The sequence below is a fragment of the Echeneis naucrates genome, chromosome 1 (assembly GCF_900963305.1).
Source record: "Echeneis naucrates chromosome 1, fEcheNa1.1, whole genome shotgun sequence".
Taxonomy (NCBI): Eukaryota; Metazoa; Chordata; class Actinopteri; order Carangiformes; family Echeneidae; genus Echeneis; species Echeneis naucrates.
In genome coordinates, this window is record NC_042511.1 from 22209992 (window position 1) to 22352183 (window position 142192).

Genomic DNA, 142192 nt, shown 5'->3' on the forward strand with positions numbered 1-142192 from the left:
ATCAAAATTTCAATTTATATTCAAGTGTACTTAAAACACTGAAAATGAAGATCACAAATGTATTGTTGCAAATATTTCTTTGTAAATATAGTAAATAGTAAAGTAATTGTGATATTAACTGGTAATGTTGACAGAGAATCTTAAGGCGGTGATGCACTTTTTTCTTCTTTTTTTTTTGTCATTTTTATTTAATTCTCAAAACCTGATTATGTTTTCACTGTCCAAGCTGAGTGTCCCCTGTTATCATAAGTCTTCACCCTCAAGGGTAGCTCTCTATTTTAGTTGATAATATTTTGTTTTGGGCCTAAATTGGTTCTTTTAGTTTTAACTTTTGCTTAATATGTAATTTAAATAGATGCTGTGATACTCATTACATTCAGAATGAGTTTAAAAGTTTCTTTATGTTCTGTTTTTTAATACAATATTGATTTTTAACCATTGGTCTTTGTTATGTAGCCACATTACATCTGTTTTTATCTTTCCTTAAGTTTCAACTCCATGTACTAGTTTCAGGCTTTTTCTCTGCACTAAAAGAGACTGAAGGTGTTATTGCACTTTTACGCAGTACACTCGTGTTTTCATTGATCATCTTACTGCTACTGATGACTGTCACCACATGAAGTTGTTTTGAAAGTTTTTCCTAAACAATGATCAGTGACTGTAAATGTACGTACAGCTATAAATATGTGTTCACTTACAATCTGAGCATACTTTTCACCTTTGCTGGCCATTAATTCGGTTTTTAGCAGGATTGTGATAGAAGTTGAAAATAATAAAGTCTGTAGGGAAATGAAGTGAATATTGTTATTGTTTTGTTCACAGCAGCACAAAACAATTCATGCTAATGATTTTTAAAAGTGGGCTCTTACTTTTTATGTCATTCTGCTTGTGCATGGTTCTGTCTAACCACATCAAATACTATTATCTTAATATAAGACATTACACACAAACTTTGACTCAGTCATATCCAATAACAGCTGGTCCTCACTTCACAATAACAGATTGGAAATATTCAGTGATGCTTAGTCATGGGCCCATACAACTTTTCTCTTTGCCTGCTTAAATTATGAATTATTTTTTCCAAGGGCTCTGTAGTGTGTATGTATTTTTTGTGTATATTTTGAGCAAAATGTCTGTTACTAGAATGAAGAACATCAAGGGCCAACAGAAAGCTGGAAGTAAAACATGCCTGTACACACTCCAGAATGGTCAGTTTCAGTTTCTGTATTAATATTAAACACGGATGTGATGTATCATTGTCCTCTCTTAGGAGAGTATAGCCACAATGTTAACATATCTGCTATGGTCAACTATATCCTTACAAAAAGGGAAATAGATCAAGAATAGAAAATAAAAGAGAGGAGCTGAGGGGGAGTTTGCAGGAGGAGAAAACAAAACGTCATCTGTGGAAGTTTAGGGGGAAACGCTGCCTGTCATACTGCAGCGCGTTTAACGGGCCAGGAGTCTGTGCTGGGCGGGTACCCGCGGGAGGAGTGGGTGTTTAAAACGAGCGTATCTCCCAATGACATCAGCATCTTTGTTGACTGCTCCCACAGAAGCGGCGCTAGAAGCAGTTAGCCAAACCCGTTTGTCCATAAAGCCTGCTATTTATCACACATATTGTCTGCTTGGCGGTTCAATAGCTGGTTGTATAAATAGGAATTAAAACATGTCGGTGAATGGAGAAGACACCAGAGACGCCAGACGAGCCGACGGGCAGCGGTAAGTCGCTGCTCCTTTAGCTAGCTGCTCTCCCTTTGGTTGTTGTTGTTTTCAGCGGACAGGGATGGTACTCCTGTTTTCGTGTGAACATCTTGTTTGTAATCTTGGTAACTGTTTCAGCACTGAGTTAAGTTTCCTCGCCCCCGGATGCTTGCTGATATGGGCTGTCTTCCTCCAGGTCCCAGGGGCCTGCTGAGGCTCCGGTGGTTGTGGATGCCAAGCCGCAGTCCCACAGCTTCAGATACAGCCTGAATTTCCCCAGCATCGGCCAGTGCATCATCATCAACAACAAGAACTTTGACCGAAGAACAGGTTCCTCTTGTTTATTTTATTGTCTAGGTTCTGCTTTTCTCTGGTGAGATGATAGAAACGAAACAGTTTTGACCACAAACCAGCGAAAAAGGTCACGTAACCAACTGGCTTACTTTGCACATGCAGTGGTTACATATAATCTGCAATGCCCTTTCCTGCTGAAGCTGGGTAATATTACATGGTATCATCTACATACTGCAACTTAAATAGTAACTGGTCCATGGTAATCATGGTTGGAAAAAACATGGTATCATTTACATTAATGTGAACATTGACTTACTTTTCTTTGTCCCTCAATCATCACTGTAATCTCAACAGAAAATATTCTTGGGCTTTTGAATTTTATTCAGACAAAGTAAGCATTAAGTAACAGTGTTGGGAACCCAAGATGGGTGTTTTTATTTTCATGTGTAGTTTTAAATTGCAATCCTAAAGACATTTTTGAGAAAATAAAATTTCAGGATGCAAAATAAATCCTTGGATACTTTTTTCAGTCACTCTAAATTGAGAGTTTTAGAGAGTTATTTTTGTATGTTGAGTTTATCCAGACTGAAATGACCAGTTAGTGTTAGTCTGATGTTCATGGATCAGCTGGCTCATATGTACACTGTTAAAACTTTGATTAGCTGTTAGGAAAGCAATGCTTTGCCTCTTGAACTTGTACAACACAGTTGGTGAATCTTCAGATCGTACCTCCACACTGTTCTGTACTAGGGGACTCTATGTATATGCAAAATTCAAAAACTGTTAGTGCATCGTACTTTCACAGCCCAGAACTTGGAAATTCTGAGTGTTTGTTGAGGCTTTATAAGGGAGTATGCACGCAGAGGACATTATTTATTGAACCTTAAATTGACCTTAGTCCTTGTCTACCCTTTATTGAAAAAGGGCTATTGTGCGATCCAAGCTTGAGGGGCTGTGTCTGTTAGTAATGAACATCTGACTGAGAAGACCTTGGATATCAATGAAAGAAAATACAGCCTCAGTCTGCGCTTAGTGTATAGAGCTTCAGAGTCTGTTATGGTCTCACATTTTTGTCAGGCTTGTGTTTCATAAACCTGTCTAGCAAGACCAACTGAGTGCATATGACTGCTTGATGTTCTAAGAACAAGTGATGTTCACCAGAAGATTAATGGGATAAACATCAGCAGCAATTCCTACTGTCAGGTTCATTTAATTCTTTCAAACCAAGAAATCATTCATGTGAGAACAGATTCTAAGAATTCCCCAACCCTGTTTCCAAGAAATTAGAGCATTTGATGGATGAGCCCATAAGAATTTTATGTTAAATTTAGAAAGCTTCTGGATCAAGTAGCTCAGTGTTGAAAAGGTTTGATAATATACTATAGCTGAAACCCATAAAATAGAAGTAGCGCGACAGTGAACAAATAAATGCGCTTCAGCCACCCATAATAATATTATTTCTAATTCAATTGGGTTGAAGAAATATGTGAAGCAGCGAAACGTTACGTATTAAAAAGAACGCAGTCCGTGATAAGCTTTCACACATGTAACAAAGCCAACATGACAGTGAGGCAGATGTCATTACCACAAATTCTCAAAAGGCCGTTTAGATCCAATCAGCCAAAATAATTTCCTTTGTTTGTTCGGTCTTGTATTAAAGGTGCTGCTTCGTTATCTCTTTGCTTTTTTGTTTTTGTGTAAATGTGTTTTCATTGTGTTCCTTGTGTAAACGGAACAATATAATTTTTGTCCAAGGTATGAATCAACGAAATGGTACTGACGTAGATGCAGCCAACGTAATGAAAGAGTTTTCCAAGCTGGGTTATAAAGTGAAGATTTACAATGACCAGACAGTGGAGCAGATAAAACAGGTTTTAACTGGCGGTAAGTGCAATGCCAAAAAAATACAAATAATCACTGATCTGTTGTGTTTTAATTCAGCTTGTATTTACATTTTTTAAATATTGAATGTGTGCTTTTTTTTTTTTTTAAAGCATCCAGGGAAGATCACAGCTGCTCTGCCTCCTTCATCTGTGTCCTGTTGAGTCATGGAGATGAGGGTGTGTTCTTTGGTACTGACAGCTCAGTAGAGCTTAAGTACCTCACATCGCTTTTTCGGGGCGATCGCTGCAAGTCACTAGTGGGAAAGCCCAAACTCTTCTTCATCCAGGTATATTAAAAACTCTTTTCCCCTCAGAGCTTGTTAATGCATGTAATCTGTAACCGATGTGCTCTCTTTGTGTGTACATTTTGTAGGCATGCCGAGGCACTGATCTGGATGCAGGCATTGAAACAGACAGTCCAGATGATGGCATCACTAAAATCCCAGTGGAGGCTGACTTCCTCTATGCCTTCTCCACTGCCCCAGGTTAACACTCAAACAGTTGTTTTTGTGTATGTATTGCATTCTTAAATATTGCACTGATGCACTATGTACTCTTTCACTCGTTCACCAACAGGCTACTACTCATGGAGGAACACTATGACTGGATCCTGGTTCATCCAGTCACTGTGCGATACAATCAGTAAATATGGGAAAGAATTGGAGCTTCAGCACATCATGACACGAGTCAACCACAAAGTGGCAGTAGAGTTTGAGTCTGTCTCCAACTCACCAACATTTCATGCAAAGAAACAAATCCCCTGCATCGTGTCTATGCTGACCAAAGAGATGTATTTTTCTCCTTGATATCGTCTCATCAGAGGCTTTCAGCTTACTAGGCTTTCATTTTCAGAAGAAAAGTTTGAGGATGCATTTGGAACAGGCTTGACTTAATAATTTAAATAATGAAATAATTTAAATTTACACATTCTGAATATCAAAACATTAGTTCCATATCACAATATTGAAATGATGAAATTCTGTCTGTGTGCAGGACTGTTATGGGATATGCAGCATTAATTATGATTTTTTTATTTTTTTTTTATCCCAGCAGCATGTCTATTTTAGATATTTAATCAGGAAAACTGATTATTCTAAATCATCAATGAGACAAAAAACAAGTCAATTGTGACAATCATGAAAATCTTCAGTTAAAAAATACAACTGATCTTGTTATTCCAAACTCACTGTTTGTTTCTAGCAGATGCATCTTTGCCGTTTACACAATTTCAGGGTACAATTTTCTGAGCCAGTTTGATAGGAATCTTTTGTAAACCATGGATGGGCTTACTCCCCTCCGGCACCAATATATTTATAAGCATTTTAACAAAAGTACAAGAAACCTATTGGGTAAGGGATCATGTGTGTAATTCTGTTCCTGCTGTTTTTTTTTTTTTTGTTGTTTTTTGTGGTGGTGGTTGTTTTTTTTTGTTGTTGTTGTGTTTTTTTTTTTTTTTTTTTTTGTTTTGTTTGTTGGGTTTTTTTTTTTCTTTCATTTCTTGTTTTACTCTTTTGAGTGTACTTGTTCCCAACGAGCTGTGTGGAGTCCTAAAAGAATCTTGGTTTCCACTCTCAGGGTAAAAATGTTATGTAGCATATTCAGGATCATCCACTATAGCTTGCTGAAGGGTGTGTTGTTATATTTAATGTCAAGAAGTAATTGCCTGCTGTTTTTCTCACACACAGGACACAGGCTTCTTCATTGCATGCATGAGTAAAGCCAGTCAGTCTGCATATTTGAGTTTTTCATACTTTACATGACTTTACTACTTGACTTAACTTCTATTTCATATTTAGCTATGATACATGTGTTTTGTTTTTTTTTTTTTTAGTTGTCACAGCCTTTGGTTTCTAAAATACCATTTCCAATCAACTTTTTCAATACTGTGTTACTGATTTTGTTTTTGGCTTTTACACTATAACATCAGTTTAGGTTACAGAAAGATATATTACCAAAGTTCAAGTGAAGTTGAAGTGCTAAATTTGTTCATATTATATCTTGTAAAAGATATAATCTGTACAAGGGCTGCATTGGGGGCTATTTGTGTACACTGTCTTGAGTGTAAACAGGCAGGATTACTCCAGATTTGGCAGGCCTGGAGGTGAGAAGAACTGGGCCACCAGATCCTGAGGCTCAAGGCCAAAAAAAAACTGGGCCTCGGATTCCTTCATTGCCAGCACTGAATCCCTTTACCTAAACCTGCTTCCACAAACATCAAGTCATTTACTACATGTTGGATATTCTGAGTACAAAGAAATCACCACTAGTTTATAATCATTACATTAATTTATTTCCACCCATGGTCATGCTAAGAATATAGATTTGGGTCCAATCTGCAGAATGCATCATCACAACCTGTAGTGACATTATGATACATGCACAGGGAGCACATGGTTTTTGTCGCTGACTTATATATTACCTATGGGAGCTACAATCCAAACATCTGATGTGACAAGCACCATGATGATGGCACCAGATGTATGTTTTATCAGACCCACAAACTAAATATAAATATTCAAGTACCACAGTGTAAAACCAAGGCAAACTGAAAATCACCTGATTCACCAACCTCAAACGATCAAAAATTAGTTCAGGTAATTTGATTTGAAGAATATTCAATTGTGAAAATGTGCGTGTTGCAAAATATGACTTATTAAATTACTCTGAATTAATAGTATGAGTTTAATGTGCGAACTGCATCTTAAATGAGTTGGTCCAGTTGGAGGTGCTAATGCGCTGGTAGAATTATCTAAATGTTCAACCCACTGTTGTAATCAATACTGATATTTCACTGTTGAAATTGTTGATTCAACTTTATGGTAAGTTCTTTTTAAAGCTCTGTTTTGCGTAATACTGCCACGTTTGCTCCTCCATATTAATGAACGTGATGGAGAAAATGTGCTACGTGAATAGATAGCTTGTCCTTTTAAACTACTGAGGTGTTGGATGTGAACCAGGCTGGTGGATATTATATTACGACTTTATATGAGACTGTGAGAGATACTATGAGTTGATATGTGCAGCAAAATTTTGTGCTCCTTTGGGCACAACAAAGAATAAGATGAACCTGATTAGTTGATATTGGATGTCACCAAATTGGTGTTTTTATTTTTATGGTCATATTAGTGTTGGGCCACTCCCTTTGGTTTAGTGGCCAGAAATGGGTCAACAAAGTTCCTAACAAACAACAACAACAACAACAAAAAGAGGCTGACTTTGGCAGTCGAAAGCAGGAGTTTACGGGTAGCACCTGAACGCAGCAGCAGCCCCTGCCTGTCCTGGGGTTGGATACGGGCCTAATGCTCTTTGACAGCCGGACGGTCTGCTCCGGTGGCCGGAGCGGCAGCTCCCTCGGTCCACACCTCCACCTGTGCCCAACACCTTCCGTCGTCCTGCACACTCAGACCGCCTCTTCTACTTTGTTGTCTATTTCTTCAACAAGTTCAAACTAGCCCGGGATTATTAGCTGGTCTTGGATAGACAACGATTTCTGCGTGCTGCAGACGATGTTGTCCACTTGAAGAAAAAGAAACAAACCAAAAAGTAGCTGCTGTGGTTCCTCCTCCGTGCGGATCGGGTTCGGGTGGACATGGAGAAGTTCCTGCAGATCGCTCCTCACTCTCTGGCTCTGGTGCTGTCGCCGGTCTGCGGAGGGGGTGATGAAGCGCAGCCGTCATCCTCACCAGCCGTCCCCCCGCTGGAGCTCCAGCATCACAGCGGCTACGAGGTCTTCGCCAATTTCAAAGCCGTCAACATGCAGCATTTCTGGAACAAGGCACTGACGCACGCCATCTCCGAGATCTTCTTCCTCGGCTGGATAGACGAGCATGTGCTGCTGATCCAGGGCCAAGAAGTTCACCTCCAGGTCCTCAGGAACGGATGGACCAGGCGGACTCTGAAACCACCGCAGGGCTTTGACATCAAGTGCATAGGTGGGCATGATTCTGTGTGTGTGTTTTGTTCAATGTATGTGTAACAGCATTGTTAACAAACAAAAGAAAGTGAGTGATTGCACTTAATCTTCGTTTCACGTGGAAGCAAATGGAGCTCAGGGGTAAATCTGTTTGTAAAGCAATAAGACCTTCAGGAGTTTTGATGTTTGGAGGCAAAGTTTTACCTTTTTGTATTTCAACAGACGCATCAGGAGAGCAGACAAAAATATTTTGTAAAAGTGTAAAACTGAATTAAAAAAGTACATCTTGGCTTCTAGTCGCATGGTCAAAGGACTTGATCTGGTTTCTTGACTATGAGATCTACAGGGACTAAATAACTAAATTCAAATTTGAGTCAACCACATTCATATCCATCTTGTTTCATTTAGCTTCTCCAAATGCAAATCAGCAGGCTTGACTCTTGGTCTTTGATTCAATAAAGGAACAATTTAAAAGTAAAGCAGCATTAGTGAGCCTAAAATAGCTGACTATTACTAACTATTACGGGTGTGCATTGAAAGTACTTGTGAAGGACTTGTGCTCTAATTTATAGAAAACATTTGGAGGGAAAATCTTTGAAACCTGTGCTATTTTAGCAGTCAGCCCTCAGAGACCTGAGAGCGACATGGAGCTGACATTCATTTTACCAATGAATACTTGATACTTGACTTGACTTCAGGTTAAATACTGTATCTGTTATTAAAGGGTGCGCAGATCCATATCCTGTCTTTTCAACTCAGAATATCACTGCTGATATTACACCCACACATTCCTAAATAAGTCTCAAATTTGTTCTCTTTCTTATATGTTATGTGCGTGTGGGTTTAAGAGCTTTGCTGGTTGTTTCATGCTGATTGCAACACCTCTTTAATTGCTGGCAATTGCTGATGATTGGCATTGAACCTAGCATGACCCTCCTTCTCTGTAATTGTCAGATAAATTCTCTCCCTGGAGCTTTTTATGTGATATCATGAGCCAGTTGGTTCTACTGGCAAGTTGCATGAATCCAGTTGGAGCTAGTCTGAGTTAAAAAGGAATTTAGGCAGCATCGGACCTCATAACCTTAGCCAGTTTATGATAAAAGAGCCAGGAATCAGACCCTGTTGTACTGCAGTTCAACATTCCTACTCTCATACTCATCAAGGCCATATTTCATTGTATGTGCTGGTACAGGTTAGGACGGCTTGATATTGTCAGCAAGTCTAACCATTGCACCTATCACACTGCCCTCCAAACATTCTGTTAAAACGTGTATGTGGAAATGAGGGAGATTGTCTTATTTGTTTGTGTAGATGGAGAGATGACCAAGACATGTAGAAGTCACACATTTCTTCTACTTGTTTGATTTGTCTGTCTGCAATCATATAAAGTTGACTTAACACAATTCCACTCAAAGCATCACCATTATCATTAAATCTGCTTTATTTCTGTAAACGTAAAAATTAACATAGTTTTATGCTGTTCTACAGAGAAGGAAAATACTAATACAGTTTAGGAAGAAGAATCGTGAACTATCCAGAGGGACCAACAGTGCCGCTTCACACAGTAAATACTCTGTGATTCTGTGTTTGTTGTCAGATTTCTACATTAGAGCTGCTTGATGCTGATTATATTGAACTGAAAAGTTCAATACCTGCAGTGCTTTTGGGGCTATTATAGTTGAAAGTATATCTGAAGATTGAGAATTATGTGAAGCTGATTCCTTTTAGCGTCTTCCCATCAGTGGAAGTGATGTAGCTTCGTTGACACCACAGAAGCAAACACCGATAAGCTCTGGAATGTTTGTCTTATAGCTAATAACTCACCAGACTTAATAATGCTCTATAATGCCTAAACCAACACAGTTTATATGCTGTTGGCACAGATGCAAATGGCAATCTGATACATTTCTCTGTTTGTATAGGCCCATAATCTAGGATAGATATTAACCTGGCAATGTCCGGGTGTGTTGAAATGCATGTAATCGCCTGGAGGTGTTTTTCATGCTCAGCTCTGTGTTGGCAACATATATTGGACAGCATAATCTAACTTTAGTTTAATAGTAAGATCATGTGAATTCAACTAGGTGTTAGATTTTAACCATATTCCCTCTTTGAGATCACCTGAAAACAAGCTCCCACTTAGATCGCCTTGGTGGATTTTATTGTTGTTGTTTTGTTTTGTTTTTTTTTTCCCATCCTCAGTCCTCAAATTTTAAATTCCAATTGTGCATTTTAATTGTAATTAACAGTGCACAGATGAAACACAGTGCAGCATTAATTTTCTAGTGCATGCTGTGGTGTCAAGATGTTTGTTAGGGAGACAAGTTCAACCAAAGTTCAGTCAATTTTTCACCACAGACTGTTGATTAACTATGTGTTGTTTTGGCTGTGGGGGGAAAAGAATTAATCACCTCCAAATAAAAACCTTTTACCACAGTTTTGTAAAGTCAGACTGCTACACACATAATAACTGCATAACAGCTATAGCCCAGATAATCCACCAAAATGCCCGGGAATGTTTGATTTAGGGCTTGGAGCCAAAAAGTATCTGGATTAACACAGTTATTCAAAAATGTTGAAACAAAGTGGGGTTTTTTTTTATTATTATTATTCTGGCAATTCAGTCTTATTCACTGAGGAAGTTTGTGTCTTTTAGCAGACTATAAACAATGAACTGGGAGGAGTGGGCGCTCCCAAGGAAGGAAAAGTGGAGCGTTTGTTCAGGAAAGCACTATTGCACTACATGCTCTGCTCTAACCAGGAAAGGGAGGAACCCGGCAGAGAATTGGGGGAAATATTTGACACAGCAGAGAGATTTCTAGCTGTGCAACTTTATGTCACATCAGGATGTCCTGTTGACTTCTATAGCAAAAAAAAAAGGGTTTGGCCTTAAGAATGGACTGAAAAGCGTGTTTTCATGAATGGTCCACTAGAGGGCAGACCACCGATAAATAATGGAAGTTGGTTAAGGTTGTTGGTGCCACAAATCCTGATGTGTTGTTCATCATTGTGAACTTCTATTATAGAAAATCAGGATTGCATCATTCATGCTCCCCAGAGGATGAATCCTGCTCATTTATAGAAATATTCAGGTTAAGCGTTTAGTTTGTCCAAAACTTACTTTACTGACATTCCCATCAGCCCTTCATCGTCTTTATCAATTAATATTAGCAAGCCATGATAAAACACTAAACTAAGATTGTGATTACGTTTAGCATCAGCAATATACCTGCTAGCTAACCGCGAGCTAACATTAGCAGCGTGAGCATGTTAGCATACTGCTGTTAGCATTCAGATGACAGCTATTGCTAACAGCAAGCTCACACAGCAGCTGCTGTGAACTAAGTCTCATTTTTATCTGGGTCATGGACTCTAAGACCATGATCCTAGCTAAATCTGTGATGACGCCCATCAATAACAAATCATTAATCTCCTTTAAGGCTGCGACGAATGCATTACATTTCACTATCAAAATAAATCGCTGTGGGTTTCCTCAGTTAATTGATTCACGTTTTTAGCACCAAAATAAATAACTTAACAAAAAAAATGAAAAATAAATAAATAAAACAGTGTGTCCCATAGCTCAGAGTTTTATCTTCAGATAGCTGGTTTTCCAATCTCGCCTACAGTCCGAAGCCAAAAAACATTTAAATTCCTGGCATGAATAATTCACCAGTTATTACAATAGTTGAGTTTGTGATCACTTATTGTAGATTTACACACGTGGTATATCCAGGATTTTTTTTCAGGATCTGACGGTGTTTTGTGTGTTGATTGTGTGAATTTCCAGCAGCGGTGTATTTCCTGTGCATGTCGCAGACGGTCGGTCCTCCGTGGTGTCTGTCTGCTTCCTGTCTTGAGTAGCTGTCTCTTTAAGGGACCAGCGCTCAAAGCTAACAGCTATGAGATCATCGGCTTGCGTCGTCATGGCAACAAAGGCTGTTGCAGCGCTACTGAGAAATAAAATGGCTGGCGTGGTTGTCGCTCTCCTCCTCCTCCATCACCATCCTCCTTCTCCTTTCCGTCCTCCCTTCTTTTTCTTTGGTGTCAGTGAACTGGAGCAGATTGGTTGTGACACTACCCCCCTGCCCCCTCGTCCTGCCCTCTCACTTTGCTCCTTCTCCTGCCGCCGTCCATTCACACTCCACACATGTGAGTCAGCAGGAGTCTGAACTCAAACGTCACCTTCATCATGTCCAGGTTTATTTATTTACTTCGCTTATGTAGTTGTTTATTTATTTTGTCCTGGAGGAGTTAAACTGTTGTCCCAACAATTTATTTACTGAATCAACCGGTGGAGAGCACTGACGAGAGAGGCGCAGTTCAACACCTTCATATGTGGCCCTAAATTCCGGGGGCAGGGTGTCACAAAAAGAGGGATGCATGGTGGTTTAAGGGTTCAAGAGCAGAGCTTGTAATACAGAGAGGGTGAGGAAACGGGGGAGGAAGGGGAGTGAGGATGGACACTTAGACAAAGATTCTGGACGTCACCTCAGGGCTGGAAATTGTACAATTTATTTGTCTGTGTGTGTTTGAGCTGTTGATATTTGCTCTCCTCTCTGCTTCTTTATGTATGTCCTCTCTCTCATACAGACCCCCCCCCACAGCCTCAATCACCCAGACACAGACGCATGCATGCTCACGCAGAATCGCGCGCAGCAGGCGGATGCGCGCATACACACTCTCTCCCGCGCTCCCTCTCTCTCTCTCTCTCTCTCTCGCTCTCTCTCTCTGACACACACACACACACACACACACACACACACACACACACACACACACACACACATACACATACACACACACACACACACACACACACACACACACACACACATACTCACACACCCTTCCTGGAGGTGCTGGGAGCAGCTGCAGCATTAGCGTTGAAAGAGATTTGCCGTTCACTGGAGTTTGCATCCCCCCGTTAATGAATGGATGCTACAGCGATCGGCTCGGGAGCTTCTTCCGTTGGATTGCAGGAAATGGTGGATATCTATTCTTGAATTTATTTATTTATTTCTATGCTCTCCATTTTTCTCTCCCCACCCTCTCCTGGTGTGCTGTTGTCGAAAGGACGATGGGGTCTTGTGCTTGATCGGATAAAGATGGAGGTGAACGTGGCGTCTCCAGTGCTTGGCATACTATTGAGGTTTCACTGCCCATTAGGGTGAATGGAGCTTTTATTTCTGTCTTCTTTTTTTTTTTAAGTGGGCTCTTTTGTTTTCCGGGGATCGGCCGAGCACTCCTGTGGTGAATTGAGCTATTGTCGAAGACTGGGCCTCTTAAAGCTTTGAATCTGACCATCCACCCCACCCCCCACCCCCCGTCACCTTCTACTCTAAAGGAACAAGCGGATCCCCAAAACCTCCACTGAAACCTCTCCTCGCCGTCCTCCTTGCCTCCAATGCCCCATTTCCCTCATCTCTACCCGTGCCCCTCCACCTCTCTCCTGCTCCCTCCTCCCACATCAGAGCGGCTACGTAATGTGCCTCCCTACGCATGCAAATGGGGATGCTACAAATGGTGGCTGGGACTGATGCCGATGAAAGGGTGATGCCTTGCGCAATCACCTGCACCTCTGCCGCCGCTGCCACCGCTCCAGACCAGCCTGGGAGAGCCCAGCAGCCGATGACCACCCTCCGCAGTGTGAACATAGTCGTTTGTAGCTTGCTCGTGGATGTAAATGAGACGTGTGTATGTGTGTGAAGGTGCACACTGGTTCCTGCCATGTCTCGTGTGTGATCGCTCTAGCGGGACATTCTTACTGATGCGGGGGAGGCACTGAGCCTGAGGTTGGTCGACCTCCCCCTGCACGTCCCTTCCCCCTTTACCCCACCTCTTCCCCCAATCTCCCCACCCCAGAAGTCCCCAGGGGGTGAAGGCCACCTGGTAAAGGGGTTAAGATGAAGAAGAACCGCAGCAGCAATGTGCGGCGGGCCTGGCCCAGCTCGGAGCTCAATGAACGCCCGCTGGAGCAAAACCTCTCTCGTAGTGAGAAAGACATCCGTGTCCAGAAGCAGCATCTTCCTCCCCCTCCTCCTCCTCATTTCTCTCCGTCCCCACCAAGTTATCGTGCGCCAGGTGAGTGAGACACTCCCACCAAGACAAGCTCCACCCTCTCTACGCAGAGTGTTGAGAGAGGAGTTTTGATTTGAGGGCAAAGGGCAGAGTTCAGAGAGTTGATTTATTTCCACGTTCTTGACTAGGAAATGTTGCTGCCGTTCACCGTTCTTTACTTTTCCATTGTATTTAATCTAAAGCGGCCCCACATTATCTGCCTGTTTCAAAATTAATTTCACTGTAGGCTATCTCTATGGGTACCAAATCTAATACACGTAAAACACACATTTTATACAATTTCAAAGTCCCTTTTATAATTTCTTGAACTCCCGTATGTCCAGTAGTTGTAGGATTCCTTCGTCTTTGCTCTACATTTTGTTGCAGCTTCATGGTTTGTGTTTGTTGAGATTGCAAAAGGGATTTAGGGCCACCTCATATCTCGACATACTGCCCTTCATGATTTGATCATTCCAGCTGTTTTTCTGCTTTCCTTGTTTCATTATAAGACGGGAAAGATAAACATTGCATCTTCATTCCCACACTCACTGGAGATTTTTATTTTTATTTTTTTTTTTTTTTGCATTCCCAAAAAAGTCTACTACAAAAGCAAAACATAGGGTGATTTTCTTTTGTACTGATTCACTGGCAGATCCAGCTTTTCACATGTTTACTAGCAACCGAGTAAAGCTTTGGAAAGCCACATAAAGCTTGAGGGGCTGTGATACTAAGCAGAGATAACGTCATCGTGTTGCTTAACTGACCATTCAGCAGAGTGCGGTGAGGAGGCAGGGCCCTGCACAGACAGCACAGGTGAAATAGCTGTCAGCAGTAATGGACCACAAGTCTTCAACACCGTCATCACTTCGGCAAAATGAATCCTACCTGTAAATCTTAGAAACGTCATTAGGTTATTTTTTTATTGACAAAAGAAATCATTGATGGGCTGTTGGATGTTGGCAGCCTCTGTGTCGTGTTGTGTGATTCTCTGTCGACCATGAGATTTAGGTCAGAGGAGAGGGTCACTACAGCACAGATGCTGCAGCGGCGGATTCACTGTGTTGCTTTACAACCTTTCAGTAGGGCAGATGTTTGCTCTCAGAGGGGCTTGAAGCCAGGCCGGCTGGTTGTAGGATGATCTCACTACTCACAACTGCTGACAGTAAAGCCAGCTTAATTCAACAAAGGCAACAGAGAATTTTTACATGTAAGCTCTGAACGCAACGCTAAAGTCAGTCAGTCAGATTTTGTTCAAAATCAAACACGCTGGTTTCTATTCGCCGAGGGGACGGGCTGGATTCCTTTTCTCCTCGTTGTCAGATGATGTCAGGTGGATAAAGATCTGGCAAGATGCAGGCAATCTCATGCTACAGCTAGGTTTGCTGCAGAAGCTGCCTCGTTTTGCTAACCTACGGGAAACAGGAGGAATGAGAGGCTCAGGAGGCAGAGAGAGGAGGGGTGGAGCCGTTCCAGGCAGCATGCAAACTGCTGCTGTTTGACCATTACATCATAGCTTCACACGCTGCGCCTGCTTTTCATTCATGATCTAACAGTTGTGCTTGTGCCTCTTCCTCCTCCTCCTCCTCCTCCTCATACAGGTGACGTGTCTCCGATCAGTATGTCACCCATCAGCCAGTCACAGTTCATCCCGCTGGGAGAGATCTTGTGCCTGGCCATCTCTGCTATGAACTCTGCCCATAAGCCTGTCAACCAGGAGGCTCTGGTGGAGCACCTCACTGCGAGCTTCCCAGGTACGATCCCTTCATCTTGTTCCTGAAGTGGGAAAGCACTAGGACAGTATGGGGCATAAACAGCTTCATTAAATACTTTGGTATCAATTGTGATATTTGTGTGTTTGCTGTTTCCCAGTGTGTTGTGAATCACCTGCTTCTAATTATTGATGTTCTCTCTAAATATTCCAAAAAGTAGACTTTACCAATTAGATTTTTATTTCAAACAAATTTACCACAGAGGCCAGTTTCACAGAGCCAAGTAAAGATTTTTTCGATCTCACTCAGTGGGTTCCTGAAATATTTCATAGATTGGATTAAGTTATTGAGATTTCTGTGCTTAAAATCTTGAAAAGATTATCATGATATTTCAACGGGAACTGAGCTGAAACGACATTGGCATTGCTTTGATTATCGATCAATCATTTTGATATTGCTTCTCAAATATAAGTCTGATGCGGCTGATCTCATTCACATGATTGTGGAATTTGAAGATTGTAGTTTAAAAATTGTGATATTTCCTTTACTGAAATGTACAATACAGTTAAATTTGCATTATTTCACATTATTCTTCAACAATTTTGCCTAAAATGAGGAGGAGAGGTTTAACCATTGTGTAGCTGGTTTTTAGTCGGAGGTTGTTTCCTTCCATCATTTCTGCGTGAAAGAAAAAAAAATACTCAGGGGTGATGTAATGTCAGGCAACACATGGCCTTGCAAGGCAATGGTTATGAATGGAGTTTAGCTCATGTTGATAAAATAAAATATTTTGTGATTTTAGTGACTGAAAGTGAAAGTTTCAAGATTAGTGACAAAAAGCTACAGCTATAGACAGCTGACAAGGCACCTTGCAAAAGTTCATGCACCATTAAAGTTTTGTCTTAACTACAGTGTCGTGGGTTCAAGTTTGACTTGCTGCTCTTTGCTGCACGCCTTCCCTCTTTCTCTTTATAGCTGTTTTATTGCAGCTATAATAAACGCATGAAAAACCTGCAAAACATTAGAAGGAATTAGGTATAAAATGCAGCACAAGACATGTAGAATATTTCCTTGTTGGAAGGATGCATCCAGAAAATATTACCCAGGGATTTACTTAAAACATATTTATCATTTATGTGCCACAAAAATTTTGTTTGTTTGTTTGTTTGTTTTAAAGAAATGAGAGATAGGTAATTTAAGGGGAAATTACATTCAACATTGAAGACTGAATCAGCAAAACATAATTAGATGGCAGTTTTGGAGGGGTTTTATATGTTCTGAGGATTTGTCACATTTAAACAGGGGAGTGTTTGTGATAGCATCTATCACACAGTGAAATTAAGAACTGACCTTCATACATTCACATTCTACCGCTCTGTTTCCGGGGGTCGCTGGAGCCAATCCCAGCTCACATTGGGTGAGGGCGGGGTCACCCTGAACAGGGTGTCACCAGCCCATCACAGGGCCAACACACAGAGACAAACAACCACTAACACTCAGACCTACAGACAATTTAGAGTCACCAATTAACCTAGACATGATGTCTTTGGACAGTGGGAGGAAACCCACAAAGGCACAGGGAGAACATGCTAATTCCACATAGAAAGGCCCCAGACTGGGAACCAAACCTGCAACCTTCTCATTGTGGGGTACCAGTGCTAACCACTGCGCTGCTGTGCTGACCAATTTGTTGTTATTACCCTTTATCTCCAAATTGTTCAATGTGACAACAAAATCTTTACAATAGCTTGTTTTTAAACAGTTCTCATCTGAGTCACAGTAGCTTAAAATAGCAAATGAAACTGTGCATCATCTCAGTTTGATCTGTGTCTTGCAGGCGTGCCTACACCCAGCTCAGAGGTTCTGCGACATACCCTGAACATGCTGGTGCGAGAGAGGAAGATCTACCCAACTCCAGAGGGCTACTTCATTGTCACTCCCCAGACGTACTTTATCACTCCCTCCCTCATCAGATCCAACAATAAGTGGTATCACCTGGATGATCGCCTGCAAGAGCGCCAACCCCAACAACAACAGCAACAACAACAACAACAACAACAACAGCAACAACAACAACAACAACAACAACAGCAACAACAGCAACCTCAGCAATGCACTTCGCCCAAGTCTGGCAATGTCACACCATCCACACCTGGCTGCTTGAGAGAGAGGCCTCCTCGCAAGAGTCACAACGACTCCTACAGTTCCTACCGCGAAGATCCCGCCAGACATCATGCCCCTGCGCACCAGAGTAAGTCACCAAAGGAGCACAGGGGAGATTCCTATCAAAGTAAACCACCCAAGGATCACAACGGTGGGGAACCTCCAGCAAGTACGTCAGCCAAGGAGCACAGAGGAGAGCCCCCTTCATACCCCCACCCCCCACTTCCCTCCTCGCCTCTGGTCCAGCAGCAAACGCCAACTCAAGATCTAGCAGATAAGAGCAAAAGCATCACTTCTTTCCCTTATAAAACTGACACTTTGACCAAAAAGAAAGAAGGAAGTGGTGTCAATGGAAGTGGCGAAAAGCAATCCAAAAGGTTTGGACTCAGGCTGTTCAGACTGAGTTTCAAGAAGGACAAAATGAGGCAGCTGGCCACCTTCTCAGCTCAGTTCCCCCCAGAAGAGTGGCCTCTTCGTGATGAGGATGTGCCAACCACGCCAATTCCCCGTGAGGTGGAGATGGAGATTATCCGCCGAATCAACCCTGACTTAACAGTGGAGAATGTGGCTCGGCACACAGCTGTGATGAAGAGGCTGGAGGAAGAGCGGACGCAAAAGAACAAAGCGGGGTCTTCGGCCCAGCACAGTGCACGCAGCAGGAGGGGGAGGGGCCATCGGAGGGCTCCACATGGTAAGTCCCGCTCTCATAGCAAACCCAGGACCTCTAGGGGAGACCCATCTGAGGGTTCGAACTGGGACCTTGTGTTCATGGAAAGAGATTACCGATTCTTTAGCCACTCATTAGTTCGCTCACCTCGGGAGGCCATGTACACCTTGGAGCGTCGGCGGAGTGGGGGTGCAACATACCTGGTCCACAGCAACCCTAACATTACTGAATCATACTGCCCTATTACCCCTGAGTGGGACGTGTCTGGGGAGCTAGCCAAGAGACGGACAGAGATGCCCTTCCCCGAGCCGTCACGTGGAACATGCCAGTCCAGAGTGCAAAGGAGTCACAGTCACAATCAGGACAGGAAGTCACGTCATGAGCGGTCCGATCAAGCTAAAGAACGATCTCGGTCCATGGATAACTCCCTCAAGGGCCTGTCACTGGGTGCCCCAGAAGACTTTGAACCCAGTCTGGAGGAGCGCAGTCATTACTACACTGATGACGGCACCCTGCGGGCCACACAGAAGTCCTCCCACTACTCAAGGATTATGTTCTCTGCTGCTAAGTTCCACTCTGACTTTAATGTGCCTGATTTGGGGAAAGGGAGTTTGGATGAGTCAAGGATCCGGAGTACGATGGAGAGGAACAAAAGCAGAGACAGCTTGCCAACGTACAATGAGCTAATGGGACTTTCTCCTAAGCCCTCAACAGATGAGTACTTCCAGTGCAATACGTCAAATGAAACAATCCTAACTGCCCCTTCGCCTCAGGCAAAATCAGAATATGACACATTAACCTCATCAGGGGGACTCCGAAAGGGCTCTCCGGCTGACCGCCAAACGCCTCACCTCACCTCTCCTCATACGATGGAGTACAAAGAGGACTTGTCGGCAGCAAAGGGACAGAACGGCTCGGTGCGACTGACACCAAGCCAGACGCCAGAGCCGGTGCAAAATGCCCGTTTGACGCCACACCAACACAATGTAGATCCTGGAGGGGGAGGAGGCGGTATAGTGATCAAGAGGAAAGAGATCTTCAGCAAGGACACTTTGTTCAAACCTCCACACAATGCCTTGTCCACAGGCTATGTGGACAGCAGCTACACTAAGTCCGGCACATTGCGGAAAGCCTCACATGCCAAATCAACAGAGGCCCTAGACAATCCTGAGCCCCAGCAGCCTTCCAATTCAGCCACTTCCTCAGCATCACCGGCAGTTTTACAGACCTGCTTAGAGCCAACAGTCCCCTCAGCTTCCTTTGACTATTATAATGTATCAGATGATGAGGAAGAGGAAGAGGTGGAGGAGGACTCGCACAAAGAGTTGGCAGCAACAGAGGACAACAAAGATCACGGGGAAGGTGGTAATGGTGGAGGCAGCGGCGGTGGTGGGGAGGGAACCATGCAGTGGCTCCTGGAGCGGGAAAAGGACCATGATCTGCAGCGTAAACTGGAGACCAATCTGACCTTACTCAGCCCAAAGGAGACAGAGAACAGCAACAGCCAGAAGTCGGCCCACTCTGCTCGTTTAGACAGCATGGACAGCAGCAGTGTCACGGTGGACAGTGGATTCAACTCCCCCAGGTATGTGAAAAAATGATGTGTGATTCAAATGATTCCATGAAACAATGCAATTTGCAACAAATCAACACATGGTCGGTGTACAACACAGGAAGTTGACCCCAAAGCTACGTGAAGACTCTCCGGTCAAAGTGTTATTCTTATTTAGCTTTTGGCAAATTAATGTCAACATGCACATCAAACTGGTGATACATGATTGACCATCTATCACAAAGAAAGATTACAATATTAGTTTATATAGTTACACTACTATTACTTTCTTGATAACTGAAATGAACACATATATATTGGCATTTTACTGTACTCCAAGATCCAGATTCTAACAATGAGTGGACAGAATTGTACATCTGGACACATCATTACAACAGCTTGTTCAAGCTGTGTTGTTTTTGTGTAATAATTATCTTCACATAGTAACTTAGGAGGCATGCCGTGCAGTACCGACATCATGGTTCAAGCCCACTCAGTGCCCTTACTTTACCTTCCCCCCCCAGATGTTTCCTGTCTATTCTTCTCCTGCTAAAGCAGTAGCAGCTTCCTGCTTTAACAGCAGTCCTGTAATAGTTCTGACAGCAGAATCCATCTCAAGTCTAGATGTACAGTACAACTGTGTTGTGTTCAATAAAAGGCGTGCAGCAGATTTACACTCACATTGCACCAGTTACAGTCCTGGATTGTGATTTTGTGTGAGAGCACACCTACGACTGTAAATATGTAAATTTAACTGTAGCCACCCTCACAATGTGATTCACAGATTCTGACTTTTCTTTTATTGCATGATGATGAAAGTCCTGAATCCTTCATTACCAACAGATTCATGATGCAAAGCTTGAAATCTGCATATGGACATATAATTGTATTGATTTTGTAAGTGGAATGCCTTTCTAACTTTTAAAAAGTACTGTTGAAAGTAGCTGCTAAGCAATAATCATGGTCCTGTTCTGACGAATTCAGATAATGCAGTGATGATGAGAAATGATGAATTGTTACAGTTTGGCAATTCATGCTCCTTTATTGGAACATGAACATGGTGCAGCACCTTGTAAAGAGCCTCATTAACAGTTACCACACATTTAGTATTGTTTTTCCAAGATTTTACAGTCAAAGGTAAAGGCCTCACCCATCTTGAGTTAATTCCCCATCTGTCATTGGCACCCTCAGGTGTTGGTTGAGACCAAAGACAGAGCTAAAAGACAGACAATATTTGACTTAAAGTGTTAATAAACATGACAAACATCCAAATGATGGATAATACTTGTCCATAACAGCTGGATCCGCAGTTATATCAATTGGGTTGTATTTCCTCTTCTTCCACATGGCAAGTTTCCATATTGAAGGCAAAATCTTATTATTATCTTGTTTCCTTGTGTTTTATGCAAGAATTTATCTATTTATCTATCTATATCTATCTATATTTAGATAGATAGTTATTGAAATACTGTAAATTGTTTTAATTATCATGTAGTAGTGTTCTGCCCAGCCCTGGTGGCAGTCTAAACATTATAAGCATTTTCATTGGCTCTATTAATTCATGAAAGTAGACGCGTCACTTTATGTTGACTTTCTGCCATGCAGGACACGTGAAAGCCTTGCATCCAACACATCCAGCATCGTGGAGAGCAATAGACGGCAGAACCCAGCTCTGAGCCCAGGCCACATTGGCACCAGTAGTATCGGACTGCCATTCAGCTTTCGCGCCATCCCAGAGCCCCCCACCACACAGCCTGAGAAACTCCAGAAGTCGTCGAACTGCCTGGCCTCCATCACCAGCGTCTGACAGGCAGCACAGACTGAGACTGTGAAGGTGGTGGAGCAGAGAGAAGGAGAGGCGTTTCTACATTTTGGCCCTCGCTTTCTTCGACCAACACAAACACACGCACACACATACATACATTTGAAAAACCATGCACTCACACACAAACATCTTCAGACTCCTGAGAATCCATTTACTGGGACTGTTACAAAACAGGCATGGCTTCAAGAGACTGTTCCCACAGCTTCAAGAACTTTACTGCAAAAAAAGAGAAGTAAAACTACAGAATATCAAGACAGCAGTAGGTGAAGGAACCTACCTGGAGTACTTTGATTTTGGTGACATGGACTCTAGTTTGGCTTATATCAAGATTCTTGATTATTGGTATTGGAAAAGTAGTAGACTATAGGATTCAAGTTACATTTGGAAATATCAAAAAACTTTTTATAATACTTAACAATACATGTCCAATTAAATGTTCTCCTTCCTGAAATAGCGTCAAGTTCTTCAGGACGATTCAATGTATCAGCACAATATCGAGACAATAAAAAGTTGATCCTGAGAACAACAAATGAAAGATATGAAAACATAAATCAGCTTGGATTTGTGTACCGCAATGCAAATGATGTATGTATACTCGATACTTTTGATATCCTAATTATTATAATGGTGGTATTAAAGATGCTATGTGACCAAAATGAATGTTTGGACAAAATAAGCTGCACTTCACCCCTCACATGAACATCACAGGTACTCCACACGCAAAATCTCACCACAAGGTCGGTTTTGTTTCGTTTTTTTATTTCCGATCTGGATCTTTGGAGTATTTCAAGCGGTCTTCCTCGGCACGTGACAGTGTTCAAATGTAGTGAGATTTTAGTGACAGAGAAGGTGGAAATGAACTTTGTTTTTTCTCTATGATGGTAATTTGGTCAGACAAATTAAGGTATTTTATGAAATCACCAACCAGCTGCAATTGAATGAATAGTTTAACTAAGAACTGTTGAGGAATGTATCTGTGAATTATCCAGAGTGACGAGGGTATCGTTTCTTGAAAGTAATTATATTCAAGCTAAAGTGATCACTCTTTAACATTTCAAGCAAAAAAAAAATATTCCTGGATCGTTTCTGAAATATTCTCTGCTTTTCTCTGTTTTTTTATGATAGTAAAACTGCATTTGTTTGTTCATGTCAGTTCTCATGGAAAACCTACAGCCATTTAGGAGTATCAAAGATACGGTGAACAGCTCAGACTTGGCTCCCTCTGCTGGGTATCTGGCGGCGTGAGAGTAGCTTCTAGCAGCAGAGTGTGTGTGTTACACTAAATGTGTGACAACTGAAGCTCATCAAACTGATCCTATAAAGGTAAGTGGCTTGTCCCCAGGTGCTAACAAGCTGCAGGGTTTAAAATGGGCCAAACTGTTCACAGAAAGAATCTATCAGAAAGGAGAATTTAGGTTACGAGAATAAAAATACTTTTATGAAAGTAGTGGTTAGATCCTTCATGTTTTTAAGTGTATTTTTTAGTTAAGATGTCATTTTAAAATCCATCTGGACTAAATGATTGATGTGTTTGGTTTTGAGTTTTAATTATACTTACACTTCTTCAGTGTTTAATTGCAATAAAATAATGGTGCTGAAATAATATTATTTCGTATAAAAAAGAGATTTTTGAACTTCCAAGGTTGACATGGAAGCAATAGGAGATCTGATTCTCAGAGCTAATGTTTATTTCATTTACAAAACTGCTCAGGTGAAAATCAAGTTAAAGTATGATGTTTCTTTGTCTTTGGCGACACCTATAGTGAGATCACAGTAACTACAGGTTTGTTTTTAAATTGCAGCATCTTGACTTAACGTGACTGGTGATACTTGTGTTTTTAACTTGTCACCACAGTGATTGTGACTTACAAGACACATTTAAATGAATTGAATTGATTTGTACTTAAAAATAATATTTTCACAGTCACCAATTAATCTGAAATGAAGAATATTTTGTGGCACGTAGTGTTTCCAAAGCTTAAAGCTTAAAGCTGGATGAAAAGGGACGAGTAAAAGTGTGAATGTTCACTAGAAGACAAACTGCCTCTACTGAGGAAGTTCAAATGACACAAGCCAAAGATCCAGACCAGCTACTGAACCAAAAAAACATTTTAGCAAAAATTTAACGACAAAAGACAAACAAACAGATTAAGTGTATTTAGCAAATCCATTTTAAAGCTATACAATGAATACATACTTTAAATGAATGCTGAGAACAGGAGTCATTTGGAACAATGAATCCTTTTATTGTTTCTTTTGAGTTTTAATACATCATTTAAATGTTAAATTTATAACAGCTATTGGTTTATTAATTAATTATAATTTAACAATGCAGACAAAAAAAAAAGATTCAGATGGCACTCTCAGGACTCCACAGACTCAAATAACACACAATAACTGTAGAAATAAAGTAATCAAGTCACATAAACAACTGCAGACAGGAAAATAAAAATCTAACAAAACATATAGAGTAGTTATTTTTACTTTACTAAACTGGGAAACTCAATGACCTTTATTTAATCACTGATTTAGTCACTGATGTCCAGGTTTTATATCAGGTCGACAACAATGTGATTTCACATGATCATTATCACAAAGGGAAATGCCAAGGATTTGATTAATGGATCAATAGTTGGCACTTGTAGAACTTCTTGTGTCATCTAAACAGGCTGAGAAAAACCAAAACCCACACACAGCACAAAACATGATGATGATATATGAAGCACAAATGTTGTATTTACCTGTGTATTTTAATGATGCAGAGAGCGTATTTTCTGTCTCCCTGAACTACAGATACAAGGAGGGAACGAAAAGGTGGTGCAATGGAAGAAAACCACAGAGGATCAGGGTCACCAAGAGCTTGGCACATATAGCAGTGAATGAGTCAACTTAAAAACATGCAGCTTACAGACACACACATTGTTTCTTTCTAGTTTCCTATAGCACTCACTTACACAAAAGTATTTTAACACAGAAGTGACGCGGCCTAAATGCATCCGATCTTTGCTCACTTTGCTCTCCACGCCTCATAGTTACAGAGGAGAAATGTTTGTTCAGATATTAATTTTGAAAATACACAAAAATAAGGTGTGGGGGTTTTTTTTGTTTGTTTGTTTGTTTGTGTGTATTGTGTTTAATCGTGAAGGAATAACCATGAATGTATTTATCTCAAAGAGCAGCTGTAAAAATGACAAAAACACACATGCACTGTTGACACTACCTCACACACAGACTACATTTCCCATGTTTGTTTGTTTGTTTGTTTGTTTTTAAACCATTAAACCATTCAAGATCTTCAAAAAAAAGAAATACACTGCAGAAAAACCTTGAACACACTCCACTGACACAAGACACCTGTGCAAGAGCATAGGAGGGACCTCCAATAGCATACATTTGGTTCTAAGGCAAAATTGTAGTTCCACAGGACTAGTGCTGTTGATGCAGTGTGCTGTTTGCACGCTGACTGTGTCTCCACTTTAAAACCTTCACTCAGTCATTCAGTGCATCTTTATTTTAGCACCACGGGAATCTCACACAATCACAATCGTGTCACTCTGAGAGAAAAGCTGTGAAAAAAATTCCCTTCCAATATCCACAAAAAAAAAAAAATCATGATTATTGTGGTTGAAGAGGAACACAGAACTTTCCATGAACGTTGAAAAAGAAAAACATCATAGACGCACACAACATAATGCAAGGCGTGACATTGTCATTTGGAAATTCTCCATTTGCATTTTTATTTTTCTATGTTTCTCCCATTCCACAATGGTCGTATGCATAAGCTTTAAGCCAAAAGGGAAAGAGGGTGGACTTCAGCCTTTTATTTGTTCTTTTCTCTGTACACCCGCGCACACTCGCATACATATGGAAACACACACGCATACGGTAAACACAGTGGGTTTTACAATAAGACAAGACATAAAATCATCATCTGCAGCCACTCTGAGCTGGGTTGAAGAGACCAGTTCCCAGGCATCAAAGGCAATAAAAATATGTGTTTAGTGTTAATTCTCAGTTACTGTGGGTGGGAAGCAGCCGTCTGATCACAGTAAATCTCACAGTTCAGGGATTAACGAGCCAGAGAGACTCCTGGATGCAACTTCTTGTAGCTCTTTAGTTCCTTCAGCATCCGTTGTTTATAATTCTGAGTATGAATCTAGTGTATGTATGTGTGTTTACGGTCTTTGCACTTTTACAACCTTTTGTATGTCAGTAAACTGATTTGGATCTCCTGCGATTGATCCTCTGACCACACCGAACAAGGAAAAGCTTGATGCAGTGATGAAAAACCATTTCCTCCACAAGAACGGCTCGTTCAGTTGTCAGCACATTTCCTCACGCTTGTTGAAACTCATTTTGATATCTGGTTGTTTTTCCTGTCTCATGTCAGACTGCGTTGACCCGCGTGGAGCCACCGAGGGAGATGAATGTTCATCAAAGTACTGTCTTTCTCCCCTGGCTGGCCAACGTCCACAAATGTCCACATCTTGTCTGAGAGGGGACAGGCTGTACTTTTCTTGTTGCCATGGCGAAGGTCAGGGTAACAGTGGCAGGACTGTACAGAGGTCAGAGGTCATGGGCTCTGTCTCAGGTCATTTCCTGGTGTGAAGGCTCTCCTGGAACTTGGTGCTCGTGTAGCGGATGTGGAAGCCCTTCTTGCTGATTGTGTCGTCACTATGGAAACGGATCAGCATGGCGTCTCCAGGCGAGTAAATCCCCTCCCTTGGCTGAGGATGAGAGGACAGAGACATTTGAAGGAATTTTTCTGAAATTTTAAAGGTACATATCGCATATTTTCTCAAATTTTATACCTATCTAACACAAGCCTTTTTGCCTCAAATTATGCAGTCTTAAATTTCTGAACATATTTCTCCTACTTTCAGGATACCTCTTAGTTCTGTTCAGTTATGCCCACTACAGAAAGTAATTAAGTGTGACTCATCACAATGTATTAAGCTTTTCTGCAAATAGTTTATCACTATTACCCTGATCTTCAGGGAGCAGGCAAGTGTCAGGAAAATGTATTAACCCTAACCCTGATGTCAAATAAAATTAAGTAAAATCTCCTAAAACAGGATGCAAACACTACAAACACACAGAGTTATGAACTATATATATATATATATATATATATATATATATATATATATATATATATATATATATATATATATATATATATATATATATATATGTCTGTGTGTGTGTGTGTGTGTGTGTGTATTTACTTAAAACAGCAAGACACTCATTGTACATTTGACTGTGAATATTTTTGCAGCAAATCAATAAGCATTTGATGTATTAATGAGATTTTACAGCTCCACATGACATTATTTAAATTAGTGCCATATAATAAAGTATATCTCACTTGGCTTTCGTTTTTTTTTTGGGGGGAAAATTGTTGAGTTATAAATGTATGGAATGATACAAATTTAATATTTAAGAGGTGTGCACATCGATTTATACCAAATGGAATGAGTAGGCTGGTGGAGCATGAGAAATATATTCAATATTAAAGATTAAATCTAATCTAATCTTTGTAGTTATTGAACAAAGTTTTTTGAATTATTAAAAAATAAAATATAGATAATTTCTACTTAAAACATTTCACAAATATTGCCTTAGTTATTTACAGTCTTCTTTCTTTCCTGAGGTTAGCCCTCTTAATGATTCAGCTCTTTGTGAAATCTTGAGGCCTTACCCCTGAGCCACAGAAACGGCCGAGTCGATGCGAGTTGGCGTCATAGCCGTTGTACAGCTCAATGTAGTCATAACCGCAGTCGGCCTCCTCCTCCACCTCAAATGTGATGAAGCTCAGCTCGATGCCATAACCCTGCTCAGCTGTCAGCAGCCACTCACAATCAGTGTGACCCGGGTAATTGTTGTCTCCAAACTGGGAGTGAGAGTAAAGGTTCTTCTGTCGAACTTCAGCTTTCAGACGACCACCACAATCTGTGGAGAGAAAAATGGACGGAAGCATTTTAGCACAAAACCTTTGACTTTGCACTTATGTTCAGACAGTACTAGAAACTAAAGTCTCGAGACACTTGATTTTCATCATGTATGTGCTCTTAAACACCACTAGAGGGAAATATTGTCCTTAAAATTTTGTCAAACTCAAAAACTGGTGACTGAGTGATGCTTTTTTTTTTTTTCTTTTTTTTTTGAACATACAGCACAGGCCAAAAGTTTGGACACACTTTCCTTTTCATTTGAATGAATAGGAAAATTTTTGGCCTGTACTGTACAAGGACCCTCAAACTTTGTTATTGCAATATCAATAATATATGTGAATTCAGACACACACCTGTGGAGTGTGTAGCCTGGAAGCCCTTTCTTTGCACTGAGGCATCAGATATGAAACGGAGGTACATCTTGTTTCCGGTGGAAACCAGTGGCTCTGGGATTTTACTGCCACACAGTCGACCCAAGATGGCTGCCATATCACTGTCCCCATCAAAGGCCTCCAGGTGGTCATATGCACACTCCTGATGCTGCTCGATCTCAAACTCATTGAAGGTCTAAAGATGTGAAGACAGAAAAGCCGACGGAGAGAGAAAAGGGAGAGGAGAGATGGAGGAATGTGATTAGTGACCTTTTGACCTCACCTTTATTTCCTTTTTTATGTGAAATAATTGCATATTATAAGGGTTACAGTTTCAACTCTTAATTGGTTGAAACAAAGCCACAAATATACAAACTTCTGCTGTGTCCAAGTGACATTCTGAACAACTCGACAAAAGGATTCAAAACAGAGCAGCCTGAAGACAAGACACTCTGACTTGATGCTAATCTGACAGCTATCTTTTGAAACATCACTTGGCAGAGGGCCATTTTCAACAAGTTTTAGGATCAAATAACCCTTTTTAATGTGGTTATGACATCTAAAGTCCATAAAAAAGAAATGATGGATTAGTTTCCAGTTTTACTTAATGGCCTAATTCGTTGGATAATGATTTACAAAATCAAGTGAAACCCAGAATTTTTAAGTATTTGGCGCAATTTTTTTTTTTTTAAGTTAGCATTTTTAATACCTCGGAGCAGACCCCCAGCCTCCCTCCATCACTGCCTACACATCGCTTACAAACCCACATGCATGTACACAAGAGTCACGATTCTTAATCTAATCAAGCCACCGTGAGCTGACTCATAACACCTTGCAGGCCTCTCTCCCACACACACTTACACACCCCTCGGATTGTCTCATGAGCCGTGTTCCATCACACCGCTGCAAACCATTGCACAGCACTGATTTTTATAAACCAAGCGGAAGGAGAAGGGAGAGCAAAGGTGGGCTGATGTGAGGATGTCATTATTGAGAGGGCAAGTGTGTGATTCTGGGGGATGGAAATGGCTTCCAGATGTTTCTGGCTGTAGCTCAGAGGAGACTGGTTTGTGGATCTGCTTACTGTTCCCAAGTGAATTATCTATGTGTGTGTGTGTGTGAATAAGCTATAACAGTATGACCTTCGTAGCTATGTGCAGATTTCTGGTATTAAATTTATCCCGCTGTGATGCCATTACTGCGGATATAGAGAGCACCCCTGCTAATCTCAACACACACACGTATTACTGAGTGTGGGTAAAAGAACACAACCTTCAAAATGCACATTTCCTCAATCTGACTACATACACTATCACATGTAGTCACGGTTAAAAAGGTGTGACTTTATGGTGCAAAAAACAGTGAATGTTGTGATTGTAGCTGATGATGTAATTTGTTTTTGGTTGCATAAGCAGCAATAAGAGATTATCAAAATTTAATAACAGTTGATGACAATTTTGATAACATGCAATGAATGAGGGGCCAAACCAACAAACTCTATGCTGCAGAGTCTGTGTGTGTGTGTGTGTGTGTGTGTGTCTAGACCAGGACTGCATGTACATTTCATAAGGACTGTGCCATGTTTGTGTATGTGATACTACTGGCATCTGATGCATCCCTTGTGAATGTGTGCATGAATCTCTGCTCATGCATTTCAATCTTTATTTGGCCTTTGATGCTTTTTAGCACTGAAATCTAATCCTACTAATCTATTAGTCAAGTCTGAGTTTGAGTTGGTACTTTTCAACTTAAATTTTAAATAATTTGCACGATTCTGCATCGTCTCCACAGAGGGAAACTGCAAATGCTTCCTGAGCATCAGAAAGAAAAGTCTTCATGTAGAGCCTCAGTTATAACTCAGTTCATCAATATATATGCATTACTGCAGTAACTCTGAAAATAGAAAGACAACTATCTGTGTCAACACATAAATGCTTGCAAGCTCAAATGTATGCATGTGTGCGTGCACACAGCCTGCGCACACAGACAGAAACAAAGACACAGATGGCTACTGCCCAAGGCCTCTTCCTAATGCATGAGCAGACGCTTGCAGTTAGCCTGAATATACAAACGTGCATATCTCCCCAGTTCACACTTGGGCTTCATATGTGGAACGTTGGAAAGCGAGATCATCATGTAAGAAGGGTGGAGCAGCGGGCAGCCTGAGGCTTTTACAGCACATACAATGTCAAGCTCAAAAAACTGTTTGTATAAAGTGAAACAGTTGCTTCATTTGATGAACACTTACAATCTTGACTCGGTGCCCCGGTGTGGCTGTGATGTCCCAGGTGCACTCCTTACGGCTGGGATACTTGTCTGGCCAGTTCGGGCTGCTCAGGGTCCCGCTGGGGCTGTGGATCTTGTGCTCACACTCAGCTGGACACACACATACATGCAAGCACACACATGGAGAGGAAGTTAAAATCGTGGCTGCACAGGAAAAGCTCTCAGGAAAGGGAAAGAGAAGAGGAAGACGAGAAATGAGAGAACCAAACTAAAGAGAAAAGAGCTCAAAGAAACACATCCTGGTCACAAGTTCAGTGTGAATTTCATATGCACGCATGCTTTCCACAAAAGCTCTGCTGCAGTGGGACCTTTGGACTTTACATTACTGTATTTTGGCAACGATGTGCACAGACACAGAACTATAAGAATAAGATATGCTCAATGTACCATTTCCTTTCATTCCCTTCATCTTAACTCATATGCAGTAACAAAATGTAGGTGGTTTAATTATAATTAATAGAAGTAGAAGAAGTCATTGTAATGAAAGAAAGTTTGTCTTCGTGTAAAAGTCAGGTTTTACCTACATACAGTATCGTGAGGGGACTTTTTCTATTTTGCTGTATGTTATGTGAACTTTAAATGCCATAAAAGCAACAACCCATCATAATCAACCAATATAGATTTACAACATATGTTTCTAACACAGCATTTATTGCAAACAGTGCAATTTGAGTTTTCCATGCCTTTGGCCCAAAACTAAATAGTATCATTCATCAGGTTTAATCAGCTCCAAAAAGAGTTTGTCACGACTCCAATGACAGACTCTGAGCTCTAATTTACACTCACTGACAAAAACCTCTATTACACTATGACAGTAGTTGCTTTTTTGTTTTTTGTTTTTGTGATTCATCACGGAAAAGTTTCCAGCTTCTATCGGATCATAAACCAGAGCGAAAAGAGAGTGAAAAATCCGATAAAAGAAAGAATTTGTGTCAGCGCTGAAACCTGTCAAAGCCCTCAGAGACAGAGGTCAAGACGACATATTCTGCATACGTGTTTGTGTGCATGATGTAGGTTACTGATGGCGGCATGACGAAGATGATGGGAGGCAGGAGGCATTTATGAGACAACAAAATGTGTTCCAGAGTGACAGTTTTTATTCAGTCAGATCATCTGAACCCATGTACAGAATGAGACTGATGGATTTTACAAGAACAACGTGTAGATGGAAAGGAGAGAGTTTTTTAACATGCAGTGTAATGAATGCAAATGTCATATTCCATACAAACTATTGCCACAAGAGACTAATAGACCTTCATACTGTCAGGAGTAACAAATTAAATAATAATAAAAAAAAAACCTTGCTTGATATATAGCTTTGCTCTGAAATAGAATTGTGCCATGATTATCTTGTCTGACACAGCATTCAAAAAGAGAAAAACTGAAAAAAAAAAACCTTCACATTATCAAGTAGATGCCAGTAACAGAAAGTATAATTGCACAGTATTAACAGAACTTAAGTTTAAAAAAAAAAAAGAAAGAAAAAGTGTGCAAAAGTGTGTGCTAATTTAATTTTTAAAGGAAAGGAACAAACTACAGCTGAAGAATTTAGATTTCTAGTTCTTGTGTCTTTCTTTTGTTTTCCCTTGCTAGTGTGCCAGTGTTACACACTTCTGACAGGTGACAAATATAATGTAACAACATGCCAGGCCTCCCAAATGTCTGTCCGTACATTAGCACTATCGCACACACACAGTATGCATGTACATAAACAGTATAGATACAAGCTGTTCGATAGGAATATGGATTTACATGACTCAGCAAGTTTACTGGCCAAAGCTGGATTAATGCATACATGAACATACACAGACAGTACTATATGTGAAGCTGTCAAGGCCCCAGATGTTTGAAACATGAGTCTTTTTATGAGCAGCACAGGGAGCCTTTAGTGAGGTGGGTATGGGAGTTTTGATGTGGTGTGTGTGTGTGTGTGTGTGTCCATGTTGGGAAATTCAACTTCAAAGGGATCAGTGTAATATGTCAATTCAAAAGTTGGGTGTATGCATGTGTATGTACATGGGAATGTGCCAGTGGCTTTAAATAAATAATGTTTTCTGTCAAAATGAACTCCCCCGTGTGACTGTTTCCCACAGACATCACAATAAACACAGCTTTGCTGACTTGGACAGACCTGTTAGTCTATCTTTTTAAGTAGGTTCATGTTGAATCTCTTAAACCTGGAAAGCTCGGGATAAGTCTAAGTTCTTAGGAGAGCAGTTGCTCTCGCCCCCGTGTGTGGAACAGGAAAAACATTTCCTACAGAGCTGTGAGGAAAAGAACTGTATAATAAACTTTGTGGTAACCTTGGACTTGAGAGGCCATTTTGTGCATCATACACTATCTGTATGTGCAGTTTTGCTTGTTGTTTTTTACTTAGCAACACTGTCATTAAACAGCATCAATTTTAAAACGGCCTGAAATCCAAGTAAGGTTGGAAACCCCTGATTAAGGGCAAAATCAAACTTACACTCAGTGGAAACGTACAGTTATGGGTAAAATCTAAAACTTTGATTGGTGATCAATTCTCAATCAATCTGAGACATGTTCACTGCTTTTAGTGCTTTGATGGTGAAAGGCTGCAACTAAATTCCTACCAAATTTTAGGCAAAGTCAGACCATAAAAAGACCCAAAACCCACCAACCTTTCATTTTATTCTCTTTTTCTCTTGCTATGATTGGCTTCTCAACCTCCTCCTCCATCATATATTATTGCCAGCTATATGGTGTCATTGGACACATCTCTGCTTATCTGTTTTTATATATATAAAAATAAAAAACTGGAATTCAGCAGATTTTACTGCGATATTCAGCATACCGTTTAAAATTTTCTGCACTGTATTGAAGCGAGTTTTGTTGTTACTGCACAGCCATAAAAAATGCAAGTTAAATCTTTCAGAACATGTGCAAAGGTCTTGAAAGAATGTTGGAGTATCAAGAACTTCAAGACAAGTCGCAGCCAAGTCTCACATTGTTCTGACAAAGTTGTTTTTTCTTTAAAGGACCAGTGTGGTTTGTGACATCTAGTGGTGAGTTCTGAGACACGATTCAGCCCTTCCCAAATGAAAACACACCCATTTTTAGGGTTTAGCAATTACACACTAATGAAAACTGTCTAAATTAGAGATGCAACGATATTCAATATTTTATTGAATCGTTCAATACGCCCTGTTTGGTTCAATACACAAAGGCAAGCAACGGTATTTCAGCATGTTTCGGCCCATCGCTAAACTTTATCAAAACATGGTGCAGCACATGCTGTGTGATTAGATACACTAAGAGCAGACACAGTAGAGAGAGCAGTACTGCTATGTTCATGCTGCCTTCAGAGCCAATCAGAAGACCGTGAATTTCCCAGGCACCAATCAGTGCTAAATGTAAAGGTAAATGCTGGAAAAGAGAGTGAGCAAACATGGAGAGCGAATGGGACATTTGGAGAGGCACCGTCCTCTTACAAGTCCACAGTGTGGGATCATTTTGGATTTAGTGTTGACTACGGAAACATGACGGTCAACAAACAAAGCACAGTGTGCAAGTATTGCTTTGCAGATATTGGATACTCTGTAGGTAATACAAGCAAGGCCTAGGCAAGTACTGCCACCAAGTGTGCAGGTTGTCATAAGGTTTGTTGTTTAACTATTTTGAATTGATGCTGAACTTTATGTCATGTTCACATTTGTTGATCGTTGATTGTATTTGTAGCAGTTAATTAGTTTCTATGAGTGGGTTAAAATTTTGTTTATTTTTACACTTTATATTTGATATTGCTTTTCTGATAAAGAGCAAGTAAAATAAGTGCTCCCTCCCCAACGTTTGATTGTTTATTTATATTGGATACTGCTCTGTTTTTTATGGAAGGATGTTACATGTTTATAATAAAGTGGTTTGACTATATTTGTGCTTGCTTTTAATTATTAGATATCAAAACCAAACTGTTACCATGGCCCAAAAACCATGGTGCATACCAAACTGTGCGAAAACCGTACCGTTGCATTCCTAGTTTAAATATTCCACTTATGCCACTAATTTCGCCTAAAACCACACTCGTCCTTCAAAAACAGTTTAAGTATCAAGTTTGTCAGTTCTTTAAATGCTTACTATTAAAAAAGACAAATCATTCGAATTCAGACATTTAAGTGACTTGAGAGTTTTTGCTTTCAAGTCTCAAGACAAATCAAGTCTAGCTGGAGCCCAAGTCTAAAGACTCAGGTCGACATTTCAGCTGTGAAGCTGAACCGTAGAAAAGGAAAAAAAAGATAACCCTTTCCTCATATGGAGAGAGTAAGTCTGGTGTCATGTGGACCCTGGGGTGGATAGACAGAGTAGGGATTGTATGATGGACGACTGTTTTTATGAATGAGTGCATGCTTGTGTGGATGTGTGAGAACGTGCATGTGCGCTCCGATGTTTTTATGCCAGTGTGTGTGCGGATGTGAATGTACGTGAAACCCACCTTCCTTACAGTCATGTTTGTTCTCATGCAGTACAAAGCCATGGCGACACTGACAAACGTAAGAGCCCACTGTGTTGATGCACTCGTGCTGGCAGCCGCCGTTGTCCTTGCTGCACTCATCTTTGTCTGTGAGAGATACACATGCAGCACATCACACATGTGAAAACAGCAAAGAGATGGGGTGAAGGGAAGCAAGAGGTCAAGCAGGGGAGAGGAGTGGAAGGATGAGATCTTCAGGATGGGAGGTGGGGAGAGGAAAGACTAAGTAAATCATGGAGGGAGGAGGAGACAGTGGGAAAAAAGCAAAAAGAGAAAGAAACCAAATCAAATTAGGAAGGTTAAGTCAGTGGAGAAATGCTGCAGTGTAAATTAAGGAAAGTGACAGAAATGGATCAACAAAAACCAGAAGTACCAGCTTACATGTTCACCCAGAATATGGTTGAAGTTTAAGTAAGTGAAACCTTTCATTGCAAACCCAACAGGATAGACAGACCATTACCAGGTGAAACACTACAGCCTAGACTGTTAACATACTATCATCCAAAGTTCTATAAAAGACAAATGAGAGGAAAGAAAGTTGAAGAAAAGAAATTAGCGTAAAATATTAGTAAATATAATAATGGGAAGTGAGTTAAAACCAACTCAAAGGACATAAAAAGAGTTAGGTTGATTTGTGTGTGTTAATTCTGGAATTGGTTGAGTTAGCCAGTAAAACTGTCTGTGTGCCACTCTTCAGGATGACAGCTACAGCTGCTGTGTTCAAACATCTCTAACTTCAAAAGCTGCTTCCAGATCAGCTGTGCTCTCCTCAGGCCAGACCACCACTGCTATGGCAGACTGTTGTTTTTGCCCAACCAAACTGAGGACAGGCTGTAAATCCTGATGAGAACTTCAGTCTGTCCTTCAGTCATTTCCTGAATAGATAAGATACTGAATCACACTTCAGTGTAATTTTTATTCCCCAATATCACATTATACACAGATATGTGGGACATTAAGTTGCCATAGGGGCACATACATGCAGAACTGAATTCTTCTTAAAAATACAAGTTTTAAATTTGCGTTGTAACTAGAGAATCTGATTTTCTTTGTACAGTAATACATTACTGCTGTATATAAAATTTTATTTTGTCCTCTTGTTAATTTATAGCTGCTAACTGTTTTTTCTGTTGTTGCTACAGCACAGCAGGTATAGTTTTGGAATGGGGACGCTAACAGAGCCTGTAAAGACGCTAACAGAGCAGGTAAAGACACTAACAGAGCAGGTAAAGACGCTAACAGAACCTGTAAAGACGCTAACAGAACCTGTAAAGACGCAAACAGAGCCGTAAAGACACTAACAGAGCCTGTAAAGACACTAACAGAGCAGGTAAAGACACTAACAGAGCAGGTAAAGACACTAACAGAGCAGGTAAAGACGCTAACAGAACCTGTAAAGACGCAAACAGAGCCGTAAAGACACTAACAGAGCCTGTAAAGACACTAACAGAGCAGGTAAAGACACTAACAGAGCAGGTAAAGACGCTAACAGAACCTGTAAAGACGCAAACAGAGCCTGTAAAGACACTAACAGAGCAGGTAAAGACACTAACAGAGCAGGTAAGGACACTAACAGAGCAGGTAAAGACGCTAACAGAACCTGTAAAGACGCTAACAGAGCCTGTAAAGACACTAACAGAGCCTGTAAAGACACTAACAGAGCCTGTAAAGACGCAAACAGAGCCGGTAAAGACGCCAACAGAGCAGGTAAAGACGCCAACAGAGCAGGTAAAGACGGCAACAGAGCAGGTAAAGACGCTAACAGAACCTGTAAAGACACTAACAGAGCCTGTAAAGACACTAACAGAGCCTGTAAAGACACCAACAGAGCAGGTAAAGACACCAACAGAGCAGGTAAAGACACCAACAGAGCAGGTAAAGACACCAACAGAGCAGGTAAAGACGCCAACAGAGCAGGTAAAGACGCTAACAGAACCTGTAAAGACGCTAACAGAACCTGTAAAGACACTAACAGAACAGGTAAAGACACAAACAGAGCCTGTAAAGACACTAACAGAGCAGGTAAAGACGCTAACAGAACCTGTAAAGACGCAAACAGAGCCTGTAAAGACACTAACAGAGCCTGTAAAGACACTAACAGAGCAGGTAAAGACGCCAACAGAGCAGGTAAAGACGCTAACAGAGCCTGTAAAGACACCAACAGAGCCTGTAAAGACACTAACAGAGCAGGTAAAGACACTAACAGAGCAGGTAAAGACACTAACAGAGCAGGTAAAGACGCTAACAGAACCTGTAAAGACGCTAACAGAGCCTGTAAAGACACTAACAGAGCCTGTAAAGACACTAACAGAGCCTGTAAAGACGCAAACAGAGCCGGTAAAGACGCCAACAGAGCAGGTAAAGACGCCAACAGAGCAGGTAAAGACGGCAACAGAGCAGGTAAAGACGCTAACAGAACCTGTAAAGACACTAACAGAGCCTGTAAAGACACTAACAGAGCCTGTAAAGACACCAACAGAGCAGGTAAAGACACCAACAGAGCAGGTAAAGACACCAACAAAGCAGGTAAAGACACCAACAGAGCAGGTAAAGACGCCAACAGAGCAGGTAAAGACGCTAACAGAACCTGTAAAGACGCTAACAGAACCTGTAAAGACACTAACAGAACAGGTAAAGACACAAACAGAGCCTGTAAAGACACTAACAGAGCAGGTAAAGACGCTAACAGAACCTGTAAAGACGCAAACAGAGCCTGTAAAGACACTAACAGAGCCTGTAAAGACACTAACAGAGCAGGTAAAGACGCCAACAGAGCAGGTAAAGACGCTAACAGAGCCTGTAAAGACACCAACAGAGCCGGTAAAGACACCAACAGAGCCTGTAAAGACACTAACAGAGCATGTAAAGACACCAACAGAGCCGGTAAAGACGCCAACAGAGCCTGTAAAGACGCCAACAGAGCAGGTAAAGACGCTAACAGAGCCTGTAAAGACGCTAACAGAGCAGGTAAAGACGCTAACAGAACCTGTAAAGACACCAACAGAGCAGGTAAAGACGCTAACAGAACTTGTAAAGACACTAACAGAGCCTGTAAAGACACCAACAAAGCAGGTAAAGACACCAACAGAGCAGGTAAAGACACCAACAGAGCCTGTAAAGACACTAACAGAGCCTGTAAAGACACCAACAGAACCTGTAAAGACACCAACAGAGCCTGTTGAGACACCAACAGAGCTTGTAAAGACATTAAAAGAGCCTGTAAAGACGCCAACAGAGCTGGTAAAGACGCTAACAGAACCTGTAAAGACACTAACAGAGCCAGTAAAGACACTAACAGAGCAGGTAAAGACACCAACAGAGCAGGTAAAGACACCAACAGAGCAGGTAAAGACGCTAACAGAACCTGTAAAGACACTAACAGAGCCTGTAAAGACACTAACAGAGCCTGTAAAGACACCAACAGAGCAGGTAAAGACACCAACAGAGCCTGTAAAGACGCTAACAGAGCAGGTAAAGACGCTAACAGAACCTGTAAAGACACCAACAGAGCAGGTAAAGACGCTAACAGAACTTGTAAAGACACTAGCAGAGCCTGTAAAGACACCAACAAAGCAGGTAAAGACACCAACAGAGCCTGTAAAGACACCAACAGAGCCTGTAAAGACACTAACAGAGCCTGTAAAGACACCAACAGAACCTGTAAAGACACCAACAGAGCCTGTAAAGACACCAACAGAGCTTGTAAAGACATTAAAAGAGCCTGTAAAGACACCAACAGAGCTGGTAAAGACGCTAACAGAACCTGTAAAGACACTAACAGAGCCGGTAAAGACACTAACAGAGCAGGTAAAGACACCAACAGAGCAAGTAAAGACACCAACAGAGCAGGTAAAGACACTAACAGAGCAGGTAAAGACACCAACAGAGCAGGTAAAGACGCTAACAGAACCTGTAAAGACACTAACAGAGCCTGTAAAGACACTAACAGAGCCTGTAAAGACACTAACAGAGCAGGTAAAGACGCTAACAGAACCTGTAAAGACACTAACAGAACCGCTAAAGACGCTAACGGTGCAGGTAAAGACACCAACAGAGCAGGTAAAGACGCTAACAGAGCCTGTAAAGACGCCAACAGAGCCAGTAAAGACGCTAACAGAACCTGTAAAGACACCAACAGAGCCGGTAAAGACACTAACAGAGCCTGTAAAGACACCAACAGAGCAGGTAAAGACGCTAACAGAACCTGTAAAGACACCAACAGAACAGGTAAAGACACCAACAGAGCAGGTAAAGACACAAACAGTGCAGGTAAAGACGCTAACAGAGCAGGTAAAGACACAAACAGTGCAGGTAAAGACGCTAACAGAACCTGTAAAGACACCAACAGAACAGGTAAAGACACCAACAGAGCAGGTAAAGACACAAACAGTGCAGGTAAAGACACTAACAGAGCAGGTAAAGATGCTAACAGAGCCGGTAAAGTTGCTAACAGAGCAGGTAAAGTTGCTAACAGAGCAGGTAAAGATGCTAATGTGAAAAAGACTGACAGAGCCTGGAAAGACCCACAGAGGCACCAAAGACATTGAGAAAGCTGAAAATGACACTGACCGAGCCAGTAGAGACAGTGTCACAGCCTGTTTCAAACTTTTTATGTATGTTTTGATGGGTCTCTGAGCAATTGGGATTTGAGCTGGCATTTCCCAGGGTCAGCCTCATCTTTTTCTTTGTTGTCTGCCTTTTTCTACAAAAATGTGATTCTTCAGTGGAAATGCTTCAGTATCACTTTCAGCAAAAAATATTAATACTAGCCGTGTGTGCCTTTATGTTTATACAGGTGTGGAGGGATTTAACAGGAGAGCCAATAACATATGCACATGCACTAACATGCGTGTATCACCAGAACAGCAAAAGCAAAATACAGTGAAACATTGAGAGGGAGAACTTTGTTCTTTCCCAGGATGATGTTACTTCATTGTTCCTAAAATAACCGTTTGCTGAGTTATTATTGCTTTATTTTTTATTGATAAAGCCTTTTGAAAAGTGTTTTTTTTTTTTATTGATATATTAAAAAAATTATGGATAAATGTGAACAAAAGGATCCAAAACAACAAAAGTGTTTCCATGTTCCACACACATCATTTTCTATCACTCTTTAGCCATAATTTGTGGCTTTGTTTTTTAACCACATGGCTCCTCCATCAGACTGGCTGGGTGAAGACTAATCCCTTTAACAAGGCTGAATGTAGGGAGAGCAGAGCAGATCATATAGTGGAGATGGAGCTGCTACATTAACAGCAATGTTGTCAGAGACAGCATGAGAGCTAGAGATGGACAGATGACCACACAAGAAGATTGAAATATGTGGGAGACACAGGAGTTAGACACAGGAGTTAGTGTGTGTATATGAGTTATGTGTGTCTGCGATGTGCTTGTAACTGTGAGTAAAGGACTGATTCCTATAAAGAGATGCGAGATTAGACACAGATGCTGAGTTTCACCTCAACTCAAGTGCTTGTGAATCAGACTAGATCTACTTTTAATGAAACCACTAAATCCCTTCTCTCTCTCCCTCTCCTCCTGTGTGTGTGTGTGTGTGTGTGTGTGTGTGTGTGGGGGGGGGGGGGGGGGGGCATGTGCTCGTGTGTGTGTCTGCATGTGCATGCTTGTCTGTGTCTGATGTGGTATTATGATGCTATTGTGGGCTCAGTCTCACCCTATCAGAGGCTAAGAAGCTTTGCGGTTGATGCTACACAGTGTCCATTGTAGCTTTCTTCAGGTCAAGCACACAATGTCCACACACACACCTACAGGCACACACACATGCACACACTCAAATGGATTAGTAGTGTGTGGGAGGTTGAAGGGACCTCCCAAAAGCTTCTGGCTTGTTGCCAACCCAAAGCTATTCCTGGAAGTTTCTGACAATAGCTGAGCCACTCACAACAACTTTCATCACAGTCACAAAAACACCTCATGTGTGTCTGAGTAAGTAATTTCTATACAAACACACTGAGCAGTTTATGTGTGTTTTCCAGGTGTGCTGTGTGTGTAGCTGAATTTTAACAAACCAGCGGACAGTTCAAATGCTCAGATGCTAAAAGGAAGTTGGCTTTGTAGCTGATCAGTCTCAGCCCCCTTCCCCAAACTGTTATTACCTCATGTTAACATCCAACAAATTCATCCCTGCCACAGCAAGATGTTTGTTGTTTTTTTCTGGAAAATCACATCTGTGTCCAAATACCATACTGCATACTAATTCTGAGTGTCTTTTCATGATACAGTGTTCACAAAATATTCATTGAAAAATATGTGAAATTTTTTGAAGGAATCCCTTTTTATCTTTAAGAACCTCTTGATGGCTCATGTCATTCAAGAGTACCTCCCATCTTCATCACCATAACACGCCTGACTGGCTCTTTAGGTGTAAAAGTCTCATTTGTACATATAAATCTGCATATGTACTTTTATCCAGAAAGACTAATGGACACCTTTGTCCCATAATGCAATGCACAAAAAAGATATTGTCACAGTTGACACAAAGTGGGACCATTATCAGAACCCAGATCCTGAAAAATTCAGTTTTCTACACCTGAATCTAGTCTAGAGTTGCAGTTAAATTGATAAAATATTATTCAAATGTGAATGGCTGACTCTGCTGAAAGTCAATTAACAACATTATCGCCATTTTAATAGTGAGTAGTCCTAGTATCCAGTATGAAATTGGGACAGCACATGTTTTCTTCTGGAGGAGAATGGATAAAAAAACGATCCACATCATAACAGAACAGGATCCATCCATTCTCTGTAATCACAGAGCAGACCTGAGCCAATCAGGGATGCCGATTGTGAGGTCATGTTACCTCTGACCTTTGATGAGTTTGCCACCTTGTTGCTGATACGGCCACGAGCAGGAGAGCGGCCGTGCTTTATGTCCTGGCATGACTCAAACACAAACATACGCTCCTGACACAGAGCCAGTCTGTCTGAAGGAGAGAGGGCAGAGTGCAGGGTGGGTGCAGGAGACCAGAGAGCTGACAGAGGCTCAGGAGATTCAATATGACAGGCCCACACCATACACAGGAGCAAAACTAATACTGTACAAACACAGATGTAATCTGGCATATACTTGGCCCCAAATGCAAGCAAACATACACAAACACAGTAACACAGAGCAGAAGTTGGCACACATCAAATTTAAGATAGCCATCACTATGTTCTGGTAATGAAGTCTTCCAAAACCAGTTTTTCCTTTTTATTGTTGCTCAGGACAAATTAGAGCTCCACTTGTAACAAGCATCTTATAGTAGTCGTACTTCATACAAAATGTTTTAAATTTTTTGAAAAATTATGGTGTGGGTGCCAGCAGCTTGCTTTTATGTCACTTATTGTGAAATATCAATTCAAAATAAATATCAATTCTGTGACGTAATCATGTTTTCTGCTGTCTGTATACATGCTCATCTCTCATCAAGATGCATACACACACACACACACACACACACACACACACACACACACACACACACACACACACTAACACACTTTATCTTACCTGAGAAGAAGTGGGCCTTGAAGCCTTTCTTGGAGACGGTGTTGTCAGACTTGAACTCAATTCTCATGTTGTTGTACTGAGAGGTGATGACCTCAGGGACCTCAGTTCCACAGTATTTCCCATGCAGTTTAGAGTCAGAAGAGAGACCGCTCCGCACCTCCACATAGTCATATTTACACACCTAAACGCAATACAAACTCAAATCAGGCTCCTGTGACACACACAAATGAGGTGGTTCTGCATTCAGCATGTAGCAGAGAAAGACACACCTCATTTCCCTCCAGCTCAAAGGCCTCAAACTGCATGGAGATGCGGTACTGAGTGGGAGCGACCACCTGCCACACACAGTTCTTGTTTGGTGGATACTCTTTCGGCCAGCCGGGAGTGCTGATTGTCCCATTCAACTTTGAGAGAAGACCGCCGCATGCCGCTGCAAAAACACAGATACAAGCCGTTTAAAAAGAGACAAGCAAGAAGAAGCACTGAACTGAGATGTGCTGTTTTTTCTATCTCTATATGAGCGACACAAATAAGAAATGTGGGGGGGGAAGGGTATGGTACGACTTCAAGATACAGAATGTGCCAGTTGCTGATGGCTTTCTCTCCCTTCACTTCCTACTGCATCTAAAGCCATTACTGTCTTATAAATACAGAAAATATTACATATTTTATGAACTGAAAGAAAAGAAAAAAATTACCTAAATCAATAGCTGACCTCATATATAGGAGCAGGAGTTTCCAGCTAATACTGCAGCTCACAGGGCAGCAGTAAAGATTTGATTATTCCCATTTATAACCTGTTTTGGTTTCAAATTCGTGAACTATTGGGTTTTCTTGGCATCACAAAATAATATCCACAGTTTTTCCAACACAGCTGTGAGCCATCATGGCTGAGTTGAGGTTGGCTTCATGCATTAGAGTTGAGATTTTACTACCACAGCTGTGTGTAGTGCTCAGTTTGGGCAGGAGGGTGATATTTCTGATACAGTTTACGCCGGAATGTGGACAGACACTGCTTACGCCAATCCCAGCACAACAGCCCCTGTAGTCAGCTAAAAGGAAATGTGTATGCAGAGTCATTGCGACTAATGTATTATTTATTTATTAATTTTCAACTGGAAGCAAGATTATTCACAAAGCACCTGTGTTGAACAACACAGGTTCAAATATTTCCATTTTCTTTCCATTTTCTCGCTGCCAGGGTCAGTGTTTACTGGTGTTTATCTACTTAGAGTGTATGAGAACATACCTTCTCATTTTTGAATAATCCAATTTCTTCCAAAATTTCCCACACTTTAAATAAACTAGAGATGCCATTGTAACAACTATTCCACAGCAAAAACCACCATTTAGATATTTCCCTACCATAGATTTATGCTGGCTGCTTTAGAAGTGGTTTGTTCAGTTGTTTCAGTATGTGGGTCATTATGGGTTGTTAATCTGTGTTGTGGGATTAAAGGACGTTTGTGGCACTGGAGCAACAACGCTTGTGGCTTTGTGTCAGAAAGATGTTTTTTCCTGTTGATGGAGGCTGTTCGGATGTTTTTTTGCCCTATTGACTTTGACTCATATCCTACAGAAACACACAGGAATGCACATGTAATCATGAATTTAGAATACCGAACACACACACAGTTACCTTCACAGCTCTTCTTGTCAGGAGCTAGTTCGTAGCCAGGGTCACAAGCACACTTGAAGCTGCCGAGAGTGTTTACACACCTCTGTTCACATCCACCATTGTCTGGCTTGGCACACTCATCCTCCTCTGAAAAACACGTCAGGGCAAATTTTCAAGCACACAAACAATGCTTTGATCTAAAAGCTGTTTGAGAGAACACAACCAGCTGACATGCACACAACCGCACAATCATCCATAGACACACACACACACACCTTTGAAAAAGTTAGCAGCAAAGCCAGCTTTGTTCACGGTCCCGTCTGAGACAAACTTCATCCAGAGCGTGTGTGACGTGGAGCGCACATCCTCAGGTTTGTCATAGCCACAAAAGCGCCCAATCAGGGGGCTTGTCTCCAGAGGGCCATCCCGAACCTCCAGGTAGTCGTAGGCACAGCTGTCGTGCCTCTCAATCTGCCAAATCATTCATGTGGGTATGCACGAACACAGATACATTGCTTTGAGTATCATTGTCCTCGTATATAAGTTTCTTTCTCCCTGAGACATTTAAAGGTTTTATTATTATTTATTTTAAAACTATGGTAGCTACTTCAGATTATAGTTGGATGAATGAATGAATACAGAAAATCTATGCTAAAATACTATCTAGGAATAGAAGAGAATAGAAAGCATCTCGACATTGGTGTGTTTTCTTAAGAGGTTGATCTAAGATACAGTGAGAAAGTGACCCTTTGACCTTTCCTGAGTGCATACAGATTGAGTCATTTAGCATGCTGACATTTTTACAGCGTAACAACTACAAAACTACTTCTCAGTTATCTGCTCTCTCTTTATACACTCTTCTTCTCTCTCTCTCTCTCACACACACACACACAATACACAGCACCATCTTTATTAACTTCCTTGCAGTAATATGAGCGTGAAATTTGACCCAGACATTCCTAACTACACACACACACACACACACACACACACACAGAGTAAGCCACCTCAAAGGCCTGGAAGCTGAGCCCAACGTTGTAGCCTTCAGACACAGTGATCCTCCACACGCACTCTTTGGATGGTCTGTAGTCATCGGGGTAGTTGGGAGACTGGATCTGGCCAGAGTCCTTGGTGATCTCCCCCCCACAGATCGCTGCACCGGAGAGGGAAAGAGAGAGACAGAGATTTGAGACAGGGACAATGAGAGAGACAGGATGGGTTACCCTTCACTGCACAGAGCCAAAACACCTGAAACGCATTCAGTGTTCACTCTGAATAATGAAAGCCCCAAGAGAAAGTTACAGAAGTCACAAAGTCACAACTGGAGCCTTTTCTTGTTTTATCTACCATATGTGTGTTTGGAGTCAAATATTGTATATTTATGTATTTACTCATTATTCATGAATTTGTTTGATTAATTGATAAAAGGAGTTACCTTCATAAATGGCAGCAAATCCTTTTCCCACCCAGTTGCTGCTGCTGCGGAACTCAATCCACATTCTGCTATCCGTGGAAATTAAGACATCAGGAACTTTATCCCCACAAAACCTGCCTGTAACACACAGACACACAAAAGTTAACAACATGTGGAAACAAAGTACAGTGGAAATATATATCAGGTGGAGTAGCATAGCTAGCATGGAAGATGTTGCATTTGAGTACCTTTATTGTTTGCTTAAGTGTCAAAACCAAAGAGTAATTTACTGAAGCTGCCCAGGGTTTAAACAGTTTCTTCAACAATGACATATCTGAGGAATGCAATGTTGCAAAGGTGACATTATGTTGTTGTTACAGACAGCAATACCATTAAAGTAGAATCGAATGAGAAAAAGCAAAGCAACACAGTAATCAGTCAGTTGTATTCAAGGATAAGTTCTCAATTTTTTCAGTTCATACCGGGACCATCATTTAAGGGCAGTTGGTGCCCATCTGACCCCGGCCTTCAGCTCAACCCTGGCTGGTTGCCTCTTGAGCTTACCGAGCAGTGGAGCTTTCCTCCAGTATCCGTCCCGTACCTCGATGTAGTCATACCAGCAGAGACTGCTCTTATACAGATCCATGGTGGTGAAGTTAAGAACGATCTGGTAAAATAAGAAAAATCCATGAATATCAGAGAACCAATGACGGGAATTAGAGCAGAAAAAGACGGTGATACCTGCAGTGTTAGGACTTAACCAGTATACAGTCATTCTGTCAGCAAACTCTTATTGATACTGGCTACGCATGCACATTCACTGCACTGAAGGGTGCTACGCTATGCATGTCCGTGTGTGTGTGTGTGTGTGTGTGTGTGTGTGTGTACCTTTTCTCCAGGTGTAACAGATATTCTCCAGACACAGTGTGTGTATGAAGGATATCCGTTGGGGTAACCAGGAGACGAGAAGTTTCCCGTTGACTCTTGGAGTGTCTCTCCACATGCTGCAACACATAAACACACACACACACACACACACACACACACACACACACACACACACACACACACACACACACAAACACAAACACACCAACAAAGTAAAACTTTTGTGGTTAGTGTCCTGCTGTTTAGTACAATCCTTTTGACCAAGTACTGATGCTTAAGATTGATGTTACTGAAGAACACATGGCTCCCTCGTCTATTATTATCATCATTATAATTTTTTAAAACTAATTTACTAAAATAAATACACTCGGGAATATTTTGTCAAAACAAGAGTCTCAAACACTGTTTTGTGCCAATGTTTACATCTGCATTATCCCATCTGTCCATATGGAAACTGTTAGAAATATCTTTCTGAGTCAGAAAACAGTAAAGGAATTAAAATTACTCTCCCAAACGAACTCATGTTTCGTGTTGTCCTTGGCTTTGTTTAGTTTTGCAGTCCACAGTGTGCATGTTTGTATTTCTGTGTGCATCAGTATACTTGTGGGATCCAACCACAGTAATTAAGCCCCGTCACCATTTAGCGGCATTAAACACACCCCAGTTGAGTTATTTACTGTAAGTGAACAGGATTAATGGACTTTTAATTTAGCACAACAAAGACAAAAGCGCCCACTCAAAAACAGCTGAATGAGTATTCATGGGAAAAATATCACTCACTTAATGTTTCATCTTGAATTTAACACTGTCGTTCCCCCTCAAAAGGAGGTTAGCCAAATGTGCCCCTCCTATCCCATCATGCATGCTGTTTTCCCCAGAAATGCCCTAGAGCTCTGTTCATCTGTCAGTGAATATGGTATCACTCAAATATGACCTTATAAGGTTAACGTTTGTATTTCCAGCTGGCATACACTAACACACTCTTCTTCACTCTCAGTATCTAAATTAAGCAGAATCACATGTTGTAATTTACTTGTGAGTACATATATCTTTATATATATATGTTTCTTGATATATACAAATAGATTTCATTCTTGCACATTTTTAGATAAATGGCAATTCAACACAATGAAATTATGTAGAAAAAATACATAGGCAGAAAACACTTACCACTGAGATTTAAGTGAAGTGAACCAGATTCTTATATTGTCTCAGAGACAATTCATCATACAAGCACAATGACCTACAATCAAACCCCATCTGAGGATGTAACTGTATGTGTGTGGGCTCAAGAGGGATGGCAGCCTTTGTGATCGTAAATTTTTGCAACTTTAACTGCACAACTCAGTCTGAGAGCAGATCCAGATCACGTCAGAGGGACTCACTGAGGACCAGGAGAATGCCAGAACAGCAGGGGTGTGCACAAAAAACTGATGGGAAGAGTGTGTGTGTCTTTAAGATGTGTTTCAGACCGTAAAACAAAGAGGGAAGTGTGACATGGAAAAACAAATTACTCAACTTCACCCCTGTGCCTTGGAGTGTGACAGGGTGTGCCGATTGTTCACCAAAGATATGAACACATAAACATGGTTCATCTTTCACTTAGCTATGACAACAGCACACACATGCACCAACACACACATACACAATCTGCGTTCTCATAGTAAATATATCAGTACCTGGACATCTATACAGCTTCCTTGCCTGTGCAATGTCTCCCTTACTGAGCCTTGTCCGCTGACCAATAGCAGGCCGGACCCCATTTTCATCTCTGGATGGAAGAATGGTGTCGAGAAACATCCCCCTGCAGAGAGAAAAGAGAGATTTCATAAACATATCTTGCTCTGATCTGAGGAAAGTTAAATGCGACATGAACTTGTCATGAAGATAATATCATTTAATATGTTCTAAGAACAAACTAATTCTGAAGGACAGTGGGTTCTATGCAAATATTGTTTTCTCTTTGTGTGAGCTAGGGCTGCACGGGGAATGGGAGAGGTTCTGGGACAAGAAATGGGAGACATGAAAAATGCATCTTCACATGAAAAGCATGTAAAGAGAAACCATGACTGATCTCTACCAAATCAAATTTGGCTTATTTATGATTGTGGAAGTGTTTAAAAATAATTTCTAGGAATTTAATGATGCTAAAAACGTTCCATTGGTTTTTACAGCTGGAAAAGTCCCCACATGTTTGATTAGAGCTCAGATACACTTACAGTCATGGCCAAAAATTTTGGCGTCCTTACACTTCTGTCAAATTATGCACCGTTCCTCCCAGAAAATCCCAGCAACTACAAATCCTCTGGAATGCAAATGTTTCTTTTTTTGCATTGAGGTATGACAAAAAAAAAACTGTGAAGAAAAAAGGCAGATTTGATCTAATTTCACATGAAACTCCACAAACAGACAAGATAAATTATTGGCACTCTCGACCTAATAATTGGAAGTACGTTCTTTAGAATGGATAGTTAAATTTAATCACTTCCTGTAACCATGAATTATGACGTGTAACACGTCTCTACGGAGTTTTAGGACCTATCCTCTTTTGCAAACTGCTCCACTCTGTCGGAAATGATGAGTGCCTTCTTCCAAACTGGTGATCTCTCCACAGGAGTCTGTGGGATTCAGGTCTGGAATCATTGCTGGCCACTTCAGGACTCTCCAGCACTTTGTCTTGATCCATTTCTGAGTGCTTTCCGAAGTATGTTTCTGGTCACTCTCCTGCTGGTAGACCCATGATCTCTGATGGAGACCCAGCTTTGTGACACTGGGACCGACCAAAATCATTTGAAAGGCAGCAGACTTCCTTCACAGGGAACCAGGCCCTCTAATTCCAGAAGCAGCAAAGTAACCCCAAAACAATTGAGAACCTGAACTATCTTTGACGTATTATTTTCTTGGATACCTCGTCTTTTTTTTATTATTATTATTATTATTATTATTATTATTATTATTATTATTATTATAAAGAATGGCAAGCTAAGCCTTGCCCAAAAGCTTGACTTTGCACACGCCAAAATTATATTGTTTGAATAGTAATTGTACAATCTCACTTTCCCACTATTTCCTCTATTCCACCTTCATTACTCTCTATGGGGTAAAACACCTGCTCTGTTTTTGATGTTTTCCATGTTACTGTAAGACAATATTTTAATATAGTGTTTTTTATTCAAGGAGCAACAATGTGCAAGGATGAATAGAATTAAGAATTAAAATGCTGATAATGGTCATGAGTGGCTCATGTATTATTTTGTTTTACTCTATAACAAGTTTCATGAAATTCAGAGCAGATGCTGAAGTGAAATTCAATTAAGTCTGCCAATGAGATTTTTCTGTTTGTTACCGTGAGAAGGTGTTCCTGGCGTAGTGCATGATGCTATCAAAATCATATGGTTCCCCAAGAGAGTTGACCTCGCCAGGCTCCATCTTGAGGAAGTTATACTCCTGGCCTGGGAATAAACAATACAACACAAACACAAGCACACAGACAGCAGCATGGGAAACTTTTCTTTTGTCACATATTGAACTTAATTATTTTAATTATGATTTTTTTATTTTAATTATGCATTCACACTCGCATTCTTTAGCCAACACTGAAGAGATTTTAGGCACTTTAAAGGCAAAACTTTAGGTCAGTTCTGACACGCTGATACGCCATTTGGTTTAACAGCTGTTAGATGTTGAATGTGTTGTGGTCCTGCACAGGAGTGTGTATGGGAGAAGAAGTGGTCTCCACTCTGTGGTCTTAGGTGTCTTCACAGTTATTAAAAGCCTCATTCACACTCACACAGAGGTGGATACAGGTGTGAAATTGAACAGAGAGCTACACATCTTACTTGTCTCCAGATAGAGACAACACTGAATGAGTCAAGCAGAAAAATCGTTGCACCTTTGGTCACATCTCTTGCCTCACCTGGTTGGATGTTATCCCGGATTATGGTCACGTGATCGTCACGGTCAGGCCGCGTGTGCTCGTGCCAGAAGCCGATGACGTGGCCCAGTTCATGCACCACGATGCCAAACTTGTCACAGTTCTTGCCGATGGAGATGGCCTGGGGCCCGTTGCCACGACGACCCACATAGGAACAACACCTAATAAGGATTAGTAGAAAGTTGATAGTAGGGAGACAGGCGGATGACATTTACTACAGATTTGGCAATGGAAAAAGCATTAGCATTGTTGTATTCAATTTACACTGATTACGCACACACATACAGAAAAACACAGATTTTTCAGGATTTCCTGCCACCTACTACATCTACCAGAGGAAAAGCAGCAGGATCTGTTTACATACAGTGTTCCAATAACACTGCAATTTCATAACCCAAAGTGTATAAACTGTGAGAATTCACATATCGCTACTCACAAAACACACATACACACACACACACACACACATTCTCTCTTTCGGGTTAGCTGAGACATCCGTGCCAGGCTAACAAATCTGATTAAAGTTATCCAGTGAGCTGATTGCAGGGTAAGGATCAGGAGTCACTGGAGTGACATGAGAGTGTTCTTTCCGCATTTGCAGCACCAGTATCAATACTACTTCACACACACACACACACACACACACACACACATGCACAGGCATAACACAACAGGTAAAATATATATACTGTATTTGTATTTACACTAGCAGAACTTTGCTTTTGTATCTCTTTTCTGTCTGTCTCTGTTTCACACACCTCTCAAATCCAAGCTGAAGGGTATTTATACATCAGATTAAAGTGTCTAATCTCTGATGCAGGAAGCCTATCACAGAGACAACAGGCATCATCAGTTAACATGCAGATCTGTGGCTCATCTGAATGCCTGCAGGTATCCACATTTAAAAATCCATTTCCTAAATGACCTACAGCTGCAACATCATGAAATTATTTTGTGAAACTATGTATTAAAATGAAAAACAGAGGTATGCACATCTTAGGAAACGATTCAACAGGAAACAGGAAATATAAAGGCAAAAGAACGGAACTGTCCCTTGTTCCAACAATAATTTTGTCACAGTATTCACAGTTACAGTTCTATGTTCTGATGATTATTTTAGATCTTTGTCAGAAATCAAATATTATTGTAGAAGATTGTAAACTATTCTCCGTTATACTACCATTGTCCAGTCCATTTAGGTCAGAGAATTACTTGAAAATGTTTATCTTGATAATTAGTTTGAGACATAAAATAATAAAGTATTTCTACAAAAACGTGTACTTCATTTTAAGAAATATCTAAACTACATGTTAAACATTAAAAACGAAAAAGAAAAATAAAAAAGGGTTCTGACCAAAGATATAGCCCCCCTAAAAAAAGATTTAAACCAGGACTTTCAGTGCTAATATCAAACTTCAGTACTTATATTAAATACTTGTATTCACATACATTTTATTTTTTTCTATTTTATTTAGTTTTTCTTATTACTTTATTTACTCCACTCTACTCTACTTACTGTAATTACAAGCAGCAGCCTCAGCCTGACTTTATGAAAACCTAGAACCAGCATTTTTGTCTGATAAATGCATTTGAAATAAATATAGTTTTGTGGTTTACACCACTTAACCAGCGAAGCACCACCACTGTACAAACACACTCTGGCCCCACCGTGCTGCCACTCAATAGAACAATGCACTTCTATGAAAAAAAAAACAAAAAACTGTACCAACATGCAAACACTTAAACGTAGCAGCGTGATTGGTGGGATGGGGAAATAGGAGGAGGACAGGAAGGGAAGTGGAGCCATTGTTGAGTGACCATATCGTCTCTCGCTGTGACAAGGTCACTACGGACCTCTAGGAGCACAAACAATCACAAACACAATCACACATGTACAAAGAAACCGTCTAAACTCACCCGCAAGGTCTGTAGGTGAACACTATGTAGCTTTCCTCGTCTGTCTTCTCAATGAAAGTTACGCACGTCTGTTTCTCCCAGTGACGCATGGCCTGCTTGAACATGGCCCTTTGACTGCCTGAAACACACACATTTCACATCCTACTTTTACACAATCGCAGTCGGTGTATATTTTACTGCTGAGCAGTTTGGGCAACTGTCCAGTGGAGTTGCTTACCAGTGAAGTTTCCTCCTATGACGTAGGGTATGACTCCTCCGGGCCATATCCTCTCAGCTCGGGATGTGGCTGCTCGAGGAATACGGCTCTTCACAATGCTTCCAGCTCTTCCAGCTTTCCCAGTTTGGCTCTTGGAAGTGGCAGTATCCTTGCTGGCATTCTTGGGGAGATAGTCTAAGTGGGAAGAGAAACTAAACTTAATACAAGATTCAAACAGAAATAATTACTGAAATATTATCATTATCATTATCACATACATATTATCATTATTATAAATATCAGTTGATAAATGTACCTTAATATTATTACATTACATCATTTCTTATTAAAAGGTGGCAAGTCAGAGTGTGCTCTAAGATCAGCACAATAAACCTAAAACAGAAATAGTTCTGCTAGTTGTTTGAACCAAACATTTGATTTACAGATGCTGTGTGATGATGCTTCAGTAGAGTATGTAGATCTGGTTCAACTTACCTGCTTTGAAAGGCCTATAAGGGGAACGATATAAATCTAGAAATATCCAGTAACACTTGTAGTAGAAAGAATAACTACAATAAAAATCACTACTAGCCTTCTTTAGGATTTGAACTTCAGGTTTGATTTTCACACCAACAAAATACACTCACTTAATGAAACAGTCATTCTCTGTTAAATTAAGCTTAAAAGAACGAATGGTTTCAATGATTTAACTATATTCACACTATAAAAATTAGACCCTTGTGCCCTAAAAGCAGCTTCACTTTGTGCAAAAGTCTGAGACTCTTGGCAAACACCAGTACATTTTACGCCACATTAAAACTGAAAACTCTTCTAGACATGCATGTCTATGAAATAAACAGGAAGCAGATAATTTACTACCTACTGCAGGCGGCTATTTCCAGAAATTACTACGGCCAAGGGACAGCAAAGGCAGTTGTGACATTACAAAATGAATCCAACGAGGCTAGTGACACTCATAATTTGTCATCAATGTTGCATTCACTCCAAGCAGCCATGACTGAATAATCATGTCACTTGAGTGTGCAAACACAGCGTTTGCAGTTACTTTGAAGTTATTTCCAAAGACCTACAGGGTGTAGTTTTTATGTTGCTGCAGTAATACAGGTTCTATATATATATATTTATATATGTATGTATATATATATATATATATATATATATATACACACATATGCATAAATACATATAGGGAGACAAAATGGGACATTTGTTTCCTGAACTTATCAATGAACTTTTCCAAGTAAACGTGTTTAGTTTCAAACTATTTGTCATTGTAATTATATGATCCAAAACATTGCCTTGTCTTTCATTGCAGCTGAAAAGCACAAAGACAAGAAATATTACTTGTTTGGGACGATCATATGTCACAATAAAAATTTCATCATCTGTCACAGACGTTTGCATGGTTGCAAGACAGCAGAGGATTAACAAAAAAAACTGATCTTAAAGTTCGTGCAGAAAAGCTGCTTTTTATAAACTGGACTGGAATTAATTGGAACCAGTGACCCTACACACGATTCATGACGCCACAATGGGATGCTTGGAAAGTAAGTGCAGTAATGTAAAACATTTTCTTGGTCGGTAGTTAATTTGCCAAAACATTAAGAATCACTAGTGGGGTTCTTTCAGTTGTGTTTTTGGAAACACAGATCAAAGCACATGGTTGTATTGAGGTCCTTACCAAAGCCAAATCTACGTATTCTTTCCAACAGCAGATACAGTGAACTGCTCTTCTTTCCAACTTCATGTTCCTCCAGGCCACCTGACACGCACACACACACACAAAGTGCCAAGAGAGAAAACATAAAAGAAAGTATAATAATAAATGGTGATATCCTCAGGTGCCCCACTCTCTACTTCCTTCCTCTTCGAGTTGCTTTACTGTGCCGCTGATGTTGTGATGAGAGAGTTTCAGAGGAAATATTACATGATGATTATACAGCAAGAGTGAGATGGTCACGTCCACTCACCAGATGTGTGGCCCTGCTGGGCATGTGTATGCATGTGTGTGTGCTGCGTGAGGTCTATCGTCCTGTCGATCTGGAACATTCGCAGGTCCTCCTCATCTAATGCAATGTCGCCCCAGAACACAGCTGGAAATAGGAGAAGAGATCCCAGTTAGCACTATCACTGAAGCCAGATCATCATCATCATCATCATCATCACATCTGTCATTATATTACAATATATATCAACCCTTCATCAATCCCTTTTTAATAAACTCCCCGTCATAAGAAGTGCCAAAAGTGTGGCAGATAATTGAAATTTAGTTCAAGTAGAACTTGAAGTAGAACTTGAAGTTTTCCAATCTGTAATATAAGCAGATGAAAAGCAAATTAAAGTCTTAGATTTAATAGCACAGACATACGAACCACACAAGCAACAAGCTGTTGTCATGAGAGGGATTTATTTTCTACTGGTTTTTTACGTTAGTTATAGTGTATAGTATAGTTATAGTATAGTGTAGTGATGGCGGTACAAATGAAATGCACCTAATCTTAAATCTGGGCTTTATGTTCTGCCATTTTTTTCATCTGAATTTGACCATAATAGCAAAAGAAAAGATCAGATCAGATTGAAATCCAACAGACTCCCACATAATGCAACTGGAGTTTTTTGCGAGACGTTAAGGTAAAGATTTATTTCCTTTTCAGTTTGTTCAGAACAAACTTTTTGACCACACAACCCTCATTGTGCATTATAGGAGCAGTATAGATGTCACACAAGTGTAGCCGTGGTGCAGTTCACACACCAGGAAGTAGTGCAGGTGTTTGTCTTTGTCTTTCGTGGAGAAGCTGTCACATTAACTGAATCCTCCGGTAATTAAGTTATAACTTCACCATCATACCACAGAAAGGAGTCACTGTAGTTTTTCTCCTCAATCAAAAATCCAAAATGAACTAATTACTATTACTGAGAGAGTGCAGGGGGCATGTTTGTCTCAACCACTTCCTCCTTCCTTCTGAGCCCACTGCTGCATTAAAATTTAGGTTTTTCGAGATGTTAATACATTAATATAAATGTTATTTTTTTATTTCTGATTCAAAATTATATTATCTGGGACGTCCAAACATATGCTAGTCTTCCCGTAGCAACCAGGTTCCTTTCAAGCTACAAAACTGATGCGTTCAACTCAATGTCTCAATCAACCTCATCCACCATCTTAACTCTATGCCCATCTTGACTCCCTTATTACACCCCCCCACACACCTTCTCTCTCGCTCCCTTCATATCTACAGTATCTCTCACAGCCTCAAACAATGAGCAACCGAACGATAATCATCACTACGTGATTAACTGAGCAACGTTATTGCCCTCTAAGGGGACTCAAGACACCGATACGTTAACAATGGCATGGGAGAAGCTTGTCACTTAGCTAATTAGGATTGCCACTAAAGGAAATGGGAGGTCAGGGTGCCATTGTGCTCAACTCTTTGCTATTGTTGGAGAGAGGAGCAAACCACAATGACCGCAGATGGTTTACAAATCATGACATCAGATACAGACTATGAGTGTGTGTTGGTGGTGTATGACATTTGATTAGAAAGACATGAGAATAATGTCTGATCTCCAGGGTGGAGCTGCTGTGATCTATTTACTATTACATCTGATGCATCTATTCTGAAGAGCTTCTTTACATAAAAAACTTTAAGACAGAGTCCAATTGTGAAGCATAAAAGAGGTTTATTCGATTCAGAAGTGGTTTGTGTGGGTGTGAGCTGCCATATAAAGCTTCAAAAATAACCTTGTTACACCAGCACTTGAACTAAAACTTAGTTTCAACAAACTCTGGTACAAATGTTATTTCTGACACCAAATTGTACTGTGAGCAACACATTTTATGCAGAAAACCCTCTCTACTGTGTCCACAGCATGAGCAGTGTCACAGTAATCAATAAAACAAAGACGTCACATGGCTGCAAAAAAAAAACCAAAACAAAACAACAACCCAAAACGCTTACACCATCGGAAACTGCCACTTCAAACATAGAACATATCACACTTCACCTGCATTTAGAGCATTTGGAGACATTACTTTGGCTTTGGTTTTTGTTTAGGGTGGTGAGGGTTTCATTGCAATGCATCGAATTCACACTTATGGATATTTCAGGACAAGGTAAAGTACAAGGACTAAATTTCAAAAAAAAAAAAAAAAAAGGAGCTGACACAAGCAGAGAAACAAAGCGAGAAGAGCAAACAGAGAGTAAAGTAATAGTAAGTTTATCCCATTGATTGTTGGGGGCTTGTTAATCCATAGAGATACCACAAATAGCCCAAAGTCGAGCCAGTGCGTGAGGAGGGCTAAGGACAGTAAGGCAGGGAGATGCAGGAGGAAAAGTATTGATCCAAAAACCCCAGGAAGTCCCAGGAGACCTACATCATGCTGACCAGAGCCTTACTGCATGCCCTTCAGCAGGGGCACTGCAGCAAACACACACACACACCAGCACACACAAACAAAGACAGTCACACACACACACAGTACTAATGCACCAAACAAACTTCCTTCACACGCATCCAGCACTTCCCACCATACTGGCTGTCCTGACAGTGAGTAGACCAGTTTGAACCCTACTGATCAAGACAGACAGGACAAATGTCGGCTTACTGCAAGTTCATGCTGCGGCATCTTAACAAATATTTAACATACACATTACCTCTGTGTGACCATGCTCAGATCATGAAACACTGTACTTCTGGACTTAATTTTGACCTGGCAAACTAATTAGACAACTATTTATATTTTTCAACGTTTAAAGTCAATTTGCATGACCAGCTTTTGTCATAGTATATTTTACATTCTGATTCTGATGGTAGGAATATTTGTGTGCAGTTTGTGCAGCTTTAGTGTCTTCTTAGTGGTTCTAAACTAGTCACAGTTTGCAGGGTGATGCATGAATTGATAGATGAATTAGGTTTTTCCCATGAACACATCTTTGTGCATTCATGACAAAATATTAAACATAAACAATATTGTTTTTCATCTCCCATATTGTTTTTGACTTTTAATTGTGTAGCTTTTTATTTACCTTTGGACATTTTTTAGACACCAAACCTCAATACAGTCGAGAATTATGCATTCATGCTGTAGTCACTGGGGTGCACCCAACAGACACACACACACACACACACCTCACTAAGCTTCTCATTTAGCAAATATAAGGTCACACTGTAGGTGGGCTGAGATGTGCATACACATGCATGTGTGTGAATACATGCACCTGCATGAGCAGATCTACTTTTGTGATATTATTATAGTGCATATAACTGAAACTGTGAACATACTGCAATATTAAAAAGAGCTTTATCTCGGCCCTGTTGCAACATTTTCCTCAGAAATTAATAATTGTAAACACTTTGTGAGCTGGTGCTGCAAACAGTCACAGTTAGGCAAAGGAACTACCCAGACTCAAAAAGTGTGCAAGACATCAAAACACACAGCATACAAACCAAGTGAGAGAGCCACTGAAGTGACCCTAAAATCTCTCACGACTAAACACTCCTGCCTCTAAGAACAAGAGATGGTTGCAATTTAGAATAATAATGATGACATATGTTGTTCCACACACGCTGTATGAAGCATTGAGGAAGGCCAGCCTAAACGAGTGAGTTTTCACTTGTGATTTAAAAGAAGCAGATGTGCACCAGTGCACACCCTAAGGGGGAGCATTCCAGAGGTTATGGCCTGCTCCTCTAAAAGGTCCTGTCACCCATGGTGCACCGGCTGGGGGGGAGTAAATGGGTATCAGGGATATGTAGTTATAGAGCGGCTTTGAAGGATGAAGAGGATTGGTTAGTATAAAAGGAATAGTGCTTGAAAATTAGGTGATGTGAGATGAGATCTCTTGGGCATTAATTAAGGAGAAGAACATCACATTGACTGTGATGGGAGATGATAATCTTTGAAAGAGAGAGGCAATAATAATAGTAATAAAATGTCTTGAATTCATAGCTTTTCAGTGAATTCTCTTTTTGTCAAGTTTAGACATCAAGTATCACAACATCAGTTGAAAAGAAAAAAATCTATACTTTCCTGGCAGGCAGCCTGCATGGACAGTTTGCTTCGAACAGTCTTCTGTTTTCCATAATACACCACTGCTGACTCAGTCCTAATGCACAACATTGTGAAGCTTGTGAGTTTAGGTCAGGTCAGACCTGCTCTATCACAGCTCCCATTGGTTCCCAGCCTAATAGATTGACCGCCTAATCTTTTGCTTGTCTCATTTCATGTTCCAGTTGCTTATTGGCATATCAATCCAACATTTACTTCAGACCACCATTTCAAGTATTGGCAGCAACATATTGCAGAGGAACAGGCTCTTTCTCATCCTTCAATCAACAAATTAGTCCAATGGATTGCATCAGCATTAGACTTGGGTTTTACCTCTTGAACGCCAACAGCACCAGTGCATTAACAGCCATTCTACCAACAGAAGCTCTTTTCTCCAACATCAGCATTGTGAAAAATTCCTAAAGTCTTCAAATCAACAAAATTTCCAAAGCAAGACATTGGAATGTATATACGCAGGACCAGGGCAGCACGGTGGCGTAGTGGTTAGCGCTGTCTCCCCACAATAAGAGGTTTCCTCCCACTGTCCAAACACATGCATGTCTAGGTTAACTGGAGACTCTAAATTGACCGTAGGTGTGAATGTGAGCGTGAGTGGTTGTTTGTCTCTGTTTGTCCTTGTATGATGGACTGTATGGTGGACCTGTCCAGGGTGTACCCTGTTTCTCGCCCAACGTGAGCTGGGACTGGCTCCAGCAGCCCTGCGACCTGGAAACAGATAAGGCGGATGAAGATGAATGAATGAATGAATGCGCAGGAGCAGTGGGGTTGTTATGCGGCTAGGATAGAAGGTCTTTACAATGTGCTGCCATGTGTCTTCAAACGAAACAAAAAAATACCACCCTTTAACTCTGAAAGAATGGTGAAAGAAGGAAGTTCTGATTTTGCCTGGTTTTTTATGATCAATACTATTTCTTAAGCTATGAGTTTTTACTTCTATATGATGATTAAAGTTAGGGAAAGATTATGGTTACAGTTAACTTAAATTTTAAACCCTAATTGCAGATCTGTGAACATTCATCCAGAAACCTCAACCTCCGTAAGGAGAGCACTCCTCTGTTTTGGCACAATCAAACTGGACATATATAGTGAGGTTAAGCAAATCGCAGGGCTACTGAGCTGAATTATCTCAAGCGAGTGGTTTCTGTGATTGTTTTAAATACTACCAAGATCTAAAATAACTATATCTATTGTCCATTGAGGAGAAAACTATCACTTTAAAACAGAGATTGCAGTGCATTCTTTTGCGAGCATTCCATGATGGAATAATGATTTGTTGCTTCGCTGTGTAAGGCGTTGACATGTGAAGATATGCTGGAGTGAATAACGTCACTGGTCAGCAAAGTGGGTTTAGAGGAAAAATGTTTAAAATGTAGAAGCCAAATCCAGGTTAAAAAAGTTCATGCCTCCACCCTCATATATGTTGGTGTGCAAAAGAGACAAAGGAAGAAACCTCAATTTCTGACACACAATGAAATAATCATGAACAAAAGATAGTATGTGTTAATGTACAATCACAAATGACTGACAAAAGATGACTGAACTGAAACGATGCCAATGACCAACTTTGAAGAATAGACAAGCATAGTTTTGACTTTTATCACCATTTTTTTTTTACAACAGATGTTGAAGCAAAGCAGTTGAGGATAGTGTTTTTGTAATGTCACATTACAGTCCACATAACCTGAAACAAAGAAATGGCCACATACTAATCATACATTCTTACTGACTTAAACACAGTCCTGGCCACTGCCAAACCCCCAATTACACACCTCTACATTGGGACATAAGTGTGGTTACCTTTCAGAACTGTGTGTGTGTCAGTGTTTGTCTGCAGACTAGGTAAGGCAAAATTCTGTCATGCATGAACACGGATAAAAACAGATGGTAGAGCAGTCAGGCAAACAACTGGGCATCTCAGAATACCCAGAAATAGAACCCAGACTGATCATATTAAAAATCAAATCAACAAGAATGTACCGTCACTGAGGTCGCATCAGTTACCAAGTAGAGCTATTCCCTTCTTTCATCATTCATTCATCTTTTTTTTTTTTGGCAAGAATCATCAGAACTAATACAAAGAAATAGGTGCAGATTGCTGTCAGCAAACTTTCCACAAAACAACCCCTGTTTGGCAGTGCAACTGAAATAAAATGTAGATAATTATAATATTCAGGTAAAAGGTAAAGAGAATATAACACTTAAAAGGTGGTCTGCCGCATGAATGCAGGCAGATGACAGGCAAAGACATGTTTGGTATGAAAGAAAACAACATAATATCATATGACACACGCACACACAGCACTGGTGTAAACACTTAATCACATTACCGTGACACAGAGATTCTTCTCCAGTAGGTCATGGGTTTGTACAGACATTGTGACGGAAAATAAACATGTTTCAATTTACTACAAAGGTGCCCTGGGTGAGCACCCAGTCAAGTGGCTGAGCTCATCAACACACTAAGATCAAACAGAAGTTGTATAAGAAAGTTATTTTTGTGAAGATTGGACAAGTTCTGCTCACATCCTGTTGGTGCGTCAGGTGCATGTCAGGACGTTTTTTTTGGTTTTAACAAGGTTTGACATCACATTGATGTCAGTGTAAATACTCTGAGGAGTGAGTTCAGATCATGAAGAAATCAAGTTAAGCCATGAAATGTGGCACAGTTGTGTGACATTTAACCAGTTTCACACTGGCTAAAAGCAGACAGGACGTCTCTTTGAGTGTCAGCAGATAGGCAATGATCTTCTTTGAACCTTTTTCATATCGCTGGTTCCTCATTCACTAACTAACCCTAACCGACCACAAATAGAAAGTACAATAACAACATGAATGATTGTGTCATTCTGTTCAAGGAGCCAAACAAGTATGACAACAGTTGGGCTTAAATGTCTTGATAATACACATCTTGATGACTGACTTTCTAAGTTTCTTATTTGCATCCCAGTTGATTTAGAAAAATGATGTATATATAATGATGTAATAGAACAATAAGCTTCAAAAGGAAAACGCGAGCAGTCTACTGTACCAGGAACTCTGTGAGCATTTATATAAACTCAAACACCTTGAAATGTTGTGGCCAGCACACAACCAACCACGGGGTCGATTTTATCACTGACAGAACCTAGTAAGTAGAAATATAGGAGGTTTTTTTTTTTCTTCAATTGTTATAAAAGCAGATTTGGTTCAGTTTTCCTGCATCTACTGTATAATTAGTATTATTTTAGCAGTTTTCTACATCACACACAATTATTGCTTGTTCCAACACAATTTTTTTCTTCTATGGGAATGAAATAAAATAGCAGACTGAGCTTAAAGTGTGTCACCCTACGTCACAGCTGGGTTCCTTGAAAGAGCTCAGAAAATAGTTTGACTGTAAGGAGACGGTGGCTTTTCCTCAGCCAATAATGGGTGTTTGCGAATGACTTTTGCAGCTATAAATACCTTGAGGAAAAGGTAGGTGACATAAAAGCACCCAGACATTTAATAATTGAGCATTGCAAGGCAGGTGGGCAGAGTGACGGTGCTGCTGACTCATGGCTTCTGCAGCTCCGGAACAATGACACTCCAAAACAAACAGTCGGCTCTCAGCACGGCCGCAGAGTTTGTGCTGAGGCGGGAATCCTGAGGAAGACTTCGGAAGCTCAGTGGCAGGAGCACTCTGCTCGGGAAAATCCTGTTTAATATAATATGAGTGAGACCGCTCGCTCTCTCACCAAACACACACGCAGAACTCAGCCACAGTGTCAAACACACATACATACACACATTGCTCTAGTTTCCTTCCTACTGAGGAATGGGGGAAGGGGTGAACAGTAGCTAGAGCTTGCTGTCACGACATGGTGGGCTTCAGTCTCTGACTGAGAAGCCAACACACACATACAGCATACATGGGCACATACTGACTCCCTAACATCTGTTTAAGATACACTTGGTCCACTCAGATAATACAAGAGTGATAGTTTAACTTTTATCAAAGCAACTTTGAGAACACCTGACAGTCCCTGAGGTAACACCTGAATTCAGAAAAGACTAAAACACCAGTTTTGTGTCGTTTCTTTGAAGCTTTACTGGATTTTCTGCTTTAATACAGAGTCTCAAAGATAATACAGGCTAGAAACCAATGATCTCAACAGAGCATGAAAAACCCTGTTTTCAGTTCACACACATATTACATGTCAATCAGTGATTTATGTTCAGAGCTTGAAAGGATTTATTTCTTTTTTGGTAATGGAAAACGAGTACTCAGAATAAATGCAAAATAATTGTTGTGGCCCAACTGAGAACTACATAGGAAGAAAACCCCCAAAGATGCACTTACATGAACATGTTCATGGGACTCAGGACAATTACGCACAGGAGAGGAGAAAATTGTAGCTTCCACACTAACAACTGTTTGAAATTAAACTTGCTGTGGTGGTCTGCTGGTCTTCTTGGAGAAAATTGTAGCTGCCACACTAACAACTGTTTGAAATTAAACTTGCTGTGGTGGTCTGCTGGTCTTCTTGCTGTCAAAAGCCAGGCACTTTAAACAGCTAAATGTGATATGTTAATCAAGTCATTGATAGAAACAGTAGAGACGCCACAAGAACTAAGAGCTAAATTTCATCAGTGAGCTTCAGATGATGTGAACAGAGACCAGCCCGCTTCGCCAGCAAGCTGTGTTGTGATGTTACCTAAGTGCTCATGAAATGAAACTCTTTGCTCTCAAGCAATAAACAAAACACAACCCATCCATGCATCCATCCATCCATCAGCTAAAACCACTTAACATTGAGTAACTGACAGCAGATGAGGTACCACCTGGATCACCAGTCAGTCACAGGGCTAACACATCGGGGCAGAAAACCTGTCACGCCTACAGATATTTAGAGCGACTAATTAACCTGCCCTCCACTTTTATTTTCATGAGAGCTCAGATGTGAAATTACTTATCGTGAATCAACCAAAGAGCACTGTTGCTCCACAGCAGGAAGGTTGTGAGTTTGCGTGGGTGCAAGTCAGGGTTAATTGGTGACTCTAAATTGCCCGAAGGTGTGAGTGTAAGTGTGAATGGTTGTTTGTTTCTGTCTCTATGCGTCGGCTCTGTGATAGATTGGCAACCTGTCCAGAGTGACCCCGCCCTTGACCCTGACAGATAAGTGGCTGAAAATGAAAGTGTTACCAAAGTTGCAAAAACAACTATTTTTTTCTGGTTTCAACTGGAATGTGTGAGCACAGAGATGTGAGTCATTGAGAAAATACACATTGTGTGTTACTAATACTGCTATTATACATTCCTCTGATACACCACTATTGTATTTGAAGAGGAGGACAAGCAGCCAGCTTCTCAGGTCACTCCTGAAGAGACGGCCTCCAGCTTCATTCTGACTCTGAGGTTTGTTTAGTTTTCGTTCCATGTGTGAGCATTTTATGAGAACAGTGATTTGGAAGGAAGCATGAATGACTCTTGAGTGAGCGTAGGAGCTCATGCACATCCCGATGAGTGCGTGTGTCTGTGTGAGTGCGCGCGCATGTGTCATCTCCAGCTGAGTAGCAGGATGCAGACAACCAGGAAGAGATAAGCGCGGGTGAATGGAGGGAGCTCTGCGTGTGTGTGTGCATCAAGTGTGTGCGTATGTGGTGGCTCTGTGTGTTCACATGGGGAAATCACTTCACAAAGGCCTGGAAGTGTGTGTTCTCCTGTCTACCAGTGCGGGACTCGGAGGAGATAAGCAGCCAGCCAAATATTCCCCTTGTGTTTTCCCAGCAAAAACAGGAGGCGGAATACCAACCACTCAGATTGATGCCACAGGGTCAGGCCTGGAATGAGCTGCGCTTCCACTACTTACAAGCTGCACACACAAAGACGCAGCCTCCAAGTCTTTACACACTGACAGCCATATGGGTTGATGATAAGGATGCAACTAATAATTATTTGCATTACTGGTTAATCTGAAAAAAAAAAACAAACAAAACAATGAAAATACTTTCGGTTGTGAATCTGCAGATACAACTGTCTATAACTGTGCATGTGCAGACTGCTTGATTCATTTGTGTGCAGATGTTGCGTTTCAGAAGTTTATGTCTGTGTATGTACATGTAGATGTTACACATATATGTAGGTAAGTATGCTTACTGCGATGGGGGGTGTAGGGACGAGGCCATGTTGGCGAGGAATGCATGTAAAACAGTAAATACAAAATAATATAAAGTGACTGATATAATTTGCCTTTGTTCATTTTAACAACAACAACTAATCTGTGATTAATAAATTCAATCAATCGATCAATTATTAAATTGACTGTTCATTTTTTAAATCTTTGCGATTCCGAGAAAGACTTGAGTGCGTTCACGTTCAATCAACATAAATGAGAGGCCCTACATATGGACTAGTTCTGTAATTTGACCTAAAGCTCCAAAACAGCAATGAAATTAAATTTTATATGAGATTATTTTCAACTGATTGATATTCTGTCAGAACAATCCTGTAGCCATGTTCAGCACTAGTCCATTCCAATCATGCTAAATAAAAGTTCGTAATTCAGGAGCTTTGACATGACTGGATGATAGAAAACATGAAGTGAGGACAAAAATAATTAAGGTGAACGAAAATAAGGTAAATCCAGACATCATGGGATGGAGCACAAAATTAAGAGATAGAGAGACCAGCCTAATGTGAAGATGCAAACAAATCAAAAACCTGCTTTTGAAAGTTTTCAAATGTGTGCTGGATACAATTTCACATGTTGTGTGTTAGAGTAGCTACAGCAAATATCCGCATGGTGAATTGGGGAGCATGTCCCTTGGTTGATGGTGTGAAAACACAAACCACACATAAATGTGTCCAACTGAAAAAAAAAAAGAGGTAGACATTTGATTTGCATTTAATCTGAACAAAACATGCATACCAACACTGCTGTTCCCCTTTTCAACCCCAGAAAGGGACCTTCAACACATGTTGCCCCCCCCCCTCCATTGACCTAATATCAAATATCCTATAAACGCAAAACAAAGCTTTAGAAATTCTACTTAAAAGTAAAACATTCCATAAAATGTGCTGACGTAGTTTTAATCAATCAATAAATAGATAAATAAAACAGGTTTCAAATATAGAGATCTCTAGAGTGGGTAGTGTGGCAGCATACAGTCTGTTAACCCCTTAGAGCTACCTGGTTTATTTACTGAATCATAAAATGTGGTCTGGTCCAAACCTTAGTCTGAGGTTTAGCCACATGCTAACTGATTTATTTAATTGCACAGATTTGGTTGTAGTTATTGAACACACCCATTGAACATTTGCCTTGCAGACAAGTGAACTTAGTGAACTCCTGGATTTAATTCTGTCATTGGTAAAACAAGTCACCAATAACCCGAATCAAGTGCTTCCAATGGTTTCTCACAAGATTTGCACGACTTAAAAAATACAAAAAAAAAAAAACAGCTTCAGATCAGCCTTGTTATTCAGATGTCTGTTGTAACTGTCTTTAGGTCACTCTACAGTTACACTTCTAGATTGCAGTCTGGCCTCTGACTGACTCCAAATGGTTGATTTTATTTGTCTGAAGTCATTCTGTCCTGGATTCGTTTCAATGTTCAGGGTCATGGTTATGCTACATCATTCTAGACAGCCACACTGTCCATCTGCCCAGGACAAGAGGTAGTGACGCAGCTTCAAATCACAACGCTCCCTCCATCATACTTCACCTCTGGGATGCTCTTTTCATCCCCTTATCAAGATCCAGTTTTAGGCCCAACACAGTTTTTCATTTTCTCCCACTTCATTACACTTCATTAATCTAGTGGAATAACAATGTGGTTTCTGGCAAACTTCAGGCAAACTTTAATTCTATTAATGTGTTAGTGCGTCTGTGTTACTCTGCAATTACACTTCAACAACCATAGCTGGTGGTGGGATTTCTATGCCAATGTGTGCGCATTTCAAACAACAAAGAACTGATCACTTAGAAGTTGGAGAAAACAAACGTTAAACCTAAGTTTTGACAAATCTACAGCATCAATTCAGGGCTGAACTCAGAACTGGCCTTTGGCTCAGCGCTCTAATTATCGCGAGGCCTATTTCACAAGAGGAGACATTCGTTGTGAAAAGTGTCTTTGAAAGCATCTCTGACAGTAACCCTTCAGTCTCTTTTCACTGGTTTTCTCCAGGTTTGATGATTCCCAGCTCCAGTTAGCTTGATGCCGACTGTTCTGTATGCCCTACTTTTTCCAACACTGAGAATGTTTAAATAGTGCTTTTAATATGGTCAGGAAATACACAATAATTTTTGCGTTCAAGTAGATTCAGTAGGTTGACTATTTTCATAATTGCACTAATATATATATGCATATGTATAAATCCAGGTAATTCCTCTTCAATTTGGAGGGGGGTTTGTTTGTTTGTTTGTTTTTGCTACTGTAAATGCATTCCTTATATCCACTGATATTTCCAGCAAATAAAATATCCAGGTTTTTCTTCTTGTTATTTTAACCTACAAGAGTCGTCCAGTTACTCAAATATATGTAGACAGACTGTCTCCTTTTAACCTGCCAGGCTCCCGTCCAAACACACACACACACTCTAAGAGTTCTTTGCATAACTAAAAGCCACAGAGTCATGGGACTGCAGTATCAACATAAAAATTACCCACACAGAGTACTGTAACATGCAAACACACACACAGTGGCCACTGTCCAAGGCTGTCAGGTTTGTGTATTTGGTATGTGAGGAATGCATGCTGGTCAGCACATGGAAGCGCAATACTCTGGGTGGAGTTCTTATCAGTCCAACATGTCATCACAGACTACATTAAGTCCCATTGAAACATACATGGATGTAAGTGTTCTAAATCACATATGCACATAGACACGCCAAGTCACCAGGGGTGTAACAAAAACAAGACTGAAGACGATGCTTACTGGTCTTACAATACAAGAATATTTCCCCTGTAATACACTTGTAAAGAGGTAAGAGAAGACGAGGAGGAGAGGAGAGACCCAACAGGTGATGCAGCATTGTCCACAATCAAGAGTTGACATTAAATGCTTCAGTTCTCTTCACTGCAATCATTGTGCAGATGTTCACTGATCCAAATCATGACACATGCAGTTTATTTAGGCAAAATGTTTGTGTGGCTGAGAAAACACACTGATGAACTGAAAAAATATTGGCATACTTCATTAAATCCTCAAGCTGCCGCAGTTCTGATTTAAAACATTGGAAAAGCTATTGTTCTGATGCCAGCACAGAATCTCAGATTCTGTATCACACCTTTGTGACACATTTCAGATTTTTCCAGCACTGCACAGACTATGTTAGCAAGATGAGACCAAATAACGCAGTCCACTGTAGAATAGATGGTTACTCTGATGGAAGGCCTGTGTAAAAGCTGAAGTGAATCTCCAGGTTTTGTGTTGAAGGCATGAGTTCATTTGGGTGGAGTGTACAAAGCTCAGCACATGACACACACACCTACAAATTGTCTATGATATATGACATTTTCTGGTGCGTGTGAGGAACTTTACATCAGGGTGGGCAGTTTGATGGCAATTATTAGAGCTGTAACTGCACATGTGGACACACATGGCAGTTGCCAGTGTGTAATTGTCGTCCTCCCAATTTTTTGTCGCAAGCTATAAATGCGTGTGAGAGAGAGCGCGCGTGTGATTGTTTTTGTCCAGTTAAGTCCAGCTGTTTCGCATCTTTGTTGACGGTTGATTTAACATCTGGAAGCAAGCAAACACACACGCATGTACGCGCGCGTGCACAGCTGGTCCTTTTTCTCTTTTTGTTTCCAATGTAAGGAACCAAATTTCTCCGTCAGGTGATGCACGCGCTGAATACGAGTGTTTGCGTGTGTGGACCTTTACCAGGCAGCACGTGGCATCCGCCCACAGGCTCGCCACATGCACACACTGACTTAATGGCTGTGAAGTTTGAGGACAGAGGGACATCTGGACCGGCGCGCGCGCACACACACACACACGCAAAAGCGCGCGCACGCCCTGTCATCTCTCATAGACTCATACACGTGCCGTCGCGCTGGCTCCGGTCAGCTCACAGTGAGCACCAGGAGAGGCATTTTCTCATGTTGTACATGAAACAGAAAACTGGACCAGAGTAAATATCCGACTCACCAGCTTTGCACGGGTCTTTGTAGTCGATGGTCTCCGCTCTCCCCTCTTCATAGTAGTCATAGTCTGGCTCCTCGTAGTCGAAACAGTTACAAATAGTCACTTTGCCCCAGAAAGTCAAGCCGGCAAGCACCAACGTGATCCAGCGCATCTTAGCAGCCAGTGCCGAGGGCACTCGGTCCATCTGAGGGCTGAAATAAAGGAATCAAGGCCTCTGCTCGTCTCCCGAGCCGTTAGGAGATGGTCAGTCCGGTCTGTGGAGGAACCATTCAGGCAGCAGGAATTTAACGGCTCATTGTGAGCACCGCTCTCCGCCGGTGTGGATGTGGCTGGAAGTTACTGTGCCGGACTCTCCTCCATGATAAAAGTACACTGAGGTGTGTCTCCGCCTCGGAGTCCCGGTGCCTCTCGGTCAGCCAAGTGTCCGCTGAGGAGCTCGGCTGTCCTCCGCTGTGGTTCCGCAGGTGAAGCTGCTGTGGGACAGACAGAGAGTAGATGAAGGGAGCAGAGCAGAGCCGGAGGATCTCCGAGCGTAAAGACGCACGACGGTGAGTCTGCTGCTCACACAGGAATCATCCGCCTCGCATATTTTCAACCAGCACTGCTGTCTGCAGAAGTGTAATCTCTTTCTCTCCCTCGCTCTCTCCTCTGTGTGTGTGTGTGTGTGTGTGTGTGTGTGTGTGTGTGTGTGTGTGTGTGTGTGTGTGTATGTATGTGTGTGTGTGCGCGCCCCCCCCCCCCCCCCCCCCACCCCTTCCCCCCGTCTCTCTCTTTCTCTCTCGCTCTCTCACTTGCGTCCAGTAGTGGTACTGTCTCTTTCAACCCAAGTCAGCGTACCGCCTACACACACACACACACACACACACACACACAAGTCCCCCCTCTCTCTGACACACACATACACAGTTCAACCCAAGTGGCGCAAAAACGAAACTTTTATTGTCTTCTTCTGTCTGTCAGTATCTGCGCTTCGTCTCTCTCTCTCTCACACACACACACAGTGTAAGAACCAGCGTAAACTTCAGAGGAAGTGCGCTCGGATCATTACAGGTTATTGGACCTCAGCTCGCACGGATCCGTTAAATAAAGTGGACTGACAGTGAAAACCGGTAGCGGTAAAAGTAACACTGCGGATACAAACTTGCCTGTGGGTTTTAGTGTCCATCATCCCTTACAGACCAGGTGCACAATGGCTGTTATCGGGTTATTTAGTTATTTAAAGGCAGGTGCCAAGTAGGTGATAGCAAAACCATAAATGCCCAGAGGTAAGTACAGGGGAGCCTTTACAGCTGAGTCGCTCCCTGTCCCGTATCTCTGCACTGGGAATGGACAGATGGGCAAAAATCCCATTCACCCAAACACTGAAATTCAAAATTGTGAAGTTTAATTGGATTTCGTGCGTAAAAAAGAGGCGCATCTCAGACCTCGGGACTTTGGACAGCACGCTTTTAGGTCAGGACTCGGGCTGGTATTTTGGCTTTCCAGTGCTAGAGGCGCGACACTGCAGTGGAAGGCGGTGGGGAAGTAGAGCCTGACCATCAGTGGGAATAATAACGGGGGAAGCAGTAGCACTGATGATGTGAGGCCATTCATTCATTCTTATCTGGGGTGCTGAAGCCAAGCTCACATTGAGCACATGTGAACTCCCAGCTCACGTTGGGGGAGGGCGGGGGACAACCTGGACAGGTCGCCAGTCCATCACAGAGACAGAGACGAACAACCACTCACACTCAAACTCAAACCTACGGACAAGTTAGAGTCACCAATGAACACAAACGGTGGGAGGAATCTCACACAGGTACGGGAACCGAACCCGCGATTTTCGTGTTGTGGGACAAACGCGTTGACCACTATGATTCCGTGCTGCCTGATGTGAGATTCTGTTTGTAATCACAGATAGAAAAATAGATTCACCTGTGATGTCTCCTCTAATCAGTCATAAATACATTGCCAGCAGTGGGTCAGTCAATAGCAGATGAGTGAAGTGAGTTCATCTGGGTTCATCCTACACTCCAGCTGACGCCCACAAATAGGCCACAGTGGTGAAACTTACTACGTGTGTGGAAAAAAAACATTTAAGATTAAAATTATTGTTTTCAGTCATTTTCATTTGGCATCCTCTCCATAATTTTGCATTAACTGCAAACTTGTCAACAATCGCCCGTAATCTCCCCAGTGCAACCTGCAGGTGCAGACAGGGTACAGACGGGCAGTAAAAATAAAACAGACGAGCAGTTCACATCTTGCAAAAGTAAATCCTCCTGAGACCAGTTCGCCCCGCAGCTTACCTGCTGCGTTTACCTGCCCGGGACGCGTCGGTTTGCTGCGGCGCCACGAAGCTGCCCATCGTGCTCCAAATGCTGGGACCCTGTCGGGAGTCTCGGGGAGGGCTCCGGTGTCACTCGGTGCTGGTAGTTCCCATCGTGCACGACTCCCACCATTTATTACCGGGAGATTACCGGAGCGCTGTCTCTGCTGCTCCCGACTAATCCTGCCCTGGGGGAGAGGTAGCGGCGCGCTGACGTCACTCTGTCAATCCAGCAGCAAGCTGTCCACTACACACGCCCCGGGTCATACACACAAATCCCCTGGAGGCAGCACACACACACACACACACACACACACACACACACACAGTGTTCACACACCTGATTTTTGCTCAAAAAACACATGATTACCTAAACCTTCATTGTATAAGATGGAAGTGGCCAGTGAAAAAGGAGAGTCCTTTTTCAAATATCTCCAAGCTCACATGATTTTGATTTGAAAGTGCACTGTTAGAAGAAGAAGAAGCTGCATCTCTGCCTCAGCTTTGTGATCAGTATGTTAACATTTAGATTTTTTGTGTGATTATGCTCATTTTAATATATCATGCTGTCGTACTAACACTTGCTTTTTAGCTCATATCACTAAGTAGAGCCGGGGATTAGTGGTGCAAAATGAAAACTCAGGAGATCATCAAAGTTATTCCTGTTCGTCCTGAGGACGGTGTGCATTCATAACTATTTTCTCATTTGTTATATATTACTGTGTGCAGATTACACTAAATAAACCAAAAACCCAAGCAACTGTGTGGAGAAATAAAATCCAACAAGTTAATATTACGTGTCTATGTGTGTTTTAGTGTGTACCTTGTGTGTTTGTGGTCCGGAATTCCCTCCTGAGCAATTGCTAATTAACACTAGGGAACGCAGTGAGTGGCATTTGGGCCTCTCCAAACACTGTACCTGTGTGTGGTTGCCATCCAGCCAATCTATTCAGCAAAATGCTTCCTTCTTAAATAGGATCCAGCTATGGAGATTAATGCTGTGTGCAGGTATTTGTGTCCCTATTTAAAGCATTTATTGATCAGCACGTCTCTGAAACTCTGTGAAAGTACCTCGCTAGCATTCTGACACAGCACACTGACCATCTCCCTGAGACCGCACACACACACACAAATCAGTAGGAACCCACAATGTGAGTAGCAGCCCCTTGAGACGCCTCCAAGTGCTGTGGTCTGCAGGTACTGGAGCACTATTATTAGCTTTCTTCAAACTCCACAAGGTTTGCACTGAACTTATTTAAACTTCAAATGTATTTGCCGTCGGGATTCTGTCTTTTTTGAGAAAAGCGATTCTAACATTGTTAATTGTTTGACTGAAGAATCAAAGCTGCAATAAGCTGTTTTATTTAAAAAAAAAAATCACCAATGGTTCAAATGATTATCCTTAATGTACAAGAAATCACTCAATGACAAGGCCACAGGAGTGTCACCAGGTCAGTGTTTTGAAGTATTTGTAGAATATTCATTTTCACCTCAAGTTTTCAACTTTATGACGCTACCTTCATATTTTAGCTCTCTTTCATCATCGTCTTCAAGTAGCCCATTTTGCCCACACAGCAAAATGCTGTGATAGAGCCATGACATGTACAGCACCAGACAGCTGACAGACAATACTAGCTACTAACTTCTTCACAATAGAAAGTGTGCTGCATCTTATTTTGATGCCCCCTTGTGATCAATACTGACTTGGACTTGGGTCTTTAGGAACAACTTAACAGCAGAATGAAATGATGGGTTACCTTTCAAAGTGTTGCATTAATGTATTCAAGGGTGGAAAAACAGTGTCATACGAATGAGTGTGGTCACAGGAGAGACAGAGCTTCTGACCACGATGGATGAAAAAATGAAACAGTTCATCATGATGTCTAGTTTTGACCACAATAATAATAATAAAATAAAAACATCAACAGGCCAGTTTTACATGGGAGCTAAATGTCTAATTATTAGGTCTGCACAGCAAGTTGGACTTAACACAAAGGTCGATGCAGCCCATCATAATCAGGCTCCATTGACCAGACAGAACCTGCAATTGATTTCCTTATGAAGACTGGATTTAGATTTCCCCTCAAGGATTTTACTCCTGTTTGGACAAGACTTGACACTGGATTTGGGCCTCACAAAATTTAATTAACTTCTCCGATAAATACTCAACCTCTGTGTTGTTCCATTGCAACTCTGAAACCTTTTAGAATAATTTAACAACCGCTAACAATTTGCTTCTCAGCCCACTGCAGTCACTCCCTGAACAGCAGTGCCACCTCACAGGGAACAGAAATGGATGGATGGATGGATAGAAACAATTACAACAGTAAAGTCAAATTTGTACATATTTATACCTATCTACCAACCTATATATATATATATATATATATATATATATAAATGCACAACTAAGATCATTAAAACACTTTTGTGTGGTTGTGTGGGAATAGTTTCTTGTTATTAACAGGTCACTCTCTAGGCCCTTCCACTCTTTGGACAGGACATGCCAAAATAAACAATCAGTAAACAGAAAATAACTTAGACAGCTGATAAAAGATTAAGACAGAAGAGTCAGAGCAGGCAAAGGAGGGAAAATGAAGACAAAATGAAAATGATAAGAATGTAAGAATACCTGAGGTAAGAAAAAAGTTAAATATTATATTTGCTGACTGTGACAGCCGCTGTGTTTTAAGTGTTTTATGAAATTCCCCCAAAGGGAGCAAAGAGGTGGCCAGAGATATCCATCACCTTTTGGCTGAAACGCCACAGGAAGACAGTCTGCTGACACCACAGTGAAGCAGAAAAGAGGACGATAGCACTTGGATAGAAACTGATACAGTTTAATTTCTTTGTTATTTCTTAAATTTGATACGTGCAAGCATAAATAAACTTCACAAGAAGGTATTCAGTTTGAGGCTATTAAGTTTTACAGGGATATGACACTTTTTCTGACCAATTCACAAAGTCGTCTCTAAAAACTTACTTCTGAAATTTGACTTTTAGGTTTGTCTGTATTATAAATGCCAACTGTTTGTAAGAAGAACACACACATATGGACAAACACACTGTCAGATACTCACACGAGCTATGTGACGTAGTCTCTCCTTGTGTAAACAGAAAGAGCAAAGGGAAGATGAGGTGTGGAGAGGAAATCCTTTGTCTAAATGGCAAGCTTTGCTTGCCATTCTCTTTCTCCTTTTCTTATTTCCTCATTTTTTTGCACCTCTAAAGGCTCAGATTCTCTCTCGTCATTTTGGCTCCACTGCTTGTTGTGTGTTTGTGTGTGTGGGCGTGACTGAGTGGGTGTGCACGTGCCAGCTCGGGGCTCAAATTCATGATCCTGGTTGTGCGTTAAGAAGGATGACAGACCAGATCAGTTATCATGCCAACAGAATTTACCAACAGGGGAAGAAGAATGAACACAGGATGTGCATCTGCTGGAGAAGATGACAGCAGATACAACAAGAGAGAGATGGAAAGCCAAAGATGATTAAAAGAAAATGTGACAGGACTACTACTACTACTACTACTATACGGCCTTTTGATGAATGTGGAATTGCGATATGGCTGTGCTCAGAGGAGCATTTGTGTTAGACACTGGACTTTTTACAAACCTAAATAACACTATTCATATTACTGAAGTATGCAAACAAAAAATCTGTAAAATGATAAAAAAAAACTGCACCATTTTGCAATTACTGTATTATTTAGGGTATTTAATAGACAGAAAGATTTATAATAATATTCAAGCTTGAAAGTGCAACCTCGGTATGCAGCAATTTTGATTAAATCACTGCTATTCACTTAAGGCTAACTGCTTGAACAGGTTGTTGGCCTGGGTTGTGTCTAATGCAACATCCACGTACATTATGAAGCAACTGTAAGTAAGCTGCTGAGCAGAAGATGCAGAGCCAGGAAACACACACCTGAAAACACAACTAATGACTGTGCATGCTGACACTGAAACAAGGGAGCAGAGGTTTGTTAAGATATGTAGAGATTTTTACTTTTTCATTTTTAATTGTATGCCAAATATTTCTTGATGTTGGAGATGGATGAAAGATCGATTCTTGTTCAATTAAAACAAGCAATTAGTGTATTTTCTGACATTATCAACAGGGAGTATCCTGGCACTAATATTACTTGATATTGGCTTCGTCACAGCTGTTGTCTTCACCTAACGTGTCATTCTGTCAGACAACATTGAGCTGCAGTCGCTACTTAATTACTGCAAAATGAGGGCAAAAGGGCCAAAGATGCTGAGTTTGATTTATGTGCATCCAAAGTCCAAAACAGACCAAATGCTCCTGTTCGCAACACCTTGCTGTTGTGAATGCCGAAGATGCTGTGTGTGTCTGTGTGTGTGTAAATGTAAACAGTAGCCCCTTGCTGACATAGCAGTTCTTCAGGAACTTGGGATTGTGTGTGTGCCTTGGCCTCTGCTCCCTGCAGATATGTTTCCTTTCGGAGAGACTGTAGAAATCAGCAGCAAGGACCTTAGACTCTGTGTGTGTGTGTGTGTTTGGAAATCGATGTCTTCCTCCAGTTCATGAAAAAATTTTGACTGAAAACTGAAAACTGAATCAGCTTAACAGCACTTTTAATGCAAAGCACCTTGGAAATCACATGCAAGCCCGTTCAACCAGGATTAGCAGATCTCTCACAGGAGGTGAGCTGCTCTCCACCTTGTAACCTGCACCACCTACAAGAAAAGAAGGTATCATCAGTGGCAGTTCACACCCTGACAGTGCGCTCAGACAGACTCAACAACAGAGCAACAATTGTGTGTTTATTTCTTACCACACATCAGACCACATTACATGACAAAGACAATGTATGTTCAGGTATGGTCTCTTGTGTACAATAATGATTAACCTTTATCTACATTAGCTGCCTGGAGTAGAACATGACAATAGGATTTAAAATTAGACCAAATAACAATCTCAAGGTACAAGGGCTGGGCGGTATACCGGTTTGTGCCAAAAACCGGTTTTTATGTTTGTTATGATATAAATTTTTCATATGCCGGTAACACCGGTTTAAATAGCCTAAACATGTCCAGAACGCAGCATGTTGGTAAATAGTTTCACAGGGGACCATTTTCATTGCTGCGCCACTAAACAAGCAATGAACAGAGCAGAAATAATAGTGGAGTTGAGCGTGGATAGATATGAAGAGTACATGCCGCATCGACTGCTACTGCCTATTTGCATGGAAAGGCCATGGGCCCGCAATCTTAGACCGGTCACCTGCTCCACTCAGTGTTATCTGTTTGGCAGGCGCAATGAACTGTCAGCAGATTTAATCAATCAAGAACGCACTGAATAATAAACTGATTTTCACGTTGGGTTTTTTTTTTTTTTTGTTTGTTTTGTTTTGGTTTTATTTATTTGTTGTAAAAGTCATATATGTAGCTATGAAACTAAAATCTGCACGTTCCGCACCATCAGCTAAACCGACAAAGCTAAAGTACAGACAAACTGACAGCAGTTTGTGGGGTCATACAAACCTGTAGGCTATTAATACTTGTGCACAATCAGGGCTGGAGTGGGACTCATTTTCAGCTCTGGGCTTTCATGCCTCGGACCGGCCCACTTGAGATCCTTGCACAGACCGTGTGCGCTCTTTAAACATCCATGGTGTGCATGAGCACGGAAATATTACACTCCCATGGTTACGTGCACAACTGTTGAAAAAAAAGAAGAGCTGCCAGCGGGCACGGCCCAGGGTCAGGGACAACGGCCGGTAGGAGCAGCATACATGGTATATTTCAGCCCAGTGCCATGAAATAAAAATAAGAGAGCACCGCCCCTCGCAGCCCAAACATCAGACCAGCCCACCGGGAATTGTCTCAGTCCTCCCAATTAGCCACTCTGGGCCTGCGCACTATGCTCAATAGTCATGACCATGGATTGGAATAGGCTATTCTTAGCCAATATGCAGTATATCTTCTCTCAATTGGTGGAAAATGTCGTCAACACAGAATCATGCATGAAAAAAACTACCATCAAATACAGTGAAACCCAAGTAATTCTGAAAAATACCACGATAGAATTTTGGCCATGCCACCCAGCTCTACAAGGTACATAATCCTGTGTTTATAAGGAATGGAGGGCATCAGGATCTTGTTCATCAGGACTAATAGCTAGAGAGGGAAACTTAGTAAATTTGATCTAAATTTTTTTTATGCAAACAGGAATGTTTACATTGCTTCATTCATATTATTTCACTTCACTTTGTGATCACTAAGTGACCACGTTAACACCAACATTTAGCTCATTGGACAATATGCTTCCAAAATGAAATCAAGTTGAGTGAATTACCATTTTAAATGAATGAATGAATGAATGAACAAAACAAAGAGAATCGAGGAACACATTTTCCTGAATTTTGCACAAATGTTAGTTGCCCTTTATCGAAGAGAGATGTGTGTATCTGCTTGGAGGTTGGGCTTTCCCTTAGCTGGCCCATCCCTCTGTACTGACTGCACAGCAGCAGACATATGTGTGATTTTGTCAGACTTCAATATGTTACATTCACTATTTCTTATTTGATCTGTTTGTTCAAGTGATCCGTATTTAAGTCTTAGTAAAATGTTGTCATAAGTAGTTCTCTGCGATACTACAATATATATATATATTGTAGTGCGATATATAAAAATTTCTACCGTATGATATAATCCTCGATAGTTTATATCATAATTTTAGCGTGTGGGCTACTGGGTTAGCTCAGCTAACGTAACTGGAACAACACTACTGCTTTGCGGGAGCATTTTTACGTCACAGATATAAATTTTTGTCCATATCGCACAGCACTAGACATAAGCAACCACTCACACACAGCACAGATGATGTACTGATCTGTGTCCTCAACAGTTGTTCTCATGGGCAGCATTTCCACATCATACAGCTTCTCTTATGTATGAGATCAAAAGATAACATGCACTTTCTTGTAATTTTCCAGTAATACAAGTTTGTGGCCTGCAGCAGCTTTGCCCTTGAAGGAGTCAGTGAGCTCTGCAAGGAAAACCACTCTCTAATGAGAAACATTCCAAGTCCACAGACTCCACAACTAACAAAAGCCACTTTCTAGGATGCAAGAACTCAGATCCACATATGCACAATGATCAATGACCAGGCGGTGCACCCTTTCCAAGGGGCTGCAGAGGCGGATAATAGCCCCTCAGACTGTGCTGAAACTTCAAGTCAGTCACTGTCAGGTCATCAGTACACTACTGTCATCTGCAGGACTTTATAAGTAATGACAGTTTTGACCAAATCCCAAAAGCAAGAACACTTCAACATTCAAAACACATTTCTAATGTTTAACAAAACAAATCTTGCATTTCCTGTCACTGATTTCACTTGTCATAGTGCAATGACTAGTTTCATTTTATTTAAAAAAATGTTTCTAATTTTTATTGTTTATATATCAACTGGTATCATCAGCTTGTTAGACTAACAGTAAACTGTGTAAATGGTGCTATAAAAATAAAGAGTCATTGTTTAATATCCACAACACCTGGTTCCCTATAATATTATCCATATTTTTTTAATCGGAGACCCTTTTTTATTTGGCAAAATGTTTTGCTATTGCTAAAGAGAATTGGCTATCTTACCAAGTAACAATTATTGACAAAATATTTGATTACAAGTGACAAAAACCAAGAAAAGCAGCAAGTCATCCAGTCAATGAACTGACGGTAAATGTATTACAACAACATATTCTCATTGTGTTTGATTAATTTAACAATTCTCAAGAAAATGCTTTTTTCTTTGAAGACTTAGGTTACATTGGGCAGTCTGTCATGTGGCATTCTGTAAAACTTCACCTCAAAATGAGGTCTGACTGATGTTGACTGTCTGATCAGATTAATGTTCTTTTCTGTGTGTGCGTGTGTGTTTGTGTGTGTTTATTTCCTTCTCTTGAAGCCAGAGCATCTTGATCAATGGTATTGATGAGGAGATGCTAATAGGGGCAGTTTGACTAATAGACCAAGAAGGCCATTGATCTGCAGACTTAGCATCTAATGTTAAAACAGCTGATTCAACCACATAGTTGGACTAAAAGTGCCACCCTTGCTCAGTGTGTGTGCGCCCTGTGGAGTGAGTAGTGACGTAACAGCTTGTATTACTCCTTTAAGCTAAAACATAGAAATATTCACATGGATGTAACATGCATGGAAAAGTAAACAGCCTAGCCCTAAGCCTCATTACTGAAAACAAACCCAAAGTCAGACTTGTATTCACCAAAAGACTGTCTCTCAGCTCTGCCCAGTAAAACTCTAGTTTTGTACAATCCTAACATATCCTCCTTTCCTCACACAACACATTAAAAGAAAGATGGTTACGTGCACAAGAACATCAACAATAGCTCTGTTCTAGTCATTGATGTTGTGCATGAGCCAACGAGCACAGTATCAGGAAGCTGAAGCAGCTAAAAGGAATCCAGGCTTCATTAATTTCATTGTTTACACCTGTGCTGTTTCCACATAAACGTGCCATCTGTGGAAAAGGCCTATTGTGCAGAGTAATGGTGTTAATCAATCCTGGTTGCTCTTGAAAAGTTAGCAGTTTGTTAATAGCTAAAAGAGTAAAGATTATCTTGTGAAGTATTAATTAATAACTATATTTATTATGAGGGACATCTAGCTAACGTGAATAGGCACATTGCATTGAATCAAAGAACAACCACCATGTACTGGACTTATATTCATCTTGTCTATATTTTTATGTTGTCTGTAACCAAATGTGGCTCACATGGTCTAAGGAATCTGTGAAGAACATCATCTCCCTCAAATCACATTGTTCCTCATTGGTTGTTGTAGTCTGCTTAAGCACACGCACACGTGATTTCACTTTCTCATCCTGATTAGCTCAGCTGGTTGGATCTGTGCTGGTAAAGATGCAGGGAGATGAAGCACACACAACCATAAAAGTGATAAAGATGTCCTATTTTCTGATGCAGCTGTTATGTGAATGGTACAGCCATACCACACTTTGCTCCTCTTTCTCCATTCGTTTTTGTTGTTAAGACACGTGCTAAGTTTGTTGTTGCTAGCATGCTAAAAGCGGTCACGGCTAACTCGAGTCGCGGGCCTTTTCTGATCACGTGGCATGCGTGGACTCGTCCAGTGATTCCAACCTGCTGTCAAAAGGTGTGCCGTGGAAGATTATCCCATTTCACCTGCTTGGTACTCCAAGCGAACTGTAATTAAAACGATTAACTGTTCTTTTACTACCAGAGGGCAGTTGTTGGACGTATCAGAAGCACATAGTCTTTGAATGAGACAGCGCAGCTAATAGCGATGGATAAATGTTTGAAAAGAAAAAGTACTCAATCTGACCTGGGTCCTGGAGAAAATCCCGACCCAGATGAAGGCCCGAGCATGAGTTGTGGTTAGAAGAAAGAAAAAAGGTGAGCTGAAGACAATGCAATGAAAGTTATCTTGCGTTTCCATATACTTTCAGTGGGGAACCAACCGCGCCAACGCCGCTATGGTTGGTGTGCGGGGAACAGTTGTCTAAATACGAACACGGACCATTTTGGTAAACTGCGTGAAGAGACTGAGAAACAGGCAGTGTTATTGAGGAAAACCACCAAGAACGAGAAAGCCAATACTGCCTGCCTGCAAAATTATCTTAAAAGAGATGCTCGGCCCTGTCGCTGTTAAAGAAATAGCCCAAGTCCCTCTCTCAAATAATACAATTTGCAGACGTATTGAAGGCATGTCTGCAGACATTGAGAAGATACTTTTGGAAATCAGCATCAGTGGGAAATCTGCATTTCAATTCGATGGATCTGTGGCTATCAGTTGACATGCCTATGGCAAATATGTGCTTTGTAGACGGAGGCACCGTCAGACAAAACTTCCTGTTTTGCAAGGAATTGCCAGAAAGAACAACAGGAGAGGAATTTTTTCGAGTTGTGTCAGAGTACCTTGAACAAGGAGGACGTAAGTGGCAAAACTGCGTAAGTGTTTGCACCGATGGAGCAGCTGCCATGCTCAGGCAGATTACAAATCAAAGGATTTGTAAACAGAGTGAAAGAGCAACATCCAGATGTCATCGTGACGCATTGTTTTCTGCACCGGGAAGCACTCGTTGCCAAGACATTACCAGCAGACCTAGCTCCTGTTCTGGACAGTGTTGCCAGGTCCGCTTATTATAGGCCACTTTGGACTTGTTGTTCTGTAAAGTCGCTTGCAAATATCGCCAGGTGCGGGGTTTTTTGGGGGGGCTTGTTATTTAAAGTGGCTCCTTATTTGGGTTTGCTTTGCTCCGTGTATGAGCCCCTCTTGATTCTCTCCCAGCTCTCCACAACCACTATAAAGCTAAACGCAGCAGTTTGTCCTTTTTCCTTAAAGGATCTGTCCACAAAACATGCGCCGGACCGAGCTGGCTCCGAAAAGCGCAAAACAACAACAAAAGACAAGAATACACACACATACACACACAAAAAAAAAACACCACTAACAACAACAGAAAAAAAACAAACTCCGCAGCTTTTCATCTGTGAGGTTTGACTGTCTTAAAACAAAATGAGCCAAGGCACACAAATGAGCTGAAGATAGCCACTTACAGCCTGTCACACATCAGTCAGAGCTGTCGATCATGTCGGTGAATTAACTGGATCTACCTCGACTGATAAAGAAGTCAAACTGCTAAAACCACAAACCAGAGTTAGTGTGTGTGTGTGTGTGTATGTGTGTGTTATCAAATTGCCTCACAATGTCGTAGGTTTTTTTTTTGTTGTTGTTTTTTTTTTTTTTTGAGAAGTCGAGTCGCTTTTGGGGGGCTTGTTTCTTTAGAGGTGACTGCTGGTTTTTCTCGCAAGCTCTGGCAACACTGGTATTGTAAGATGTTGTGCACATGATAAACTTTGTGAAGATGAGACCTGTAAAAAGTCCAATGTTAGCATGACTGAGAGGAAATGGGAGTGGAGCATAAAGTGTTATTGCTCCACACGGACGTCCGGTGGCTGTCCCTTGGCAGAATGTTGGCCCGTGTGTATGAGCTGGTGTTTTTGACAAATGAGACATATGATGGATGATGGTATGGCGACGAGTGGTGTGCAAGACTGGCATATCTGACAGATATATTTCACCGTCTGTTGACCTGAACACACGAACGCAAGACAGAAATGAAAGCACAGATAAAGTGGTTTCGTCCAAAGGTGCAGCTCTGGAAACAACACGTAGGGTGTGCACATCGACGTGTTTCCACACACCCAGACATGTCAGGTATCAACAGTGCTGCACTGTGTGAGATGGGTTATTGGTAGGATCACACACACACACACACACACACACACACACACACACACTCCTTATTGCTTTTCTTTCTTTCTTTTCTCTTTTCATTTACTTCACTCCCACACAGGTAAAGTTGATGCGATTCCACTTTGTGACCACAGGTGGCGCTGTAGCACCAGGTTCAGTGAGAAACTTCTAACTCAAGGCCATGCTCTTCCCATAGGAGGCAGAATAAAAATCACGCTGGAGTCTGCTGAAACCGTGTTGATTTTTACTGTTCCACAGGTGATTCAAATGTGAAGACTACTTCAAAATTTGTAAACATACTGCCTAGACACCGGAAAACTGTTTTGTCACACTGATGAGGTTTAAAAGTGCTCGAAGACCGAGTTCAAACATAATTTGTGTGTCCATGTTATGTAGCCAGATACCATTTACAGCTATTGTTTTCACTGCTGTTACAATGAAGGGCAGTCATTATGCATTGAAATACGATTTTTGAAGTTGTGGTGCTGTAGTTGTTGTAGTAGAAGCCACCACATAAGGCTATTAATCAGCCAGTTGAATGTAAATTCATGTTTGACATGTTACATGGCAGGCAGAATAAAAATGGTGCCTGAGTCTGCTGCACGATTCTGAAACCGTGTTGTTTTTTTACTGTTCCCATGTGCCCCTCGGCTTGAGGCCGGTGACGGAGACAGTAGGTAAACATCTGCTAATTCTCCAGCATAAGTTGTCATGTCATTTCCCTTCACTTTCCACTGATTGTCTTGGCTGGGTTAGGAAACTATATAGCTCAACTGCAGCTGGAAGAAATAATTGATCTGAGGAAAATCGTGGTCTAAAGCTGAGCTTTGATGATCTACCTTTGGACAGTTCCACATTCTGGCAAACACTATTTCAGCTTTGCTTCTTCTCTCCACAACCAATCAGCTGAGCTATGAGCTGAGCTTTTCAAGCTGGACCCATCCAAGTGTATCCTGGCCGGGGAGCACCAAAGCCAGGAATGAGCTTTTTTATTTCGCATTAACTTAGAATAGTCAATATTCAGGTGAGTGCGTGTCAGCATCGAGATATCGCTCCATTCCTACACTGCATCACCTGATCAGACATTTTGTTTTGACTAGGCTGACCCGTCCAGTCCGGGTTTATTAATTGATGATAATGTCGGCTTTTCCTTGTGTGCCCCCCCCCTCATTGTTAGGCTTAGCTTGTGTGATGCACTCCCCGAGAGGCTGGGTTTGGGATCTCCAGAAAGAAAGCGGCAGACACCGGCGGTGCAGCTGAAGCGTCCAAGATGCGAAGAGCAAATGCACGTTCACGGATGAACTGCGAACTTTCTGACGATGTTCTCTATGAACGATAGGCTACAGAGTCTCATCTGAGGGAATACGTTACATATACATATGGTGAACCATACCATCTTTCTCCTCTCATTTTTCTTCTTGTTTGCTTCAGATAATATTAACACGTAATGTGTTGCGCAGTGTATCATCCACATCACACTAAAAGAGTGATGACTACATACCACTTTGGATTATATTCTTGTGCTTGGTCCGGATTTTCTTGCACTGCTGGCACTATAACTACTAGAACACCAATTAGAAAATTGTTCAGACTTAATCACAAATAAGACAAATCAAATGAATTTCACTTTGATTTGGTCTCAATCTACCGAATTTCCATGTATCCTTCATTGTGAGACAATGTCAGGGAGGGAATTAAAGTTATATAATATATATTATATCACATTATAGTATATTATATCGGTTATATTGCGTATTTACACGATCTGCAGCTTTTAGCTGTTCTTATCTGAGCTCTTCATAGCTCTCCGTTATCATAATGTGCTCCTCTTGGCTGAAATATGCGGCACGTAGTCGGACAATTTTTCTGCGGGAATGGCGTCAAATGACGCCTAAACGCCCCTTTTCATGTGAAAGCTCACAGAGCCTGCTGAGGAAAGCCTGGGTCGACTAATCAAGCTGATAACCACCGTCGTGATGCTCGTTATCTCTGGTTGGAGCTTTGGCTTGGTCGAGCCAGCTCACCCAAAGAAAACCTCCTTCGTCGTGCACCCCTCAGTTTCGTGGTGGGTACCACCAGTTGTATTTTCTTTATTTATTTTTGTTTGTTCAGGAGGCCCCTTTGTTAGACAGGTAGTCAGGATTTTCTTTGCTTTCCTGAAAGATGGGTATCTCAGGCCTTGTTTTGTTTTGTTGGTTTCTTTTCTTTTGCACACCAACTTTGCCCTGACCTCAGCCAAATCTGAGTCCTTCTGTGAAACCTTTTCAGTTTTGAAATAAACTGTCTTCCTATTGCTAGTTGACGCCTTTTAAATTCCTGACTGTCTGTTAACTGTTAACTGGCCCTCATCACCACACACACAAACTTTTTAATACTAACACATTGACTTCCCCCTGCTGTAATAAGCATAATGCATGCTTAAAGATTGGACAATGTGCTGCAGCAACTTGAATGAGCTTTTTTTTTTTTCAGCTATCAATACATTTATCCAAATGAATTACTGAATAAAGTGACACTCCAGGAAAATGGCGTGTGAACTTTTATTTATTTATCATGTTTGGTCATCAGCCAGACAACAATTGTCAGGCAAAGGTATCAGCTTGAAAATGATGAAGGTGAAGCATTTAACAGCGAACTAGCTACAGTTTCTATGGTGAATATGAAACCAGAGCTAGAAAGGAGAGACAATACAAATGAACAGAACTCCATGGAGAAAATTATGATACTGTAAAGGCCCAAAGAGATCTCAGTTTATGGCAGCTGTGTCCCAATATTTTTTCCTGTTTAAGGCCTTTTTACTTCCCGCCACTGGACAGCTATGGAGCAACAGCATCAGATTTTCCCCATGGATGATTTTCCTGTCACATTTGTTTCCTGCTGTCTTACTAGGAACTGCATAATAACAATACCTAGTTTGCTAAAGTAAATCAATAAATCAGATTTTTTCTTGTTAGCATAAATAATGATAGAGGGGGTTGTTCACCTTTAATTTAGATTCCCTCAACAGATGAAATTTTTTTGATACATTCTTTCCGTAATATAACTTTTTCCCAGCTATTACAGACTTTACCTTTTAAAGTACCACCACTTTTTTGTTTAGTGTAATTGGAATCAAAAGGCAACAACACTTTAGTTTGACAACATAAAGAGGGGGATTTTATTGATCAGTTCATTTTTTTAAATTTATTTAATTAATTTTATTATTTTTTTACATTTTTCACCTGTTTCTGTCGCTATACATTCAATAAATTCTCTCTGATGTTCAGGCTGGATGAACGGCATCTATAGGTTATAGGCTGGCTTAATGTTCTCTGTCCACTCAGAAGATTAGTGTTAATTAATCTAATTCAAAAACGTTTTCTGCCACAGGTATAATTATATTACTCTCAGTGTAGTGCACATAGAAAGGAATGGCTTTGGGTAGACTGATGTGGAGATTTACATGTGTTATAGCCTTGTTTTCTTTGATTTTCTTTTGTTACAAAAACCAGACAGTTCTTGCTATACCTACTTCTTAAATACAGTATATATTATAACCATTCACCTTGTGCTAAAATCAAAGCTGTGCTGCAGTCAGTTAAAAAAAATCTCACATCAATAACATACGTACAAGGAAATAAGGATGCCTGTATAGATTGTTTACAATATAATTTTTACAGTGTTTTTAATGTCCCTGATTATCTCAAAACCATAGTTGTGTTTTTTATAATACAGGAAAGGAATGAACAGTATATTTCAGAGTGTTTGTTTACAGATAGTGGGAAGTGAAAAGTGTCCAGCTGGGTTGTGAGTTTGTCTTTGTGTTTGTACTAAAGCCTGGAGAAATAGAGACATTTAAAACAGGAAAAGTTATAAATTATTATTTTGAACTGAGCCACGTGGTAATGATGCAGGCAGCTCTTTTACATACATAAATACTCAGTCACTCATTGGTTATATAGGTGGGTGCTATGGTTATCAATCACATGTACGTTAAAGAACAACACCACAGAAATCAACACCAATCCAACTGCCCTCGGACAACCTGCAAATCCCTCCTGTGTCCATTAGTGTGTGTGCAGGATATCTGAACAATCTACAGGAGTGTGAGGCAAACTGTTACATTAATAAACAGTATAATCAATTAAAATAAGGATTAAATGAGAAAAAACAGATAAGAGACAATATATTCTTTTTCTTTTTTGTTTTTTTTTTTTTTGGGGGGGGACGGGCACACAGAGTGACGAATATATTACATTGATGTGCGAACGGTCCGCTCTTTAGAAGTTCAGTGTCTCTGACATCATCTTCCACCAGTCCATCAGCTCCTCCCGCTCCTCTTCCTTCCTCTCCATCAGAGACTCCAGCTCAAAATCAACCTGAAATGGAAACAGAGCCATGGACACATCCTGAAGACTCTGCGGTAATGATATACAGGTCAATTTTAATCAGAATCAGAATCAGAATCAGCTTTATTGGCCAAGTACGTTCGCAAAATACAAGGAATTTGGTTTCGAAATTTCGGAATTTGGTTGGTTTGGCTAAAATCTAAACGTAAATAATAGAAAAAAGTATATTCATACAAATGTATACACCTATACAGAAAAATAATTTTCTTATTGTGCTAAAAAAAAAAACAAAAAAAAAAAAACATACACATTAAAACACCTCAACCTAACCATTGTACACAAACAGGATATAAGAATGTCAGAAGTGGTAGGAAATGAATGAATGATAATGATGTTATTTTTTGTTCTCTGTTGTCACAAAGCCGTTTTACTACCAGTCACATGGGCTTGAATTGTTTAGCAGCTGTGAGCGGTTATCCCCAATTTTCCTGGTGCACTGTATTTTGTCAAAATTGTGTCCATAAACAGCATACTGACTGTTTGAGTGTGTGTTTCCCATCATTATGGTGTTTATACAGTATTAACTTTGGACAATGACACTTTCACATCTCTGGGCTTTGGATGACTCTAATGCAGGTGTCTTAATATGCAATTTATGTTTATGTTAAGACCACGTAGGCAGTATAAGTATCAGTCAGGACACTTATTCGTCACATACTCCATTGTTAGATTATTTACAGTACATTTGTGTCTTACCTGAGAACATGCTATTCAATCAGAATTTGTCTGAATGTTTGGTGTTGGCACCATTAACTTAATGATCTGATAATGGGATAGCTCTAAAATGATGACGGGACACAGTCAGATCCAGCTGTGAAGGTCAGCTTTGGTTGGTTTATTGGTCTGTGACACTTACCCTGGTTGCAGGGCTGTAGGGAACAGCCACTTTTTTGATGACAGTCAGGTATCCTGGAGCAGAGGCTGCCACTTTGTAGTTTCCTGGAGCCAGGAGACGCCAATAATCTCCATCTTTGGCTACAAAATACAAATCATGTGATAATCAAGAGGCAAACAAAGTTGATGCTCAGACACATGCTCAGACACATGCTCAGACACAGAAATAATCCCATTAACAGCAGATTATCTTTTGTCTTCTATCCATCACTGATAAACTCGATTTACTAGGCACAAGTGACCAAATAAAAAAATAGCGCAATGCCCATATGTCCACAAGATGGGGACATTTTACAAATGACAAGTTTTCATATCTCAGGTGTCATGTCCATGGAGAGCATGTTTATATACATCTTTTCGTTTGGACTGGATTCTGTTACCTGTGGTGATGTCATGTTCAATACCCTCCACAGAGATGGTGGCGTTAGAAATGGCATTGCCCTGGAGGTCACGCACAAAGCCCTTGACACCACGGTGAACCTACATACAAAACACAGAATGGCACACACAACAAGGAGCATATTAAGTTTGATTGAAAGACCAGAAAATATATGTTCCTGTTTCTGATTGAAGAAGGTGTTCAACTGTGCAAAACAACTGACTGGTCCACACTTAAATCAGAAATTTTCTTGCACTTATGCTGGTAATGAATCCACCCCAAGGACCAAAGGTTATGTTGTCAGATCAACACAAAACCTCTGAGGTTGTGGTGGATAATTGCCACACTTTGAAAGTACGGATTGCGTGTCATCACTTTTCATTAATTGAAGTCTGTTTACTTGTTCCCCAAACTTGACCAAGCAGTTTTAGCTACCATATTTTGACAATACAGCTGTCAGATAAGAAAACGACTAAATTTAAAGTTCCACCCTCTTGACACAATCATCTGCTTTTCTCATTTGTGTTTAGCATTTTTTTAAATGCATAATATTCAGTTACAGTCTTGGTATGCTGCCTACCTGCTCAATATAATTAACAAGTGAGTTGCGGTTCTGCTCCCAATACGTCTTGAGGACGTCCTCGTTGGGGAACTTCTCACAGCTCAGCTCCAAGGTGATTTCAAAGCAGTTGCTGCTGAGGTAGTTAAAATCCTGCATTCCTGTGATGAGGCGAGAGCAAAAATATGACTTAAATGAATAAAACTGGCAGGAAATCTGATGTTGTTGATATTTTTGAAAAATGAAATAATGAAAGCCTGATAAGAAGACAGGTAGGAGACATTTTGAAGAAAGCCCAGAGAGAATTTTAGCACAGAGAAACAGCATCTTCACTGTTTTAAAAGCTTTAAGATAATAGCATACAGAAATACCAAAGATATGCTATTTCTTAATTGTCAGTAATTATTTTTCTGTAAAATATTCCCTTTGTTGCATATATTGGTCACAATAATTTAATAACCAAATTCTCGTGTCAACGTCAAAAAAATAAAGTTGTTGTATAATCAGATCTAACAAATTTGGTTCTTGATCAAATACTGTCAAATACTAAGTTCCTGAAATATAAAAGTTATATTTTTCCTTGAGTACTACGAGTGACTGACTGACTGACTGCGAGTCAGCTGAGCTATTTGCACTGAGAGCTTGTTGTTTCTGACCTCCTGGGACGCTGTACCAGGCGCCTCCATTAGTGATGCCATCTTTAAAGCTAGAGTCATCATCATTTTTCCGGCATGGGAGTCGGTCAGGGTCGGACATCACTGGATTGTACATGGAGTAGGCCTTTGCCAGAGACTTGAAAATCCCATCATCTGGACAAGCACTGTACTCATGGGCAGCTCCTTGACGGATAAATGAGAGGGAAAGGAACAAACAAGCACAACATGTTTAGACAGCGGCTGTGATAAAGTATTAATTGAACACCTACATCTGCAAAACATTAAGCCTGTGCTTGTGCAAACACAGTTTGGTTACTTTGGGTAATGACGCACAAGAAGCCAAAGAAGAAACATTTTTTCATCCGACTTAAAGTTGTGACTTTCTGAAGAAAATGTAGTAAAATCTTTGTTGTTTTGGTTAAAGGGACTATTTTAAATCTCATCAAATCTGTAAAATGTTTAAAAAGAAAAAGGGAACACTTTATGTACATTTAAACAACCCACACACAAAAGCAGATGTGTAGGGGATTGTGCATGCATGTGTGTGTTTGTATACCAGTGCGGGTCTTATCATATGGGTAGTTGGCCACCACGTCTCCTCCGTGTAGGTTGGCTGAGAGGACAAAAGGGATATCCATGATCCAGTGGATCACTGCCTTGGTCTCTGGAGCAAGCTACAAAGCACAACATCATAAAGTATTTGTACATAAAAATATAAAAAGTATACTAGGCACCAGCAAAAAAACCTACACAAACTTTTCCAGGGAAGTACCTTTCAGTATGGCTTCAGTTGGATGACATAAAGTTCAGTATTACTTAACTGTAACTTGTATTAACTTAGCTAAATATTCAAAGTGAAAATATTAACTAAATAAACTATGGTAATATAATGGTTGCATTCAAATTTTGCTGGCTCAGTATGAAGCAACTGTACACAACACAGGAATTTTTCAAATTGACGTGGAATTTGCATAAAAATGATCATGTCAAATTAGACATTAAAGGAAAGTGGCTAATAGTTCATCTCACAGTGCTAACTTCAGGTCATCTCTGCAACTCAACAAACGTCAGTGGACACTTCCCACACTACAGGCATAACATGGATTTTCAACAATTTTTTCTGGAAATAGGTTTGAGTACAATTTTAGTCAAGAAACATTTGGTGCCCACACACAGACAGAAAGTCATTGACTCACACGCAGTTAAACATATTGTGTCTTGAAACAATTGGGGTAGCACAGATACACACACAGACACAATATTTAGTGTGTCTACCTTGGTGTTTTCATCCACAGCCTTCTTCATGTTCTGCAGCAGGTGGTTGTTGGGTCCGCCCTCCTTCTCATTTATGTAAATGATGCGGTCTAGATCAGGGAAGTTGCGGTTCAGATCCACACCCTGTGCATTAGTGCGACCCACAAACCAGTCCTTGAGTTCTCCAGGCTGAGCAGGGAACAGAAGAGGATGTTTATGTGGACAGAGACTTGGCCAAGCTTTGAAAAAGTGCCATTTCTTATGAGTCTTATGAGCTTCATCTGTCTGGTGTTAAATCCCTGGATCAGGTTTGTGTTTACTTGGTTGCTTTTGTCATGCTGTGCTTTCACCTGTGAAGCAGCCTTCTCAAAGCCATCTGGGTTCATGGAGGGCATGAGGTGGATGCGGGTGTTGTGGATGAGTTCGATGATGGTCTCGTTGCCTTGCTGGTATTGGTTGCACAGATACTGAGCCAGATAGATGACCAGCTCCCTGCCCACTGCCTCGTTGCCATGCATGTTGGCAATGTACTTAAACTCTGGCTCACCTGCAGGGAACAATAAAAGAAAGGACAAAATTTTACAGAAAGCTTAAACCAATCACAAGAAGGTTCGCAAAGCACAACAGACCACATAATCCCCAAAATAAATGTTACAATAACATCACATTCTTTACTTATTACATTAACTTCACTGAGGTCTTCTCAGCTATTATAGAACCTGAACCTTTGGACTACACAATGACTCATCTCCTGACGAGCTAAACAGAATTGAGCACTGCAGCCTGGGACTTCATTTGGACAATAATGACTGAGGGGAAGGATTATTAGGCGACCCTGTCACAGATTGTTCTGCCTGAATCTTGCTGGAGTGACACGTCCAGAATCAGATTAGACTGCATCACATTGAGAATGGGACTCCAGGTTCTCAATGTGACCAAAGTAGGGCTCCTTGGGACACTGGCGACCTGCAAATCCAGCACTGGGTGCCATTTATAATGTGGTTTATCCGTCACGCTCTCAGCCTTCATCTAGACTATGCCATTATAAAAATAAGTGGAAACAATGTTTTGACATGGACAATACAGATCAGGTTTTAGCATTTCATCAGCATGTCATGTCTTATACTTACACAATAATTACACGATAACTATATTCCTAAATTAAACCTGGCAACTATGTATTTAGTCGCTGCTTTACTGGCCATGTCAGTCTGTGGGCATAAACACACCTGAGCATAGTTTACTTTTCATTTCCTTTATCTTGAACATACTGAATGTACCTGGTAAAGCTTTGTTGTCATGACTGAAGCTCCTAAACATCTGTTCATATGCTGATTAAATCTGCCTCTCCTCTATTCACATACACACGCAAAAAAGCACATAATAACAAGTGCAACTAAGGAGCTATAAAAAGGCCTTTGACAAAGTGACGAAGAGGATGACTATGAGCTTCAGCATTCGTTCTTTTGATCAGCTACAAACCAGTGATTACTAGCTTTCTGTGGCTGCACAAACACAAAGAACATCTCGGAGCACAAAGAAGAAAAAAACAATTCTGTAGTCAGATCACTTAAGAGTTATGAAATGAAGCTCCCAGTTGGCAGATGGTGAGTAGTATGATTGTGTGTGTGTGTGTGTTTGTGAAGCCAAACTACAGCAGGGATTCTGTTTTATTGGGGCGGCCCTTTAGTGTTTTTTTATTGTGTTTTTATAATTCTATTCTTATCTGACCATTTCAAGGCTTATTTTTTACTTCAGTTTAGTTGACTAAGCATGTGTGCCAAAACTTTCATTGAGCTTGTGTACATTCTTACATTTGTTTTTTGGTCTATGTATATATATGTAGAATTGTTTTACTGTTTCCTGTGTGTTTGCCCTATTTGTCAAATAATCCCAGAGGCTTCATGTGTGACATACATACTCAGTTCTCAGCACACATCTGGTAGTCAGGTTATTTTTAAACACTTGAATCTGGTGCCTCTCTGAGTTCCTACTAATGATTTCAAGACGGCACTTAACTCTCTCCATGCTGATGTTGGTAGATGGTTTTTACAGGCCTGACAGAGCTGTCAAACACAAGTTCATGCACACACATCCACACACTTTGAAGCTGGACTGTAAAAAACAAGCTACTATGATTCAAGCTGTTGCACAGATGCTCCATATCCCGTCTCCCTTCAGAAACATGTTTTTACATTGTTGGTGTGTGACACAATACAGAGCTGTGAAGGTTTCATACAAGTGGAACAGTTGACCTATAGAGAAGGGATTAAAGATACTGTATCGTCCAACACATGTAGCTAGTGATGAATTAAGCTGTGCTTGGCTGATGTGTGTAACAGGCAAAGCTGAGGGAATGTTACATGACAGCTGTTTACTCTTTTTACTCAGATATTTTTGACCAGGATGCATTTTGCACAAAAGCAAGCGTGATTTGTCACTGTGTTGGCAGAACACATCAAAATGTCCTATCTCCTCTAAAAAAACCCAAAAGAACCACAATTGTCTTTTTCTGTCACGTTTCTAAATTTACTCCTCTGTCAAACCGTCTGCTCCACACCTGGGTTTTTATTTACCTCCTTTGAAACACCATTTCAAAGGAGGTAAATGCACAAACATTTTATTGTTTGAACATTTAGAACAAAAATGTGGAAACCAGCGGACAGTCGGAAGACAGCAAGCTCCCAAAAAATGAATGAAGTAACTTTTTGACTTTCAAAGTTGGATGTCCATGGAGTTTAAATACTTCAGAGTTCAAGTATTCCCTTCATAATGATTGAAATCTGTCTCTTCACACTGAAAGAAGCTGCAAATTCATTTCCCGTGACTGACCTATTCATAGCTATATCGCTTTATTCCTCTAGCGTTATGAGGGACTGTAACCAATCCCAGATGCTTTTTGAGTGAGGGTGGGTGACAGGCCTGGACTGGGTTTACATTCACATTCACATATTCACAATTTACAGTTGCCATCTGACCGAACCTGTCCAAATATATAAGTCTTTGGATGTTGGAAGGAAGCTTGAATACCCAGAGAAACTGTGTGTATCAATCAACAAATCAATTTGTTTTGTCAGTGCTGACATTAATAGGCTGTTTTCTGTCCACGTGTATGTTGAGCTTGACAGTTGTATGTTGAATTACTAAACATTTTAGGGTTTTGTTTTGAATGTACCTCTACCTCTGCTTTTCCTCTATCTCAGATCTCTGGGCTGATTTTTGTTCTCCACGGATCACTGTGAGGCATCTGATACTGACAAAAAAAACCCCCACCGTGTCATCCTTATCAGAGGTGTGTGACAGGTCATCACTACGATCACCTAGGCAACCACATTGTAATGACTGCAGCTGCAGCGTCATTAAGGAAGCACCACATTCGAGGGCTCTCAGTTGTCGTGACAACCCTGACTGGGAGCAGGTGCCCAGGGAGACAAATCGACGCTGAGGTTGAGTAAACACACACACCATGGGCTAACTTTGAATGGCTACAGGCTAATACATCTTATATTAAAACATTTAATGTGTGCTAATAATTGAAGGCAATTAAGATTATAATATGTACTTTGTAGTTCAACCTCAAATAAAGATAATCGATGTTATAACAGTTTCTTTGCTATAAACAACTTAGGGCAACAGCTATATTCATATATTCATTTGGCTTCGCTCAAATTTTTTTTTTTTTTTTTAATTTTAATTAAAACATTTCCAATAAAGTCCCAGATGCAATGAGAGCTTAGCTGCAGTGGCCATAGACTGTATTCTATAAACATAATTTTCTGAATCAACTCTTTTCAATTAGTGTTTCTCAGAAAAAGTAAGCAACGTTGACCTAAAAATCCTCTGAAGCCGTTGGCTGTTGAAGTCAACACACAGCATGACATGAAGAGATGTCTCACAGCATGTCGAGATGCAGAGGGGAAAGGAGGATGCACGTCTGTCTGATGTATTATAAATGATGCCTTGGCCTTTCGCTCATCCTCTTTCCATTTCCATTTTTCTCTCATTTATCCCTTCTACATTCTTTCAGCCACCTCTGTTTTTACCTGGTTTTTCAATCATCATTCCTTTTCTTTTTATCCTTTTCATCCATCAGCTCCTCTTTCCTCAACATACCTCTGCAGCCGGGGCGTCTCACATTACACTATGTAAAGATCTGATGGGTTTACACTCTGTTATTTGGTCTTGTATTAGGACTACTGTATTATTCTAATACATTGTATTCAATATATCACATATCATTGGATATGAAAGTACTCCACAGAGTGTATGGCTGCTATTGACTTTAACTCATCATCTGTGTGCATGCTCATTGGGGATTACACACTTCCTCTACTGTCTGATAAGAGTCCATCATGGTGTCTTATGACAGTCTCCACCACCATGAAATAGTTCAGAGCTTATTGGTCGAATCGATGCTTTATATTGTCTTGATACTTTTTGCCTCTGGACAAAGTGAAAACCTCAACAAGATACGGTTTCTCTGCATATCAGAAGCTGGGTAAATAGTTCCATGCATGAGTGTCAAAATAGTTTAGGCTCCTGAAAGTCTCCGTCTTGTAGGTTTTATGCACATAAATATGATCCAGCTGTGACACTGAAACATCACAATTAAAATAAAAAAAAAAAAACAGTCTCCCATATTCAGTTTCAGTACCATGTCACGCTTAGAAAATATGCAATTACAACAAAAAGTCCTGGATATCAAAGTTTCAAAAACCTGAGTGAACATTTACTTCTTCTATATTATAAATAATATAAAAATATTTAAGTAAACCCCATAAAGAGAAATATTGATACGCATATCGAACATTTCATTATGCAGCTAGCAGGCAAAATTTTATATAAAATAAAATAATAGGAAAAAAATTAGCAGTTAGCTTGACTCTAACTAACAAAAAGCTGAACTAACAAAACCACCAAGCCACATAATTGTATCTGTTTTTTGGAGCAGCTATGGGCTAAACAATTAGCGTGGAGTGGAACTTCTTAGATAGACAATTGTCCAGATTTTGTATGAATTAAACAAATAATAGAATGTGCTAATAAATGAGTTTTAGAGATGTTAGAAGAGAAGTCCAGCCTAGCTGTTCCCAATCTATGTGTGAGGCTAGGCTAATGTTAGCATCATAGCAGGAACCAGGTCATTACATAAACTCTACAGGCTGTCCCATGCCTACGATAATAACTAATATAACAGAAATATAATATTTTGACTTGTTTTAACCACAAAAGGTATTTAACCCATTAAAAGTCTATAATTTAACCTAACAGAGCAATGGAAGCAACCACCATTAAACAATGTTTAAACATGCTGGTAGTATACAAAGGCTGTATTGCATGGGTCTAACATTACTCTGCACTAACACACAAACATAACATGATCCTTTTAGCCCAGCTTTGATTTCCACCATCTTCTCTGTGGAAATTTTGTGGCTTGTTGCTCTGGAGTAGGGCTACTAGTCAGTTTTAAAAGCTTTCTATTTGCCAAAAACAGTCGCCTGTTGCATTTGATAACACTGATGAGATCAAAAAGAGGAAATAAAGATATCAAGGTAAAAAAGACACTGCTATGTTAAGCTTTCTGTGGGTTCATCACTACAGTAGAGTCATGTAAGCACAGTGTCTGTTGCTTCCCACTATGTGCCGTGCCCTGCACTGAACGCACTGTATATTCATACGTAACAAGTGTGTTAACTCTTGGCTATAGGCAGTTCCGGTGCCACAGTCTACGACAGATGGCTGCTTACTGACAGATGAGTTCAGGACTGGCCAGCCAACCACGAGCTCACAGTCAGCTCAGAGCACTAAGCCGATCTGTTTCCCCGACAACCGCTATTTTGGCTCCTCCTTAGAGTTTCAACACAGTGCAAGGTCAGACAAAATATTAGGTAGGGCGCCTTAAAGGAAAGTTGAAAGCTGCTTCTAGCCTGTGCAGAATTTTTTTCCTCTTGTCTAAAACACTCATTTGTCATATCTTCCTCTCACACTGAAACCATCATCTTTTTATCACTCTGTCAGTCTCTGGAGCTCCGCTCCTTGTTCCTTCCTCTGTTTCATCCCCCTCCTTCTTCTGGTGGATGTTTTGCTCGGCAGTGATGGAGGGAGAGGAAGGGAGAGGAGGGAGGGGGAAGTGCTACTCCTGTTGGTGAGGCAGCAGCTTGGAAACTCATCTGGTTGTAATAAGGGCTCCACATCGCTACTGTGACTCATGCCTGTGCACACCCACCAGACTATTACAGGCTTATTTAGTACGTACGTAGGGTCATTACGCTCCGTGACCATGCATGCTGCATGCTGTGGTGCCCCATTGTGACCACACAATACACACTGAAAAGAAAATACACCTTTACAGACAAATGCAACACGAGACATATGGCTGAAATCCCACAAACTTGTCTATGTTACAAATTACAATAATTACGGGCAAAGTTCCTTCTTTCTTTTGACGCCTCCACATCGGGATTACTTTGATGAAATGATGATGCTTCCTTCCAGTGTGTCCGTTTCTGTTTGGGGAGCTCGACAGGACTCACTGATCACCTCCAAGAGATTCATTAAAGGCTCATCTAAAAGGTTAAATATACTACAGGCTAATCCATTAATGTTAGATTATTGCTCTTGGTGTCTACAGTGTTCCTCTCGCTATCAGGAGGACAAAGTGAACCCTTTTCATACTAATAGTACTCATCTTTCATCATCTTACACTGAAATGACGACGGTGTCAAAAACCTGGTCCGAGCACAGTTGGTGTGGCTTGTCGACATGTTTCCAACAACGAACAAAGAAGTCTTATTTCCTTGTCTCTGGTGGTATTACAGTCTGTCATTTAGAGTTAGGTATTAAATGTCAAACAGACAGTAGACAACACCAAAAAAAGCCCCAAAAATGAAGCCTGAATTCAAAAACAAAAGAGGAGAGGCAATGTTCTCTATCGTGGATAGGCCCATCGTCCATTTGCAAAAACCTTTTCAAGGTACAAATAACCCTTTTAACGGTGTAGGGAAGATTATTGGGGCCTTTTAAGTTTAAGTTTAAACCCATGAATTTCAGAATGCACCTGCACTCTTAAGATGGACTTTAAAGACTGCAGAGGTTTTGGCTTAGCAAGGTGTGACTTTAAGAAATAAAGCTGATGTACTGCACATAAAGCAGCAGTGGTGCTCACACACAGTACTGTGTAATACTTCCTCTAACTGTAAACTCTCCATCACATTTCTTCTTCTGCCCTTCACACCACAGTATGAAACAATGTGAAGTCATGACACAGGCTGCCCCAGATCCACAATCACAACTGACCTGAACCCATCAGGACCTGCAGCTTTATTTAATATTCAGTCCTCCTTTCAACATCATATGTGAGCTCTTGCTCTGCCAGCCACATTTGCTTTATATTGGAAATGAATATTAGATATAAACGCTGATCTGCAGCCTTTGAGTGTGTGTGTGTGTGTGTGTGTGTGGTGGGGGGGGGTATAAGAATCAAGACTCGGGATGAGCACGGAGAGATCCTTATCGAGCACTAAAATGGCGGCTTTGCGTGACGGATCCCGCGAGCTATCATCTAGATCCATCTGAAGTAATCTAGCAGGCCGCTTTACGCGCAGCACACCTGCGCTGTTTTCGCTGTGGGCCCCCGCAGCCTCACGCACCGCACCGCACCGCACCGCACCGCACGGCGCTTTTCTGCACACCAGATGACAGCACCGCCGAGGCTGCTATGCGCAATGCTGAGTGACGTGTTTGTGTTATCACGGCGTGAGGTGGTGGCGTTTCTGTGACGGGAGGGGGGCAAAAAGGGAGGTAGGGGTGAATATGGAGGGAGTCGCATTCGCCGCATTATGAAGAGGGCTTTATGTATGCGTAAAAACTGACCAGGCTCGTGCGTCCCGGGGTTGTCGGACATCTCCAGCACCAGCAGCTCTCGGCCCTCGAAGCTCTCCCCGATGGTGTAGATGCGGCTGATGGTCGGACACTGCAGCCACACCGACACCAGCGCCTTCCGCAGCTCCTCGTACCGATGGTACTCGAAGGAGATCTCCGCGTCGGTGCCGGCCGCGCTGGCCACCGAGACCAAGGCGGCCCCGAATAAAGCGACACACAGGAGCCGTTTCATCTCGACGTTGTCCTGTTTTTTCCCCTAAGCCCCGGTCTTCCTGCCTGTCTGCTGCCAGCGGCTCAGTCCCAAGCCTTATCTCTGCGCTGCAGCTCCGCTGTAGGTTATAAATATCCCTCCACCCGCTCCCTCTCTCTCCTCCGCCGTACCTGAGCGCAGTCTGCCGTCAGCCTCCTGCACAGCAGCTCTGGACCGCCACGTCCGGTAGATTTTCAAAATAAGGACCGAAATCTTTCAGGGGGAGGCTGCTGGGAGATGTACGGGGATAAACAAGCTCCTTGATGAAAACAAGACTTTGTGGAGAATCGTGTCAGGCATTTTACTGTATATACAGAAGCTTGAAGAAATAATAGGCCTGTACTGCAGGTCACATCTTCTCCTTTGGGGACAATTGAAACGGCCTTTGTTGAAAACAGTGAAGGGAAAAAGAGCGATTACAAATGCTAATAGAGTTAAGAAATAAAGTTTTAAAAAACTTTATGGCCGTTTAACAATGTGGTAATAATCCTTATGATGCCTTATTCTTTCATTTGTTTAATTTTTGTCTTTTTTGTTTATGTAATACTGACTATTTTGTATTTTCAAAAAAGTTATAGCTTATTTTTCTCACGACTCACATTTGCAATAATACAAGAAATAACCAAATGTCCATAAACTAGGCTACCAGAACTAGGAGATGCTATTGTGTTTTTTTCCTGAAATTTCGCTGATTATAAATAAAGATTATCACACGTTTTTTTTAATGCGATGAATTCTGTGCTCTGGAATACATGTGGATGGAGAATCCAGAATCCAGAATATATTTGGGCTGCTCGTGTATTTTATAGTGAGACTTTAATAAAAGACTTCCTGTTTGGGACTAGCTGCTGCTGGTTGACTTGATGGTGCTGTGTGTGTTGGATGGGGCAGTAGGGGTGTGTCCATGGTGCAGCAGAGAGGAGATGGAGGGAACCTTATGCTGCTGCACATGCACTCCATCAAATTATCCATTCACTGACAAAGCCATATTTACTCTGTGTCCATTAAACAGCTGAAACTCTTAGCCAGAGGTTCTAATATGTGATATTCATCTTAGACATTCAAGCTTGAACTGTCTGTGAGCCCAGTCTCTGTAAAAAGTGGTCAATCATCTATAATGAACTAAATATACTAATACAGTGGAACACGCATCACTATGTGATCACATTTATTCCAGTAAAACTGGTCAACACAACCAAAGTCCTGTGGAATTTTGTCCAATGTATTTATTCTGACAAAAACAGAAAAATTCAACAAAACACGGTTCAAGGTTTCTTTTATAAAAATTATAACAGCATTTAATTATCATTACAATCTTCAAATAAAAAGGGCAGGGTTGAAAAGTAAGGGAGTTCCACATTAGCCAAACCCATTACATGTGCTTACATCAAACATGTCTGACTTGTTTCAGAAGTCAGCGATGAGTTTAGACAGTTCCCACTGAACTGTATCTCAACAGAGAAATAACTGTGTCATTGTGACTCTTTTCATCTCAAGAGGAAGTTTTAAAGTGCTGCGACATTTAGAGGTATACAGAAGCATTTCACAAGAGAAAGCATGGTACAAGTCTTTTGTTTTTCATTCAATGACAAAGCAAAACAACAAATCAAAATGAAGGATGTTGATGGTTTTTATTCAAACAGCTGTCTACAGAAGCAGACAATAGTACTTCTTTTGCAGAAAGGCACAGACGGTGAACTAATGAGGACATGCAGCCCGATGCAGAATCAAACCACTTCAGAGCCGATCCATTCAAAGTACACCTTCAGTATATGTGTGTGTGTGTTTAATTCAGTGTTCTGATGGGAAAGCGGCAACTGTTTGTGCACTCACTTAAAGACTCACTGTCTCTTCCTTGCTTTGAGTGTGTGAGGTGCAAATGGTTTACTGCTCCTTCTTCTCTTCCGGTTTCTGCATGTACTTGTTGTACTGGTTGTCAGTGTTCAGCAGCTTGTCCCACCAGGTGAAGGTGGAAGCGTAGTTTCCCACGAAGTTCATGTGGTGGAAGTCGTGGAAACGAGCGCCAGCATAGAACGGGATCAGGTGAAGAGGGTTCAGGGGGATGTCATAACCGCTGATGGGGAATAGAGAGAAAGACGAGGAAAAGGTAAGTCAACTTTCCATTTAAAAAGCATACCAAAAATATCAGAAGCCCATTTTCGCAACACGTGCTCGAGTGGTTCGAGCGCAACACAACATCCTCTGCTGCAGGTCCTTCCCCCCTCTATCTCCCCATTTCTATTCGTCCTCTCTGCTTTATAATAATTAAAATAAAGGCATAAAAAGCCCCCAAAAAGGTAGAGAATGTCATTTTTTTTTTATCAGTGCAATATCGTATTAATGTTATTATTATTTTATATACATTTTAATTCTACCTTTCTGACCTTTGGTGTATTTTCTACAATTTTCTACAATTTGTATTTATTTTTAAGATAGAACGATTAATTATATGTTGTATATACTTAATTAAAAGGGATTTGGGCTTTCACTGTACAATATTTTTTTTAAATAATATTATTTGATGTAGTCTAGAGGCTTTTTTTTTTTTTTTTTAAAAAGGTGCAAAGGGTTTTATGAAAACATATAGCATCAAGAGCACCAAAATAAGAGAAACTGATACTGAGTGGTGTCTGATGAAATCTTTAATGATTTGTTACAACAAGTCCTGTTTTAAGTGTTTTTTCAAATATTTCATATGCAATGTCTTTTTTAATCTCTTGCATACATCTATTTTAAGTATATATTGTTATATTAAAGCATGATAATTCCCTTTACAACAGAAGGATCAATATCACCCAACAGTGCATTTAATAGCAGCATCTTATGTTTTCTGGCTCCCTCTAGTGGTCGACACTAGCGGGACCTACAATTGCACAATTGCACCTACAATTTGCTGTTGGTGATGAGAAACATGCAACTGTAATCTCACTGTTTATTATTTATGCAGATATTCAACAGCTGCTTCGTTATTAATATTTATACAGCCTTTTGTTTTAATTTTTCCTGGTTCAATGCAAATAAGTATTTAAGATTAGGCTTTCTTCAACTATAAATGAATTCTTACTTTCTCTTGCATAACCTTAAAAATTAAACAGTAATTGTAGCATGTTGAAAGTTTAGACACTTAAAATCACTGAATTGGGCAGCTTCAGCATGTTCCTGATTACACTGATAATGGCGCTGACGACATTAACCAGAGGCGTGCAGGTGTATGAAAACTGTTGCTCTGTCCTACCTGTGAACGTCAATGGTCTCCAGCAGGCGGAAAGCCACCCATGCCCACAGGAAGAAAACATGGTTACAGAAGATCATGATGCCAATGAAGAAACCAGCTCCCAGGATGAGAGTCTCAGCAGGATGGGCATATTCTGCCTGCATGCCAAACGGAGCCTGAAGCAAAGTGAGGGGACAGTTAGGTGCCATTCATGTTCACAACTGTATAGTTAATCAGTAAGTGGCATGTTTGTTTATTTATCTTATCACTTGTGTGTTCTACTCACAGTGAACTCATGGTGGACCTTGTGGATGTATTTGTAGATCCTGCGGTGATGCAGAAGGCGATGGAGAAAGTAGTGCCAGGTGTCTTCAACAACCGCACAACCAAAGCACTGAGCCAGGAGGTACGGCCTGTAGGAAGAGAGTGAAGAACAGTGAGTAACAAATGAAATACCACAAAAGCATTAGTTCAGGTTGACATGCCTATGAGCAGAATCAAAAAACAACATCAGAAATGAGATCATAACAATAATGACCATAAATATATTTCCACAAAAAATTTGAATTGCACACTATTACTACTGACTTTGTGATGTTTTAGAATAAAAGCATTTGGCGTGTCAATGTTGGCAGCATGCATTATTTTTGTTATTTTTGTTAATGTTCATTGCACTGACCAGCGCGGCATTGAGTCCCAATCATATGGGATGTTGAAGAATTCAGTGAAGTAGTATGTCCCGCAGATCAGAGGCAGCTGGATGCAGAAATGGTTGAACAACAGCATCTTAAAGCATCTCCACTGTTTCTCCCAGGTCTCTGGTTTGTCCTTCACACGGAGTTGGAAGGTTTATTTAGTGCAACCTCAAACTGTAGAAATTAAATAAAATCTAAAAACCAAAAACAATGACAAACCTGTTGAATTTTGTATTTTTGCATGAAGGGCATAAACTGGAAGAGGAAACCAGGTAGGCAGAAGAGGAAATAGATGAATTCGTGGACTATGAGCGATCCCCATGTAGCAATCTGGAACTTGGTGTAGTTATCCAGCATGTAGCCCCAGGCCTGTTCCAGCGAGGGCTGGAAGGGGTTTTTAGGTAATACTGCATCTACATACTCCACTGCAAGGTAGGCAGAGCTCAAAATGTCTGTTGTGCCGTTCACTGCCATGATGGAAGCTCACAGGAAGCTTCTGGTGTAGTGAGATTGGAAGACTGGAAAACAGGAGCACAGTGTTATAGGAACAGTATATACTATCATTAACTTCCACTCTTGGTTTTGCCTTTGAAATAAGGACAAATGAATATAAAGAAGAGGAGGACAGACACAGTCATGAAAAACAGTAAAACAGAATAGATGAATAGATGAATACAATCAAAAAATCACGTCCATTAATAGTAAATTAAATAAATTTGGCCACTGAAAATAAATCAAAGAAACATAACTCTCCCAGAAATATGCCAAAATGAGTTAAGTGTTCAGGTACAGGTTAAGGTTTGGTTGATAAAACGTGCATTAACATATATTCAATGATAATATTATAATAATAATATAAATTTTTTCCTCCACATCTTTACTTCAATATTTATAGTATTCTTTTTCCTCAAATTTAGCAGATTGAGTTGGTGCACTTTGACACAGACACTACAAGTATGTCCTAGCAATTACTGATAGAGTTATTTAAATAAATAATTACTACTGACAGATATGCAGGAATGACAGCTAACTGCAAATACTTCCCACACTTCGGTGGATTGGATGACAACACTTAGCTATACCTGCTAAAGGTTTCTTATAATCTCATAAAACAGATGTAGACGGATATAAGATCCCTCCCCCTCCTTTGTTTCAGCCATGCTGAGTTAATGGCCCATAATGAGTAAGTTAGAATTACACACTAACCTGTTTAAGTGGTTATTTTACACAAATAAATGCCTATCTCTCATGGCTCGGGCCTAAATGTCTTTAACCAAATTCCACCAACGGAAAAGCAACTTCCGGTCTCTATTCTTGATTCTTTTATCTGAATAAAAGATAAACTTTAACCTTAGCGGCTGAATGTGGCGTTAAATATTGAAAATGCGTGCAGACAGAGTGCGCGTCTCACCTTCCGCAGCCCGGCCGGTCTACCTGAGCGAGAGGCGGACGGCTGGGACAAGTACGCAGATATCCGAGGTCCTGATTGGCCCACAGGAGAGGAGACTGACGTCAGGGGGCCGAGTGGCTTATCTGATTGGTCCGCGTGATGGAGCGATGATAGTGAGACTGGAGGTTCCCACAGTGACAGCCAATCAGAGGCGAGACGTGCTTTCATAACCTGAGCAGCGTTGAATGGGCGGTCTGGAGGAAGAGATGGTCAGACGGACTTTGAGTCACACATGCGTCCTTCAGCCCGAACTGACATCATGACAGACTGTCAAAAAACCCACAAACAGCTGAAAATGTTGCTTACAAGCTGACTGATAAAACGAGACTATTGAACCAGGTGTCATGATCTATCACGGCACTAAAGTTAATGCTGCCCTGTAAAAAGAAAGCAAACTTAAATGAACATGCGTCGTAATGGAGCTGTTCTTTTACAATATTGTATGTGTTGTTCCTGATTATTGTTGATGAAGGAACACTAAGCAGCATTTTAATGTTGCAGATGAAAGAAATGTCATTTTTGCTCCTTATACTGTTGTAGTTGAACCAATGACAATACGTCATATTACCTGATATGAAATATGTAATCTGCCAGTTAATGACTATAGCTATGAAACAATGTGAGTAGAAATACAAATAAAATAGAAGTACCCCAAGATGTAGACGTACTTAGCACTGACAACATTTTTTTTTTTTAATTTTACACAACCAGTCAAAAATCTCAGACGTATAAATATCTAAACACTTGCAGAGTTACAAGAAAGAAGTATAATGAAGTATAGTCAATTTATATGGCAAACTGGGATTTTAAATGAGAAACAATGAGAAATTGCATTATAGACAAAGTTGAAATAATTAGAAACTCGAGCAAGCAAACAATGCCAACCTTCAGATACATTCTAATTTGTTTAGAGGACACATTTTGTCAGGTATAAAAAAAGTATAAAGATTGAACAACTAGCTTGTTTTACATTGTAATAAATGAGTGACAGTAAAAATCTTGAAATATCACACACACATATTCCATTTCAATGTTTTACTGATTTGGCAAAGTTTTAAAAACAGGTTATATCATTTCACAGCTTTAAATACAAGAAGCATATTTATTGATAATATAAAACAATGAGACATTTTCAAAGTCATTAGCCTACATGACATTCCTCAATACACTGACAAGAAACAGCAATACCAGTTACGATTATAGCAATTTTCAATATAGGAGCAGAGGGAAGAGAGAGAGACTGAAGAAAAATTTAAATCAAGAGTAGGTTTGGTCACTTTCCAGAAAGAGAGAACAGTTCAGTAGAGTAATAAAGAGAGACAGAAAAGAAGAGACATATTAAAGTTGGCACATTCATAGTACGTCAGGGTGTGCAGTAATTGATAGGGTGGCTACACCAAGGGAAAAGAGGGTACGACTGAAGGAGAAGAGAATAGAGAAGAGGACCATGCAGTGAGTTCAGGCTGTTGCCATTAGTGGTTACAACCACAGTGAAGACGGCTGCCGGGTGACAGTAAAGCACTGAGACATCCAGCAGCTTCTCCCTCTGTCTGTCACTGTTTTTGGCAAAATGAAACGAGGCTTCCCCTTTACCTGAAGAGTTAGTACTCCAGTAAATGTCCTTTTTTGTTTTTTTTCCTAGAAGAAGAATTGTACATTTTCTGCAAGTGCTTCTCACATAGCCGTTCTGAATTCATGCCACCTAATGCAACCAAGGCACCGATCTAAAGTCAGCTTTCGAAATGTATTTCTATGATCCAGAACAGTGGCCGAGTCCAGCTATGCTCTGTCCAGTAGCATTACTCTAGGCATAACAAAGGATAAGGGAAGCGGAGTGTACTTAGACATTCAGGCACTCTTGAACAGCCACGCTGCAACACTGTAAAAGGTCAGAGGTCAGACGGAGTGCGTTCATGCGGCGTCGGACCAGGCGTCACCACACAAGAGACTCAGATGCACACAAACACACATGCTCACATGTGCAAGCAATGGAGCACCTTTAAAATGCAAGCGCATCCACACACCCATTCAAACACGCACACGTCTCAAGAGGATAAAAACAAAAGCAGAAACAAAGATTTCAGTCCTGACTGGTCGCTCTCTGCCTCCCTCTCCTGTGGTTTTGATCAGTGGTCTTTCTCAGAGCTGGTTTGTGTTAACATTAGCAATGTTAAAGTAACTTTGTAGTTATAGTAGCTTCATTTCAGTAGCGTTTCAATGGCACTGTATTGGTACAGTGAGTGCTTCAAACTGGTGTGTCCAGTCGCTGCTGCAATACTGCCAGGACGGGATTAAAACAGGGGCTCTCCCCTCCCCCCCGGTTTTTATAGCTCCCCCTATTCAGGTAAGTGCAAAAATCTTCATCATAATCATCATCATCATCATCCTCCTCACCAACAATAACATTCTTGTCATTTCCTTCATCCGCCTCAGCGTCTGTGCTAATGATGCCCAGCATCCAAGCATTGGCAGCATAGCCAGATCCAAGACCAGTATTCAGCAGGAGAATACGCTCTGCTCCGAGTCAGTGGTGGGGGTCAAGAGCAGTCATAAGGGCTTGTCAATCACAGTCACACCTGCAGTCATATATTTAAAAAAAAAAAAAGATTGTCAATATTGCCAAATATACAATAATATTCATACACAGCATCTAAAATAAATACAGAATCTAAGTGAAAGCAGAAGCTTTTATTGAATAACCATTAATGTTGTTTGCATCTTTCGTAGAAACTTGGGTGTTCAGAGTTGGAAGAGGCGTAATATTTGTTACTAGTATTAGTGTTTGGTATAAACAATCCTTACCATTTTAAGAATGAACAGATATACATGTTTTTACTCAAATATCACTGTCGGTATCAGCCCCCAAAAAATGCAGTGAGCTCCCTGCTTTAGAACTTACACCCAGCCTACATGCCAAAGAAAATTTCTGGTGTGGGGTTTATATATTTTTCTGCCCACATGCAGTCTCACATCAGACGAAAGCTCAAGATACCATCAGCAGTAAGGCTTCTAAGGCAGGCTTTGCTAAATTAGTTTTATTGCCGCCTGTGTCCCTTCTGTATCATTTGGTAAACATTAGCAAGTTGTGTTCAGTTTATTAACGGTAGCCTACATTACTGTATGTGTGTCCTGGGATAGGCCCAGGCAATATGGCTGAAATCAGTATTACACAAGACGTTTGATTTTGGTACCATCACTTCATGGTGAATGTAGGAAAACTTTCAATAATATGCTTTGAAGGTGTCCTCCTGTCATTATAGTTAAGGAATAACAGAAATGTCAATGGATCATAACCAAATTGTGACATGAAATCAACACGCCTGAATATAATTGCAGTGTTTTCCCAACAGCAGCTGAAATGTCTTTCCAAACAAACATCTTTTCTTAGTGTGTACATTCACACCTGCATAACTTCGTCCTGTGCTCATGCAGGTTGGCAGCAGCGTCCACTTGTCCAAATTTGGATTGTAGAACTCCACCGAGGCCAAGTTACAGCTGCCATCATCCCCTCCCACCACATACAGTAAGTTGTTTACAGCACACACCCCTGAAACACACGCAAGTGTGTATACACAAAAGTCCATTTTCATGGACATAAGGCAGATGAAAATTTTAGGATGTCTGGTAGAGGCTTCTGTCTCTTACCCGCGTTGCGTCGACACATGTTCATATCAGCTACTTGTCGCCAGCTGTTGGAGGTCGGATCATAAACTTCACAACTCTTCCTCACCAACGGGCCATCATGCCCCCCCACAGCGTAGAGTAAACCTTTTAAAACCCCAACACCTGAAAAGACAATGGACACGTTTCTTGTTTGGGTCATGAATCATTCTCTAACTGTAGAACCCATTTTTTTTTCTACAAATGTCTTCTTCATTCTTTTTTTTATATGCAAGAATCTTTTATCTATATATTAACATACAATTGATGTAAAGATTTTGGTTGATCATCATTGGCCAACCATTACGCAAGTGAAGTCAAGTGAAGAGACACAAACACACCTGCCCCACTGCGTCTTGTGCCCATTTCAGCAATGTAGCTCCACGAGTTGCTTTTTGGATTATAAGCTTCCACCGTACTCAGACATTGCCTGGTCGCTCCGTCGTAACCTCCTACAGCATAGAGGATCCCTGAAGACAACACAAACGTGTATAATCTATGTGAGTAAGATATCAATTTTATCTCAACTTGCGTGGTAAAGCCAAAGAAGTTTTCCATTTAATCGTAGTTGTGCAGTATGCTTTTATATAAAAGAATATAAAAGAACCCTTTGTTCAGGGGATTGTTATGTTTGTTTACATTTTCAATTTGACAATAAATGAAAAAGATCACTTTTTTCGTTGCATTTTTCTTTACTATCAGATATCAGAAGTGTGATCTCAAAACAGAGGTGCCTACCATTACACCCCTGATCTACAGTATAGTGATCTACAGTATATATATATATTATATACCTATTTATTTTTATCCATTTTCTTCTGTGACTCCTTTTCCTTTCATTCTTTTTGTATATTCCATCTGAATGACTGTCTAGTGAAAATGAAATTAGGAACACATTTATCTTTTGATTTTTTTATTATTATTAATTTTTCACTTTGTAATATTACATCAGTAAATTTATGTTGAATTATTTGAAGAAAGAAACTGCACTGGCAACGAGAAAAGAGTAATTTTTTTTTTTTTTGGGGGGGGTGTGTAAATTAAATCAAAATATTGGTAAAGTTCAGATAATATGTGAATTTGTCAAAACAAAAATCAACATCATCTGAACCAAAGCTGTATTTATTGCTACAGCGTTAGACTTCTGGCTGTTTCTATTATTTGGTCCACCTTCTCAATCTTCTTCAACATGCTGACTGTAAACCCAAACTGGGACTTGTATTCACCATTTACGACACCAACTCCTACACTGCTGCGTCGGGTACTCATGGGTAACACATGGAACCACTCGTCTGTCTTAGCATTGTATGCCTCGACTGTCGACAACCCTGCAAGAAACACAGTGTATCAGAAACACCACAAACAAATCACAAATTCTATTATTCTCTGCCTGTTTCGCAGCTGTACCTGTGCTGCCATCAAAGCCTCCCACAGCATACAAGAGTCCACTGAGCACAGCAGCTCCGAGCGTCGATCTCCGGTCCTGCATGCTGCTGACACTCGTCCAGCGGTCCATCATCGGGTCATAACAGTCCACCGTCCGTACACGCAAAGAGCCGTTGAAACCACCAACTGCATATACGCAACCACTCACGTACACCACACCTGCGGAAGACCGTTCATTAAACATTAACACAAACGTCTACAGAGTCATCAACATGTTTAATGAAAGAAGAAATAAAACACAGAGCCAAGAGCTGACCGAAGAGTTTACACTCCTCATTACAATAACACCAGGTTGTGTTAAAATGCCACAGTCTGCAGCTGTGTCCCAGTTAAAGGATGCATTTTTAGGCTGAATACATCAACAAGATGACAAGGCTTGTTCCATTTTCATCTCCCACTGTTTACCTTGCACATCATTTTTTGGGCTGTTGTGTAGTTTCCTACCTGCTCTGCACCTTCTGGTGGGGAGTTCAGCCACCTGGTACCACCTCTGCTCCTCGAAATCGTAACATTCAACACTGCGGATAGCTTTGGGGGCCTGGCCTCCAACCACCACCATGACCTGAGAACAACCAAAACAGCAGTGCCATAGCATCAAGGGTTGAACATCTCTTATTGCATTTCCTTTTTTTCCTGTGGTGGATGCTCTGTTGTGAGTGTGTTTCTACCTTAGGACAACAGGCTGGGGTCCTCATACGTGTACGTGCAGTCTTCATCAGAGCTCTCTGGTCAGCTGGCAGCAGGTGGTACTTCATGGCTTCAATCAGGTAGTCTTTACACGCACTGCTGTTCTTAATCAGAGACTCCTCCTCGACCCTCTGACAAAACCACACATTGACAGAAGAGCTGATCAGCTTGTGGAATTCACAAAGTGCTACAGGAGGGTTCTCAGTCAGCAGCTTTTCTTTTTACCGCTGAACTTCATGAATCAAGACCAGTGGTGAATGTACAGACGAACTGAATGCTTCTGGGGGACTTGGAGTTATTGCTCCTTTTAGACTTTATCTGATTATTTGTTGTTAATTGTATAGATTAAACATTAGATAGGGAGGAATGGGGAAAAGTAAGATGTTTTTTTTCTGAAATAGATGAATCTCAGAAACATCAGCTGAAAGACTGCCCTAAACTAAAAACACACTGACAAAAAAGGCATACAACATGACAGATCAAGATCACAGACCCATTTTCACTGCATTTGTTACTAAACATTTTCTTTTCCATCACAAACAACGAAACAACTATTTCATAGTAAACATGGTTCAAATTCTTTTCCCAACTGCTTCTGCTTTATTCACAGGTTAATTGATTTTCTCTTCTCCCAATTTCTTTTTTTCCTACATCAAACCAAGTTTGGCAAGAGATCCAAACCACCGATTGGCAGTTGTAGCAAATCAGTCAACAGCACGCATAAAAAAAACTGTCTCTTCATAAAAACCTGTTGGCTGTGAAACAGAAGCATCTGCAAAATTCCCTCTGTGGATGTCAAATCAACAAACAGTGGCTCTGCTCTGTTTGCTTATAACCAAGCATTGCAGTTCTTTTTATGCTCCCCCCAAAAATCCCAATAAGGACGTCATTAAATATTAAAATCCTGCTTCAAATACTAGCTGATGATGTAGTATAGTACTCTCTTGCATATAAAACGTTGTCTTCTCTTTGCAATTCATTTCCCATCTTTTGGGATACTTTTAGATTTTATTCTTCAAAATGCTCAAATGTTGGTTTTGTCACAGTCTGTCCCTGTCTCTCACCCTGGACTCAGTACCTTTCCACTTCTCACACCACACCAGCTCTTACCCGCAATCAACCCAGGTATATATCCACCAGCTCCACACTCACTCCTTGCCAGATTGTTCTTTGCCATGTGAGAATTTCCAGCGTTTACCTGTCAGAGCTCCCGTTGCCGACCTGCTCTCCACCTCTGCTCCCCGGTGTACCTGCCTACCTTTCGTCTCCGACCACGAGTTCTGCCTCAGTGTTCACGGCTTCTGTCTGCTATCCCAGCTCTGACCTGTCCGCCTGTCCTCGGCTCATCCTCTGCCTGTCACGTTCTTGGACTGCTCTCCTGGCTTCGACCACCCTGCTCCTCTGTTCTCTCCTCGTCAGCACTTCAGCACTGGTGATCAGCTCTCCAGACCCTGATCTCTACCTGTCCCTGGCAATAAGTCATTACAAGCTGTCTACCTCTGTGCATTCTGCTTTTGTCACGTTTTGCTCATGTTTCGTATCACATTATATTTAATGCTCCACAGTCAAGTTTTCTTATATCCTCATTCAGTGTACTGTACATTGCGTTCACTCTTGCACTTCTTCTTAAATGTATTGAAGTTTTACAAGTATGACAATAACACCACAATCTATAGAGATGAGACTTCAGAGATGTTAAACTAACGACCACCATCGAAAGCACCAACATGTAGACACACTCATACCTGTACCAGGTACTCTCTGGACAGAAGCGGCAGGCGGACGTGCTCCATCAGGTGAGCCAAGTGTTCCTGGCGGACATCTTTATCATGGTTGACCCAAGCAATCACAGCTTCAAAAACCTACACAAGAATGAACACACAGGCAGGTGAGGCACATAAACACTGTGTACAATATATTGAGGTATGTGTGTGTGTGTGTGTGTGTGTACATGTACCTTCTCTTCTGTGGGGATGGTTAGCTTGTCACTGGCAATAAGGCTGGACACTTGCTCCATGCCCAGATTAAGGAACTCTTCACTCCCAACCACCTCAGTGAAATGTTGCTCTGCCGACAGGAATATAAAGGAAAACTTTATATTATATAATACACAGAGAACAGTTTTCTACTGATGAGATCTCTCATTCTGTCTCAATCACTGTGCCAAAAACAGAGCGCTGCACACACAAACCTGCATAGCTGTTGGCCTGTGCGAGAAGCTGAGAGCAGGCGTGTAGGTCAGCAAAGGCTCGTATTCCCAGACAGTTGGACGGATGAAGCTGAGAGCTGAGAAACTCACAGCAAGCCTTTTTCACCTCATTCAACTGGAGCAGTCCTGCCGCGGGCAGCAACGCCTGTCACACAGACACATACACAATACCCTACGTAAAGTGGCAGCTTTGGTCCAAGACAGTGCTGATGAATTTAATTACCTGATCACTGGTTCAATCACACAAAATGACCACTTACAGTTTCACCACTATTTGACACTGCAATGTGTCAAATGTTATGTCAGAAATTAATTCTTCGTTAAAAGCTGTACTGTTAATACCAGAAATAAAAACTTTAAAGGTGCCATTTGAAAGGTTTGCTATTGCTAAGTCCTCTGAGCAACTCTACCTCAATGACACAAAGTCAGAAGCTAAAGACAGAATCAGAGGTAGCTGCTTAGCATGCTAACTTTAGGAGTAGAAACAAAGTCATAGTGATGGAAGTTCATTGCTTTGGACTGCTGGAGATAACTCTGGGTTTAATAATAAAATCACGATATTTCTTCTTGACTGATAACAGCTGTTAGTGCTATGCAGCAATAGAAAAACTGCTGAAAAGTAAGTAATGATAATTTATCACATAAAAATACAAAAAACTTGGAAGTGCTACATTGACCTGTAATGATTTGATTATTCTCAGATTTCAGCAGAAACATCCATGGATCCATTTCAGCTAATAAAAAAAAGTCTTGGTAATGTAATGAGCATGACATTTGAAGGAATACAAACACTGAAAATTTTACTATCATCTCAATAATGTGAGGTAATATCAGTTCAAACAGGCAAATGTTGCGCCATATTTGATATTAAGGGATCAGATGTGTGGAAATCAATATGTTTGGTACATCTGAAGAGAAAACACAGGCAGGTTCTTGTAATCATTTCATTGCTTTGACTTTTAATACAGCATCAGGTCACGAGTAAAGATGCTCTGTTTTCCAGAAAGTGCAAGTATCAATTTCTCCCTTTAAATAATCTAATCAGGAAAACGTGTCCCCATGTCAACTAGGTTTTAGCATAAAGGCACGAAAACTTAGAGTACCTAACAACACGAACGTTATAACAGCAATTTTGGCACTAAAATTTGTAATCAATATATTGCCTTTCCACTTAGCAGTGTGACTTTGTCAATGTTGTGAGTCTGCTCAATGTTATATGATTCTGTTGTCATAAAAAGACAATGTGAGTAGAGTCTGGTGTGTTTACGTCTTTACCTGAACATTGTCCTCCGTGACCTGTATCTCTGCTGTGTATATGTAGTCCACCAGCAGACCCAGAGTCCAACCATCCATTTCCTTTATCCTGACTCGTTTCGCCCTGCTCTCTGCCATCTCCCCTGCAGGCACACAAACCTTCTGTCACCATTGAAGAAACAACTTTGTGGTGTGGTCATCAGAACCAAAGGAAATTTAAAAACTAGCCAAACATTGTGCAGATTGTCCTTACCTGTGAACATTGCATGGAAATAAGGACTCCCAGCAGCCAGAACTACTCTGTGAGCAGCGATTTCTACATCCTCCGCCACTATGGTCACATCACACAATAGGTTCTGGCTGTTTTGGCATAGAGGATATAAGCAAAAAAGGGAGAGAGGAAAGAAAAATGTCCAATTATACACTAGTGGACAAAGAATTTGTGGGTGATGAAAAAAAAAAGGAGTGAGGGAGGAGCGTGCATCACCTGCGCAGCTCATTCATAACTCTGAAAGCCTTCCTCATATGCCGATGGTTGAAAGTGACAGGACCTTGCCTCTCCACTCCATCTTCTTTGTCCAGACTGTGTGGACAAAGTCTAGTGCACCTGAGAGGGGGAGCTCAGTTATATATACACACAGGAGGCAAACACACAAATATTTATAGGTATTAAAAGACAATAATAAAACAACAGTGCAGACAGAGATGAGTGCGTTGTCCAATAACAAGGGCAGATATATGACTATTGCTTTCACTTCTATGTACAGGAGGAAGCAAAGAAAGCAATAATACATGACAAAGTGTCCCGATAAATGGAAATCCCTGTGAGGGTGTTTTGGAGTGTATCGTTGGGACTACAACAAAGCTATTTAATCAAAATCACAAGCTGTGTTTAAAGCTGGTTTGTTCCAATTATTAGGACTAAGTTATATTATCAATCAGGCTAAACGGATGACTGCCTACATGACTCAGAACCATAGATTTGTTTTTAGTAAAACCAATTAATCAGAATCAGAAATACTAGGGGAAATTCCAATTTGTCAATTTATTAAGGACATGTATTATTACATAATGTTGTGGACCTGTCTAAGAGCAGGACCACGTGTCTAAATCTGATCTAAGAAGTTAATTTTTTGTTTACTTTTGGCTCACATGGTTCCCTTCCCTGATGAAGTGATGTTTGATCAATGAGATTTCATGACAAATTGAAACTCATAAAAGCTTCCTGGGGAACATAAAGCTTAATGGTGACTTGGAAGTGGTATGGCACATAAACATCATACAGAGACCACTGTGGGTGGTGGTGATCAGGCAGGTTCATCAATCCATATATAAGGAACAATCGCACAATCTAATGTAATTCTATAGAGCTATCTGTGTAAAAATGATCTATTATGAGTGGACATCTTTCATTCAAAGAGAATAAAAAAAATAAATATCATCAGCAAAATACAGTTAAGGCAACAAAATGAAAGCATAAATTTAACTGAGAAATGGCCTTATGACTGAAAAAATCATTATATCTCATTAGATTGATGCACTTTACTGTTGTACCTTAACTACTTGATGTATTGTTAGATAGAGTTTAGTCCAGTCCACCACTCCTAGGTGTCACAAGATGAAGTTCTGAGCGCTTAATTTCATGATCAAGTCGTTTGCTATGTCTTGATTGATTATTGATGAAAGCCGTCCCAACCAGTTTTCCCTGTGTGCAGTTTGTCTTTTTTTTCCTAATCAACGAGACCCACTGAACATATTAAAACACTTAGCCAAGACTAAATGTGCATCAGTTTCATAAAAAGTTGCCACACCTCATGGTGACAAACTATGAGTTCAAACGCAGACAAAAACAAACAAACAAAAAAAACTGTTCGAGACCCGGCAATTAGTTCATGACAACTTGAAAATAAAACACTGAGCTGAAAATTTAAAAGGACAAACAGAAAAATTAAGGGCCACTTTCAATTCAAAGTTGCACAGAGGGTTCAAGGCAATCAACGAATTAATCTGTTTTTGCTGCTCACTTCAGTGTTACAAGCCAAAAGTTCTGAGGAGCGCTGGTCCAATGTTTCACCTTTTAAAATACACCAATGTTTGTGGGACACTTTGATCACGCTCGATTGAGTTTTTTGTTTTTGCTGTATTCTGCATTTGACTCACTCTTCACAAATTGTACACTGAGAGCTGACAGTCCACTGCAAACACACAAGTGTTCAGTCTCTTGCAGTTGTGGCTCTAAAGAGGCAAAAACAAAAACATTTCTATTTTCAGCCATAATCACTTTGGTTCAGCACAACTTTGCGGTGGTACATGACCAGGCTCATGACTACAGTTAAAGGGGTCAAAGAAAAGTAATTTTAGTTTGAGTATATTGTTCAAAAGCAAAAATATGGTTATGTATGTATGTTATGATGTATTGCATGTCTAATCATAAATATTTTTATTTGATTTGAAAATGAAAGCAGTAAAAAGTAAAATATTTTCCCCTGGAGTGAAGTGGGGCAGAAGTTTACAACAAGATGCTCTTCAAACACCAAAGGCCTTCCTTTCATAATAAAAGCATCAAACATTTGCATATGATTATGTTACTGGCTGCAAAAAAATCCCTTGTTTTCCGTCACAAACACACCCACCCACACACACACACACCTCTGTACTGCAAACACAACACCACCGCACCACAAATCCATCCAGGCTGCCCCCGCCTCTCGGTGCAGCTCCCCGGCCGATCCCCCATCCCCTCCGGCCGGAGAGCAGCGGCGGCCACGCCGGCTGGCCGCTGTCTCTGTCAATGCGGCACCATCAGTCAGCAGCCGCTGGAAACACACACACACACACACACACACACACACACACACACACACACACACACACACACACACACACACACACACACACACACACACACACACACACACTGTTCGTGCACTCACAGCGGATGACTGTCCATGATTCCGGTGTTTTTCAGAGGCGGTACACTTGGCCCAGCGGCATGCACCATTCCATATCCACGGTGTCGTCTTTGGGGGCTCTAAATCCAGGTTCGATTCCCGGCGACAAGACCGGTCCTCAGAGAAACACAGCCCGGGAGGACTGTGGCGGCTCCGGACTAACACGTTGAGATCTAACCCGGCTGCAGATGCTGTGCTGTGCCCGGCGGACTGGGTCTCCTGTCGACCAAAAAGATCCGTACAGGAGTGGGTTTATTTATTCACCCCCACCCCTCACTACCAGCAGCGCCTATCTCCTCCTGGCTGTCTATGGGTGCGAGAGGCGGACGGACAAGGATACCTGTTATTTTCCAATCGCTGATTAAAACGCACAAACAAGGACATGACGGTAAAGACGGTCCTCAGAGCAGCCAAGGCGTCCCCAAGAAAGCACTGTCTCCCTCTAGCTGTGGAAGACCGGCCGGCTCCAGCAATACTTGGACCTAATAATAATAACAACCACTACTTCTACTAATCATCATCATCATCATCATTATCATTAAAGAGCAGCGCGGTTTGGACTTTGGATTTCACAAATCTCATCAGCTCGTCTCACAATTTTGACTTCATATCTCATTTAGTTTCCATGACTTCAAATTATGAGTTTAACATGTAACATGTAAAATCTTCCCTCTGTAAACTAAACCTGTGCCATATTGTTTTTATTTATAACACGAAAAATATTGATCAGCGACTCATTTCACATGGCACCTTTGATGAATCTCTTAGTCATTACTTAAAATTAAACATGCTTGCCTCTTTTCTCAGAAATTTGATGAGCCACAAGTATTTGCTAATAATGCATAACCTTTCATCACATTTTCCCTTCACTGTGAAGCTGTAGAAATACATGTATATTTTAAAGAGTATTCTTTGAAGAAAAGTGGGTTCCAGTTTGAGGTGTGTTAATAAAAAGGGTAAACCCAGAAGGAAGCTTTGTCTCAGAGCCCATCTGTAAAGGTTTGTGACTGTACTGTCAGTGGACAGTCGATAGCTGTGAAGCTGGAGGAGAACAAGTCTGTCATGGTGTGAAATCACTGAATATATTAGAGACAACTGTCAGGAGGCTGAGTCATGGCTTCTCTGAAGTCACTTCTTTGTCATGATATAATACGTGACATTATGTTAAAGCTGTCGCTCGTAATGACAAGTTTCTTCTTTATTAGTTGCTCACAAAGTGAATATTTTTAGCCATTATGCATTTAATATGCATCATAGATTTGGTTTTACTTACTTTCATAAGGGCCAAGTTGGTGATTATAGTTTTCTAGTTATTTAGTAGTTCACTTCTAGAAGACCAGACTTAACAAAAACATGGTCTCAATTTTAACAGATATTCTGACTTTTAGTACCAAGTATTGGTCAAGGTCCAAAAGGATAGTCAGTACTTTTTCTCCCCTTTCAGAGTAATTGTAGACATTATGCAATTGTTTTCAGTGTGGTAAACAGCTCTGTGTGTGAAAACTGTGGAATGTCTCTTTAAATTATACAGCCAGAGTATGATTGTGTTTTCAATTAGGAAAATATCTGCACTATGAAAACAAGAAACACATAACTAAGACTTAATTCAGTTCATATTACAATACTCAATTTATTTTTTACAATACAAAAGTACAGAAATATTTACATTATTGAAAAATACTGAGAAACTTAAAGGGTGTTGATGATTTGTCTAGACAGCAAACTGTTGAGCAGATTTTTCACAGACTGATCATGTATTATGCACATGATGAACTTGGAGTGTTAGTTAGGTTTTAAAGGGGCAGGGGGCAGACTAGCAGAGGCTTGCTCCAGAAAGGCCAGTGGTCCAGGAGGAGGCAGGTCTGAGGGTTTACGGTGTTGAACACTCACATCCTCCAGCACCTGCTGCCAGTGGTGCAGTTTGGACAAATGCTTCTGAACCAGCAATTCTTTCCTCTGTAGCTCATTGCGTAACTCTGACACATCCTGAAGTGAGAAGAAAAAATTCATAAATTAAGGGAAATAATAATTCACTGGGAGCATGTCAGATAAAAGAAAAAGAGAGACAGGTATTGCTTCTCTATACAAAACTTAGAAGATACAGGAGTTAGCTTTTGCCTTTTTCTTAGAACAAATACTTTAAGAATATCAAATAGGTTTTACAAAAGCTTAGGCCTAAAGAGTGAAGACGAGGTGGAGAGAATCGATGTAGGATAAAGTAGGACAGAGGAAAAGTCCGTCTAATAATTTTACCTCTTTCACCACCTGCTCTGGTTTCTGTACTGATAACTGAAGCCTCTTCTGAAGGAAGAAGCATTCTGTCTGTCGAGCAACATCCAGAAACTTTTGTATGCACTGGTCAACACCTGAAATCATCAACACACACATACAGCATTTAGATTTTTATCAGTTTTTCTTACAAAAACAGAAATTAATTGTACAAATATATGGGCACCCAAGTGCAACCTAAACGGAACAAGCTTAAATACATTTGATCTTTCAGAAATCACAGTTGTAGTTGGACATGTTGGAGTGTGTATATGAACATGCCTTCAAATATTACCTGAAGCGTTTCTGGAGGTAACATACATTTTTATGCAACTTCAAATTGACAAAACAAAAGGAATCAATGTTGTTGCAGTTGGTTTATTCACAAATCGTATTCTATGGTTAAAATAGTGAAACACTTCTATTTTTCAAATATAATTCTTTTTAATTCTAATTCTCAAATAAAGGATGGACAAGGTGTGTATTTAAATTATGCCAGGCAAGCAACCCTGTAAATAAATGTATGTTAAAATGACGAAAAATAAATAAACAAATAACAAAATAATTCAGGGCTTCACTCACCAGTTCGAATCTCCTCTTGGTCTGTCCCATTAACATAGTCTTGGCTCACCAGGGATGCAAAACATGCCTGTAGAATAAACCAAGAGAACAACATGGGTAAATTTGCCTCTTTCAGTTTGCCTGAATATTAATTGTGCACTTTTGGCCTTGGCTGCATCTAGTTTTCTTGTCTTAATATTAACTTAAAAATGGGTTTTTGAGAAGATGCTGCATTTTTGATTCACCTTTAATTATAAAAACGTGAAAAACTTGTATGCATCCTACTGTGCACGATAACATTGCAGCAGACTGAGTCTTGGAAAGCAGAGATGCAACTGTGCCTTTGTGATGTATTTCTTAAATTTGCGTTCGTGTGTTTACTCTGCTTTCCATAATCGTGTCAGCGAACAGAACAATTTTTAATGCAGCATGTGAGATTTGTTTTGGAAGCCACTGGCCGTTTTGGTGTTTCGTGGGCTAAAGGCTGAAATTTGGCACGAGTGATATTAATAATTAAAGTTATCGTAGAGCCTTTTATTTATTCAAGTGGATGAGAATTAACATGTTTTTATTCCATTGTCTGAGCCGCTCCACGGTACAAAGCAGCTGATAAGACAACCCCCTCAGCTGGACTCGGCTAGCAACAGTTAGCGCACACATAGCTAACGACAGCCACTTCCTACCTCGAAAGAAGCCTCTAGCTCATCCACAAGCGTGTTGTTTCCCTGAGTCCTGGCTGCAGTGCCGGGGAAACCCGGTTGGCCCGGTCCTCCGGGACCACCGACGGGATGCGGACCGGGGGGCTGCTGGCCGGGAAACATTCCGCTCATAGACGACGCCATCTTGATCTGGAGTGTCTGGTCCGGACATGCGCACAAGTAGCTGCTGTGTGCGCGCTTCATGGCCACAAGTATGTGGACATCGTGATTAACACAATGATATTTCATTCCTGTAGAAATATTCATCTTCACGAAGGACACAATGTTCTGTTTCATTGAAAAGGGTTTGGAGGGGTTTTAGATTTAACCAGACAGTCACTTCAAAGTCCGAGGTTTGTGTGTGTTACCGTGAAACCAGTTAAAATCCATGAAGATAAACAAAATAACACAACTTCGTGTCGTGAAATTCAGTTTACAAGCACCAAATAAGAAAAATTACCTCTTGCAGAGGGGAACCTTCAGGGCCTTCTAGGCCTTCAGAGAAGGCCCTTATAAACTTCTGGAACAAAAAAGCTATGACTAGCTATTAAATAATATATTTATATATAAAAAAATATAAAAAAATAAAAAAATCCATCTAATTTAATACATTTCTTTCATCTATGTTCATCTATGTTCTAAAGTTAAGTTTACTGTCAGGTTCACATCAGCGACGGATTACTGTCCTGACACACGTTATCCAATCAGAATCGTCCGTCTTGGACAGCTGGCTCATTAATTGGTTAGGACGTCACGGTTAAGCCGTGTTATGATTGGAGAGTGGTGGGAAAATTGGCCAATGGCGGTTTGATTTTAAGTGGGCGGGACAAAAACAAAAGATCGTCGGCCTTCGTGGAGTCCGAACTGAGTCCGAACTGTGGGCAGAGTGGTAGCTGTTGAGAGACAGTTAAGTGGCGTTGTGGCTAGCTATCTAAGCTGTTTATTTAATGTAGTCTAAATGGTCTCCAGTTTTATGTAGTTAATGTTGAGAATGTTTCTTGTTGCGGAGAATTGTATTGATAGGTGAAGGCCTAGCTGTAGTGCTCACGGTTCGCCACAGACTTCTCCAAAATCCATTCACATGTAGTTGAATCAGTAGCCTTTAGTTTCAACACAGCCTGAACATCATGGAGACAACATTTATTGTGCAATTTTTGCATTGCATTAGGTTTTACAAGGTGTTCATATTTTCCAAACCATGTGGAAATTGGAAAAACAAGAAGTGGAGAAGTATATTAGCTATCTTTGAAATACACAAACCAGTAAATGTAGCTATCTTCTGTCTCAAGCTGAGCAGCTAATGCTAATGAAATTTCCAGAAGTAGCAGTTACTTTTCTTTTTAAGTAGGAAAGGTAATAAAATGATTATGAGCTTAATGATATAACAGATGAATCAAAACCCACAATCAAACACACAATCAGCTCTTCAAACTAAAGCGCAAAAAGAATCAATTAATGTTAGTCAAAATTGGATCAAAACAATAATTACTTGATAATTTAAATGAGAAATTGCACCTCAAATGTACATCAATGAGGCCAACCCTGACCACACAGCTCACTGGGGTGTGGGAGAAGCTGCCCTTCTCCATGAGGACCACTAAAAGCCCCCTGGAGCTGGTACCAACATGGCGGACAATGGTGAACTTGAAAAAATATGACACAAACTTCTTCATCCTGTTTCTCCATTCATTTTACCAGGTTTATCCAATTCATAACCCAACCCTCTGTCAAATGTTTAAATGACTGAAACTGAAACTCACTAACGTGATCATAAACTATTTTTAAAGTCCTTTGATGACTCAACTTTTGTTGAAGTTTTTTGATGTGTGTGCACTCATCTCTTTGTGTGTGGTTACTTATTTTAATACATTCCTATGGTCTGAAAATGCGAGCCAACTATACTTCTACCGTCCAACAGCTGTGTCGAACTCAATATGCTGGAATGCACAACTGGCTGTTTGAGGAATTCAGTTGTGATCGGCACGATAACAGGCTAAGGGATAGATTATGTCAACTACTAGTCCACCTGAGTATTAACAGAAAGATCAGGGCGTGTATGCATTGCTCTGCAATCTATGCTAACACTCTTCGTCAGTTAACATTACATTCATGCCTGTGACTATCTTTGTATGATTACATCTGTCATTACATGTATAATGTGTGCATGATTTTTACTGTGTGTGTGGGCATATTATGTATTATTTTCAAAGAAAGAATAATACAGTTGATGCCTAAGATATGCCCATGTGTGTCTATGGCCTTGTCACTGACTTAAGTTTAAAAAAAAATATTGTACATATAAATACATATAGTGCCCCCCCAACCCAATTATATATGCTTATTTTATATTCTTTTATATTCATGTTTTTACATTCCGCCTTTGCACTGTTTGGTTTCTGACAATACATTTCACTATCAGTCTACTTGTCTTTTTTTCTTCTTTTTTCTTGTTCGCTGACATGCTTGTCCCCTTCACAAAAAAATACGATCAAAAAATATATTTTGTCTGTTGAACATATGTATTAGCTAAACAATGAATTTAAATCCTGTTAGAGCAGAGGCCAAAATCACAGTGCTAATACTGGTACTCCATGGAGCTCCACATGTGACTTTAAGGTCACTAAACACAGCCGTGACAAAAGCCGGTTGAAGGCACAGGTTCCTGGTTGTACAGCCAAGCTGCAGCTCATGTGAGCATGGTAATGTAGCTGCAAAGGAACGAACAGATGATACACATGGAAAACAGAATGACGAGTGCAATTCATCAGCCAATTAGGCAACTTACTGTTGGCAGTGAAGCAACTGTTCTCAGCTCCCACACAAGCTATATCCACATTGCAGGACCCTGACATGCTGTCAGCCGAGCTTGCACATCCAGGACATACCTTTCCGTTCACAGCAGAACTGGGAGCTGGTAACATATTAGAGAAGGCAATAAAAAAGCAGATTGTCTTACTTTAAATGCAGGTCTAGTACTACAGCTGAACTGAATTGCCACATTGTCATTGCTACAGTGAATGGAGGTGCTTAATGCCCCTGATCAAAGTAGCAGCAGGTCTTACTGGCCAGTGTCTGGAAGTTGCAGTTGTCCGACACGCAGCAAAGCTGATTGTGGGCTGCCCTTGTGTAGCCAAGGTTTACAGACCATTCAGTTGCAATGGTGAGAGGGGTAAGGCAGGTCAGCAGTGTTGAACAATTCTTACTTACTGTAACACTTATGGATGTATTTGTTTGCGTCACTGATGAGGAAAGAAAAAAACAATGAGAGAAGAAAGAAAAGACTAATTGTGAAATAATTCACTCACTCTTAATCTTGCTGCAAAAGCCGACTTTATCTCATAACAGGATGAAGTAATTTGGTTGAAGTGATATTTCTTTATCACAGTTAATGCAGAAGCACTGAATTTACAGCATAAGTTACTGCCACCTACCTGAAGTGATACTCTGGCATGCTGTACTTGTAGCAGGGCACTGGACTGTTGTTGTGTTGGTACATGCTTCATTGATGCATGTGTGGCAGCTTAGTGACTCAGCTGAAAAGTGAATAAAAGCATTACCAGCATTCAATCAAAATCAGTTTCATCTCAAAAGAGACAGATAATAGATATAAGCCTGAGCGCCTCCTCCACCTTACAGGCACTGCACAACTGGGAGATCAGAGCACCAAGAAGACATTTGGAACATTAATAACTGGATGCCACAACTGGTCAACGCAGATTTTCCCTTTAAACACCCCTTTTCTCTTTATGAACAAAACTAATGAAACTAATTAAAAAAACAAATTAAAGTTTAAGTAAATATAAATACATTATATTTATATTCACATATATATGCATTGTTGATATGTTTATGTGCAGTCCTGTAGATGTATAAAGTATGGATAACTCTGACTAGAATCTTTTTTTTTTCAAGATAATATTTGCATTTTTGTAATTAAACTGGCTGTATACCCCATGCAATATGCGCATTTGTGCATGTTTGCAATATGTCTGCATCATGAATGACACGATTTCTTCATCAACTTAAACTCTTTAGATATAGATGTAAACAAGGCTATCATAATGAAGGGGTAATTGTGTAGAGTAAGAAAAATCTCTAACTCCAAAATTGTATCATATAAATATGGAAAAATGCCATACATTTCTGTGTTGGTTAATTTGTAAGTATAAATCTGATGCCCAGTGAAAGTTATTTACCTGTGTGGAGCAGAGCCCCAGCCAGATAGACAGTCAGCAGCAGCAGCTTCATGTTGATGTAGGTTGGTAGGTGTTGAGTGTTTTGAGAGGGAGGCTCCAGAGCTTATATACAGGTGGGTGCATAATCTGGTGGTTTAAAAGAAACTGATAATCTTATCATTTTCGTCTTACCCAACAAGATGGGGAAGTGGCAGATGTCTATGAACAGCACCTGCACACATGGCCATGATGTCAAATCCTTCAGCTGTCAAACCAGTTCAGCTGCCGTTTATCTGATCATGTATCTTCAAGTTCTCTTCTCTTTCAGTTCACGACTTACAGCTACTTTGGCTCTTGAAATGTGATGTAGAGATTCACATATAGACCTGTCTGAGGGAGATTCCAGAAGAGCACTGCTATGTCCTGCACATTCCTGTCATGCCTGACTATCATCCCCTTACGTAGGTGTATAACCAATGCATTTTTGCATTTCAGTCAGAATTCCTCTATAAGCTCTCTTTCAACAATATCCTCAATGTGATGAGCAAACAGAGGCTGCACACAGAGCTGTGCTGATGCCAGCTCATATCCATCCCAGGCTGCCAAAACACAGATGGTGTGCTCTTTATGTTGTTGATGATGGCCATGAAAGGTGGTACAAATATTGCTCATCCTAATAACATCCTTCAAGTCTTCTACTGCACTCCCAAGGTATTGAAGCCAAATGGTGTATATTATCTCTATCTTATTCTTGTTCTATCACAGAGTTGGGAACTGGGTCATTTGTGCAATTTTACATAACACATCAAAATCTATGCTGCTTTCCTAATTTGGAAAGAAGTTATTAAAATTTATAGAACAAATGGATCACATCTCACTGAGTTTTGCTCTTGAGGTAAAGTTCCCATATCATATCAAAAGAGACTGATAGAGACGATAAAATAATCGATGAGAGATAACAGCGATGAAGAAAATCAGATTCCCTGCTGAAGAAAAGAATGTTCTAAGCATCAGCACAAGACTGTGGATTCCTCAATACCATCGTTGTAGAAACAAAAGCAAACTTTATTACTTCACGGTTTTTCCTCCTCTCACGACAGCAAAAGTCTTCATAGCTATGTAGAGATTTTCTTCTCCAGATTATCGACCATAACGAAAAAAGTATGACAAGAGTAAATGTGAAAACTGTAGACACATTCCTGGACAGAGTCACTCATTATCAAACCCAACTGTTCCACAAACCTAACCAGGTTTTTGTAGATGTTATTGTAACTGTGATGACTAAAGTCATAAAGTACAATTCCTATTTCTTATAAGTGCATCTTCCTGATGTGCACATGCTGACAGAGCTAGAGGAAAACCAACAGGCCAAACAATCAACGCAAGTAACACCACCAAAAAGATTCTTGTGGGTAGACAGCATCCAGTAGTATGAATCTGACAGATTGACTCAGGGGGCATTTTGATTCTGTGTTATCTGAGCAACATTCCCTTTTCCAGCTTTAAGTAGGCATTTATTATAGTGGGGAAATTTGTGAGAAGTAGACTGAAATCCTTACAGCTGAATGGACAACAGAACCCCCATTTTGCCAAATCCTGCAATCTCAAATAAATATCCAGGTTGCCAGACTTTTGCCCAGCCAATGAATGTAATGTCTGATTGTCCACAAACTTTTGGGCTTGTAGGTAAAATCTAATTCTAAAGGATCCACAGAATCCACAAATAAATATTTGCAAAGACATGGAGTTTATTTATATAACATAAATTATCTGAACTTGCATGTTGTTATATAAGACCTTGAAGTTTTTACATTAGAGATCACAAAAACATTATTTACTACAGTGGGGCCTAAAATTTTGTAACTCATTTGCTGTATGTATGTAATAAAATATCCATTGCAATGTTTCACAAAATATCATTAGTCCCTTCAAGGAAATTCTACTGTTCATGATATCATCATATGTGGCCTTTGACCCTTAGGATTTGTTGGATCCTGCTAGAAGACGTCAGAGAGTCTTGTATGTTATCAGATATTGTATCTGTCTCTCAGCTGTGTTGAGCTAGCCTGGTGGCAAACTCCACCAGTGTGCGTGTTGGTCTTCCTGACATGCCTTTGGTCAGATAAGGAACTTCATCTTTGTTACTCATCACACCAGCGATGTCCAGATGAGCCCAGTGAGCAGCTGTGACAAACTCTCTCAGGAATGCAGCTGCTGTGCACGCGCCACCAGAACTAGACAGAAATCAACACACTAAATATTCAGTTTCAGTAAATAAATACATTAATAAACTTTCTCTGATACTCTGATGTTTCTTGCAGGAGTTGCAGCCCAGTGAGATACGTACCGGCTGTACTTGCCGATGTTGTTGAGGTCAGCCAACTGGCTGTCAGTTACCTGTCTGGTGTAGTGCCTGAACAGAGGCATTCGCCACACTCTGTCACCTGTCACAACACTGGCCTGCAAAACACACACAGACACATTCCAGTCATCAACGCAGGTGAGAGATAACAAGATAGTGTACATGGTTATTGTGTGTACGCTGTACCTTGTGCAGCTGCTCCCAGAGCCAGTCAGAGTTTGTGAATACTCCAGTTGCTGCTGAGCCAAGAGCCACATCCATTGCACCTTGATGACACAAAAGGACAAATTTTTGGACTGACAAAATAGTATATAGTAAAAAATAAATAAATAAAATAAAATAATTACTCATCATTTATTAGTATTTTTATTTTATTAGTAATAATAAATAGTAATAAACAAAAAAATGCCTGCACTGTGATATGCACATGTGCTACAGTGGTTACTCGATGTTCCCATAGGTAGAGTCAATAGTTGCCAAGTTTTCAGGTGGTGCCAGTTTAAACGGCAAAATTCACACCAGAACACCAAAACATCAAATTGAACTATGCGAAAGAACTAAGTCTCACCTGTTAGCGTAGCGACATTGACAATGGCTCTGGGGTTGAAGGTGTGTCCATAACAGAGTGCATCAGCGAGAATCAGTCGACCTTCTGCATCTGTATTATCAACCTGCATGACGACAAACAGTAAATTCTATTCAGCTTTACACACACATTCAAATGTACAAACACAATCATATTTCAGTTCCTTGTTGGTTCACTCACCTGGATTGTTTTTCCATTCTTGGCTGTTACAACATCACCTGGTTTAGAGGCCTTTCCACTGGGCATGTTCTCACACAGAGGAGCCAGACCTGATTGAATGAGATGGTGATCAGTTTGTTTTCATTTTAGCATTTAGCGAATATTTTATTGGCTCGTAGATCTTATGAAGCATCATCCACTGGGATTCAGTGTATAAACATAAAAGAAACTTCAGTTTGATCATGAGCACGTTTTCTATGCTCTCTAATTTCAGTAAATGAAAATTAAATAAAAAAAATTCATGGTGCTAAGAGTATATTTTACATCATGAAGCTCACCAATTATGTTGACTGGCAGCTTCAGGGCTGCTGCTGTGACAATAGAAGCACAAACGGTGGCAGCTCCACCCATGTCAGCTCTCATTGCATCCATAGAAGCAGATGGCTTCAGAGAAATACCACCACTGCAGTCACACAGAGAAACGGGAAAGAGCGCCACACTGTTTAAATAAAAGCCTGGTAAATAAGATAAGAGCTGGGGTAGATTTTTGTTTTTGTGGTTTACCTGTCGAAGGTGATGCCTTTGCCCACTAAGAGAAGTGGGGCCTGCGTGGTGTCAGGGGAGCCATTGTAATATAGCTCCAGGAAGACAGGGGGCTCATCCGAACCTTTGGCAACGCTGAGAAACGCTCCCATCTGTTGCTCCTCGATCCAAGCCTGGGATCTGCATAATGCACATGAATTATTAAGGTTTCAAAGGTTTCCCACTATATTCAATCAAAGCAGCCCAAATATCTGGCAACGCTGTATGAAGTTGTTGGATTTCTGTCTCCCACGCAGTGTTAAATAAATAAAACATAACAGAATTAATATTGATTTTATTAAAAAGTATATATCTAATTGGCCCTTCAACAGTGGGACACTTTGTGCACTTACTTCAGCTGAGATATACACACTTTAGATAAGTTCTAAACAGCTTCACTGTCAATTTTTTTCCGTGCACTGTATGAAGTAGTGCAGGGATGATGAGTAATGATGCACAAACCTCTTCTTTATTGTGACTTTTTCAGCATGTGGTGCTAGCTTCTCTTCAATGGTGTTGGCAAAAACAGTAGGAGTTATATGATTCGCTGGAGCCTCCATCAGTAGTCGTGCCAGATTTTGGCCTTCTGCAAACACAACTCCTCTCTCCCATCCAGCCAAGTCAGCACTGAGATGAATTTAGACAAAGACAAATATACTCCATTGAGATTAATCAGCCAAACAAAGAAAAGTGTGCCTCAGTTTTAGGGTACATTTGTCACTCCACCTTCCATGAAGCTGTGCTGTGACTTCAGTCTTTTTCTTGGACTTGAATTGGTCATAGTGAAACAAGCCAAGAGCAGCACCTTCAGCTGCTGCCTGGGAATCACCGCAGCCATCCACCTCTACATTGCTCACCTCCAGGTCCTGGAGCAACCGACAGCCAACTGAGCACACACAGAAAGAAACATAGAGATCAGCTGACCACAACACACAGCCACTTTAACAGGAGCTGATGCAGCTCTCTTACTTGACACTGCCTGTCTGATGTTCTCCTTGGTGGTGTCCCAATTCTCTGCCACACACAGTCCTTCATTGTTCTTTCCCAGCCCTACTACTGCTACACATGGGAAGTCCTGTAAAAGGTGCAGGGTAGATGTTGTATCATTATTGTGATATTGTCATGTCAGGAATTTTATTCAATTTCATGTCAAATGTTGTCACCTTGTGGAGTCCATAGAAAATTCTGCTTTTGCCTTTTTTCAGTGCAGGTCCAGAGCTAGAAAATTCAAAACAGTTCACTGAACAAAACATGGAAAAAAGTAGTCATCTAATCTGGAACAAGATCGCTAAATGTAGTGGGGGTTTTTCAGAGCCATTAGAAATGCACTATGATGAGTAGCAGTAGCAGTGCTTCTTCAGCTGTGATGTGTACAAATTTTAATATGCAGATTTTATCTGGACGGACCATTTTCATTGTCATCATATGACATCATAATGTCACAGCTGTGGACCAACTCTGCGTCTAAAGGGGTGTGGGCAGTAATTGGTGTATAAATTCACAAATATCTACTATTCTTTTCCTTTTACAAATCAACAAGTATATAAGTTGTCCAGACATTGCCATTGGTGTATATGCCAGTTTACTGATATAATGACTCACATCTTGAGTAGATCAGAGAGTTTTCCAGAAAGAGCTTGGTCAAATCCTGCAGCTGTTTCTGTCAAATGAGGACCGCCCTCCTTTCCTTCCTGCTCAAACACCCCCAACACCAAGCCCTGTGAACAGACAGACAGAGAGAGAGAGAGAGAGAGAGAGAGACAAACACACAAACACAATGATTGTTCATAGCCGAGGCTCAAACAGACACACACAGCAGCAGGTGTGTGTGAAGCTGACCTTCCTCTGGTTCAGGGGCCGGGAGGCAGAAAACGACCTGCGGTGGTTCGTCCGCACCGCCTGCACAGCTCTCCTCACGAGAAGCATCGTCATCTGCTCAACATAAATGAGCCGATCAAGTAATAACTCCCGATTCTAAGACTGAAAGGTCGTAAACATGTGCAACAAGGAGGATGACGACAGACGTAGGACCGTCGCGTTTCTGTTGCGTCATCTGCAGGCGACGTGGGCGGTCGCTGTGTCCACCTGAAGGCAGAAGGGCGTCAAACTATGGAAATATTGTGTGTGGGGAGAATCAGTAAACAAATTATGTTCAAACACCTGGAACGTATTGAAAACTATTTATCAATATTAGTGAGTTCCTAGTTATATTTTTTGCAGACAGCAGCTGTTATTATTACTTGGTAGGTTGTCAATAAAAAATTTCATTATACAACTGAAATTTTGTTGATGAAGAAATAACTTTTACTCACAAGTGCTAAAGAAATTCAGACTGATACAACACAACAATAATGCAATTGTTTCTTTAATGTTACACAAAACATGTCTGTTAGTTTCCAGCTCCAGCTTTCCTGAGGAAGAGAACATCTTACAGAAAACATGAGGGCACACAGAAACTACACGAGGATGAAACCAAGCTATTACTTTACTGTAAGTATAGCTAAACAGATTATTTAAACACATTTTTTTAATGTGCACTAAATGTTCTTGTCTGGACCTTCATAGGAGCCAACTAGTCTGACTAATTTTCTAAAGTTGAAGACAGAAGATATTATGCAAGCTCTGCTTGCTTTGTTGCACCTAACTTTCAAAAGTGAGACTACAGATTGAAGTTTTTACTCTGGGAACCAGAATAAATCGGTTACCGATGTTCCACATACAATGAGAAAAATAAACAGATTTACACATGCAGCCATAAACAGAATATACAGCTCTGGATGTCCAGGGCTCAAAAGATGGTTTTATGAAGCAGCCTCCATTAATGGATGAAGATTGTTAATCATCAATGAACCTAAGCAAAGCTGTCTTGCCGTTACAGTCAACCTCTTCAGCGATCACAACTGCTATCTGTGTGATAAAACTACAAATGACCAGTTGATGTTTTAATAGTGTACTGGGTTTTGTTATGATTTCAGAACATCTTGCTGTGGGGTGGAGCAGCCTCAAGCAGGTCATGAGTGACTGATCCAGTCTTTGTCAAGATGGTCAGTATCTCATGTGTTTGTCTGTGTGTTACCCCCTCTGGTGGTGTACCTTTTGACTGCTTGGTGTAATTTCTGAGAAAAATACTGTATATTGACAAAAAAATTGCTTATTACATTTTCTTTCCTAACAGATACATATATTCCTCTGAGAACAATACATTCACATTCAGTGTGAACATTGTTTACCTGCTTGGTTGTTTTTATTGGAGTTCTACATGAGTCTATTGTACATGTAAACCCTTTTCTTTTCCTGTGTTTTTTAACCATCTGAATCGAGGACATATCTTTTTCCATTGACAAAAAAGGCCCTGAGCTACATTTTAGATTTTGAACTTCATGCACTCCAGGATATGATCCATCATTTTGACTAGCCGTTTTACAGCAGTGATGGAGGAATGTCCAGATAACTCTCACTGACAAGTCAGTGTGTTTTTTATGGTTGTCCTTCTGTCTTGTGGTTGCAGGTTTTTATATATAATGACTCCAAGGGGTCAATCATTAGTGAAATAAGTGCTGACATGACGCTCTGTTGTCCCTCAGTAGAGCAGGTCCAGTGCAGATATTGTGGGTTCTTCAGGTTTCTTGATTTCTGGTTTTGGCAGCTTTATCCGACTCATGGCAACCACTCCACAGATGGCAAAGTGAGTTACGACACTGCCTACACCGAGCCAGAAGGACCAGTCCAGGCTGTCATCCAGGACAACAAGAACAAAGAGGTTCTCCTGATAGTTTGCCACCCGTTCGGTTAGTTGGTGGTGCTTCATGGCTGCCAGGAAACACAAAACCCCCAGGGTGCCGAAAAAAGCTAGAAAGAAGAGCAAATGTGTTGGGAGAATTGGGTTACTCAAACGTCAAAAAAGATATGCAGGACATGGCAATGCATAAAAAAAGTAATGTTTGATGGATAGAGTGAAGACAAAGTTCTCTCACATACCAGCAATGGCGTTCCAAAGGTAGAGTCCTTTGTGTCCTTTGATGCTCTGGTAGGGAATCTTGCGTGCATTGTAAATGCAAAAAGATAGACTGACCAGAGCGAAGCCAATGGCCACCAGCAAGAAGAGGATCACCATCATGTGAAGGCCACTGTTCAATGTCTGTATGAGCTTTGGGAAAACTGCAGAGTTTGGCAGAAACAGCAGCACACACATTATTGGTTTGTATGTGTCAAGATGGGGGAAGACACTGAAAACACAAAAGTACTTAGCATTGTGATATTTCAGTCAATACATCTGAGTGTTTGCAGTTATAGTAGCAATGTGTCTTCATTTGTGTCACTTATTATGATAAAAGGCAGAATACTCAAACCAACATTTATATGCTTTCATATTTTATTGTTAAATGTGAAATTCAATCAAAGTATGAAAACGCATCAGAAAAGGCCACCAATATGAGCATACAGAAAAAGATTCAAGTGAGTGTCTGATAATGAGATATTATGATTATTTAAAGATCTTGTGCACCATGTAATAGACATTTTTCCCAGAATTCAGTCAGTTATATTTGTTAATTTGGGAAAGTTGGATCTAATGCAGTTTAAATTTTCAATCTGGATCTCATATGATAGAGTTTTATTTAACAATATTGTATTATTCGTTAATTTAGCAGGAATATATTAATCTGGAGGCTATTTCGGTATGACTTAATGAAAACTTTGGGTTTGTTATAGCTTGGATAAGCAGAAATCAATGTACATAGTTTCTGATCTTACTGTGTATTTTGGAGCGTCTCTTCCCAAGTCCGCACTTCTTGCCCTTCCCTCCCCGGAATAGGCCGTAATAAATGTCCCCGATAAACTGCTCCAACTCCGGGTGGGAAGCGTTCACTATCTCGGCTCCGGTTTTACACAGGATCCGGCCGATGACCCACCGCTCCGTGGACAGGGCCACGACCAGGAGGACCACCGAGCCGACGCAGAGCACCGAGGCCGCGGAGAAGGTTATCCGTTTCCACAGAGAAGGCATCTTACGAGCCCATGCTGCCCCGACGGGTGGAACACGACGCCCGCCAGCGACCGCGGAGAGGACTGGGCGATCACCATGAGTTTATTGTGGAGTTTGAACAGTAAAAATAAATCATAATCCGACAGAGAAGACGTAGTTTTCCCCCTTAGACGAAGTGATGCGTGTATTGACGCATGAGTCAGGAGGAGTAACCGAATCTGTGGCGGTCAAAGGGATCTCTTACTGGAAGAAACTCTATCCCTGTGCCTGGGCTCTGCTGCCTCTCTCTCTCTCTCTCCCTCACACACTCTCATCCTTATTCAGGGGCTGAATTAACCTTTCAGACGTGGTATTTGGAGGTGGGGATCTAATGGCTGACCTTAGTGTTGGCTGGTGCAATAAAATTGTCAGCATATTAAATTGTGTCAGGATGATAGATGTGATCCATTACAGCACACAGCCTAAAGGTCAGGTTAAGGCACCAATGACTTTTGGATATTGTGGTCCTAAATCTCAGATCTTTGCCTGCTACAGCTCATCATTTAAGTCTGGCCTGTCCGTATCAATACATTCGTTTAAGTTGTGTAAGTATACTTGCTGACTTGAGTCTTCTTCTGTTATATCTAATATCCTTACTGATAATTATTGTCCGAGCAGTTAACAGTCCAACAGCTCTATTGGTTAGCTTGGCGTTTGATTATAACACCTCTGACTCTTGGGGGACTTTTAACATTCCCCCAAACCTCATAAAATTCAAACAGCATGTCAGGACTGGGTGAAACTTAGATATTTCATTGGTTGCAGAATTGCATGTCAACAGCAGGCCCCTTGGAAATGAAAGAGGTCAACCCCTCGCTCCAGATTGACTCAGGAGAAAAATGTACATAGGGATGCTTCGATACCACTTTTAACGAGTAGTGTTCGAGTACTTGCATTTGAGTACTCACCGATACCGAGTATTTACACCATTACACATAAAGTTACTTTGACTTTTTTCCCCCACAGATTATTATTATTATAACCTTTATTTTGACAGGGAAGTCCATTGAGCGCAAGCTCTCTTTTTCAAGGATGCCCTGAACACATTAGAAAGACAAACACATTAAAACATGACAGGTACATAAATTCAACACAGTACAAAAGAGGGCCAAGAATGGACCCTTGTGGGACACCCTTCTGTAACAGGAGCGAATTTGATCTGACTCCATCCGCAACAACAACTTGGAATCTCCCTGACAGATAATTGGAGAACCAACTGACTGAGAGGCTGTCTAGAGCGGAGGAGGAGAGCTTATTTAACAGGATATTGTGATTGACAGTATCGAAAGCCTTTGACAGGTTGATGAAAAGTGCTGCACAGTGCTGGTCGGCGTCAAGACTATTTATAATGTTATTAACAACGAGTGTTGTGGCTGTTGTTGTGCTATGGTCAGGTCTGAAACCAGATTGTTGCAGTTGAAGGATGTTATTTGATTCTAAAAAAGTCCACAACAGTGAATTTACTAAGGATCCTAGCACTTTTGCCAGGCAGCAGAGTTTTGAAATTGGTCAATAATTGTCTAATATGTGAAAAGGGGGACAACCTGCACTGATTTCCATAGTGGGGATTATGCTAGAAGAAAAGAACAGTTTAAAAATGTGGGCTAAGGGTGAGGCAATTAAGTGGGCACTCAGATGAAGGAGAAATGGGTCCAGACCGTCCTCACCTTTAAATTTTTTTGACCTCTGTGTCGATAACAGGTCTCAGTGAAAAGCTGGTGGGCTTAGAAATTACTGCGGGAGAGGGAAGGGGGGAGTTAGGAGCAGTTGCAGCTTCATGCCTGGAGGTGGGATGAGTTGCAGCAGTGTTATTATCAAATATGTGCCCAGCAGCTATAAATGATGATTAAATGCATTGCAAATATCTAATCTGTTTGTAATATGGGAGTTACCAAAGTACAGGGAGGGAGGAACAAGATGAGGATTTTAGAGATTTCAGCGTCTTCCAAAATCTGGTGGCATTGTCGTGGCTTGTGCTGAGAGAGGATAAGTAATAGTTAGATTTAGTTGTTCGAATCAAACTAATACATTTATTACATTTTCTAAAATGTATTCAATCCAGAGGATTGTTTGAAAACCTAGCAGTAGACCAGGCCAGATCTCTGGAACAAAGAGCTTCTGAAAAATCTGCAGTAAACCAAAGGTTGCACCTGTTTTTTATCCAAAAATTCTTGTAGGGGACGTGTTTATCTGCAAGGGAGTTAAAAAGATTAGAGAAATACTCAAAAGCCAACTCTGGGTCTGGAATTAGGCTGACCCTTTCTGGGTCTGCATGAGAGAGGTCATAAAGGAACGCCTGCTCATTGAAATTTTTTCAAAATTAGTTTTTTGATGGCACTACCACTCGATGAGTGGCCTTTACATGTCCTTACACAGGCAATGGGGCAGTGATCACTAATGTCTTGTGCAGGGACACCACTGTTTCACTATTTCACTATATTCACTATTTCAAAAGTCTATTCGTTAGGATAATATCAATTATAGTTGACCTAGAGACATCCTTGTTGTTTGGTGTTGTGGGATAAGTGATCAGCTGGGACAGATTTAATTCCAGACTTAGCTCTTTTAACTTAGCAGAGCATGGCGATAACCAGTTCAAGTTCAGGTCGCCTCAGGTGGTCAACTCAGAGGTGATGTAGTTTGACAGGATTTAAAATAACTCATCAAGGGCTGAGTTTTAGGCAGAGGGAGGACGATAAACCCTACTAATTATGATACAAGTGGCACCACCAACACAGACATCCAATACAATACATTCAAAGAGTTTGAGTGCAGAGGTAGACAAAATTACATGTGTAGCCAAATGTTCTTTAACATGAACTATAATTCCACCCCCTATATACTCCCCCAGATATCGTCTGTTATTTGAACATTCATCAGTATGATATTATCAGGATCTGACACTGAACGTATCTATCTACCTTTATAGATAGATTTTATCCAAACGGCTTCACTTGCAATGAGTATCATTTGAAGACTTTCAAGATGAAAATATTTCAAAATCTTTTCCGTCCATTATACCTGTTGGGAGTGACGGTGGCATGACACATTTGTTCAATCGGTCCAAAGACTCAACACTCACGTTTAGACTCTTCCCAGTTTGACAAATGGTCTGAGCTAATATCAGAATTTATAAATGTGCAATTCAATATAGAAAAAGAAACTTAAAGTGGCTCTTGATCTTAAGAATGAAGTCTGTGTCATAATCTACTTAATGAAAATGAGATTAAATAGCACAGGTTAATATGCATCTTGTAGGATACACGTGTCATCAGTTTGATCTACTAAGCGATTACTTGCCAAAAGCAGCTAAAACGACCGGATCTCATTAAAGTTTAAAATTTAATTAAATAGTCAGTAGTGTCTAACTCATCTCATTACCCCTCAGGATCGCAGGATCCAATAGAAATACAATCAATCACATTCACTTTCGTTGTCAGCAAGGAACCTAAACGCGCCCGGCTTTGGAAGATGGGAGACAACCGAAACTTGTTGCTCTTACTATTATTATAACTACAACTACATCTACTATACCTAAAATAATAATTATTACATAATACCACTTGAAAACAATTCATCACACGAAATAAACCAGTTATTAATGAATTAATCGCTCAGCATCAAGGTAAAACGTGACTGAGCTTTATGGCGACACGTGCTGGCGACTCGGTGGCACGACGTGGCGTGTTGACGTCACTGCGCATGACGCAGTTGTCAGTTTCCCAGGCAGCGGCCGAGACCGTTTGACGAAGATGGCGGACTCGCTGTCGGCAGGTCTGGGAGAGGAGAAGGAGAAGGAGGACAGGGAGCGGGACCGAAAGGCCACAAAAGCTGAGAGGAATAAGGAGAAGGACGGTGTCACGGAAATGCTGGGTTTTAACGATAAAAATGGCGGCAGCAGGGGCAAGAAACGCAACCTGTCAGGTGAGAGCTAGCCACGGAGCTCCAGTTTGACAGCGCTAAGCTAGCTGCTGTGTTGATTGTTTTGTTTTATCAACATTCGCTCTGAGCCCAAAAACTGTGGACAGATAAAAACACGAATTCTAAGTCTGTGGTAATAATAACATGTCGTGAGCATACAGTTGACCTCCCTGTCAGCGGAGTCTCTGTGGGCGCTGCTCAGGGTTGCCAGATTTGTCTGCCAAAAGTAGCTCAACTCCAAAAGCCACCTACTCGCCCTAAAAGTCATCCAGTCTTTGATTTTTTATCATGAATTGGACATCTGTATACACATGTGTACACATTTTAGACGTTAAAACTTTATAGTTATAGTTCAGCTTGCAATGCACTTGCAACAGCGCCATATTAGCCCATATGTATTTACATTTTGGAAAATTAAGTACGCCGAACTTAGCAGTCCCTGATTACTTTGTACCATTAGATGTACCGACGGCTGTCAATGCATAACTTTGATATCGAGAAAAAATGATAATTCACAAGCAAGTTCCACAGATAACACTGCTTATAGCACTTTCCCTGTGATTTCTAAGCAGATTGGTCTATGAGACATCTATTGCAGTATTCATCGGGCTCAATCATACCTAAATCACACAGACTATAAAAGTAACTAAATCACGGAAAAGGATCGACTCACTGTTGATTTGGGCGAGTTATGAGTCGATTTTTACGTGCACGTTTGACAGCGTCTAAAACTACTTTTGCTACTTTGCTGTTGCAAATGTCGATCACGTTGATAAGCTTTACAACACGAAACAACCATCTCTTAGTTGCATGCACCCGTTTTATTCATGCCACACAACATGATGGTTTCTCCCGGAAAACCGCACACACTGGCAACGCCGGCGGAGCACCCAGTTCTCACTTATGTCGAGAAGTAGCCCCAGATCATTTCCCCCAAACGCTGAACTGAATTAAATGATCTTTATTTGGCAAATGGAAGTTATGTGCAACTTTTTTTTAATTGTATAGAACTGATTTCCTTTACATTTCTAAATTGTTCTACACTACACCCATATTTGACTGTATTTCAGTGATAAACTAGGATCGATTATTTTTTTCTCCACTGGGTTTATGTGACAGTTCAGTTGTTCTTTACCTATCACTTAATTTTTTTATCATATTAAAATAAAAGAAGCTAATTATATGTTAGGGTAGATTCTAATTTAGAAAACATGACCACCTTTGAAATACCCACAAAGTGTTGTATATCAAAATATATTCATGTGGAGGTATTTTGCATATTTAAATTGTTTGTACCGTGTATTTAAATGTAGTATGTCCACAACTTCACTGCACTATAAGCCCGCTCAGATGGTTCAAACTATTAATTACTTACTATATTAGGATTTACAAAAATTTCATAAAATCCACTTAAGGTTGTTTAATTCCAGAAACATCTACAATGGTTTACGTTGAATAACAGTAGTTATCCACATTCTTGCAACAAAATCAAAGCTTAAAGAAGAGTTCAGAAGTTGAAAGCTGATTTTTGAAGTAAAGTCAAACATAGGGGACAGTTTGCTGTGCAAGGAGTTCTCTAACTTTGATAATTTAAGTATGTTTTTGCTTAGATCACATTTTTACACAGTAGTTCCTGTGACTGATAATTTGACTTTGATATGTAAAATGTTGCAGTACTTCTAATATTCAGTGATATTTCAGAAAATATAAAATTTCCAAACTTTTTTTTATGTCAATATTGCAGTACCCACTAGGGATGAAACAGTACAATTTGCACACAGTTTTTGGGCCATGGTAACGGTACGGTTTCAATATGTTAATATAAAACTATGAATTAGAAAAGGCTATATATTGCATGCAAAAATAATTAAAAGCAAGCACAGATATAGTCAAACCACTTTATTATAAACATGTAACATCCTTCCATAAAAAAACAGAGCAGTATCCAATAAAAATAAACATCAAACGTTATTGTAGCCACCATAATTAGAAACTACTTAACTGTTACAAATAGAATATCAGAGCACAGATGTAGTCAAACCACAAAATGTATCATTAAAAAGGGAGCACCTATCTTACTTGCTCTTTATCAGAAAAGCAATATCAAATATAAAGTGTAGTCTCTAAAAGAAATAAACAAAAAGTTAACCCACTCATAGAAACTAATTAACTGCTACAAATACAATCAACGATCAACAAATGTGAACATGACATAAAGTTCAGCATCAATTCAAAATAGTTAAACAACAAACCTTATGACAACCTGCACACTTGGTGGCAGTACTTGCCTAGGCCTTGCTTGTATTACCTACAGAGTATCCAATAGCTGCAAAGCAATACTTGCACACTGTGTTTTGTTTGTTGACTGTCATGTTTCTGTAGTCAACACTAAATCCAAAATGATCCCACACTGTGGACTTGTAAGAGGACGGTGCCTCTCCAAATGTCCCATTCGCTCTCCATGTTTGCTCAAGGTTTACTCCACTCTTTTTTCCAACATTAGCATGCCTAGCACTGATTGGTGCCTGGGAAATTCAGGGTCTTCTGATTGGCTCTGAAGGCAGCATGAACAGAGCAGTACTGCTCTCTCTACTGTGTCTGCTCTTAGTGTATCAAATCTCACAGCATGTTTCTTCAAAGTTTCTTTTGTTGTTGTTTTTTTTTTTTTTTGTCATCCTGATTTTGGTGTGCAAGAACTTGATTGACCTGCCCATACTGCTTAAAACTTTGGAACAGGTGTATGAGCCAGCCTTATCACCAAACGTTGGTGACCTACTTCACTAATGCTCTTCAGGCCAAATGGAGCAAATTACTGTTGCCAGGTTCCAAATTGCAGTTGTAAACATTCCCATAGTGGAGTCGAGCTTTTATAGCAGCAGATTAGTGCACGTGGTTTTGATTTTAGTCTGGCTAAAAATATATTTTAAATTGGAGGATATACATTTCAAATTTCTCACTTGATTAATACCTTAGGACTTATCTTTGTTTACAGTGTAAATTTCCAAGCAGGAAGCAACTTTTAACCACCAAATCACCAAAGCTGGTTATATTAAATAAATGGTGCAGTTCCTCTACTTTAGACAAGCGGCAAGCTTAAAGAAGAGTAACTACTCTCAGTTATGGAGGTTTGTCAAATAATGATTTATTTGGTTTATAAGAAACTTTTTGTTACTTTTTCTCTATCTCCTTGTACACATAGACCTATCTCTGGTCAGATTTATTACGACTGAGCTTACCAGAGGCTATTTCCTGGAACACAATGAGGCCAAATACACAGAGCGCAGAGAGAGGGTCTACACTTGCCTTCGCATTCCCAAGGAGCTGGAGAAGGTAAACAAACAAAATATTTACTTCAAAAAATTATGTTTTGTTTTATTATATTTTATACATACCCAAAAATAAAAGCATTCTGCTCTCCTTATTTTGCTGTAGTTGATGACATTCGGATTTTTCCTGTGCCTGGATGCCTTTCTCTACGTGTTCACACTGTTGCCCCTCAGAGTCATATTGGCTCTTCTGCGACTCCTCACATTACCATGCTGTGGCCTCAGGTAAAGTTCACACGTGCAGGTTTTAAGGTGTTTCCTTAATAAAGGTTTGGTCACATTGCTGAACAACATAAGCTTCATTCTAAAAATTGGCATTATACAAGCATCAAATGAATACCTCTCAGACACAATGATAAAACAAACCCTGTCATGCTTTTGAGATGACTGTGTTGTATAAATATAGAACACTAACCGAATGTCAACAGTAGCTTGTACAGTTGTATAGTTCACTGTTGAAATGTTGAAATAATGAAATGAAAAGTAATTATTAAATTACTAAAATTTTCAGTCAGTTTGGACACACTTTCTTATTCATTTGAATGAGAAGGTGTGTCCAGACTTTTGGCCTGTACTGTATTTCATTTAAATCTTGTTACAGAGGATCAGACAAAACAAACTATTTTAAAATATCTGCTATGCTGCAAAGTTGTGATGAGTTTACAAGCCCAAACCGTCAAAAATTATTGACACAGTAATTAATGAATGAATAGTCATTTTCAACTTCAGCCCTTGTCCAAACTGATAAATATATGCAGATTTGTGTCTTCTAACATACAGTAGATGTACTGTATACATCAAAAGCAATCATTATATTATTGTTCTTGCCCTCTAGGGTGCAGTAGAGCTGTGTCTGACTGCTCAGACAAATGGATAATGAAATTCTGCATCTTTTCCTCTCCGCTGTTTCTGTGAATATTCTCCTTATCAGTAATTTTTTGTGTGTGTGTGTGTGTGTTTTAGTGGTTCCCGTCTGCTCCAGCCAGCACAGGTGTGTGATGTGCTGAAAGGCTTCATAATGGTGTTGTGTTACTCAATGATGAGCTACGTGGATTATGCCATGATGTACCACCTCATCAGGGGACAGTCTGTCATCAAATTGTACATCATCTACAACATGTTAGAGGTGCATTCAGAGCATTTTTCCAAATGTTTATAACTCTGATTTCACTGTCACCACCTACTCACTCACCCTCACACTGTGTCCTTGTGATGTCAGGTCGCAGACCGCCTATTCTCATCATTTGGCCAGGACATCCTGGACGCTCTGTACTGGACGGCAACTGAACCAAAGGAGAAGAAGAGAGCACATATAGGCGTTATTCCTCACTTCTTCATGGCTGTCCTCTATGTCTGTATCCTCACTGAAAATGAACTATGGTTGTGCGATTGTGCGTTTCTATACATGAGTTGACAAAAGGATAATAGAAAAAGGCAGTAGAGAATAGAAAAGTTACTCTTTAAACAAAACAATCAGTTGTACATGACCACACAAATCACATAATTAAAAGATCAATAATAAAATGATGAGCACTGCAACTTTACAAATCTTTACTTCAAACTACTAGAGCATAATATTAGATGGACTTCAAAATGGACAAAAAACTGCACTATGCTATTTACTGTGGTCCTCTGTCTGTTTCTTTTCCTTAACATGTCTGTATTTAGTTCTACATGCCATCCTCATTATGGTTCAAGCCACGACTCTCAACGTGGCCTTCAACTCCCACAATAAGTCTCTGCTCACCATCATGATGTCAAACAATGTGAGTGAAACACAAAGCCTCATTAACTCAGAATAAAGCGTGTAGAGCATTAATTCAGTAATGATATTATCTTGTTTTCTTGCAGTTTGTGGAGATCAAAGGAAGCGTTTTTAAGAAGTTTGAAAAGAACAACCTTTTCCAGATGTCAAACAGTGGTAAGTGGTGAATGATATGTAAAAAGTGAAATATGTGCCTCCTAAATCAGCACTTTCTGAACATTTTGTATCTCAGCCTTTGAACTTAGTGATTCAGTTCAAGGTAAATTTATGGAATCAAACTCAGCCCCACTGAGTACAAAGTAGGTTAATCCAGGATTGATTTGTTTGTGTCCCACAGACATAAAAGAGAGGTTCACCAACTACATCCTCCTGCTCATCGTCTGTCTGAGAAACATGGAGCAGTTTTCATGGAACCCTGGTAACTAACACAGTGATGTTGGGAAAAACTGAAATCTACACAGCCTGTTCATCTATATTATGATATTATATGTGGAAATGAACACCATTCTGTGCCTCATAAGTCCATTCTCAGTTATTCTCAGTGTCATTCAACACACCACTTTCCCAGATTCACTTGTATCTACTTTGAAATGCAGAGTATTGACACTAATCACTTTGTGTCTGTATTTGTTTTCAGACCATCTGTGGGTGCTGTTTCCTGATGTACTTATGGTGATTGCCTCAGAAGTTGCTGTGGACATTGTCAAACACGCTTTTATCACGAAATTCAACGACATCAGTGCTGATGTGAGGACTTACAGTACACAAAGAGAAGAGTTAAATTTGGCAAAAT

General features: G+C 40.6%; 10 protein-coding genes across 18 annotated transcripts in view; 3 read left to right on the forward strand and 7 right to left on the reverse strand.

Annotated features, from left to right (window-relative positions):
• Positions 1–1552: 1552 nt before the first annotated feature.
• On the forward strand, positions 1553–5304 carry casp3a (caspase 3, apoptosis-related cysteine peptidase a). The gene is made up of 6 exons (XM_029497345.1): positions 1553–1722; positions 1901–2034; positions 3754–3882; positions 3993–4168; positions 4255–4366; positions 4458–5304. Exons 1-6 carry the CDS (start codon positions 1670–1672, stop codon positions 4685–4687), a joined length of 834 nt encoding a protein of 277 aa, XP_029353205.1. The 5' UTR covers positions 1553–1669; the 3' UTR covers positions 4688–5304.
• Positions 5305–7134: 1830 nt separating this feature from the next.
• On the forward strand, positions 7135–22420 carry stox2a (storkhead box 2a). 2 transcript variants are annotated; one of them, XM_029503426.1, is made up of 7 exons: positions 13701–13878; positions 15453–15605; positions 17401–17581; positions 17669–17895; positions 17998–19724; positions 19791–19978; positions 21551–22420. In XM_029503426.1, exons 1-7 carry the CDS (start codon positions 13701–13703, stop codon positions 21750–21752), a joined length of 2856 nt encoding a protein of 951 aa, XP_029359286.1. In that variant the 3' UTR covers positions 21753–22420. The 2 variants fall into 2 exon arrangements, with proteins under 2 accessions (XP_029359276.1, XP_029359286.1); XM_029503416.1 differs by lacking the exon at positions 13701–13878 and adding an exon at positions 7135–7813 and having other exon boundaries at positions 17401–19978.
• A 1572-nt stretch (positions 22421–23992) lies between these two features.
• On the reverse strand, positions 23993–69218 carry tll1 (tolloid-like 1). 3 transcript variants are annotated; one of them, XM_029497754.1, is made up of 21 exons: positions 68561–69218; positions 54342–54464; positions 54053–54133; positions 52372–52545; positions 52155–52272; positions 50220–50398; positions 49650–49755; positions 47983–48107; positions 46304–46419; positions 45980–46082; positions 45437–45553; positions 45009–45154; positions 44277–44472; positions 44023–44148; positions 42653–42813; positions 42384–42564; positions 34832–34957; positions 30344–30471; positions 28078–28291; positions 27472–27722; positions 23993–26497 (listed from the first exon to the last, which is right to left on the reverse strand). In XM_029497754.1, exons 1-21 carry the CDS (start codon positions 68739–68741, stop codon positions 26363–26365), a joined length of 3087 nt encoding a protein of 1028 aa, XP_029353614.1. In that variant the 5' UTR covers positions 68742–69218; the 3' UTR covers positions 23993–26362. The 3 variants fall into 3 exon arrangements, with proteins under 3 accessions (XP_029353614.1, XP_029353624.1, XP_029353632.1); XM_029497764.1 differs by having other exon boundaries at positions 52372–52485; positions 54029–54133; XM_029497772.1 differs by lacking the exon at positions 34832–34957.
• Positions 69219–86280: 17062 nt separating this feature from the next.
• Positions 86281–98473, reverse strand: cpe (carboxypeptidase E). Its single transcript, XM_029502560.1, has 9 exons — positions 98149–98473; positions 90627–90823; positions 90298–90465; positions 89579–89696; positions 89023–89205; positions 88388–88527; positions 87809–87908; positions 87391–87509; positions 86281–86504 (listed from the first exon to the last, which is right to left on the reverse strand). The coding sequence occupies exons 1-9, from the start codon at positions 98387–98389 to the stop codon at positions 86406–86408; spliced, it is 1365 nt and encodes a 454-aa protein (XP_029358420.1). The 5' UTR covers positions 98390–98473; the 3' UTR covers positions 86281–86405.
• A 1193-nt stretch (positions 98474–99666) lies between these two features.
• Positions 99667–102830, reverse strand: msmo1 (methylsterol monooxygenase 1). The gene is made up of 5 exons (XM_029509292.1): positions 102536–102830; positions 102301–102449; positions 101908–102034; positions 101643–101797; positions 99667–100481 (listed from the first exon to the last, which is right to left on the reverse strand). The coding sequence occupies exons 1-5, from the start codon at positions 102788–102790 to the stop codon at positions 100292–100294; spliced, it is 876 nt and encodes a 291-aa protein (XP_029365152.1). The 5' UTR covers positions 102791–102830; the 3' UTR covers positions 99667–100291.
• Positions 102831–104514: 1684 nt separating this feature from the next.
• On the reverse strand, positions 104515–116342 carry klhl2 (kelch-like family member 2). Of its 4 annotated transcripts, XM_029499586.1 has the most exons (16): positions 115956–116342; positions 115183–115257; positions 113510–113629; positions 113276–113382; positions 113044–113165; positions 111751–111913; positions 111517–111626; positions 111305–111421; positions 109541–109690; positions 109317–109434; positions 108834–109031; positions 108653–108754; positions 107768–107896; positions 107412–107552; positions 107170–107313; positions 104515–106342 (listed from the first exon to the last, which is right to left on the reverse strand). In XM_029499586.1, the coding sequence occupies exons 3-16, from the start codon at positions 113545–113547 to the stop codon at positions 106314–106316; spliced, it is 1668 nt and encodes a 555-aa protein (XP_029355446.1). In that variant the 5' UTR covers positions 113548–113629; positions 115183–115257; positions 115956–116342; the 3' UTR covers positions 104515–106313. The 4 variants fall into 4 exon arrangements, with proteins under 4 accessions (XP_029355446.1, XP_029355437.1, XP_029355428.1 ...); XM_029499577.1 differs by lacking the exon at positions 115183–115257 and having other exon boundaries at positions 113510–113620; XM_029499568.1 differs by lacking the exon at positions 115183–115257.
• A 1242-nt stretch (positions 116343–117584) lies between these two features.
• Positions 117585–123829, reverse strand: med28 (mediator complex subunit 28). Of its 3 annotated transcripts, XM_029512119.1 has the most exons (8): positions 123697–123829; positions 122932–123033; positions 122563–122739; positions 122286–122411; positions 119486–122208; positions 118824–118890; positions 118227–118339; positions 117585–117959 (listed from the first exon to the last, which is right to left on the reverse strand). In XM_029512119.1, the coding sequence occupies exons 5-8, from the start codon at positions 119795–119797 to the stop codon at positions 117756–117758; spliced, it is 696 nt and encodes a 231-aa protein (XP_029367979.1). In that variant the 5' UTR covers positions 119798–122208; positions 122286–122411; positions 122563–122739; positions 122932–123033; positions 123697–123829; the 3' UTR covers positions 117585–117755. The 3 variants fall into 3 exon arrangements, with proteins under 3 accessions (XP_029367979.1, XP_029367990.1, XP_029368000.1); XM_029512130.1 differs by having other exon boundaries at positions 119486–122411; XM_029512140.1 differs by lacking the exons at positions 117585–117959; positions 118227–118339; positions 118824–118890 and having other exon boundaries at positions 120626–122208.
• A 1530-nt stretch (positions 123830–125359) lies between these two features.
• Positions 125360–129385, reverse strand: lap3 (leucine aminopeptidase 3). Its single transcript, XM_029508188.1, has 13 exons — positions 129204–129385; positions 128967–129082; positions 128528–128582; positions 128334–128439; positions 128091–128250; positions 127827–127991; positions 127347–127505; positions 127121–127245; positions 126804–126892; positions 126606–126708; positions 126224–126303; positions 126023–126135; positions 125360–125909 (listed from the first exon to the last, which is right to left on the reverse strand). The coding sequence occupies exons 1-13, from the start codon at positions 129294–129296 to the stop codon at positions 125723–125725; spliced, it is 1551 nt and encodes a 516-aa protein (XP_029364048.1). The 5' UTR covers positions 129297–129385; the 3' UTR covers positions 125360–125722.
• Positions 129386–130813: 1428 nt separating this feature from the next.
• clrn2 (clarin 2) lies at positions 130814–132369 on the reverse strand. The gene is made up of 3 exons (XM_029511604.1): positions 132117–132369; positions 131343–131522; positions 130814–131213 (listed from the first exon to the last, which is right to left on the reverse strand). Exons 1-3 carry the CDS (start codon positions 132367–132369, stop codon positions 130945–130947), a joined length of 702 nt encoding a protein of 233 aa, XP_029367464.1. The 3' UTR covers positions 130814–130944.
• Positions 132370–136120: 3751 nt separating this feature from the next.
• Positions 136121–142192, forward strand: part of tapt1b (transmembrane anterior posterior transformation 1b) — a 10431-nt gene continuing 4359 nt past the window's right edge. The window contains exons 1-9 of the mRNA XM_029502430.1: positions 136121–136311; positions 139508–139638; positions 139741–139859; positions 140598–140760; positions 140854–140989; positions 141303–141400; positions 141486–141555; positions 141737–141817; positions 142037–142146. Of these exons, the coding sequence (XP_029358290.1) occupies positions 136140–136311; positions 139508–139638; positions 139741–139859; positions 140598–140760; positions 140854–140989; positions 141303–141400; positions 141486–141555; positions 141737–141817; positions 142037–142146 (1080 nt within the window). The 5' untranslated portion in view covers positions 136121–136139. The remainder of the gene's footprint in view (positions 136312–139507; positions 139639–139740; positions 139860–140597; positions 140761–140853; positions 140990–141302; positions 141401–141485; positions 141556–141736; positions 141818–142036; positions 142147–142192) is intronic.

Bases quoted from the DNA above. Each gene is read 5' to 3' on its own strand.
- casp3a (XM_029497345.1), top strand. From the start codon at position 1,670: ATGTCGGTGAATGGAGAAGACACCAGAGACGCCAGACGAGCCGACGGG. The intron at 2,035-3,753 runs GTTCCTCTTGTT...TTTTTGTCCAAG, and splicing joins GAACTTTGACCGAAGAACAG to GTATGAATCAACGAAATGGT. The intron at 4,169-4,254 runs GTATATTAAAAA...TACATTTTGTAG, and splicing joins CCAAACTCTTCTTCATCCAG to GCATGCCGAGGCACTGATCT.
- stox2a (XM_029503416.1), top strand. From the start codon at position 7,471: ATGGAGAAGTTCCTGCAGATCGCTCCTCACTCTCTGGCTCTGGTGCTG. The intron at 7,814-15,452 runs GTGGGCATGATT...CTCCTCATACAG, and splicing joins CTTTGACATCAAGTGCATAG to GTGACGTGTCTCCGATCAGT. The intron at 15,606-17,400 runs GTACGATCCCTT...TGTGTCTTGCAG, and splicing joins CCTCACTGCGAGCTTCCCAG to GCGTGCCTACACCCAGCTCA.
- tll1 (XM_029497754.1), bottom strand. From the start codon at position 68,741: ATGGACCGAGTGCCCTCGGCACTGGCTGCTAAGATGCGCTGGATCACG. The intron at 44,473-45,008 runs GTGGCTTACTCT...ATGATTTGGCAG, and splicing joins TCAGCTTCCAGGCCTTTGAG to ATTGAGAGGCACGACAGCTG. The intron at 27,723-28,077 runs GTGTGTGTCTGA...TTCTCTCCACAG, and splicing joins CCAGGCTACACACTCCACAG to ATTGTGGTGGTCGTCTGAAA.
- cpe (XM_029502560.1), bottom strand. From the start codon at position 98,389: ATGAAACGGCTCCTGTGTGTCGCTTTATTCGGGGCCGCCTTGGTCTCG. The intron at 90,466-90,626 runs GTGAAAGCACAG...TTCCCTGCTCAG, and splicing joins TTGAGAAGGCTGCTTCACAG to CCTGGAGAACTCAAGGACTG. The intron at 89,697-90,297 runs GTAGACACACTA...TGTGCTTTGTAG, and splicing joins CTGTGGATGAAAACACCAAG to CTTGCTCCAGAGACCAAGGC.
- msmo1 (XM_029509292.1), bottom strand. From the start codon at position 102,790: ATGGCAGTGAACGGCACAACAGACATTTTGAGCTCTGCCTACCTTGCA. The intron at 102,035-102,300 runs GTCAGTGCAATG...CTCTTCCTACAG, and splicing joins TGGGACTCAATGCCGCGCTG to GCCGTACCTCCTGGCTCAGT. The intron at 101,798-101,907 runs GTGAGTAGAACA...ACTTTGCTTCAG, and splicing joins AGGTCCACCATGAGTTCACT to GCTCCGTTTGGCATGCAGGC.
- klhl2 (XM_029499568.1), bottom strand. From the start codon at position 116,023: ATGGTGCATGCCGCTGGGCCAAGTGTACCGCCTCTGAAAAACACCGGA. The intron at 113,383-113,509 runs GTGATGCACGCT...ATGCCAAAACAG, and splicing joins GTTATGAATGAGCTGCGCAG to CCAGAACCTATTGTGTGATG. The intron at 107,553-107,767 runs GTGTGTTTGTGT...TTGTCTTTTCAG, and splicing joins CACAAGACGCAGTGGGGCAG to GTGTTGGGGTTTTAAAAGGT.
- med28 (XM_029512119.1), bottom strand. From the start codon at position 119,797: ATGAAACAGAACATTGTGTCCTTCGTGAAGATGAATATTTCTACAGGA. The intron at 118,340-118,823 runs GTGAGTGAAGCC...TGATGATTTCAG, and splicing joins CCAAGAGGAGATTCGAACTG to GTGTTGACCAGTGCATACAA. The intron at 117,960-118,226 runs GTAAAATTATTA...TTCTCACTTCAG, and splicing joins CAGAGCAGGTGGTGAAAGAG to GATGTGTCAGAGTTACGCAA.
- lap3 (XM_029508188.1), bottom strand. From the start codon at position 129,296: ATGACGATGCTTCTCGTGAGGAGAGCTGTGCAGGCGGTGCGGACGAAC. The intron at 128,440-128,527 runs GTGACAACATTT...CACCTTTTACAG, and splicing joins TTTTCTATGGACTCCACAAG to GACTTCCCATGTGTAGCAGT. The intron at 126,893-127,120 runs GTGAGCTTCATG...TCATTCAATCAG, and splicing joins GCTGCCAGTCAACATAATTG to GTCTGGCTCCTCTGTGTGAG.
- clrn2 (XM_029511604.1), bottom strand. From the start codon at position 132,369: ATGCCTTCTCTGTGGAAACGGATAACCTTCTCCGCGGCCTCGGTGCTC. The intron at 131,523-132,116 runs GTAAGATCAGAA...CAAACTCTGCAG, and splicing joins GAGACGCTCCAAAATACACA to TTTTCCCAAAGCTCATACAG. The intron at 131,214-131,342 runs GTATGTGAGAGA...TCTTCTTTCTAG, and splicing joins CCTTTGGAACGCCATTGCTG to CTTTTTTCGGCACCCTGGGG.